The sequence below is a fragment of the Cydia strobilella genome, chromosome 2 (genome assembly GCF_947568885.1).
Source record: "Cydia strobilella chromosome 2, ilCydStro3.1, whole genome shotgun sequence".
Lineage (NCBI taxonomy): Eukaryota > Metazoa > Arthropoda > Insecta > Lepidoptera > Tortricidae > Cydia > Cydia strobilella.
In genome coordinates this window covers 22,600,674-22,744,852 of record NC_086042.1, presented here as the reverse complement: position 1 = coordinate 22,744,852, position 144,179 = coordinate 22,600,674, and the positions used below count along the sequence as shown (strand labels likewise).

Below are 144,179 nucleotides of genomic sequence, written 5' to 3'. Positions count from 1 at the left end.
GTTTAAGTGCGATCACATTTGTACCGTTAGTAGTACAATTTTATTACCCTGTCTGTACTATATTTAGACAAAAGTGCAAAACGTACAAATGAACAGTGCAGTCTTTAAAAAAATAATTCTATAAAGACCTACAAAGAGCTAAAGTACCTAACAAAAATGAAAAATAAATAGTAAACTGAAGTGGATATCACATCTACCATTATCCAAGAAAGCGATAAAGTGATATTGTCAGCAATATCGAATTTGTGGAAAAACACATTATTCCTCCCAACTGCTCTGAAGTATAATCCATTGGAAAATAATGGGCTCGTATGAAGCAGTAGAAACTCTTAAAACATAAAACTAACGCCATATCAGTTGAAAACTTCAAGTCGAAATGGAAAAAAGCTTAAAAATTAATTCTTCTTCTGCTGCTGCCATGCCCATCTAATGGGCGTCGGCGGTCAGCATGGCATTCAGCTTCCTGGTCTTTGCTAATCTCTTGAGAGTGGCTGAGTCTTTTGTAAGTGTCCAGTCCTTAATGTTATCTATCCATTTATATCTAGGTCTACCTTTCCCTCTTCTTCCCTCGAATTTTCCCTCGATAATTGTTTGTAATAAGTCGTATTTCTTATTTCTGTATATGTGACCCAGATAGGCTGTTTTTAATAAATTAATAACAGTCCTATATTTATGTATAAAACCTGATAGCAGGCATTACAAGAAAATTACGAAATTTCTGGATTTATAAAGTCAAACACTCAAACATGCATACATATAGTTGATTATTAAGTTTGTAACAAGAATTTACCATAAAGCATGGTTTTTATTTTTAACTGTGTGTAAGATTTTGTGAAAATTAAAATGCGTAATTTTTTTCTGGGACAAGTTTTATCTTTATCGCTCATTTTACACGAAACTTTTGCTAAAGTTAGTTTAAAAACAACAAAACAAATTAATTTTATACATACTTAGATACACAATGGAATCTTTTATTAAAAGATAAACTGTGTGTACGTCAAATGGCGGTAAATGAAAACTTTTTTCACGCATGTCACGCATCCGTAGTTTATTTATTATTTTTATGCAGAGACAAACTAGTCGGGGGCCGATTGCCATATTGTTCGTTACCAACCTCAGAACAAGGACTAAAGCCATAGACATAGAATATACAAGTAGTTATAGACGCGATACCGAGCGACCGGGGGTAAGAGAAAGAATATTCATATCGTCATCTCGACTGATATTAAAATTAAATAGAGGTCGTCAAATTGCTTTTTTTTTCGGAGATGTTCGAAATTTGAATGTCATTAACATTTTCACAGATAAGAAATTTGTTGTAACAAAACAGTTTATCTTAATAGAGAGTTTATGATAAAGGTTTTATTTCAACGACTATTGAGGGTTCTTCGCAGTTTATTTTATGTTAGTAAATGAAGTGGCAGCGCGGTAAGACCTAGTTTCGGTAAACTAAGTGCGGCAAAAAAGGGATAAAATTTCAAAGCAAGGTTAGGCATAATTTATAATTTCTGCGAACAAACAAAGAAAAAAACGTTTTCTTACTACGCTTGTATATTTGGCTAAATTATCTTATTTGCTTAATGAAATTTACCGGAAAATGATCTAATCTGGACTTTTCAGACAAATTCCACAAAACATTATAAAAACTCTTATTTTAAACGTGTTCCACACAGCATACATAGGTTTTTAGGGTTCCGTAGCCAAAATGGCAAAAACACAAGCGTTATAGTTTCGGCATGTCCGTCCGTCCATCCATCCGTCTGTCTGTCGGTATGTTAGCCCTTTTACTCGATAACAACTATAAGCTATGCAGGCGATTATGGTGCAAGTAAAAGATCTTGATGTATGTGAAATAGGGATTTAATATCCGAAACTGATACAAGGGTTGATATTCGCGTTTATGTATGTAAGACGCGTGCGGCGCTGTGGCGGCCGCTGAGCTAATGGCTTGTGGTGGGGTCCGTCCCCCGCGCGCCCGCGCCCCGCGCGGTAACTTGTTGTCGTAGACATGCTGGGGGGCCGTTGGAGGAAGCTGAGGTGTCGGTAGCATTGGCTGGCGCTGAAGCTTCTTCCAACATCTCATCATTGTCATCAGGGAGGGGGCACACCTTATTCAGTGCCCGTCGTTCGATCCCTCTGATCGTTCTAAAATCGCCTACCCTGGCGATTCCGTCCTTGCCATAGTATAGTCGATGGACACGTGCAAGTTTCCATCTCATGGGAGGTAGGTTATCCTCTTTAAACACTACCATAGCGCCTTCCTTAAGATCTCTGTAGGGATGTCTCCATTTTGTTCGTTTTTGTAGCTCGGAGAGGTACTCATTTTTCCACCTCTTGGCAAAACTGTCACGCAGCGACTCGAGCAGCTGATAGCGCGTCTTTATGCCCTTTCCGGATGCAGCAGGAGGGGACGCCAGCGAAGTCAGGGGACGCCCGATGAGGAAGTGCCCTGGTGAGAGGGGAGAAAGGTCGCTGGGGTTACATGTAAGAGGGGTAAGGGGTCGGGAGTTAAGAACTGCTTCAACTTCCGTGCAAAGGGTACTTAACTCCAGAAACGTTAAGCTAGAGTTACCTATTGATCTTTTTAAATGATATTTTAAGCATTTAACATTGGCCTCCCATAGCCCGCCGAATGTGGGGGAATAAGGGGGATTAAATATGAACTGAATGCGCTCTTCGGCTGTGTAATTATATATGGACCTCATGCCTGCTTGTAATGCTCGTCTCAGTTCATTGTTTGCACCAACAAAATTAGTACCGTTATCGCAATAAATTTTACTCGGTCTTCCTCTACGCGAAATGAATCTGCGAAGGCAGGCAATGAATGCTTTAGCACTAAGGTCACTAACGGTTTCTAAGTGGACTGCCTTAGTCCAAAAACAAATAAATATACAAATGTAGCATTTGCTAATTCGATTTCCGCGTCCTATTTTGCTTGAAATTGGAAATGGACCACAAAAATCTGTTCCCGTTATAGCAAAGGGGTAGCTAGGAGTAATTCGACTAGCTGGTAGGTGGCCCATCAGCGGCTCCATGGCTTTGGCTCTAAGACGAGTGCATATTACGCAGCAGTGATATATGCTTCGTGCCAACGTTCTACCTCCCAGGGGCCAAAACTGGTCTTTGAAGCTTGCCAGGAGTAGCTGAGGGCCAGCGTGCAGTAAGCGTAGATGCTCGGCTCGCATCAACAATTTTGTTAAATAATGTTTAGCGTGTAGTAACACTGGATGCTTTTTATCATAACTATATTCGCTATTATTAAGCCGACCACCTACTCTCAGCACGCCGACGTCATCAAGAAAAGGAGACAGCTGTAACATATGGGATGAGGTAAGTTTTTTATTATTTTTTATTAGTTTAAGTTCATCTTTAAATGACTCTGACTGGGCTAGTTTTATAAGGTAAGTTAAGGCTGAACTAAGTTCATTTTCTTTAAGGGGTCCTACTGATCGATTATGTTTTTCTTTGATTTTACAATTACTTATAAATCTGTGTACATATGCAATTATTCTTTTTAAGTGTAATGAACTTGAATAACTTTTTATGTCAATTAAGTTATTAGTTTCATTGTTTTGATTTATGTTTGATTGTAAGACTTTTATTTCAGGTAAAGCGGTCTCGGTGGTGGGGTTTTGCGGCCATTGAGATTCGTCATGTTTCAGGAAAACTGGACCTTCCCACCACAAAGATGACTCAACAAGAAGACTTGGAGCTACTCCTCTCGAGGCCAAGTCAGCGGGATTTTTATCAGTAGGTACATGTCGCCACGAGTCTCTAGAGGTAAGCTCACGAATCTCATTCACTCTGTTACACACGAATGTTTTAAGTATTTTAGGGCTTGTTTTTATCCAGCCAAGTGCAATAGTGGAGTCGGACCAAAAAACCTTTTCTTGTATGGAGCAACGGAGAGCTCCGCTGACCTTGGAAACGAGTCGAGCGCCCAACAAAGCTGCTGCTAATTCAAGTTTAGGTATGGTCTGAAGTTTAAGGGGACAAACTCGTGTTTTTGCGCAAAGCAATCTGACAGTTATGGAGTCTGAACTATCCGTGGTGCGTACGTATACGCAAGCCGCGTAAGCGTCTTTAGACGCGTCTACAAAACAATGGATCGCACAAGCGACAGGAGATGAGCATTGTACATGCCTAGGTACAGAAACTGAAAGTAAAGCATGCAAGTCGTTATGTAGTTTTAGCCACGTTTTCTTAATGTCCGCGGGTACCTCCTCATCCCAAGTCAACTTGAGAGACCACAGTTTTTGAAGTAAGATTTTAAGAGTTATAGTGCAAGCACTTAAGAGCCCAAGAGGGTCAAATATCTTACAAGTGTTAGATAAGATTGTTCTCTTTGTAGCTTTTTCATCTATAGGAATTGGTTCTATTGCAAATGTAAGATTGTCAGTGTTTGGTGTCCACTGTACACCTAGAACACTGGACTGTTTACTTAGGTTTAGATTGTCAGATACTGGCGAATCCTTAAATATTTCAGGGCAGTTGCTACGGAATTTATGCACTGGAAAGCATGCCGAATTAAGTGTGCCTACTACTCCGTTGAGTACGTGGCACAAAGTTTCTTTACTGTCTGCACCTGTTAAGACATCATCCATATAGCAATCACTTTTTATGACTTCAGATACTAAAGGATCCGGGCATTCTAATGCGAGCTGTAAAAGGCACCGTGTGCTTAAGAACGGTGCCGAGGCCGTGCCGTATGAGACAGTATTTAATTGAAGCACTTCTAAAGGCTTTGTGTCATCTTCGCGCCATAATATTAACTGTAAGTTTCGTTGCGAATCATGAATTAGGATTTGGCGATAACATTTTTCTATATCTCCCGTAAAAACATACTTATGTTGACGGAACCTGATCAAAATATTAAAAAGATCGTCTTGCACCACAGGGCCTACATATTGTATGTCGTTTAGGCTCTTTAAAGAGGCGCTTTTCATACTTCCATCGAAAACTACTCTCAATTTGGTACTTTCACTATTTTCTCTTATAACGCAGAAATGTGCTAGGTAATAGCCGAACTTCGGCCTATCGATTCGTGTGAGATGACCTAAAGACTCGTATTCATGTATAAAATCACTATATTGTTTTTTTAAATTAGGATTTTTATTTAATTTTTTCTCTAAGGTATAAAATCGCTTGGCAGCACCTCGGTAAGAGTCGCCTAATGACTTTTCAGGGGTCTCTTTCAGTGGCATCTGAACTGAAAACCTGCCATCTGGTAAACGGTAAGTATGAGCTTTAAAGTGCTCTTCACAATACTCCTCGTCAGCTGACAAAGGAGCCTTGGCTTCTGGAAGTTCTTCAAGGTTCCAGAACCTGGTTAACTTTTCACTGATTTCTTTTGTGAAAAAACAATGAAGTTTTTGTGACGTTATAGAATTAGGAAAATTAGCTGGACTTAAAGGACCTGCTACGATCCAGCCGAATTCTGTACTTACAAGGAGGGGCATATTTTTTCCCAGACTTATTTTCTCCAAACATAATAGTTCGTAAAATATTTCGGCACCTATCAATATATCAATATCAGAAACTTTATGGAATTCAGGATCAGCGAGCTGAATATGTTTAGGTATGTTTAGTTGACTAAGGTCTACGGGCAAGTTAGGCAACTGATCTGTAATTTCATCAAGGACTCCGCAGTGTAGGGTCACTTGGAACTGATTGGACAGGGAGCTGACAGTCACGTCGCATTGATCGGATACTGAGAGTTTAATGTTTTTAATGCCCGATATTTCTAAAGAATCGGGTTCAGGATTCCCTAATCCAAGTTTATTTTTTAGGTCTTCAGTAATAAAGCAAGTTTGGCTGCCTGCATCAAGGACAGCGCGTGCTACATAAGCTACATTTGTATTGGGGTTGGATACCTTAACTAAAGCGGTACCAAGCATAATCTGCTTACCTGATCGGACTGTTAAAGCCCTAGGCGGTTGGTTGACTACTTCAAGGTCATTTGATGTTCCAACCGTGGGTGTCGTCGCAGGCAAGGGTTTAGTTACGTTATTTTCTTTATGCAATAATGTATTATGCTTCTTATGACATAACCTACATCCTCCTAATCTACAATTACGTGTTTCATGTCCGCGTCGTAAACAGTTGGTGCAAAGATTTAACTTTAAGGCTTCGCTCCACTTGTTTTCGAGCGGTAAAGATTTGAATGATTCGCAGTCTATGATTCTATGACCTTGACTACACATTGGACACGATAAACCTACCGGTTTAGAAGCACTAGACGTGAGGAAACTTTTTGAAAATTTGCTATGTGTGAATGAGCCTTTATGTTCATTTTGTGTGAATGAGCCCTTATGTTCATTTTTTGGTTGACTATCTTTAGGAATATGAGAGAAGCTTTTTTCATGTCTATTAGCTAATGTTGTTTCTAAAATGTCCGCTCGATTGCGAAGAAACTCGATAAATTCGTCCAAGAGTGGCAAGTCGGAGAGATTATTTCTATGCTCCTCCCACTTACCACTGGTGGTCGAGTCCAGTTTACTGGACACCATAAATATAATGAGCGTATCCCATTGGTCAACCGGCTGTCCAAGCGTGGTCAGTGCCCTCAAGTTTTTGGTCACAAGGTCAATTAAGTATCTTAAAGATTTATGTGATTCTCTGGTTAAAGGTTCTATTTTAAAGAGAGCCTTCAAGTGATTATTAATAAGAATTTTCTTATTATTGTACCTCTGACATAACAAATCCCATGCGACCTTGTAATTTTGTGACGAAAATTCAATAGACTTGATTACAAGTGCCGCGCTCCCTTGTAGGGACGATCTTAAATAGTGGAATTTGTTTATGTCTGGGATAGTGTCATTATTATGTATTAATGACTCGAACGTGTCGTGGAATTCCAACCACAAAAAATAATTGCCGTCAAATATCGGTAATTTGATAACGGGTAATTTTACGTTTACGTTATCCTGACGTGAGCAACTACTGTGCGAACTTTGTTTATCCTCATTATTTATGGGTCGCAATTTTAATAATGTTTGAGCACTGGCAATACCACTGTAAAACCGTCTTTCAGTTTTCTCTCTTTCTCGAATTTGTTCATCCGGGTCAGGAGAATATAGTTCTATTTGACTTTGACATTTTTCAAAATCACAGAATAAAGCTTCCATTTTTACACTTCGCAAATTCAATTCATTAAATCGCGCTTCGGAAATCTGGTCAGGTTGTATCCGTTTCAACTCTTCAATAAATTGTTCAAAATGTGTCAATCTACCTCTAATTGAACCGCGCTGTTTAATTAAATCTTTAAGCTTTAATTCATTTTCTAGCGGATTTATGTCTACGCCGCCGTGAGGAGAAGTGGGTGTAGACATTGTGTAAATTTATATTAATATTTTTTATATGTGAGGTACTAAAGTTGAAATGGATAAATAATGACCCAACACAAAAAACGGTAAATAAACAAGATCTAGCGAAGGGCAATCAATAAACAAGATAAGAAAACTGTGCATCAAACCAGGCAGGAGTTCCAGGTGCGCGGAGACGCCGCGCGAAACTAGGTCAAGTCTCGCTCGAACAGCTGACGCGAAGTAGGTCGGCACTGCGGAGAGTAGGCAGTAGGCACAGCCGACGCGAGCGCAGTCAGTCCGATGTATTTATCCTGGAAATGTCGGCCCGAAACGAAATGAGCAATGATGCAAGTATATAAGGTATATAATGGTTTGGACCTTTGAGGAATAAACACTATCTTTAATAATGTGAGAAAACAATTATTTACTTGTAACCACTTAATTTTGCTAATTTAAAGTTACTTAAACTAATTGCTTTTATGAAGTAGCTCAGCGAAATAATATTTAAGGAATGCTTTGTATAAAGAAAGCGTGAACAACGGCGTGTTCGGTGTACAAGCACTTATTATTAAGTATTTTACGTAAACAACAACTTAAGATAAATTATAATTTTAAGCAGTGCAAATTCAAGATGCAATGCAATTAGCACTTTATGACTTATATATTACGGTTGATTAGCTCTAGCAGGCCAACGAATGAAATGCTTTTAATTTTAAATGTTTTACTTTTATAGTGATTTTAATGCTGTATTTATTGCTGTATTATGTATAGGCGCGTAGCAACATAGGCGAAGAATGCACTCAAGATAAGAAATATGATTACCGGAATCCTAAAATTTTAATTAAAGTCGTATTTATATATTTTTTGGAATAAAGTACACTAAGCACAAAAATCAAAACTAGGATAGTTAAAAGGGTAAAGGATAAGAATTGGGCACTCCCCTGGAAGTAGTTCGCCGTGGAGACCCGCGTCGCCGGCGTGGCATCCAGTCCAAAGGTCGCGCTCGGTAGTTTCTTTGTTCTCGCTTCTCGAACGTTCTGGCTTCCCTGTTGCTAAGCCGCGTACGCGCAGATGCCTTGAGGTAACTAGTCCGTGTCACGGTCGCCAAAAACTTGCAGGCGATTATGGTGCAAGTAAAAGATCTTGATGTATGTGAAATAGGGATTTAATATCCGAAACTGATACAAGGGTTGATATTCGCGTTTATGTATGTAAGACGCGTGCGGCGCTGTGGCGGCCGCTGAGCTAATGGCTTGTGGTGGGGTCCGTCCCCCGCGCGCCCGCGCCCCGCGCGGTAACTTGTTGTCGTAGACAAGCTATATTTTAATGAGATTTGGAAAATAGGTGTATTTTATGAGCCGCTACTTAGTTTAGAAGTTAAAATTGAAAAAAAAAGAAAGAGGGATTGAGGGGGGGGGGGCACTCCATACTCTAGTAAAGTTTAGGGTTTAAAGAATGGCTGAATATCTTAATCTAGCAAAATAAGCCCTTAAAATTTTGATATCATTTGCTACTTCTTATTTATGCGAGCTGACATTTTCAACAAAGGTAAATCAAACAAGCTATTTCTGAACACAGACACTGAATACAATTAAATAAATTCAGTTTAGGTGCCTACCTAAAAAAATATTTGTTGTTAGTACATTTACATCTTTTAAATTTTAAAGGATTTACAAAAATCTAATCTTCTCTCGAAGCTGAATTTCGCGGCCCCCTTGGATAAGTGCCGCGATCCCCCTGGGGGTCGCGACCCACAGTTTGAAAAACACTGCTCTAACTACTAACTATAGTTTGTCAAAGGACTGTCTCATTTCAAACATAGACAGAGAGAATCATACTATCTTTAATTATTACACTATTCTTACACTAGTACTAGCACCCAAAAGAAAAGGATGAGTATAGTTTTTTTTTCCTATTTACTGCCAATTTGGTTTGACCAACTATAAGATTTTTTTTTTTCAGTAAATTTCGTCGTAAGGCGCATCATTCGATAGGTCCTTAAAAACAACTAAGATTTCTAAAAAACTTTTTTTTGTTTCATTGAGTGAGATTGACTTTTGAAAATATTTGTTTTGAAAGTCCAAAAGAATGTAAACTTACACAGAAATATTTTTAGTTTAGTAGATTAATACAAACTTTTGAACATAGCACCATAAATTTAAAATGATGTATGGAACATTGTCCAGTTTTTAGGGTTCCGTACCCAAAGGGTAAAAACGGGACCCTATTACTAAGACTCCGCTGTCCGTCTGTCCGTCCGTCTGTCCGTCTGTCTGTCTGTCACCAGGCTGTATCTCATGAACCGTGATAGCTAGACAGTTGAAATTTTAACAAATGATGTATTTCTGTTGCCGCTAGAACAACAAATACTAAAAACAGAATAATATATATATTTAAATGGGGCTCCCATACAACAAACGTGATTTTTTTGCTGTTTTTTTTTTTCGTAATGCTACGGAACCCTTCGTGCGCGAGTCCGACTCGCACTTGAGACATCTTAGGCGTTTAGCAGCCGAAATACCTCCGACGCGACTCAAACCGGCTTCCACATAGTAGCAACAATGTATTACTCACTGTCAGTCTGATCGTCGCCTGACTAATGACGCGAAACGACAGGGGTATCTTTTGGATTTGGTAAGCTGAGTTTTTAGATTTGACATTTACTTTTTTTTTCACTGCAGAAGTATTGCAGGAAGATGCTTATGGCGCACGATTGAATATGACTCTTGTAAATTCGTACACAAGTGTGACAGGGAGGCATCACGTCGAACGTGGTCGAGCGTGGTAGGTTACTCCAATTTCAATGTCAAGACTTTTATAGCCGACGAGCGGTAGGTAATATGCCGCAAGTTGCTTGACGGATGACATGACATGCGACATATTATAACATTTTGAGGCCCACTCGAACCATTCCACTAACCCGGTGTTAACCGGTTAAACCTTGAGTGACCACCAGTACAATTTGACATTGGGTTAACGTTTTCACCGGTTAACCCCGGGTTAGTTGAAAGGTGCAAGTGGGCCTTAGTTGTAATGTTTCCATGTAAACCATTGCAGAGTCTGTGCGGAAAGAGAAGTCGTGGAATGTAAAGGACAGACTACAATAATGTTACGAGTAAGTATAGAATTCCTAGAATACCTTACATAGATGCTCACAATTTTATGAAGATAAGAATTTAGTATAAAATCTAAACCCGTAGAACAATGTAATCACATTCTTAGAAAGTAGTGTCTTAATGCGCTTACATCTCTCGCAGACTTGTTTTCCTTGTATGCTATGTGTCATTCATTCCTTCGCGTTAGAGAGAGACACAACGTGAAGATTATCTCGCAGCGCAGAATATCGTTAATGGACGTCTTGTGTTTTGACGTACGCTTAATGGGCCGACGACGACGTAATGCGGATAACTGTTGGGTGTGTGGAATTTAATAGAGCGGTGAGTCACAAAATGTACAGAATTCCAGAACGTATTCAAGCTCAATCAATTTTTTTGAACTACAGTTCCGTGACATGGCAACCATAATGACCACGCTTTCGTGGCCTAACGATGCTTCCACTGGCAAATTCTCAGATCACCTAGGTATGTAGATACCAAAGATATATGTAACTCGGAGTTAAATAAAGTCTAAGGAAAAAATGTGCCTCGGAATATCAAGAAAAAGTTATACCCGAATAGATGGCGCCACACCTTTGGCTTATACTCGGGTAGATGTCGTTGGCGATATCGTTTGATATTTAACAATTTTAACACATATCAGTGAAAGAACATGGGTCAGTCATATGGCGTTCTAAAAAAATCATTTATCTATATATTTTGATATTTTTAACCATTTTCATTCTTAGTTTTAATCCTGTGTCGATAGATGGCAGTAAATTTACTGTGACTACAAAATTTACTATGACAATAACCCTCTATACTATCTATTCTCTAGATACTATTGAAAATTAGAACTCAAGTTTTGCCAAATTCATAAGGTCTGTTATCAAAAAATCACGACGAAACCGCTCAAGTGGCTAAACACTTCAAGATAGATATAGAACACAGTTTAAATCCCATCAAATGTGAGCCATGTTATAATATAAAGCTATAAACCTATCGCTATCGATGGTTGTCACCAAACAAAATACCTAATATGTACTCATATCTTACTTACTTACTTCGCTGGCTCAGCGACCCGAAGTGGATCTTGGTCTCCGATACTAGGTTTCGCCATTCGTTCCTATCCTGTGCGATCCGACGCCATTCAGCCGCCTGGATGTCACATAGGTCCTTCTGGACCTCATCGATCCACCGGTACCTAGGCCTTCCGACCGGACGTCTCCCAGTTGGTCGCCCCAGATAAGCTCTCTTGGCCGCACGATCCTCTCCCATCCTCTCCACGTGGCCGAGCCAGCGAAGCCGAGCAGCCTTGCTCTCGCCGATGATGTTGGGCTCTCATATCTAGTCATATCTAAATATTATTCGCCAACAACGTTGGAATGCTCTGCAAAGTTGCAAATTCAAGGTACCTACAGTTTTAAAAAGTTAGTCTATCGTCAGCCGGTAGTAAAACGACAGAAACAACAAAATCCGATTCAGCGAATTTTGACATCCAGCGGAAAACTTTCAGTATTGAAAATTCACAAAAAACGGGACAGTTTTAAACACACTGAAAGAAAGGTTAGCGTAACAGTAACAAAATATTTGCGTTCTATTCGCGGCAGTAATGCGGCCACGAACGTCACTCACTAATACTCACCGGCGGTGTATTACAAGAACCTATTTGCCTTTTTGCCACTCTTCGGGACTCTCCTACCATGAGTATGAGCGGGAAACTCCCAACTAAATGTGAATAAGTATATCAGTAACAGTAACAGGTACTCCCTAAGCAATATAAGTTGATAGTTGTATACAATTCTAATCCCTCGCGTTGTTCTCTAGAGAAGAGACCTTGAGATCAATCTCAAACTTGTATGTTTGACAAGTAAATAAGAAACATTGGTTCTGTTTTCAGTTACATCAAAAAAGTTTTGCCATCATAAAAGCAATAATTATGTTAATATGTAGTTATGTAGAGAGCACTGCGTAAGTTGACTGTACCTATACTCTTGAATAATGGAACAACATAATTTTTGTTACGATATTAACGGTAAGTGTGGTCGCAGAGCAATTATCTAACCTAATTGGCAATATTTATTTGTTATACAAGGGTGCAAAGTTGTATTTTACCCGCGAGTGTGGAATTGAAACACGAGCAAGTGAAAGGATTCCATAGTTGAAAATTTTCTAAAATAGAATCCTGAGCGTAGCGAGTGTTTCAACACACGAGAAGTAAAATACATTTGCACCCGTGTGTAACACAAAACTTTTCACCTCAATATAGCGAGGAAAGTGCAAAATCCACAGGCGTTAGATCATCTTCATCACTGAAATCACTCATTTTTTTACGATATTATAACAAAAAACTGAAAATTCTGTATTTTTACGTGAGAAGTTTTTAAGTAAAAATTTTGTTGACAATGTTGACATTTCTGACGTATGAAATGTCAATGATGCGTTTTGTAATTGCATCGACTGAACTTGTGCATTCAGAATTATATTTAACATCATTATTAGAAAACAAACGTTTCTTATGGAATTTTAAGGTTTATGACTTAAAATCATTAAATAAAACTAAATTTGGTATTTTTTATTAAATTCTCAAACCATTTTATTTAATGATAAAATATCGAACAAACAATTATTATGAGCGTTTTACGTTTTGTTATCTGTCAAAAGCTATTTAAACACGCTCCATCCAAGGTCAAATTACTTTTCCCACTAGTGGATAAAATGCGTTTTTCCCCGCTTGTTTTAAAGGATAAAAGACGGCTTTCCGAGCTAGTGAGGGGAAAAATATTTTTTACTTATGGAGCAACACTAATTTTATTTTGAATGATGTGCCACACGTTAATTTTACTTGTTTTATTTTTTTCCTTAAATACATGTATGGAGTGACCCTCTCCCCCCGCCCCCTTTAAACTATATTTTTAAAAATGTTTACTTCTAAACTAACAGGATTCGAACGTACATTGACATCAAAATGACTTTTGAATATTGTCATTTAGTTATGTATGACAGAAACATGGACGGACTGACGGACATAATAAATAGGGTTTCGTTTTTTGCCTCTTGGCTACGCACCCTAAAAAGAAGGTAAGTGGGTACTTTATATTTGTCCAAATTTTGGCACATTCAACATAAACATCACATTTATTACTCAGAATTAGAACCTAAGTAACTGCTATAAATATAGTCTAAAAGAGACTCAAGTTCAACCTTTTCTCAAACCTTTTGAGGAGGGTCGTAATTTGTGCGCTTTATTCGAAAGGAGCTCCATATTCCATTTTATGATTTTTGGCAGCCAAAGAACTAACGCAGACAAACAACGTAAGGATTTTTTTTAAACGAATGCAAAATGTAAAAGGATAAGATTCATAAACTGGAATAGATCTTATAAGTTTAGAGTATTAGACGAAATGCAAATATACCTGAGCATTATACCAAGAATAACATTAACTATCACATTAATTAGGGAGGTATTACGGTAGTATGCCATTTATTACGTTAGTCAAAATAACGATTATGATATTATATCAAACTATATATGAAATAAAACCGGCCAAGTGCGAGTCTGACTCGTGTTCCAAGGGTTCCGAACACGCACTTAACGCCTTGACAATAGAAGCGTGTTCAGATATTTGTGAGCACCTCGGCCGCTCCGATATATCTGATGGCGACTGTACATTACACAATTTTTAACAATGTATTTTTTCATGTGTAACGTGAGTGAAATGACTTTTAATAAGTTTTTGACAAAAAAATCATTTTTGGTCCAAGCTTTTATCGCTGACTGTATTTTTCTTTCCACAGACAACTAATATTCATCGAGATAATTCTAAAAACCCCAAACACCATTAGGTTTAGTTGTTTTATCACAGAGTTCCTGTGGCCACCTCCTGTCTCCATAATCAGATCATAATATTGCATTGTCACCCGACTTACATATGTATGCAAATTTTCAGCTTCAATGGAAGTCGGGAAGTGGGTCAAATTTAACTTGCAAGATTTGACCCGTACATACATACATAGGTACATTGCAAGTTAATAAAAAGCTTGTAAAAACCCGTAGCCCCAGTAGGGGTCGGATCAGAAACTAAGTAATTAAGTCCGATTCACGCTTGACTGCACATTTCTAATAGGTTTTCCTGTCATCTATAGGTAAAGAACTATTTTGTGTATTTTTTTTTTTCAACATTTTAGACCTAGTAGTTTCGGAGATAAAAGGGGGAATGGTAATTTTTTTCTTCAATAACTTCGAAACTATTTATTTTAAAATTATAGTTTGGACATAGTTTGATTTCGCTCGCAGTTTACGATGCCTGCTTATAACGCAGCGTTCGTCTCATTTACTCCCAATGATATCGACGTGATTTTTATCTTGACGTGACGAGGGGAAATTAAAGTGCGGGATTCTGTTCCATTCAAGTAAAATAATCCGCGTAGTAACCTCGGCTTGTGTTGGGTGGCGATGGCGCCTCGGTCACTAAAAAGTATTGATGTATGGCGCCTACTATTTAAAAAATATGCAGTTACAAATACCTGTCTTTTTAAGAGGGTCTGAGCTGATATTATGTAAAATCGGCGACAAGTCCAATTACTATTTTTAATCGTCGTTATCACCAATTCAGAAAGTAGGTACCGAATAGTAAAATATCAGTAATGCTAAATTGCTAAAGTTTTGACAATTATAGCCTGGACATTGTCCAGTCCAGACTTTAAGCTAAATTTGTATTAAAACTAGGTAATGAGGTAAATTTACAGCGTAATTAGACATCTTTGATACAAATCGTTCGGCCAATATAGTGCTGGCTTATGCTGGCTTAATCGGAGTTAGAACTGACAGCAAAAAGTAGGTGCCCCACAAAAAACCTATACATAGATATGTACCTATAGGTACCTACTTACATAGAGTTTCAATACCTGGGAGACCGAGCATTGCTCGAAAAACATATAATAACTCAAAAATGCACGTTTTCCCAGAGAAAAGACCTAGCTAGATCGATTTTTCGCCCCCAAAAAGCCCGATATAGCAAATTTCATCGAAATCGTTAGAGCCGTTTCCGAGATCCCCAAAATATATAAATATATAATTAAGATTTCGTATACCAAACTGTAATTGGGTACTTTTCATGTGTGGGCTCCCAACTCAACTATAATATTCATTTCGAAACGGTTTAGTCAACTATAATGAATTTGACCAATCACGTGTTCCATCGGTCCAGTGGAGAAGATACCAACGCGCGACTATTTCATGAGTACCTAATACCTATTCATATAAATATGCACGCGTTGATGTCTTTTGTGCTACTGAGACACTTACCTAATTTTCTTTCATTATTTAGGTTTTATAGTAGAAAAAGTTTACTTTAGATGACTCGTGGAAAAACTATTGTATACAATAGTGATATAATCAAGCTTTTCAATCTCGTACCTTCATTAGCCTGTGGCCTAAACACAGACTGTACTCGACTCAAATCACGTTTTTTCCGTATTTCTTTCAAATATGAATATATGTAGAATTTTTATTGCTTGAAAATTTTGATGTGTTTGAAAACAAAGAAGAAAATATTTTTTGTACTTTAATTTGTTCCTAGGAGGGATAACCCTGACGTACAACTGCTACAGATTTGCTAGCTCGGTTGACACATGTATGTAGTTATTATTTCAGCAATAATCGTCCAGAATCATTATCGTAGATAAACTTTTGTAAAAGATCTGGTAAATAACCGGTAATGCCATAAAAATAAAGAAAATTCTGAAAAATATGTCTACCAAAGCAAGGCAGACCTGAACATTCTAGCATTTCCCATCGATGAGCACTATCTATTGAACAGAATAGTCCAGTTAATGCAGCATAGAGATATATGTAGAATGATACAAATATATACAAGTGCGATTCTGTCAAATATCTAATATATTCCACGGTACATTTTCAGTATTGTCCATAGGTACAGATTTATATTATAAGGGTAGAATAAAATTTTAAAAATGAGGACCAACACACTGTGGTTTACGCCATACATACTACCCTTAAGTTAACTTAGTTGTTTTAGGGTTCCGTACCCAAAGGGTAAAAACGAGACCCTATTACTAAACTCCGCTGTCCGTCTGTCTGTCTGTCACCAGGCTGTATCTCATGAACCGTAATAGCTAGACAGTTGAAATTTTCACAGATGATGTATTTCTGTTGCAGCTATAACAACAAATACTAAAAAGTACGGAACCCTCGGTGCGCGAGTCCGAAATTCAGTTTCGGTTATTCGCCTAGCCTACTAGTATCGCGGCCTTTCCAAGAAAGTGGCAGACAGGGTTAGGATCTCGATAAGTAAATAAAAGGCAAATTATTCTGTGCAACGAACACAAAAGTTTTTTGCCAATCACTTGAGAGTAAGTGACGTGACACAAATTTTGTTGACTGTCTTAGGTTGCTCTGAATTCGTAAAACTAATATTTCTTATCCACAGTTTTCAAATTACTTTATGCTGATGCCTCTGAGTGAAAAGGATTACTAAAATGAAATTAGTTTCAGCAAACTCAGAACTGACTTGATATATTTTGACTACGAGCAAGTTATCTATACCGAAATAACGTCAGTCCTAGGAACCGAATTACAAGTGAAGTAAAGCAATTTTTTTTAATTTTAACATAAATTGAATTATTGGCTATACATGAATTCATAAAATGTGTTAGAATACTATTCATAAGCATATTCAAAAACCTAAATTTTATAAATTTTACCAATATTGCTTGCTGCATTGCTTTCGTTCTGTAAATAGTTAATTATGTATAGATATTTTATGTTCTATAAAGTTATTTTGTGTTAATATTTGTCCTTATGAAGCGGTAGGTAAAACACATTTAGAAATGAACGAAACTTTAATGTAGGTACCTTGTAGGTGTATTAAACAAAAAATGTGCAACATTTTTTCAAAAGTATCACTATCAGTAAATATGACACATATAATTTTAGACAATGACGCTCCTTCCCAGAAATGGAGAAGGCGCAGGCATTTGGATAGAGGAAACTAGGGCATATTGAAATTATTTTATACCCATTTATATAATTATACCTAGCTTATTATTATTCCACATCCACACCTACGAGGAGTCGCAAATATTGCAAACGGCGCGTGACAAAACGAACCTATGTTAAATTACAGGCATCTAATGGAAATACATTAAATGGATTACACCGTTGAATGAATAATCAACCTTGTCCTTGACGCACCTCGGGCTTGTTTTTATCCGTTCTAATTTATGAGCATTCCCCAATCACTCGGCTAATCACTTATCTCCTGAGAAAATGAAGTTTTCCTAAATTCAGAATTTGACGAAGTAAATTCCTGAATTTAAATATCTGTATTTATTTTATTTAAACTTTATTAATTGAGTTTGACTGGTGAGTTTTGTTATTTAAGATGAACTACTGGTCAAGTTCCATTTATTTCAACTAATGTTGAAAGCAGAAATTATAACAAGCAGTCGTGTCGTTAGACTCGCTAAAAATAAACACCAGAATGCTATAATTATATTAACATTTTTCCTTTTTAGGGTTCCGTACCTCAAAAGGAAAAAAACGGAACCCTTATAGGATCACTCGTGCGTCTGTCTGTCTGCCTATTTTCTCCGAAACTACTGGACCTATTAAGTTGGAATTTGGTATACATATGTTAGTTTGTGACCCAAAGACGGACATGTAACGTAAACAAATGAATTTTAAACACGGGGGCCACTTTTGGGGGTAAATGAGAAAATGAAAAAAATGAACTTTTTCAAACTATATCGTGTTACATATCAAATGAAAGAGCTCATTATGAGAATTTTAAATATATATTTTTTACAATTTTAGGATAAACGGTTTAGAAGTTATTCAAGAAAATGGGCAAAAAATGACCATTCCCCCCCTTTATCTCCGAAACTACTGGGTCTAAAATTCTGGAAAAAATACACAAAATAGATCACAGGAAAACCTATTAGAAATGTGCAGTCAAGCGTGAGTCGGCCTTAATTACTTAGTTTTTGATCCGACCCCTACGGGTTTTTTAAGGGCATTTCACTCACGTTTCACATAAAAAATACATTGTTTAAATTGTGTAATGAACGGAACCCTTGGAACGCGATTCCGACTCGCACTTGGCCGGTTTTTTTATTGTGGGACGTACCACATTACAATCTATAAATTGACGGTGATCAACTTTGGCTAACGTGGGATTCGAAGCCACATTTTTGGATTACCGGTCCAACGCGCTACTAATTTCGCGGAATTATATATATATTATGGCTTATTATTTCTATTTATGGGCTGTAAATTAGTTAGGTAAGGTGCTCGAACTACGAGTATATATCAATCACAATACTATGGACAAAAAGCATAATTATAAGTTTACTAACCCAAATATTAGAAGTTCTTTTACTTCTATAGGTTCTTATGAAAAACAAAAAGAGATATTGCTGTAGAAATTTTGGACAACAGTGTACCTACTTGGTTTTATCGTATGTACCTATTTTATTTCCATTCCGACAAATCTAGCACTTAATACCTATTGTATTTCACAATACAATTACTGCATTCAATACTCCTAGTTTCCTCTTACACACACAATTGCACAATAACTACTTAATTCGATAAATCTCCGGTGCAAGCCGTAGCCGTATGGCGGTTCATGAAACCATCAGTTTTGATAAAACTGCAGCGTGGCGCATCGTGGTGCAACACGGCACGGCAAATAGAGCCGAGAATTGATGATGTGTTGAAATTTTAGTTCAAAACTGACAACACATTTTATTTACCTATTCTATCTGCTTTTTAGTACATCGAAAACGATGAGGAGGACTTTATATATATTATAATACATCAAACACGCTCAGCATAAGTTGTGTAGTTTGGTAATCCTTGACCTAATAGCGACTCGTCTTTTCAATCTTTTCCAATAGTCTGTATGATTGTATAGATATCTCCCAGAAAGCAATGTAATCATATAAAATAAAAGATACATAGCGGGAGCACCGCATTCAGCTATATTACATAGAGTGCAATTGTCACGTTATTGGAAACCATCCAAAGCTAACAAAAGCCCGGTTTTTACAGAAAAGCATTTTTAGAGAAAAAACCGCACTTAGGTCGAGAAAATGTCGCTACATTTTACTGCTGCGTCTTTTTTGTCATCTTTATATTTTATATTTTTATACAGTTATCGCTGCTATAAGTACCATTATTGGTAAAGCATCGTATTGTATAATAAACTTTGTGACTTTGTATTCAGTGACCCAAGCATCATATTATAAGCAAATATCTTCTATTCTTAACTGCCAGGGAAGCGGGTTGATGGACGCTGTAGCATTGTGCGAGTGCAGCGTTTATACTTATCATTATTGACGATGTACGACACAATATCTCATTGTATTTTTACCTATAAAGGAAAGTTTATTCTACCAAGCGCGACTTCACATATGAAGTCGCACAAGTAGCGGTAAAACATGCTAGACGTTATAAACTGAAATAGATGTCATGTACTAAAGAAAAAGTGACGAAGCCTTCCAGTGGTGGAGGCCGGATACGAACCAGCATCTTCGGCTGTTCAGCTATCGCTAACGAAGAATGAAGAAGATGCTAGATATGCAGAGGTGTGCAGGTTGTTAGCCATATGCTAATAGGATGGAAGAATTTATTAGACGCTCAAGAGCCCCTTCTTAACACTATCAGTAGTACCAAGTGCTATATTTCCAATACAAAATGAACAACACACCTAGCGTATTCTTGGCAGTGAATGTGTTAAATCGTAGAGATTAATAAATTGGCTGGAAGAATAACGATCAATATTAGGTAAGTTACAAGCTGCCAAAAAGCGAGCAGGTACCGGTTTAAACTTTCGCGAACCAGTCGGGAGTAAGTACACGAGCCGCAAATAAATCGGAGCGAAACCGCAGCTTCATGTTAACACGCCTATCTATATTGGCCCGAGCGGGTCGCTGGCGGTTTTCACGGGTTTAAACTGGATTTTTCTTTGATCGAACCTGCCTAAGACATACATCAATTTGTAAACTTGTTAAGTTGTTTTGCAGCAGATCAATTGAAGCATCCTAAAAGTTCGAGGATCAAAGAAATGAAATAATCAAAATCGTTTTAAGAAAATATAAAGGCGAAAAATATTATTTTTGCAGAATGTACACATTTTTAGTAGTGCATAGGCAGCGATATAATACTGAATATAGGGTATTTGACAATTTTTTATTAATGTTATCAGTTGATCAGGTTTGTTTTGACCCATTTCATTGTCTTAAAGCAATACAAAAGTCACAAATGATGGTCAAAGTCTAGCACGCGCACTTTACTGACGAAACGCTTCTAACAAAATGGCAATACATCGTGACGTCACCATGTAATGTCGCTATTGCTTAGAAGCCGTTTCGATGTATGGAAAACAAGGAAATTGCGATGTTGTCGGTGAAATAATATTGCGTTTATGTATATTGTAGCTATACCATTTTCTTTTAAATAAAATGTAAGGAATCTAATGATACCACTATTTTTTAGGGTTCCGTACCCAAAGGGTAAAAACGGGACCCTATGACTAAGACTTCGCTGTTTGTCCTTACGTCTGTCACCAGGCTGTATCTCATGAATCGTGATAGCTAGACAGTTGAAATTTTCGCAGTTGCCGCTATAACAACAAATACTAAAAACAGAATGAAATAAATATCCAATGCAGCAAACGTGATTTTTTTTGCCTTTTTTGCGTTATGGCACGGAACCCTTGGTGCGCGAGTCCGACTCGCACTGGGCCGGTTTTTTTTTCTATTTGGAAGTAATTTTTTTTTTTTTTTTTTTATTGTAATAAATTAGTCATTTTCTATCTATTTAAATAGATTTAGTTATAAAATTCATCATTTTTCAACAACCCTATTGTTGGAACGACCTTCTTTCGTATATGTAATTTATAATGATAATACGAAAGTCATAATTTCATGGCATCTGTTTTAAACCATCTTTTTAATAATTAGGCAAAAGATTTTATGTTACATTACTGAAAAAATCAAACTATTCGACACACTATGAATACGAATAAAAATACTTCGAGAATGAATGTATTTTTATTCGTATTAATTTGGTTAAGTACTTACTTTGAAATATACAATTTAATTAAAAAAAGTTCTCTTGACTCTAGAGTCTAGACTATTTATACTGATCGATTTAAATAACACTAGCACAACAATCTATTGACAAATATAGAACAGTTACAACTTTTTGGTTGGTTACTGTAATAATTGATCCGTTTAACCTAAAATTTACGAACCATGGAAAAGCTCCATGTCAGCATATTACCAGGATCTGGTGATCCGGTCGTACCTACGGCTACAAGATGAACTAACCAAAAACGAAAAACGCAACCGCTGGGGTTGCGTTTTGTTTGGGATCATTAAAATTGTCTTGAAAAGTAATTGATAGGTAGGTATGTAAAGAAAAGTACAGTGTATCATAAATGATAGTTATTTGAAAAAAACTTGTTTAGCAGTAGCATAGAAATAATATTCGAGAAAATGGGTTCGCGAAAACATATTTTCTATAAAAACGCCTCAAAAAAGGCCGACAACTCAAGCATTGGATGAAATTGAGAGAGGTGTAATCTTACCTCGTGTGATGGATGTTCCAGTGTGATTGCCTTCATTTGTTTTACCGTCGACATAAAGATTATGTTTTGTTTTTCGGCTACCAGTGTTCGAATACAGAAAAGAAACGAATTATTGTACTTACGAATATGTTTTACTATTATAGCCGGTCAAACAACTTTATCAGTAGAAAAAGGCGTGAAATTCCAATTTTCTATGGGAAGATAACCGTACGCTCCTACATTTTTTAAATTTCCCGCTTATTGCGGAAATGGCTTGATAGACTATATTTTTTAATATTATGTACAAAACACAGAACACAAATATGGCACAGAAATAGGCAGTACCTTTGTACTGCCTATCCCTTAAAGGACTTAACTTATCCCTTTAAGGGATTTCTTCCAGCCTAAAAAAAGCTAAAAAGCTGTTGGGCTAAAAAGTTCCGAAAATAGGGCCTTTAATTACGGCATTCGGATCGTTATTGAGGAACGATTTTATGTTTTTAACCTGCCCCACTTATAAACAAAAATGGGTTTGTCTATTACTATAGGTACATAATTATGTACAAGCTTCCAAGAAGTCTTAACTTATGTGATATATACAATAATAGTGGAAGCCGTACGACCCCAATTTCAAAAAAAAACCGCAAATCGATGTACAGTTTAGCCATTTGGCACAGGCATGCTAGGGGTCGAAACAGAATTTTTGACCCTCAGTTCCTAAAAAAAAATCCCTTAGGAGGGGAGTGCTGAGTCATTATTTTTTTGTGTTTGGTATCATATGAAAAGGCTTTTTAAGGCGATTCTAAAAAACATTACATTTCAGCCATTTTTTTTACTAAAACAAAAATAATTTTCAATATGGCAGATTTTTTAAATATACCAACTGATGAAAAGGCGCAGTAAAAGGGTTAAAGAGGTATTCCGGTTGGGTAAATGGATATCCCATCAAAAACATTACATGTAAAAAGATGCAAGTCTCGCAACGCAGTTCTTCTATTACAAAAAAGTTTTGAGATGTAATGTGAAACCAAGTCGGTTATTTTAATCAGTGCCAGGGGGTCTTAAAACCGTAACAATATTAGATACCTTTATTTTTTTAATACACACATATAATGACTTGGCCAAGTCAAGCGAAACAAAGAGGCACGGCCGTACCATCCTTTTCTCTAAGCCACTCAGGCCCATTTCAACGTCCTGTAATTTTGTGATAGCTAAAGCTAGAACTCAGAATTTTCAGTGACGTATAGAGCACAATATGATTTAGATATATTCTGAATAACATGTAATTTTAACATGTAGTTTTAGAATTATTGCACGTAAAAGTTCCTTAGTTTTGTCACTGACACACTCACTCACGATCATCATAATTCTAAGGTACTTCCAGCAGACCCACAAGCTCCAAATTTTAAACTTAATTAGTTTTGAGCGTATTAAGCCAATAAAAACTTAAAAATACTGCAATATCAGTCACGTTTTAAAGATTTAATGACTGCACAAGTAAGTTTGTAATCCTATATGAATATATGCGATAACAAAGTTACGTTTGCAGTTATATAGTATAGCTACACTACGTTGTACGATGTGAGTATGAATGAAGATGTGTATAAATATGATATGTGTATACATAGTATAAGTATGGCATGGGTATGAGTACACGAAAAGAAGGACTGCCTACAAAAAGAGATGAGTTCCCATCAAAAACATTACATGTAAAAAGATGCAAGTCTCGCAACGCAGTTCTTCCACTACAAAAATGTTTTGAGATGTAATGTGAAACCAAGTCGGTTATTTTAGTCAGTGCCAGGGGGTGTTAAAACCGTAACAATATAAGATAACTTTATTTTTTTAATACATACATATAATGACTTGGCAGAACTGCGTTGCGACACTTGCATCTTTTTACATGTAATGTTTTTGATGGAATTTTATTATCTGTAAGTATATAATGTTTGTATTGTACCTTAACACTAAATAAATAATTTATATTTCATTGTATTATTCTTAAATAAATCCCATGAAAGTGAATTATTTTTGCTATGAATTTTTAATCCTTTTGATTTTGCATAACTCCTACGCACTTTGCACCATTTATCTCTCATACAAATTTAATCATCTCCAAATTGCCAAACAGAGTATCCTCACGCATTTCAAACATCCACGCTATTAATTTCGTTGAACGTGAGTTTAGGCGCCGAGTGAACGTAAATATTTCCCCAGCTAATCCATATATCCATATTCAATCTAAGTAGGCTTCTTAAAAAAATCCTAAACATTTATCTTTCGGTCGAACAGACGCGTTATTTAACGCAAAAAGGTTTTGTTGAGTTCTACAATGACGAAACAGTTAAACGTAAATAGGACAGTAAACAAGATGATTTTGCCTACTAAGCTGTTTATAATAGGTTTAACTAGCATATTGCGGGTTGCGCGTTAGTGTTGGTATCTACACTCAACAACTGAAATATATGTCATATATTTAAAATAAAAACCGGCCAAGTGTGAGTCGGACTCGCGCACCTAGGGTTCCGTACTTTTTAGTATTTGTTGTTATGGAGGCAACAGAAATACATCATCTGTGAAAATTTCAACTGTCTGTGTTCATGAGATACAACCTGGTGACAGACAGACAGACAGACGAACAGACGGACACAGGAGTCTTAGTAATAGGGTCCCGTTTTTATCCTTTGGGTACGGAACCCTAAAAAAGTGACGAAGTCCTCCAGCGTCTTTAGCTGACGCGGCCAACACCATCAAAATATTTGATAAATATAATACGTGATATATATACGTGAGTGAAACCGCAAAATTAGCTTGAAGTTAGTATGTCTCACGATAGTTTAAATTCGATATATAATTCGATTTGTTACTAAAGTTGTGTACACTCAACAAGTTAGAACAATGGATCACCGTAGAACCATGTTAACTGACACAGCTCCCTGGGTGGTCCTCGGTATTAATTGATTAGCCGTCCCTGCCAACTGTACCCCTGCGCCTAGGTACCCCAAATGAATGGGATAAGGGCAAGCGAATGATGATTCCACAAGCTATTTTAAACTTTTATTCAATAACAAAGTTTCAAATTCAAAAACAAAACAATTGCTTCTGGGTCTCAGGAGACTAATTGTTACATATTTGCTGTGACTTATTTTTCAAAAGATTTTGTTTCAATAAAAAGACACGTCAAGATTGTTTACCATTTTTCTAATGCTAAAAAAACAAGGTATGATTCCCACAGTGGAAAATCGGGAGAGCGGCGAACTGAAAACCGCTCGGGCCCTCAATGCGAGCGATAAGAAGATATTCCCTTTGTAATATTAAGACGAATAACAGAAAACTGTCCTTTTTGCGGACGGCGTAAACAATTCAACATTGAATCACTTATCGACGAAAAATGAGGATATTTTAAGGCAAAATGTTTTTCTGGTGGTTTGTATCTTATAGTTTTGCCGATAACCAACAGGAGGGAAAAATCATTTACCTATACGTTAGCAATAGGGACATATATTATACTATATATTTTGTATCTCTTTAATATGTTATACCTATGGCAAAGTAGGTAGAGTAAGAACGATTATTCTGTATCTATTCTGTATTACACACTTAAAGTTTAAAGAATATCAGGGTGTCCATCTCACAATTTCAAAATTTAATTGACCGAAGCGTTAGCGAGAGACGAAGTGCAGATAGACCTCAGCGAACTCGGCGCCGTCGAATGGACACAAAACGGCTTTGGACAGAGTAGCATGGCGGTCTTTGGTGTCGGAGGCAAAAATCCACTTCGGGTCGTTGCGCCACAGCAGTAAGTAAGTAAATTAGCGAAGGTCTCCGTTTTGACTCGGTTAATCCGCTTTCGTATGTCCGGTTGTTCTCCTCTACAGGTTGCAATTCTCAACCGATTCTCGTGAAATTTTGTTAGTAGGTTCAGTGGTTAACATAGATTTTTCTATGGTTTCGTTTTTTGGAAAATATTCAAAATTGTATAAATTGGCATAAAGGACTTAAGTGCCATTGGCGTCTATGGCACTTAAGACTATTGTGAGTACGCTGTGATAATGACTCTTTTAAGCTTATCAACTTTATCGCGAGGTCTACAGCTCACAGAGCCACTAGTATAAGTATAAATTCTATATAAAAGTGACAGTCAAGCGTTGAACCTAGATTATTTATTATGCTAATGGACGTAATGATCCCTATGTGTCGGCTTGTGTCTGCTGGATTCAATAATAAACACGCAACGCACATCCGACAACCTGTTATCACACTGATGTTAATCTCCGGACCAACGACAAGTGAGGCGGCGGTCTGTTAACCGCCTAAAGTCCATTAATATTTAAGATTATTTAAGGAAACATCTTCCCTACTTTAAATTACTTACGCTGGCTGAGCGGCTGATAAGCAATTTTCGTCCGCGAAAGGCTGTTAAAAACGTGAATGTGCTTATTTCCCTGTAATAATTAATCTTTTCTTGTTGTCGTAACGCTAACTCTCTTTGAGATTGCGTCTTTCAAGTATAAAGTCTCGAGAGTTGTTGTTGTTGTGTGTGTGTACGTACAGTGCAAATAACTACATTTTTTTCAATTCACATAAAATAAGTAGGTAATGACTATTAAAGTTATGACTCCTTAAACATCACCAGCAACCCTTTAATATTGTCACAGAAACATAAGATCTGCAAGTTATATCAATTTAGAAATTAAAATATTATTATCTAATCTTAACAGATACCATAGAGTAACTTATACTAGAGCGGTACTGTCATAGTAAATTTTGTAACCCCAGTAAATTCACTGCCATCTGTCGACACACTTTAAAACTAAAAATAAATATTTATAAAAATACGATAAAATGTATTTAAATATGGATAAATGATTTTTTTATTTGCATTAAATATTTTTATATGATTTTGACCCATGTTCTTTCACTGGTTTGCGTTAAAATTATAAATAACAAACGAAACAGTCAACGCCCTCTATACGAGAGTAGGCCAAAACTAGTGGCGCCATCTGATCGAGAATCAAATTTTCGTGATTTTCGAGGCACGTTTTTTCCTTAGACTGTATCCATCTATTACGGAGTTATATATATCTTTGCAGATACGTATAATATTTACCTATTCACTTAAAAATTGGTGGGATTTTACATGTTTTATGTTTTGTTTAAAGCATCTGAGTATCCTAAATCAACATCAACAGCGTTTTAGCCATTTTAGAACCATTAATGAACCTAAATAAATTCCTAATACATATAAAAAGGTAGATGCAGTTATAAAAGTCGACATGTGTCTTAAACTGTTCGAAAGTATTTATCTAAACAGCCAAATTTTAAGACGGTGTATAAAGTATTTATTCCTTAAGGGAGTTTGAATAGGAGATTACAGTTTGTGTGGAACTTCTCTTAAAGTCAAATGGATGTGTGGAAATCCCAAAGGGCACCGGCTTGTTAGCGAATATAACAGTAGTTGGACGGATAGGTCAGATAGTTACAAAACATTAACTTTATTAATACGTAACTTTGGTTAACAACCGACTAATTCAACTTCCTTACGTGTAACGTATAATATGGGCGAAGTAATAGTAAATATTTCTAAACTAAATTATTTTGGATTAATCAAATCATCCCGGGATATTCCTATTAACAAAATAGCACGATTACAGTAGCTTCGTTGTTACGTTGAGTAAGTAATATATCGTAGTAAAACTTCTGTAAGTTTTAGCACATCAAGTTAAATTAATTAACTTGAAGAATTTTCTTGCCCAATAAAATACCTAATTGTGGTTTGTTGTTATTTTAAATAACCAAAGATACAGGCTATAATTTACGTCATTGTCATTTGTCATTAGCAATAGAGGTGGGACGTTTACCTTACATTTTGTAGCGTAAATAATTTGTCACCGTATTTTATTGCTCTATCTTATAACTTTAGATTTTGTTCGCAAGTCTTTGTTCTGGTAAAACGTGAGACAATCAAAAACCCACAAGTATATTTACCTCCTATGTCCTCTTTAAGAATGTATAATATAAACATTTCTAAATACACTCAAAAGATAATAAATAAACACCTACGCCGGAAAACTGCTTCCGCTTTCATATAATTAGTACGATTATGAACATAAATCTATAATGCTGCGATTGCTGCATTGTCAAGGTTTAAATTAAACTTCATTTCTGTTTGAATGCGTAAATTAATTAAAATATATCTTTACTGAAAGGCCGTCAGCTCTTGTCCAAACGTATGCGGGCGGAGATGGAGAAAGTTCTGAATTATACAGCGCTGAGCCCTTTGGAGGCTGCAGAGATGAGCCCGGGCCAAACCAGCCTTTTGTAATTCTAATGTAGTTCTATTTTCAGCTTCATAATAGTTGGTACTGATCAGTTCAATTAATTATAGCTCAAGCCTTCTTGAGCAGAAAAATGCCTGTGATTTCTAGCAATGGAACGCATATATAGTATTTATATGATGTTAATGATTTTTTTAGAGTTCCGTACCCAAAGGACCCCATTACTAAGACTCCGCTGTCCGTCTGTCTGTCCGTCTGTCTGTCCGTCTGTCTGTCACCAGGCTGTATCTCATGAACTGTGATAGCTAGAAAGTTGAAATTTTCACAGATGATATTTCTGTTGCCGCTATAACAACAAATACTAAAAACAGAATAAAATAAATATTTAAGTCAATTTGGAAGTCCTTAAATAGGCTCAGGTCCCATGTTGGTCGATGATAGCAAAGCATGGCCAGATGCGGACTGCTCCGTAGCCCCTCGACTCAATGTACCTGTGGCAAAAGCAACGCAAACCATGGCACATCTACTGGTGTGTCCCGCATGCCCACATCACTGCTCGGAGCTGGATCTGAGGGACGCGACAGCCAGGGCTGTCAACACCGCTGCCTACTGGGAATCCATCGTATGAAAAGGAACCTCGACACGAAAAGAAGAATATTTAAATGGGGCTACAACAAACGTGATTATTTTGGCGTTTTTTGCGTAATGGTACGGAACCCTTCGTGCGCGAGTCCGACTGGTCGGTTTTTCATAACCTGCAATATACCTATAGCAACCCAACCTGTAAAACGTATACGTATGCTTGTTACGCGATTTTTGAAAATATTATTATCTAAACGTTAACAATGAATATGTAATGGGTGGTGGAGAGAAAGATGCCATCCGTCCGGCGATTTGTCACAGACTATACGAAATTTAAATTTAGTTACTGCCCACCTCTGCCGTATCGGTGGAAAAACGCTTCATGTCCACTAGTTTTATGGCGGTTTCGATACTTTCTGTATATTTATTGTTAATGACCACTAAAACCACGGTTATTTTTAATTACACATTGGGAAATGAGTCATTTGGCAAGTAAATAATAAACATTTTATATAATTATACTTTAAAGGAATAATTAAATCAGGCAGAAAATGCTGTACTAATTTTAACATTTTTAAAATAAATTTTTACTTGAATACCTAATTATTACAACCAGGCTTTACAGTTATTATATCGACAGAAAAAATGTTAATAGTTTGGACCTTTTTTTAAGTTTACTGCAAAGTTATCAAATTTTAAATTCCATAAATATCACCTCAAAGAATAGTAAAAAGTTTTATTTAAGTTTAATATTAGTTAACTTACTGAGTCCAAACATTCGCACACTCACTAAACAGTTAAAACCACTCACAGACTCACGGTTCACTAAATCCCACTGACTATACACTCACTCTAACACTCACTATAAAGTCAGTAACGTCAAAGAGTTTAACGTGATGTACGTAGACGTGCTACGGCGTAACGGCGTTACGTGGCCCTGCTACGGCGATCGCGCTACGACTGTGCGTGGTGTCTGTGGCGCCCCCTGTAGCGCATGACGGAACTTATTACAAGGAAATTAGACGTTCAAGTTTTATTGAACTGCTTTTTGCGTGTGATACGTTGTTTTAGTGGACCCTTGTAATTGTGTTTGGAACTTGGTTCTATTGTAATTATTAGTTGACCGAGTTATAACCAACTTATAACAACATCAAGTTAATTACTTCGCCATGTATCAATACGACTAATTAAATTTAGCTTGTTTCACCCGGGAATCGAACCGACTAAAAATAAAAATAAATAAACACTCGCTATTTTATTCTACTATTCGATACAGTTAATAACATTTCTCGTGTAAACTCCGCGATACTCAAGGGACCGGAAGTTTTTAGACGCTATAGAGAGTTTTCGTTATATAGAGAGAAATTAATATTAAAGTAAAGTAACTATAGGCAACACATGTCGACGTTATAGAGAGTGAATCGTTATATCGAGTGACGTTATATGGAGTTTACACTCTCAAATAAAAATTAGGTCTTACACTCGTCTGTCGTACAAAATATATTATCCATAAAATCGAATATTTAGTATTCATGTACATTTATATTTAAAAAAAAACTTTGAATGCAGTTTTGTTTATTTTCAAAAATAAAAGAATGTTTCCTTTTAGCAAAAATTTATGAGCTAACTTAAGGTTTTGAGGTACTTTCCCTCCAGGGCCCATTCATTCTTTCCACACTGTATATGTATACAATGTGGGGAGATTATGCTTACTTAAGTATAGGGTAGGTTGTAGTTTGTCAGTCTTTTATTAAACCTCCTACGAATCGCATCAAGTTTGTACTACTGATACGTAGACTTCCCCATTCCTATGTTCCTGGATTTCATAGTGGCGACGAGGATGGGATACTACGGTACCTTAAAGCGGCCGCTACTAAGTTACTAATGCACACGAAAAATACCATCACCCAATACGTCTATCTCGTATTTAAACGAAGTGCAATTCGCTTCAATAAAAGTACGTTAAAATCAAGTCTTGTTTCACAAACGGCTGATCGACGTGGAGCCGAAATACGGCGAACCGTAATGCAATTATACGACTTATTCCACAAATTGACTGTGAATTCTGTGAAAAATAAGAAAGTCCCTGGCGTTCAGTGAATTAGTATTGTCGTCTCACTCTTTAACATGGAGAAAACACCATTGGTGGCTTCTTATTTCTTCTTTAATCAGCCTCGATCGAGCTCAAGAATATATTTCTGTATAAATGTTTTCTGTATAAGGGTTTATTTATGTAACGTAATATACTTGCCCTGCCGTTTTACTCTTGCATTTACATATATTATCTTAAACCCGCCTTTAGGTAAGAGAAACTGCGCACTTAAGTAAAAATATTTATGTAATGCTCTTTAGGATTGGAATTTTAGGACAAATTACGAAAACTATGCGAATTATAAATTTAATATTAATAGAAATACAGAACTTTTAATACCTTGGAATTTGTAATTATTTAAATTCATTATATTATTTCAGTTCAGTTTTTTTAAATTAAATTATGGTTTCTATGAAATAAAACTATGAAAACGGATTATATCGCGTATATTGAATTTATAATACATCCCGACGTTTCGAACTCTTTACAGCGTTCGTGGTCAACGGGTGACTGAGGAAAAATTACAAAATGCAAAAATACCCACATACTAAAATAATGAACAATCATAGACTACAAACTTTAAGGCTGGTTGTACATGCAAAATCGGTTCATAAGGCTAGTTATACACTATAATTATTTTTCAAGTAAAGATATATATATATACGCGATAAAAAACTATGCCGGCTCCAACTCTACACCACGGACCCGAGAAGATTTAATTCCCTCCTAAATTGTAGGAGGGTATCCCAATATGGGACCGGCAACAAACTCGGCGGGACACATCTTTTCAAAACATCAGAATGTCCAGCATCATCCAACACTACGGTCTCACAGTCTATGTCTCGCTTGCTCCTTTATCAGGTGGACTACAGGATCCCAAGCTGGTGGTAGAGAAAAGCCATCTTCCCTATTAAAGTTTGGATATTTCTTAATCTCAATGGCCTCGCGCAGCATTCTGGGTATGTAACGCTTCTCCTTGGCAAGAACCAGAGGCTTATCAAACTTGATTGAGTGATTGGCTTTATCCATGACATGCTCACAGACAGCAGACCTAGGTCGACGGTGCTTGACATCAGCTATGTGTTCCTTCACCCGAGTGGAAATGCTCCGTTTCGTCTGCCCGACATATGATAGGCCACACTCACAGTCCAGCCTGTACACTCCTGCAGTCTGTAGAGTCGGGATGTATTATAAATTCAATATACGCGATATAATCCGTTTTCATAGTTTTATTTCATGAGTAACTATCGCGGTAACCGAAGACAATATTATGGTTTCTAGTTTCAAGGTACTGAGAGCAAAATTATATGACGATTATACAGGTTCCGGTTAGTAAAAGACGGTGATGAGCTCGTCGTAAAGCGATAGGTGGACTTTACAAACAGCCCCGTAGACTGCCGGGTGTTGAGGTTAAACGAAAACAAAAAACATATTGACGAGACGCCATAACCAAAATGGAGCACAACCGGAAATCTATATTACGAGTATTTCTTAATCCTTGAGTTAGGTAAGAGAAGAAGATCTAATTTTAAAAAACAATTCTATTGAGGAAATTATTTCGAATCGTGTTTTCATCTAATAGGGCTGTTCATTGTATAGTCTGAGAATGAGAATGAGAATGAGAAATTTATTGATAACATTATTAAATAATCTTACACGTCACACAGCATACACATCATTATCACAATAATACATAATAGAGTAGATTATCACAATATTAAATTATTCAGTTATTTTACATTGTTTTAATTTATTTTTGAAATTACATCAGTTTGGGACATCAGCAGTTCTGAATATAAATTCGTTTATTGTGTAACAAGCTAAACACATTAGCATTTTTTTAAGTTTGCTTACAAATATTGCCTCACTAGCTGAGTCAATGACCTCTTTGGGAAGGGTGTTATAAATCCTTACACCCATGACACCGAGTGACTTCCGAGCCTTGGCCAGACGGCAGCGCGGGGCCAGCAGGAGGTGCTCGCCGCGCGTGTTGCGGCCATGGTTCTGCCCGCGAGTTGTATATAACCCCAGATTAGACCTTACATATTTGCAGGCTGTTAGTATGTAAACACATGGTAGCGTAAGTATTTTGTGCTCTTTAAACAATGACTGCGCTGGATAATCGTAAGGTTTATTTGAAATTATCCTAAGGGCACGTTTTTGTAATCTAAATAGTCTACTGCATTCAGCTGCAGTAGCCCATAGTTCTACACCTTGAGTTAAAATTGAGTGGAAATACCCATAGTACGCTATTCTGAGGTTTTGAGGCGTTAGAGATGGCGCGAGTCTAGAAAGGGCGAAGCACGCCGACGCTAACCTATCAGAGACCGCATCTATATGGGGGGTCCAGGTTAGTCCCGAGTCTATAGTAAAACCAAGATCAGGCAAGTCTAGTTATTTTGAGATTCAAACTTGTCTTACTATTAAAGATATTTTTACTCTACTGAGCACAATCGCCATAATTTTAATATTATTGAAAATATTTTAATTTTCTACAAATTTCGTGACGTCAGGAAGCAGCTGCACCTGACACCTTGGACAACTCGTTAAAGACGAGTTTCGACTTCCGTTTGCACCATTGACTGCTCCTAATATGGACTCGCATTATTGAATTGTCAGAGGCATCTATACTAATAGTGGTTAGCATATTCGCTAGCGACTGCGTAAACTAACTCACAATTAATGCATCTCCCTCGTACTGACATTGGTGCAACCGAGATGGACTGCGTTTGAGTTGACGCAGTCTCTAGCAAGGCCGCGTAAAGGTCATGGTGAGGGTATAGATGCTGCTGGCAGTTTTTCACCGGTGTTATTGTACTCTTTATTTGCTCGGGTAGGATCCTAGCCACTTTTAACTGTTCAGAAAATACTGCAAAATCGAATCATTTATTAAAGAGAAAAGCTAATGGTTCCGCCAGCAAGTCTTTACAATCTTTGATCACCGAAATCGGCATTTCATCGAAACCGCTAGTTTTTTGTTTTGTCCATACTTTGAACCATTTTCATTATTTCAATATTTTCAATTGAAGTTACTGAATTAAAGGATATGTCATTGAATCTTGGTCTCAAGGTCAAACAGTGGTCTCAAGTGCCATAGACCTTAATAGCACTTAAGTCCTTTAATGCCAAATGCCACCATTTTGAACATTTTCAAGAAACCAAACTACAGAAAAATTCTATATTACTACTGAACTTGCTCGCAAAATCTCAGGCGAATTGGTTGATAATTGCAATCTGTAGAGAAGAACATCCGGACATACGATAACAGTTTACCAGAGTCAATTCAGTCAACAGTCATAAAAAATATTAGTTATCCTTAAGTACTGTAGATAAACGGAATTCCTTGTACAATTTTGAAAGTCGTTGGCTCTGAGCAGTTAATTTCCTTTCTTAATTGTATTGTTCATTTTGTAGCCCACTTTCTACAGAAATCTATTCTATTTCTTCCCTTCGTATAATTTTCTACTTAAATGTTTGTTTCCGAAACATATTTGTCTGAAAGTCTTTCATAATTCTTATAGTTCTCACCATAATGGAAGTTTTTATTCATTCACTTGAAGTGCCTTCTATATTTCTATATTTTATGCATGGTTCTGATTCGAAAATTGTACATTTATTTTATTTACACATATTTAATCGAAAAATATTAAAAACAATTCTAGCCTTTCCTATTCGGATGTATCTTTGGCAATACAACACTTCTTTTGTTTTTTCTCTGACAGAGCATTTTACAGATGCCAGATATTTCAAGTTATATGCTTATAGGCCAAGCAATAAGAAGGTATAGAGGGAAATGCTAGGAACACAATTTTTAACTTCGTAGCTTTGTTTAGACTAGTATTAACATATCAAAAGTCCCCGACCGTAACCCTGGTGCTGAGGGGGAGAGGGGAGTTTGAAGGTTATTTTTTTCGGTTTTTTGATTATATCTCGGAAACTATGGGTCTAAGCGACATGGCCACTTATACAAATGAAAAGTGATTTAATTTGTTACAAGTTTTATTAGGTAAATTTTTTTGATATCTTGTATAGTTTTTGAGATATCCGCTCTTGAAGGTTTACTTAGGGCTCTCATTTTTATCTTGATTATCTACATCAGTAAAGCTGCTAGGCCGGGTTTGGTAACGTTTTCGTATAAATCGCCCCCGATTTTGAGGTTGCTGAATTAATTTATTGTATCAACATTGACACCTTTCCGAATTAAAAACATATAAACTTTAAACAAATAACTTTTTTTTACTCCTCTTCATGCTTAAGCCGCTGAACCGATTTAGTTGAAATTTGGTAAATAGATGTTTTAAGTCCGGAGACAGGATATAATATAGTTTTTATCACAAAAATCATACTTTGAAGGTGTGAAATTTGGTGTGAGGGGAATTCAGCTTCTTCGCCGAAGTTGAATACTGTTTAAATTTAGGTTTGAAGTCATGTTTGGTATCATTATCAACTAAATCAGACATGTAGACCATCCGAAATATTATTTAAATAGGTTCAGCGGTTATTGATTCCTCATACAAATTTCCACCCCACTTTTCACACCCTTAAAAGATGATTTTGGATATAAAAACTATCCTATGTACTGTTCCGGGACTCAAACCATCTCTGTACCAAATTTCAACGAAATCGGTTCGGCGGTTTAAGCGTAAAGAGGAGTTTTATAAAAAATATTTTTTCTAAATTTTGTGTTTTACTTCGGAATGGTGTCAATATTGATACCATAAATGAATTCAGCACCCCCGATTTATACGAAAACGATTCCAATCCAAACCCGACCTAGCGGCTTCACTGATATAGATAATCAAGATAAAAGTGAGAGCCCTAAATAAACCTTCAAGAGCGGATATCTTAAAAACTATACAAGATATCGAAAAACTTGACTGAATAACACTTGTAACAAATTAAATCTCTTTTCATTTTGTATAAGAGGCCAAGTCGCTCAGACGCATAGTTTCCGAGATATAATCGAAAAACCGAAAAATGGAACCTTCAAATCCCCCTCTCTCTCCCCCCCCCCCCCCAGCACCAGGGTTACGGGCGGGGACTTTTGATATGTTCACCTCCTAACTAGTCCAAACAAAGCTACGAAGTCAAAAATTGTGTTCCAAGCATTTCCCTCTATACCTTGTTTTGGGCATTTTTTTCCTGGCCTATTATTATTTTGGACTGTTTTTGTTCGGCAGGAGGATCCTTAAATCCTTAATATTTACAAACATCCAACTTAATTTACGAGAAGTGATGGAACATTTCGTAATATTTACCATCCACTCCGAGGGGAAATGAAATGCGAAAAATCCAATGGATGATAATCATTTTGACACAGCTTGTTATATATGTATGAGTTTCTTTTTATTTGTGATTGCTCAGTCTAAAATTAACCTTAACTGCAAGCATTAAAATAATAATGGTGTCCCTGTGTAAGGTATGTGCGGAAACAGAAGTTATAGAATGTATTGGTTCCCTTATATTCCACGACTCCTCTCTTTCCGCACAGACAATGTCTTTTTAATTTCGGAATTGAATTTTAACATCAAAATTCTAGGGTACTCCCTGAAGTCTTAGAAAGCTGAAATTTGGTATGTGAGCTAGTATTAGTACACAAACAACAACAAAAAATAAAACTTGGAACTTGTACCCCCCAATCCCTTAAATTAGGGGATGAAAGTTTGTATAAGACCCGCAAATTTTGATGCTAGAGGTCTGAAAATTGATATAGCGACTCCTTTTAAATAATAAAATACATATTTCAGGATTTCTAGTAAATTAAATTAAATTAAAAGGGGTTGAAGAATGTCATAAGCAACTTACAAAGAGAAGTGAAATCCCACCAAAACATTTTCATGTAAATGTTTCCAAGTCGAAACCATAAGGCTCGCACTATAAAAAGTTATCAGATAAGAGTTGCTACTTACAAAGGGCCTACCGCGAACCACTTTGTACGTTCGTCTATTTGCCTCTCTATCGTTCTAATATGCAAGAGCGGTAGAGAGTCAGATAACAAAATTTCGATTTATGATTTTCGCGGTAAGCACACAGAACCCCTACACCAGACCATAGACACATAAAGCTATATGTAATTACAGGTTCCCACTGAAACATCTAGAGCTGGATTTCTGGTTGGTTATAGCGGCATAAACCGCTTCCAGTGTAATTAGCTTTGGCCTGAACCAAATTTGTACGCGTATAATTTTCCTGTAATTTAATTTTAGAGAACATGGTATGGGCAGATAAATTATTAAGCACCTAAATCTCTTTGTAATCCTAATAGGCTAGATATACCGCAACAACTATGGCGGTCTATTGGAAATTTGATATTACGGCCGATTAGAATGCTCTAGAATAATCTAAAATGACAACTGAGAGAAATTGGCTTTCATTTTCATTGTTTTACGTATCGTAACGATATTGCAAAAGCGTGTCACAGTAAAGTGGTGGTTTTAACCTAACAATAAGTTAGCCTTGAGATTTAGAAAGAACCACTTAGAAAGTTCCAGAAGCCATCAATATTAGCATAACAAGTGGTTATTACTCAAGACCAATTTCCTCGGGTCCCAAATTTCCCAATTTAATTGTATTTTCCACAGAAGATACAGTTTTCTGGATGTGTTGACCCAATATATATTTGGGTATGATTTTACTGGTCTGCAATCATTTTATGTATAACCACAGAATAAAATAATAATTATAATAATAGTAGTAGGTACAGAAGGTTCACTCTCTAACAAAACGCGTCTATTACGATAGATATGACTGCAAGGTGGCGCAAGCGCGAACAGGCGTCCATTCCGTAGCGGTGCGCGGCAACTACCTACTATGGCTAGACACTAAAATTGGTGTGGGCCGCATGTACTTGTAGTGACGCGACGAAATCGCGGAGTGAGCCACCCCTGGTATAACCTAGCCTAGCCTAACCTTTTTCAGCTGAAAAGAATATATTTTTTGGCAGACCATTTAATTACTTGTATTTATAATATCGCCCATGGAGACTGTATAAAGGAGCCAAATCTCTATGTATGAAAAGTGTCCATCAAAAAGCAGTAATTAGGCGGCGCCACCATACACCGAAATACGCCCAAAAACAACCTACGTAATTTGGTCGGGTTATTTGTTGCCTTATATGGTTCATGTTGTACTCATGTCCCAGAGCCTAACTAGCGCCACCGGAGAGATTAGGAACTATTATTTAAAGCTTAACGCGGTCACTTTTACAACAATTCTGCCATAAGAGATTGCGATCCTTTCTATACCATCCATAATATCGCCATTAACCGATCTGGTTGTCTTGTGTTGTCAGTGCACGTCCTAGTCATTTGTAGCGCGGGCGTACCTACATAAATAATTTCTGTACTGAAAATTGTTTACGCAAAATTAACCAGATTGCTGATGATAACGCACTAGTTTACGACGCGTGATTGTTCTGGGTAAATAAAATAATGGTGCCTCGCCTTTGCAAGCAAATTTTAATTCACATAATTATAAATCTGAATGATACACTACGCTTGTGAATCCAAACAGGTAGGTACCACTTCGTGATTATTATTTATAACCAAAGATAAATTGATAGTACGTACCTATTTATGTTTATAGGTTATATACATAATTGATATATATGCGTCTAGCGTATGCTTGCATGTGTGCGTGGCTGCGCCCACCACGATACCTATACGACAATAAAGCAGTGCATAACTAGCTACCGGTTGTTTCACTTGTGTCCTCGTCTACGTATCTAACAGTGGCGACGAATACCCACATTTAAAAAAAAAAAAAAAAAGTAACATGTCGACTGGATTATTTGGAATTTTGACCAGTTTTGACCACAATGGACAGGAGTGGAAGACATACAAAAGTCGCCTGACACAGTGGTTTGTGGCAAACGACATCACCGATGTGACAGACGCGACTAAAACAAAGCGGAGAGCTATATTGCTAAGTGCACTCACGGAGGGTACGTACAGACTCGCTGCAGATTTGGTTTTACCTAAGGATGTACAAACGGTGCCCTACGACGATATCATAAATAGTTTGGATACCCATTTCAACCCTAAACAAGTTGGGTTCAGCGAGAGGCATAATTTCTACGCAGCGGTACAACGAGAAGGCGAATCTCACTCGCAGTGGGCCGCGAGACTTCGTGGTCTGACGTCGCTTTGTGCCTTCAATAATGTGGAAGAAACGCTACTCGATCGCTTTATTATGGGAATGAGGGCTTGTTACGAAAAAGAAAAGCTCTACGCGCAAGATTTGGCTGGCCTTACACTTAGCAAAGCTGTGCAGTACGCCGAGAATGTTAGCACAGCGCGTGCAGCTGCCGCCGCCAGCGCGAGCGGAGCTGGCGCATCTGCCGCGGGCGCCGCGGCGCGGGACCCGCTATTAAAGATTTCACGCAGTGCTAGTGCCAAGGGATCGGCCGCTACAAAGAGTAGCCGTGTAGAAAAGCCTAAGTGTACCATATGCGGGTATACCAACCACAAGACCGCGGAGTGTCAGTATAGTGATTATGTGTGTAAGAAGTGTAACGTTAAAGGCCATCTACGTAGGGTGTGTCCATCAAAAGTGAATTACGTAGACAATGGAGCCGGAGACGAGGACTTCGGGGACGATGGTGAGGTATTTACTATACGTTCCTTGCGGGGAGAGCCAATGGTAGGCACTGTAACTGTTCGCGGATCAAAATTAAATTTTGAGATAGATACCGGTGCCGCCGTAACTGTAATTTCAAATAATATTTATAAATTATACTTTAAAGATGTGCCATTGGGTCCGTTGCGAAGAAGGCTGGTTACTTATAATGGCGATAACATCGCATGTGTAGGCGTTGTGCGGTTGCCTGTGTGCTACGATGACTACACACATTCGTTAGACATACATGTCGTACGAGACGACGGAGTGTCTCTTCTAGGTAGGGATTTTATATCAGCCTTTCAATTGGAACTTGTACGAGTTAATCACTGTCACCAATTGTCTTCAGTTGAACAGCTACAAAAAAAATTTCCTAGATTATTTTCAAATTCATTAGGCTGTTTCAATAAACACAAAGTCAGGCTGAGACTCAAAGATAACGCGAAACCGGTTTTTATTAAAGCGCGGCCGATCGCATTTGCAATGCGCGATAAGGTAAACAAAGAAATCGACCGGCTAGTACAATTAGGCATTTTAAAACCCGTAGACCATGCCGAGTATGCTTCGCCAATAGTCCCAGTGTTAAAACGGAATGGCAGTGTACGACTGTGTGCGGATTATTCTGTTACTTTAAATAAGCAATTGATAGTCGACCAGTACCCCTTGCCAACAGCAAAAGAATTATTTGCAAAATTATATGGTGGCATTAAATTTACTAAACTCGACTTATCAATGGCTTACAACCAATTTGTTTTAGATGATGAGTCACAGCCGTACACTTGCATAAATACATCTCGGGGACTATATATGTATACTCGTTTGGTGTTCGGTCTCGCCAGCGCGCCGGCCGTGTTCCAGCGCGCCATGGAGGGCGTGCTAGCCGGCATGGAGGGCGTGCTGTGCTTGCTCGACGACGTGCTCGTCACGGGCCACGACGACGCCGAGCACGCGCGCAGGTTAAACGCCGTGCTCAATAGGTTGCAAGACGCAGGATTGACGTTACAACAAGAAAAGTGTGATTTCTATAAAGATGAAGTTAGTTATTTAGGCTATGTTATAGACAAAAACGGCTTACATAAGTCACCCGATAAGGTCGAAGCGATAGTAAAGGCTCCCATTCCGAATAATGTTAGCGAGCTCCAATCATTTTTGGGGTTAGTAAATTATTACAGGAACTTTGTACCAAATGCGTCGTCAATCTTGTGTCCTCTTTATGACCTTTTAAAAAAGGGGTCTAAATGGCAATGGAAGGATGCACACCATACCGCTTACATGGAGATAAAAAATGTATGGCATCAGATCAGGTTTTGGCTCACTTCAATCCGGGGGCTAAGCTATTTTTGACAGTCGATGCTGGACCCCGGGGCCTTGGTGCGATTTTATCACAACTGGACCCCGGAGGCCAAGAGAGGCCGATTTCTTTTGCCTCAAGGACATTGTCGGTAGCCGAAACACGATACTCACAGCTTCAAAAGGAAGCTACTGCTATTATTTTTGGTGTGCGTCGCTTCCACCAATATTTGTATGGAAAATCAGAGCCGTTCGTCCTTCGCACAGACCATAAACCCCTTGTATCGATTTTTGGACCATATAAGGGTATTCCAGAAGTGACAGCAAATCGCCTCCAAAGATACGCAATATTTTTAAGTGCGTATAATTATTGCATTGAGTATGTGCGAAGTGCTGACAACAGCGCTGATTTTTTGTCTCGCGCTAGTCTCCCGGCGCCGGCGCCGGCACCTGCGCCGACAGACGAGCGCGCGGCCTGCGCGGGCGCGCGGGGCGCGGCGCAGGAATGTGCTGATGATGTCGGCGCGGAACCGTGCGATCGCGCCGCTTATGTACATTTCGTTCTAAGTGGTAGTCTGCCTGTCACCTTCTCGGACGTATGCAAAGAAACCAGTAATGACGTTATTTTAGTTAAGGTACGTAAATATATAATGGAGGGATGGCCAAACAAAGTTAACGATTTACAAATTAAACCTTACCACTTATGTCGAACACAGCTATCATACGAAAACGGATGCATTATGAGGGGTCATAAGGTTGTAATTCCAGACACGTTACGTGAAAAAGTGTTGTCGGAGCTCCATAAATCGCATCTAGGTATAGTGAAGACTAAGGCGGAGGTTAGGTCTAGATTTTGGTTTCCGGGCGTGGACGAAGCAGTAGAACGAATGATAGGGTCTTGCAATATTTGCATACAGATGCGACCAGCGCCAGCCCGAGTCAAGCCCGTTCCGTGGACACCGCCTAAGGAAGCTTGTAGTCGTGTCCATGCCGACTTCCTCGGCCCAATAAATGGTCGAATGTACCTAGTGCTGGTCGATGCGTTTTCCAAGTGGCCAGAAGTGTACGACATGGCCAACACAACTACATCCACCGCCACTATCGATAAATTGTATGAATTTATGTCCAGATTCGGTATACCGCTAACTTTGGTAACGGACAATGGCACAGCTTTTTGTTCCCAAGAATTTCAATCTTTTTGTATCCTTAATGGAATTAAGCATGTCACGTCACCGCCGTACCATGCTGCAAGCAACGGCCAAGCCGAATCATATGTGAAAATAGTTAAAAAAGGAATACGGTCTAGTCTTATGTCGAGCAGTAACGTTAAACAAGCGAAAATGGAACTTTTAAAATATTTGTTTGATTACCGTAATTCGAAACACACTACCACTGGGTTCTTCCCCGCGCAATTAGTCTACGGACGTAAAATGAGGTCACGTATAGATCTATTATCCCCACCCTCACCGCTGCCCTCGTCTGCGGCTCCAAAGTCTGATAAGCCCGATGTTCAGTGCTCACAGGATAATAATAATGTAACTAACCGGAAACAATTCGCAATTGGCACCTTTGTACTCTATACGAAAAATGTAAACAATAATAAAATTACGTGGAGTAAAGGAACGGTAGAAAAGCGAATAGGAAAAGTTATGTATTTAATTAAAGACTGGGATTCTCAAATAAGTTATCGAAAACATGTAAACCAACTAGCATTGTATAAAGGTTACCTGGGAGATGCTAATGTATGGGACTATGACGATCACGATATACTTACGCACTCACCGCCTGCGCCAATTTCTATTTCGTCGTCGCCGCCGCCGCCGCCGCCGCCACCGCCACCGCCGCCGCCGCCGCCGCCGCCGCCGCCGCCAACGCCGCCAACGCCGTCGCCGCCAACGCCACCACCGCCGCCAACGCCGCCGCCACCGCCGCCTCAACCGTTGATGTTGCCATCGCCTCACCAGAATGAGTCAAGCCATACTCACCCCGTAGAGGAAGACGAGGAAGAGTTTTATGAGGCAGAATCCGACAATAGGCCGCCAACAGGCGAGACACGGAGAGTGAGGCGTCCCCGTCCCAAAATAGATTTTAAAAAATATTACTAGTTAATTTGAAATTAGGTTAAAATATTAATAGTTTAATAGGTGGAGGGATGATATATATGCGTCTAGCGTATGCTTGCATGTGTGCGTGGCTGCGCCCACCACGATACCTATACGACAATAAAGCAGTGCATAACTAGCTACCGGTTGTTTCACTTGTGTCCTCGTCTACGTATCTAACAATAATTATATAGGGTATTATTACCCTAGTTTTATCCAGTCAAACTTTATTTTAAATAAATTATACCGGTCTTCTCCGCATTAACCTTAGTTATATTTAGTTCTAGTTTTCATAAAGTATTGAGTTGGATAATCCAATCCAATGAGTAACTAATGAACGACGGGCATAGCTATGATTTAATAGGTATACCTACATAAAATTGTGTAAAACTATTTTCCATTATACCAAAGATAGATATAACTCCGTAATAGATGGATACAGTCTAGTTCATATAATAGAGAATAAGTGTAATAAAATGTTACTGTTGTATAAAACGTTCCATTGAAAATCTTTGCCCATTGTATTGACTTAACGCCAAAAAAACCGCAAACAACAGTTTAATACAATTGCTCATTTTAAATTCATTTGTATTCATAAACGGATTTCCGACCCGATAATTTATTCGAATATTTCCGTTATTAATGTGTAAAAGCAAACCGCCGTTATTTCATCATAAGGAAAAAGGTCGACTGGTGTTCAAAATCTTGTTATTGGTTTGGTTTAATGATTGTTTTATGAACCGTTTTTGCGCGCAATGGCGAATGAATTAGGTAAAACTTTGTTATCCTTGTACAATTAATTAGCTATCAAATGAACTGTTAAACAAATGAACAAGTCTAGACTCTAGGTTAATGTCAAAGTTAAATTGCTTCTCGGAAAGCCGTTTTTATCCTTTAAAACAAGCGGGTAAAAACGCATTTTATCCACTAGTGGGAAAAGTAATTTGGATCGTGTTTAAGTAGCTTTTGACAGATAACAAAACGTTAAACGCTCATTATAATTGTTCGTTCGATATTAATTATCATTAAATAAATGATTTGAGAATTTAATAAAAAATACCAAATTTAGCTTTGTTTAATGATTATAAGTCATAAACCTTAAAAGTCCACAAGAAAAAATTGTTTTTCTATAATGATGTTGAAAATAATTCTGAACGCACAAGTTGAGCAGGTCGAACAAGGGTACTTTGCTACTGAAAAACAGTGAGCAAATTCGCATTTTGCTCACTGAGTGAGACAAAATGACATTCAAGTGACCTTTTTTTAAATTCAAATGTCATTTCACCATGCGGGGCCTAATACAAGTTCGAAATACTTGGATTCTATTCTCTCTGCCCCTTCACGTTGTTAGCAAAAAGAAAGAGACAAAAAAGTTCAAACTACATTCAACGGTATATTGACGGTTTATAATAGAGATCCTCAAAAAACTTCAGAACGCATCGTTCCAAAACACGTACGACTATGTAAAGTTAACCCTATCCCTATCCCTAATTTAGTTAATCTAACGCTTACATACGCTTAGTAGGTATGTTAGATTAACTAAATTAGGGATAGGTGTCTAAGTAAATAAAGGCAAAGCTTACTTTTATGTAAATGGATTATTTAAATATTTAACTCATTGTCATCAAGTTATTTATTATCCTTGATTCAAAATTATTCATAACAATAACTGGATGCTATTTAGGTTAAAAGTATGATATATAAAAAAAACAAAGAAATGTAATAGAAAATAAAACTGTTTTATTAAAGTTAATAATTCAATTTATTCACCTTATGATGATAACAACTAATAAATACAATCACTAATATTTTATAATTCACTAAGAGATGATTAAATTAATTAATCCATCTAATTAATCAAGTAAGGACATAACTATTACAACAGTTATAATAATTTTCAACATAGTATTTACTTAACTTTCAATATTCCTTTGGCGACGAATAACTCAGTGCGGCAGCGCAAAGAAGAATGAATAGAATGATCAATAATGGATCGGTCGGTCCCTTTTATACCAATTTCTACCTGGCAACTAGTTGATCATGCCACTTGTCATTCGATATAAAGTGTTCAGGGTAACATGATCGATGTCGGAAAATAAAATATATTTGACATACGAGTACAAAAACTGGATAGCACTGGATGTCTCCTCCAAAGGGGTTCAACGGTTTTCGGCTTACCTATCTACTTATGTTTTACGGAGTTACCAAAAAAACATGACCACATAATGGGATTTCAATGGCAATTGTCTAAAGCGAGGCGTAGACTAGCAAAAACTTGCATGCAAATTGCGTTACATTGCCGACTACTTAGGTCTACTTGCTCTGCATTCAAAAGTTTGTTCAGATACCGCAATGTTATGGAAATTGCATGCAAGTTCTAAATCTTGCTTAAAGCCGACTCATCTTGTTTTTTTGGCTGTAGCTATCGGTAGCCACATAAAAAACCGGCCAAGTGCGAGTCGGACTCGCGTTCCAAGGGTTCCCTACATTACACGATTTAAACAATGTATTTCTTATGTGAAATGTCTTTAAAAAACCCGTAGGGGTCGGATCAAAAACTAAGTAATTAAGTCCGACTCACGCTTGACTACACATTTCTAATAGGTTTTCCTGTGATCTATAGGTAAATAAATATTTTGTGTATTTTTTTTTTCAAAATTTTAGACCCAGTAGTTTCGGAGATAAAGGGGGGAATAAAAAATAATAATAAATAAAATATTTTTTATTGTACATAAGGAGCACGTTACATAATAAACAATAACACAAGGGTTTGTACAAACATGACAGTATGGAGAGGTCAGACTTTCGACCCCTAAACTAGGTAAGCACCTGTGCCTTAGGGGCTAAAGTTCGTCTAAATTCGATGTCGAAACAAAAATGAAGGTCGTGTACAGCAGTAAGATGGTAAAACATTAAACTAATTGCTATAAATAAATAGTTGCTTAAGTTATTTAAATTTATTTACACTTTAATTATACATTAGCTAGTTGCCTCTGCCTATGTTATTATAACGAGGAGATTTTCAGTCTCATTGTAAGTTAGATTTAGCAGCCAGTCTTGTACTTTAATTTTGACTTCCCGCCTTGTCAAGCTATAAATTGCGATTAAATTATTAATTTTGTTATATAGACGTGCGCCCTGCGCTTCGATCTGTCGACGGCCAAACGCTGTGCGGCAAGACACCGTTTTACAGACAGCGTGTCCCTGTCGTTTATTATTAAATGGCACTAATGAATGCTGTCTCAAAATTGTACGCAGTAAGTATATCTGCCTTACAGAGAGCACTTTGGACTCTAAGTAGAGTTGAGTTGTAGGGTAGTCGCGTTTTTTAAAGTGCATCACTTTGAGGATTGCCCTTTGCGCTCTCTCTACCATGGTCATTTTTTGTATATTTTCTTGAATAACTACTAAACTGTTTATCATAAAATTACAAAATATATACATATATTTGAGTTTCTCATAATGAGCTCTTTCGTTTGATATGTAACACAATATAGTTTGAAAAACTTTATTTTTTAATTTACTCATTTACCCCCCAAAAGTGGTCCCCATGTTTAAACTTTATTTGTTTACGTTACATGTCCATCTTTGGATCACAAACTTACATATATGTACCAAATTTCAACTTAATTGGTCCAGTAGTTTCGGAGAAAATAGGCTGTGACAGACGAACAGAAAGACAGACAGACGCACGAGTGATCCTATAAGGGTTCCGTTTTTTCCTTTTGAGGTACGGAACCCTAAAAGCTGGCCGAGTAGCGTAACACGTATACTTATAAGCAGCCTAGTAGTAATACTCAGACTAACATGGCATATACCAACTGACTGACTGTTAAAAAAGTTGTAAAAAACCTCTGATCCATTAATAACATAAACTGAAGGAGGTTAAGGAGGTAACCTAGTAGATGAGGTATCTAATAGCTATACTCTTGTAGTTTATTTAATGTAAGTACCTACTTTAAAGTACCTACTCAAATGGCCCAGTGGAGAAAGTGGCTACTAATGTATTGGGTTTCCTCTGTACAATTGTACATTCGTGTGCAATGTCTTAGCTTAGTGCTTTAAGACTAGGTGCCCTAATTTCTAGCTTCTTGTAAGAGTTTGGAAAGCCGGTAGGATCGCGTTAATCTCCTGGCTAAGCTACTCTGGGGACTTACGAATGTACTTGTAGCAACAAAACAACTTTTTAAGGAATTTTGTTTTAGAACAAAATAAAATATTAAATTTCAGTTGTAGAATATCTAATTCTCTCAAGCGCTGGTGGCCTAGCGGTAAGAGCGTGCGAAAGCGCTGGTGGCCTAGCGGTAAGAGCGTGCGACTTTCAATCCAGAGGTCGCGGGTTCAAACCCCGGCTCGTACCAATGAGTTTTTCGGAACTTATGTACGAAATATCATTTGATATTTTACCAGTCGCTTTTCGGTGAAGGAAAACATCGTGAGGAAACCGGACTGATCCCAACAAGGCCTAGTTCCCCCTCTGGGTTGGAAGGTCAGATGGCAGTCGCTTTCGTAAAAACTAGTGCCTACGTCAATTCTTAGGATTAGTTGTCAAGCGGACCCCAGGTCCCAGGAGCCGTGGCAAAATGCCGGGATAACGCGAGGAAGAAGAGAAGAAGAGAATATCTAATTCGAGGAATTATTTATTTATCTAATATTATATGTTAGAACCTATTCAAATAAAACGATAATTATGTATTTAGGTAAACAAACAGACTTTCTTGGCCACCATCGTAGTACAAAAACATAAATACCTGTTAATAATCTGTTCTTAGTAAAAAGATTCTGATAGCTGTCAGACTCAGTCAAGCCCAGAGCATCCGTAAAGCTTCTACAAAATAGGATTTTTAAGCGGCACCTCTAATATGATGAGCAAAATATCAGTTTCTGTAAGTAGGATGGGTAAAACGTATTCTTTAACTGCATTTGAATCTGATAAATTTTACTTTATTTTGTTTTCATCTTTTAAACTCTGAGAACTTTGTTATTCTAGGCGCTAATGAACTAAGTGTTCAAAACTTAGGATCTGGGTAAGGCTTCTATTGCCATTTTCAATTATGCTTTTTTTATCTCTAGTTTAAAATTAAATACTTTGTCACTATCTGTGAGTTCCTGTAATTGGCTTCCTGTTTTTTACACGACTGCCCAAAAAAGAGAGTGTTATTAATCTTGTTGTCTATTGTAAGTTAAAGCTTTTGGTTCTCCCTAACATAAATAAATAAAAGTAGGTAGGAACCTACTTACAGAAACTGATTTTTTTAAGCTGGGAACAACAAATAAATATGTATAAGTGGGTTACCTATTTCATTATAGGTAGGATAGAAAAAATCTTGTGTCGTGGAACACTAGGTTGATAAACGTATTATATTATCCTGTTGCGGATATCATCATTGGTATTTTTGGGACGAAGCATGTTGCTGATTTGCATTTGTAGCCACCAGACGAAGCCTGCGTTGCGGATTTTTTAAATGTAACTAGTTTAAGATTTTCTCAATTTCTGTATTTTTTTTATGTAGTGTGCACATTTTTATTGTTTTGTGTGAATAAATGAGTGAATAATTAAAACAAATAAAATAAAAAACTACAAAATTTTACAAAAATGCGACTTAAAGGCAGAGAGAACAACTAAACATAAGAAAACAATTGTGTACAAGCTGAAACTGTTACGCTTAGCTCGCACTTCACACTCGCTTAGTCAAGCAAAAATATGAAATTCAAGTGCAAAAAAAAATACAAAAAGTAATACCTGCATGACACGTCCGGGGTTCGAACCCGGATCGTCGCTGTTACAAAGCGGCCAACTGCACCAAGGATATACGTAAGTTGGTGAAATTAGGCTACTCATTCTCGAAAAATAATTTAAATAAGAAAAGGCCGTGACGGGTTTTCGTGACGCAAAAATACTACACTTTTATACGCCTAGCCCCCATCCGCCAACCGCCCGGTAAGAAACTTCGTTCCAGAAAAAAACAAAGGCACTTCTTTTACAGCGTTTCTGTTCTGTATAATTTCCGTAGGTATAATTCACATCGTATTTCACCTGCGTGACGGAATAAGTTCACGCTCGATTAGTCCCGCGAAATAGGGGCTGTAGAAAGAATCTCAAGTGAAAAAGAAACCATAGGAGGCATGTTATTTTTTGCCAAATGCCGTTGACTCCTCTGAACGTATTTTGCATTAAAAAAAATGGAAGCTTGTGATAATCTCACTGAAATTTGTCTCATTTGAATGAAATATAGTCACCTTTTATGTAGTGATTTTTTATACAAAATAGGGTACTTAGCTATGTAGCCTCCTTCGCTTTATCGCTGAATTAAATCTTGTTCATTTAAAACATCTTTGACAGAATTTTTTTGGTGCTAATCGCTTATGGGGAAAGAGAATCAATTTATCATAAGAGAGACCGTGGATGTCATTGGATAAATTATTAGCGTCTTCTTGGAATAGGTACGAGTAGGTACCTATTGTACCTATCTCTACTATTGGACTAATAGTAGAGATAGGTACAATACTATACTACAACAATGTTTACAATGTTTGCATTCTACAGTAACTAGGTAGTATATAGAATGCAAACATTGTAAACCCTACAAATTTCTAACTGAATAAATTTCAAGAAACAAAAATAGTTTTATTTGTTAACTAAGAGAAGGAAAAAGATAGAGCCATTGCTCTACCTTTCCCCTTTTCATTAAGTCTTGTTAAGTTTACTCGTTGTAAAAACTAAAAACCGTATAGGTTTATAGGTATCAACTCACTACAACATGAAATGATATTGCGGCATGCGGTTCTAGGCTAGGACGGTAAGCTGAAGTTACGAACTAAGTTAACTTTATAACTTAGAGACTAATACCTAGTCTACCTACTCATTAGTTGTGTCAGTTGCATGATGTTCTTGTTTTATAGTTACTTCTAAAGCGCAACAAAAGTTGGAGCTTCGCATTGTGCAGAGTTCTTAACAGCTTTACCTGTTTGACAGAGCAGCGAGAAGTTTAGAACTACTTAGTTGTTACGGCTTTTAAATCCACCGTAAATGATATTATTACCAGGGCATAGAACGATTAGTAGTAGGGCCAGGCAGAACGTATAAACATATCCATCGAATAGAGTTAGACCAAGAAAAGTCTGCAGAGATTTAGTCACAAAACGCAGTGCCAGACGTCATAATTTCATACAAGTTTGACGTTTAAAAAAACACCTGCACTGCGTGTGCTGTCTAAATCTCTGCAGACTTTTAGTGGTTTAACTATAGTAGTTTATGTGACTGTTACATAATGCCTCATTAAGTAGGTATGGGTATGTAGTTACAGTTACATACGCTGCTTTTTTTAAGCTCTCTATTATGTTCAGGAACCGCATGTTGCGACCGGCCTTAGATTACACTGTGTGCAATTGACATTTTAATTTCGAATAAAACTTAAGTAATTCATTTCTTCTAATATTAGAACCGAGGTCAAATCAAATTCCTTTGTTTTTCATAGGTGTTCGTAATGTAAATGTAAGTAGTAGTATTACAATTTGCTTAATTTAGTGACTAACAAGAGGGACGCCGCTATACGTGAGACGTGATAAGAGATACATCCTATCGTTTCTCACGTATAGCGGCGTCCCTCTTGTTAGTCACTAAATGAGGATAGCTCCTTACTATGGCAACATCCCAAAATTGGGGCGGCCGCAGGTACTTGTAGCGACGCGACGAAATCGCGAAGTGAGACACGCCTGCGTCTGTACTTAACTTTTCATAAGTATATATTATGCATAGTAAGAGGCCAAGAACAGAATAACATAATATAATATACAGGGTGACATTAAATTGGTGATACAAAATCAATCTTTTACATACATCTTCCCTAAACTAAGCCCCTCAATTAAGTCTGATGCTTTAAAAATAATCAAAAGTAATTTGTTTCAATTTTTTATTTTATCCCGTTTTTTTAGGCTTCACATGGTTATCCTAACATAATGATAAACAAAGAAAAGGTTAAATGATTTCAAATAAACATTTTCCTCTTTGGTTATCAATCACCTGCCACAGTTTATGATGTAAACGTGTTTTATTAGTACTTGTCACTTGTCAAAGAAAATAAGAATTTATGCAAGATTTAGGTTTTACAATAAAATTTAAGATAAAATTATTCTCGAGAAACGTGTTGACGGTTTTGCTACAAGAAGTGCCGGAGCAAAATTTGGAGAATCCTCATTTCCGGCAAGATGGTGCACCAGCGCAGTTTGCTCTAAGTGTGCGAAATCATTTGGAGCAAGAGTTCCCTGACAGATGGATTGGACGAAACGGCCCAGTCGCAAAGCCGTCTCGAAGTCCCAATCTTCGCATGGCCGACTCGACATCCTTTGCGGGGCGAAATTAAAAGGAGAGTGTACACTAACCGAACATATCATTTGAAGTAATATTTAGGTGAAGAAATTATATAATTAGTATGAACTTTAGCTAAAGTAAAGTTTAACATATAATTTATTACAATTAAGTGTGTGTGTGTGTGTGTGTGTGTGTGTGTGTGTGTGTGTGTGTGTGTGTGTGTGTGTGTGTGTGTGTGTGTGTGTGTGTGTGTGTGTGTGTGTGTGTGTGTGTGTGTGTGTGTGTGTGTGTGTGTGTGTGTGTGTGTGTGTGTGTGTGTGTGTGTGTGTGTGTGTGTGTGTGTGTGTGTGTGTGTGTGTGTGTGTGTGTGTGTGTGTGTGTGTGTGTGTGTGTGTGTGTGTGTGTGTGTGTGTGTGTGTGTGTGTGTGTGTGTGTGTGTGTGTGTGTGTGTGTGTGTGTGTGTGTGTGTGTGTGTGTGTGTGTGTGTGTGTGTGTGTGTGTGTGTGTGTGTGTGTGTGTGTGTGTGTGTGTGTGTGTGTGTGTGTGTGTGTGTGTGTGTGTGTGTGTGTGTGTGTGTGTGTGTGTGTGTGTGTGTGTGTGTGTGTGTGTGTGTGTGTGTGTGTGTGTGTGTGTGTGTGTGTGTGTGTGTGTGTGTGTGTGTGTGTGTGTGTGTGTGTGTGTGTGTGTGTGTGTGTGTGTGTGTGTGTGTGTGTGTGTGTGTGTGTGTGTGTGTGTGTGTGTGTGTGTGTGTGTGTGTGTGTGTGTGTGTGTGTGTGTGTGTGTGTGTGTGTGTGTGTGTGTGTGTGTGTGTGTGTGTGTGTGTGTGTGTGTGTGTGTGTGTGTGTGTGTGTGTGTGTGTGTGTGTGTGTGTGTGTGTGTGTGTGTGTGTGTGTGTGTGTGTGTGTGTGTGTGTGTGTGTGTGTGTGTGTGTGTGTGTGTGTGTGTGTGTGTGTGTGTGTGTGTGTGTGTGTGTGTGTGTGTGTGTGTGTGTGTGTGTGTGTGTGTGTGTGTGTGTGTGTGTGTGTGTGTGTGTGTGTGTGTGTGTGTGTGTGTGTGTGTGTGTGTGTGTGTGTGTGTGTGTGTGTGTGTGTGTGTGTGTGTGTGTGTGTGTGTGTGTGTGTGTGTGTGTGTGTGTGTGTGTGTGTGTGTGTGTGTTGTTCGCTTATTATTACCATAAATGTATCAGGGTACATAAGACTAAACAGCTTAAGGCCACTCCAGACGGGAACAGTTTTGTGCTAATCTGATTAAATTGTCTGATCAAATCAGGTGGTGTGGATGCAAACGCCAATTTGGCCCGCCGATTCCCCTTTTCTTCGCAACATGCGGTTCCTGAACATAATAGAGAGCTTAAAAAAAGCAGCGTATGTAACTGTAACTACATACCCATACCTACTTAATGAGGCATTATGTAACAGTCACATAAACTACTATAGTTAAACCACTAAAAGTCTGCAGAGATTTAGACAGCACACGCAGTGCAGGTGTTTTTTTAAACGTCAAACTTGTATGAAATTATGACGTCTGGCACTGCGTTTTGTGACTAAATCTCTGCAGACTTTTCTTGGTCTAACTCTATTCGATGGATACGTTCTGCCTGGCCCTACTACTAATCGTTCTATGCCCTGGTAATAATTAAATACAGCTAATTTTAACAACGGAGTTACTGTAGTATACTATTGGGCATTAACTGAGCCACAATCAAGTGTTTTGTATCACCAATTTAATGTCACCCTGTATTATCATGTGAATCATTTCATAAATAATAATTATTTTTAATTCCTATCTCTTATTTTTATAATTAATTGCGCTTGCAATGCTGATAATAACACAATAACAGTATGAACGTTAAGGCGAATTTCTAGAGTGATCTTTATTGTAAATTCATCTCAATTTATTGGCTTAAAAGGTATGCTACTATTATAAGTATGCTCATTACTCATTCTTATTACATTCAACGGTTTTAGCTGTACGTTTTCTGTCAATATTTAAGTAACAGAAATTGCTTTTGGTGAAGAAGAAGATATGGTTGGTGAACTATAAAATAATATCTTGCACGCTAAACGCTAATACTTGGTCCTTAAGACAATAATAGACAGTATACTTTAGGCTATTAAAAACTGTTATCAACGGTTCGAATCAATGTAGGTAATCACGAAACATTTACAGCACTAAGAAATCAAAGTTCAGATCAGAATTAGTTGGTCAAAGGGGCCTACGCTTTCAAAGATAGCATACACCGGAGAATTTGGGACGGGTACCGCCGTGGCCTGGTGGTCAGGACGTTAGCCGCAGCCGCGTAAGCTGAAGACGCGGGTTCGATTCCCGCCTCGGCCACCGATGGACTTCTTTAAGACTTTAGGTAGTGTATGTATCAATTTCAGTTTATACTAAGAAATCAGTCAGTAATCAAAGTAAACCGACGGTCGCTATCAGTTTTGTAACATAACCATAATTATTACTTTGGTATGCCTGACCTTAATAGTATTTTATTGTTTACATGAATCGGCCTACTCTTTTAACCCATTATCAGTTACTTAATGACTTTGACACAATTTAACCGTCTTACAATACTAAAATGCATTTACGCACTTACATCTGTGCAATACAATTTGTTACATTTTACTGTGATTTAATATTAGGCCATGATTTATTTTTGGGGAATGACTTCGGCGCCAGAATGTCTTACATTGAAGTGAAAAAACACGGCATAATATTCTTAAAACGCCAGAAAACAGAAGAGTTAGTGTATCCAGAAGGCACCAATATCACAGGAATCGCATGTCAAGATATTTCACTTGGCAAAACAGGAAGTGTGACTGTTGTTGATGGTGGATTGTATTCTAACCACGTAAAAATTAATTTAGAAAGTGCAAGTAGTGTTGGCTTAAGGTATATCATTGAAATTTATACCTCATTAAATTCTCGGTTTTGGCATCCAGACAATGTACAAGTTACAAAATCTTAAATACACCTACCTATAACACTTAACTATGACTTCTTTGTATGTAACAAAATGTTATTTACTTGAATACCTAGTAAATAAATAAATATTGTATGTATTTTTGTTATTGTTTTTCGTTCATTAATTACCTACATTACAATAGTTATTTGTGCAACAAGAGAGGAAAGCTGGTTTTTCTTGCGAGTGTTGATTTTGAGTCCCGAGTAATCGAAAGATTCTACAATTGAATCACGAGCGAAGCGAGTGATTCTAAGCTAGGATCTTGAGCGTAGTGAGGGACTCAAAAACACGAGATGTAAAATAACTTTGCTCTCGTGTTGCACATATAATTTTTCACCTCAGTAGTGAGAACATATTAAAGGTTAAAATGTATTTCGAGTTTGTAATAGACCCCGAAGTATGAAGTGGCAGTTCATGGCCTTCACTAAATTAAAGAGCTACTTTGTTTCACTCCCTGGAGTGACGAAAGTAGGCTTGGTCGAGATGCTGAGGTGAAAAATAAATAGTACCCTACCCCACCCAAATATTCCGAAATATGTTTTTCCGATTTTTATAACCACGATTTACAAAATCCCGATTTTTATAAGTCCAAAACATCAAAATTACGATTTTTAAAAACACGATGCTCTTTTATGTTATCATCATCAAGTTGGGGATACCAATAGTATTATAGTTTGTCAAGGGACTGTCTCATTTCGGGCGTAGACGAAGAGAGTCATACTGTCTTTGTCATGTACTGGTGCTAGCGCTTAGAAGAAGGGGATGAGTGTAGTTTTTTTTGTTCTTATTTACTGACAAGATTTTCTTGACCAACCAATTAATATTTACAGTTACTACAATGTCTACTAGTCTGTCATGCCATTACCGTCAGTAGAAAAAAGCGGCAAATTTCAAAAATGTAGGCACGAAGGGTTATCCATATTATCTCCTATATACAAGGTGTTCACGAGGAAACCGAAAGACTTTAACCACGCTTTTCTGAGGCCAAAAGAAGGAAAAAATGTAATAAGTCAAAAACGCAAAAAAAAAAATTTTTTGTTTTTTTTTTTCGATTTTTCAGATGTAATGTACATAAAATGTAAATATTATTGGTAAACTTGTCATTTAAAATGGACTTTTAAAGCCTGACCAGGAATATATGATCGTTGTCAAGAGGGCGCTATTATTCTCATTTATATATTGCCATATGGCAACAACAGTTCAGTATAGTATGAGTCTGAACAATGTGAATTGGCAACTCGTTTGACTTACATAGATGTAAGTTAGCCGTAATCAGAATCAGAACCCATTTATTTGGTGTCTACACTTTTTTAATATCAAATATATTAATAACGGGTCACTCACGTGTTTTAAGTCGAAAACGCTCGACATGTTTCACTCCGTACCGAGGAGCATCATCAGGAGCTTGCGTCGACGGTGACGGACCGCAGCAGCCCTCCGCGCCCGATGACTCGGCGCGGGCGCCGGTGGCGGCAGGGGGGGGGCGAGAAACTACCCTCGTTTACGGCATTATTGTCAAATGATGGGTTGCACACAACACTCACTACGTCATTCGCTAATGGTTCGTCCACACTGTCCACCGACGTAGTACCCAAAACAGTTTTCCAGCTCGGAGGCACTGACCAACCACAATCACGGTTAAAATTCGGATGACGACCAATGATGATTCGGACGTGAGTGACCCGTTATTAATATATTTAATATGTCTATGTCTCACGGAAGTTTTTTAATATCACACATATATTATGTCAAAATCTAATCGTCTAATTGCATCTTCTTTTTTATTTTTGGTTTGCATAAAACCTCAGAAGGTACAACCTACTCTTGTAATCCGCGTAATCGATGCGTCCGGTTTACCTAGAAATTTTATAAATTTACATATATTTAATTTAGTCGTAACATACCAGATGGTGTGACTACTATTAGCCACACCATCAGCTCAGCTCAGCTCTATAGTTGAAAAAATATTTCGTCTATCATGTTACTCCATTCAAGGGAAGAGGCCTATATCCAAGATTGGATCACCAAAAGGCCACATGATGATGATGATAGTCATGTTACTAGGTATATAATTATTTCGTAACCTTACATAGGTTTTGCTACATTGTCAATGAGGGCTATCGTTTTTTTGCTCACCAGTTGGCGCCTCTGTTCAATCAATCAATCTTTAAGTAGTATGGCTCCATCGGTACTGTCGATGATTTCGCCAACGTCAAAATGGGATCCACGTGGGATTGAATTAATATTTCTAGATTTTCTTCAGCCAGTGTACGGTAAATAAAATTATGGGCCTCTAGGGCTCTAGCCAGACACGGTTAGAGGTAGAAATACCAAATGGTGGTCCAAAAGACTAAAGAACAGCTGTCAGTCATTGAAGTGACAAGTGACATTTGACATTTCGAACTATGGAAAAGACCACCATCTACACTAGCGCCCCTAGCGGCGAATTCATACGCGTTAGCCCTCATTAACAAGATTGATCGTCTCCAAAGCCCATGGTAAATATTTTTCACTCAAATTCATTTTTGTTACTGTGTTTCCTCGCTTGTACAACGTAACACTACAATAACTAAGTCGTAATAACCAGACTATAATGACATTTTGATTTGTTTATCTGTCAGCTCTGATGTTAATTTGGAAATGTTTCGTAGTGAAATAGTTTAATTTCCCGAACTGTTCTTTTCCAGCAGTTTATTATCTACATTATTAGCAATGTTCCGCTCCGGACTATGTATAGTTTTGGGCATTTTTGTCATTTATTATTTAATATTCAACACTTAAGCATTATTCAAGTAAACCGCCACAATGACACTGACAACAGTGACAACTTATCATTAAAATTATTGCTATATAGTGGTAGGCTACGTTTACATGCTTGCCGAGACTTGGCAAGCCTAAGGGACGCAGCTATGCGGTGGAATGAGATAGCAATATCGCTTGCTCCCTCTAACGCATAACTGCGTCAGTTAGGCTTGCCAAGTCTCGGCAAGCATGTAAACGTAGCCTAAGAAATTAGTCCCAATGAAATTCCGCAACATGGCGCATGATCATATATTTCTGGTCAGGCTTTACTTTTTTTTCGTAAAACGTAGTCAAACGTAGTAAACGTAGTATCAATAAGGTTACCATGGAGACTATATAAAGGAGCCAAATCTCTATGTATGAAAAGTGTCCATCAAAAAACAGTAATTAGGCGGCGCCACCATACACCGAAATACTACCAAAAACAACCTACGTAATTTGGTCGGGTTATTTGTTGCCTTATATGGTTCATGTTATACTCATGTCCCAGAGCCTAACTAGCGCCACCGGAGAGATTACGAACTATTATTTAAAGCTGAAAGCGGTCACTTTTGCAACAATTCTGCCATAAGAGATTGGCATCCTTTCTATACCATCCATAAAGATTACTTAGACTACGTCCCATAGTGGCAACATCGACATTAAAAATGCGTTTTGCACATGAATCTAGTATAACTGGATCGGTCATGAGGGGTGGGGGAAAATGACCGAACGGGATAGTCTTATGTATCTTTCAATAGGAGTAGCAGAGAAAGCGCTGTTATTGTTTGTCCTTGTCATAGTTTCACTTTTCCACCGCTGCCACAACCGAGGTTGTGGCAAACAAATAAGTACGTGACATGTCATGTTTGTTCGTTGCTTGTTTAATTATCGTTGTTTTGTATGAAATTGTGCTTTCCCTTATGAAATATAGTGATGGTTAGCGTTTTGAATGCTTGAACCTTGATAAAATACTGGTGAATTGTTCTGTAATCGGCTGTAATAGCCGCTCTGAGCAAAAATATGAGATCATAACCTTTCACACGTAAGTACGGTATTTTACACCTTCCTCTTAACGCAATATGTGAGAATAACATCGTAAAATTACGTTACACTCAAAGCAATGTAGAATCAAACGATTTCAATAAAAATATCACAATTATTTACGCAAATTAACAAAACATTATTTGTAAAATTATCCGCCCAAATTACGTAGGTAGGTAGGAGTCTGAGGTCAGCCATCTTTAAACTTCTTTTTAATTTAGCTGCATAACAATCATGTTAGGGATACCAGATGAAAATATCATAATTTTATGGGTAATTTTGACCTCGAAGTTTTTTCGTACTTCTAATTCCAAAAAATAAATAAACAAATGTTGTGAAGATTAAATGTGGTGTACATTAATTGGTGTGATTGCGATTTGTGATTTCTTTAAATTAAAACCCATAATACATTTTATTTTACGTTTTATTTACTAAACATGTTTAGTTTTGTACCACCTGCGCGAATTATAGGAGGTATTTCATTGTTTATACGCCTAAAAAGAACGGCCCATTGACATTTTATTTAACAATTTTTTAATACCGTCAAACAAGCTAACTTTGCCTCCAGGGTAATCGCCCCAACGTGATATCAAATATTGGGGTGATTTTTGCCAATATGGTATCCCCACGTTTATGACGTCATCTATGTCTATCCCTTACGGGCGCACGCGTATAGCTGGTCTATGTAATGCTAGGTCTATGGTTTTGCACTATGTAAGGGTGTGGAGGGCCCTTAACAATAAAAACTTGTTTTTTTTTAAATTGGTATTAACTGAAACTAGGCAAATTACAGAAAAGTTTATAGGACATTTTAGTCTTTAGATATGATCAGGAATACGCTGTTAAAATTATTCGGTACCCTCATGTTACACCGTGTATATATTATACTACTCTGACCGAACCTATGTCGCGGTGCGGTGCGGTAGTATGTTACGAATTTTAAGGTCGCTTCAGACTACGCGGCACGAAGCCGCGAACGCGAGTGTGGAAAGATTTCGCTGATTAAGACCACAGACTACAAAATTAAGACTAGGGCCTTTACGTACGCTATAAGTCTTAAGTTCGTAACACACCATCGCACCGCACCGCGACCTTGGAGCCGTTAGGAATAGGTAGTACTGGCGTGGGCTTCCACACTATCCACACTATCCATATCCAATATTTCCATGAATAAAAATGAAAAACATGGAAATATGGGACACTTGGCAAACACTGGCGCACGTATGCGGCAGTCTGTAAGGTAGGATCGCACCGTTTGACGGTTCGGTGCGATAGTGTGGAAGCCAACGCCAGTACTACCTATTCCTAGAACTGCTCCAGTATAGTTGTCAAGCAAATTTTGTCAGTAGAAAAAGCGGACCTTTTTCTACTGACAAGATTTGCTTGACCAACTATATATAGTTTTTCAAAGAACTGTCTCATTTCAAATAAAGACAGAGAGAATCATACTATCTTTACACTAGTACTAGCACCCAAAAGAAAAGGATGGGTATCGTTTTTTTTTTTGTTCTTATTTACTGACAAGATTAGCTTGACCAACTATATTGTTCTCTATTACAAAAATACATGAATCTAGTATAACTGGATCGGTCATGAGGGGTGGGGGAAAATGACCGAACGGGATAGTCTTATGTATCTTTCAATAGGAGTAGCAGAGAAAGCGCTGTTATTGTTTGTCCTTGTCATAGTTTCACTTTTCCACCGCTGCCACAACCGAGGTTGTGGCAAACAAATAAGTACGTGACATGTCATGTTTGTTCGTTGCTTGTTTAATTATCGTTGTTTTGTATGAAATTGTGCTTTCCCTTATGAAATATAGTGATGGTTAGCGTTTTGAATGCTTGAACCTTGATAAAATACTGGTGAATTGTTCTGTAATCGGCTGTAATAGCCGCTCTGAGCAAAAATATGAGATCATAACCTTTCACACGTAAGTACGGTATTTTACACCTTCCTCTTAACGCAATATGTGAGAATAACATCGTAAAATTACGTTACACTCAAAGCAATGTAGAATCAAACGATTTCAATAAAAATATCACAATTATTTACGCAAATTAACAAAACATTATTTGTAAAATTATCCGCCCAAATTACGTAGGTAGGTAGGAGTCTGAGGTCAGCCATCTTTAACCCTTAAATGCATAATGATGTATATATGCATCGTATATTTGATGGTTTTTTTAAATACTATGATTTTTTTCTTTATTTTTCCCTCAATCTATACAACATGACACATCTATTTCAATTTATAAAAAAGTTATACAAAAAATCATGCATTTAAGGGTTAAACTTCTTTTTAATTTAGCTGCATAACAATCATGTTAGGGATACCAGATGAAAATATCATAATTTTATGGGTAATTTTGACCTCGAAGTTTTTTCGTACTTCTAATTCCAAAAAATAAATAAACAAATGTTGTGAAGATTAAATGTGGTGTACATTAATTGGTGTGATTGCGATTTGTGATTTCTTTAAATTAAAACCCATAATACATTTTATTTTACGTTTTATTTACTAAACATGTTTAGTTTTGTACCACCTGCGCGAATTATAGGAGGTATTTCATTGTTTATACGCCTAAAAAGAACGGCCCATTGACATTTTATTTAACAATTTTTTAATACCGTCAAACAAGCTAACTTTGCCTCCAGGGTAATCGCCCCAACGTGATATCAAATATTGGGGTGATTTTTGCCAATATGGTATCCCCACGTTTATGACGTCATCTATGTCTATCCCTTACGGGCGCACGCGTATAGCTGGTCTATGTAATGCTAGGTCTATGCAAAAATAAGGTTTTTGATTGGACCCATAAAAACCAACCAATTCCGTAAACACGCTGCGAATATGTTCAAATATATTTGTAATTGAGAACAACAACGACTTGTCAAACAGTAACAGTACCGATTATTGTAAAATGTAAACTGGTTTCTAAGTAGAAATTTCGCTTATAATTTCGACTATCAATAAATTAAGTACATCATAAAAATGTCGGAAAATGGCCTCGACGATGCGTAAGAAAACTCAAGTATCTTTCGTAATCCGCGACGAAGAAGAACGTCGTCATAAAAATGGCGTTAGTTCGTTGCAATTGGACCCTGTACAAGGCAGGCTATACTCCGCAGGTCGAGATGGAATTATTAGAGTATGGAACACGGCTACGGGAGTGCAGGATAGATATATACAAAGCATGGAACACCACACAGACTGGGTAAATGACATAGTTCTTTGCTGCGGCGGCAAAAACCTAATAAGTGCATCTTCTGACACCACCGTCAAAGTATGGAACGCGCCGAAAGGATTTTGCATGTCAACTTTACGTACTCACAAAGATTACGTACGTACACTAGCTTACGCTAAGGAGAAAGAACAAGTAGCCAGCGCTGGCTTGGACCGTGCTATATTCCTTTGGGATGTAAATACATTGACAGCTTTAACTGCAAGCAACAACACAGTAACAACCTCTAGTCTCGTCGGTAATAAGGAATCTATATACAGTCTAGCTATGAATCCACCTGGCACAGTTTTAGTAAGTGGATCAACTGAGAAAGTGCTCCGAGTTTGGGATCCAAGGAACTGCGCAAGGCTGATGAAGCTAAAGGGACATTCAGACAATGTTAAAGCACTGGTTGTGAGCAGAGATGGTCAGCAGTGTGTATCAGGCAGCTCCGATGGTACAATAAAATTGTGGTCCCTAGGACAACAGAGGTGTGTGTCTACAATCAGAGTTCATACGGAAGCAGTATGGGCACTTCTAGCTACCGAAAGCTTCACACATATTATCTCAGGAGGTAGAGACAAACTAGTCATTATAACAGAACTGCGAAATCCTGATAATTCAATAATAGTCTGTGAAGAAACTGCACCCATTCTAAAATTGTGTTTCACTGCTGACCAGCAAGGTGTTTGGGTATCTACGTCAGAATCCGACATTCGGTGTTGGAAGCTGCCACCATTATCTAATATAAACTCAGACATGTATAATCAGAACAATTATAACCCTAACAATGTATATCAGACTCAGCCTACTACTATTATACCTGGAGGACCAGCGATAAGACACTATAAAGTATTAAATGACAAACGCCACATATTAACAAAAGACACAGCTAACAATGTTGCTCTGTATGACGTTTTAAAAGCCTGTAAGCTAGAAGATTTGGGTGAAGTCGATTTTGAAGAAGAAGTGAAGAAACGTTTTAAAATGATTTATGTCCCAAACTGGTTTAATGTTGATTTGAAGACTGGTATGTTAACTATTCATTTAGGACAGGATGAGACAGATTGCCTCAGCGCTTGGGTGAGTGCAAAGGAGGCTGGACTTACAACAGAATTGGACCAGAAAGTAAATTTTGGTGCTTTGCTATTGCAAGCTTTGTTGGAGCACTGGAATCATCAGAGCAGGGTGTCTGATGCTGGACAGAAAGTGGTTGGGAACAATTTTTTCAGTGTGCCGCTGCACACACCATTAATATTTAGTGAAGTTGGTGGCAGAACACTTTATAGGCTGCAGGTGAGGATTCGTTTATTTATTATTACTTTTCTTATAATAATAAAAATATTATGACGTGTAATATGAAATATTATTATAAATAAATGAGTGTGAGTATGAGTATTAGCTCCATGCATGAATTTATTTTTATTTTTGGATTCATAATTTATATCGTTGGAACACCGGAAATGATAAAAATACTTTTGTAAACCTTAACATTATTTTATTAAAAAATATTTAAAATGTTGAAAATTTTTGAGCGGTTGAAACGCTCATAATTTTTGGCGCGAATTCGACAGAGCGTGATGACGTCACACGTTGGGCGGCCCAACTGACGTTTGCTACTAATGACACTAATCTGTCGAACGCGTGACGTCACGTGGCGTTTCGAGCGTTTCGCTCACTAGCTTTTCGCGGGCAAATTTTTGTACTTTTTATTTATAATTTTAAGAGCCCGTAGTCGATTTGAAAACGCGCGAAGATACGACTTTTACACAGTAACCGAACGCCGGCCGCTGCTTGAAATAACGCGACCGCCTAAACAATATTGATACTTTCGCAACATTATGCGTCACTTTATAACTTTAATTAGGTTAAAATAAAACTTTCGGTAAATTTGATATAATCGTTTATTACTCTTAACAATTTACCTATGTATTCATATAATACATACAAATTATATAGCATGATGATAATGATTTGCACTAAGGCAATATCTTATATATATATATAATCATCTTACTCGCGTTATCCCAGCCTTTTTGCCACGGCTCATGGAAGTCTGCTGGGGTCCGCTTGGCAACTAATCCCAAGAATTGGCGTAGGCACTAGTTTTTACGAAAGCAACTGCGATCTGACTTTCCAACGTTCCAACCCAGTGGGGAAACTAGCCTTTTGTTGAAATTTGGTATACAGATAGTTTGAATCCCGGGGAAGGACATAGAATACTTTTTATTCAAGAACTCACCCTTTAAGGGGGTGGAAATTTGTATGGGGAATCAATAAACGCTGAACCGATTAAGATGAAATGAGGTATGGACATAGTTTGAGTCCTGGGGAAGGACATAGGATAGGTTTTACCCCAGAAATGGGGGGCAGGGGGGGGGGGTAATGGAAATTTGTATGGGATCCAATAAAACCGATTTGGATGGAATTTGATATTATGGATATAGTCTTAATCGTTGGGAAGGGTGATAATAATTTTTATTTCCAAAGTCATCCTCTTCTCTTCTCCACTCTTCTAACACTCGCTCAACGTGTGGTTGGTTGTACGATGAATACTGCTCAAGACCTGGAACACCTGGAGTGCTTCTGGGTGCAAAGGGTCAGGGGTAACACTCGCTCAACGTGCCGCTGGTAGAGTATGATGGGGAAAACTCAAGACCTGGAACACCTGAAGTGCTGCTGGTTGCAAAGGGTCAGGGGTAACACTCGCTCAACATGCCGCTGGTAGTGTGTAGTGTACGATGGATACAGCTCAAGACCTGGAACACCTGGAATGCTTCTGGGTGCAAAGAGTCAGGGGTAACACTCGCTCAACGTGCTGCTGGTAGTGTATGATAGGGAAAGCTCCAGACGTGGAACACCTGGAGTGCTGCTGGGTACAAAGGGTCAGGGGTAACGGGTAACACTCGCTCAACGTGCCGCTGGTAGTGTATGATGGGGAAAGCTCCAGATCTGAAACACCTGGAGTGCTGCTGAGTGCAAAGGGTCAAGGGCAAAGGGTGGGTAACACTCGCTCAACGTGTTGTGGGTAGTGTATGGCGGAGACAGCTCAAAACCTGGAACACCTGGAGTGCTGCTGGACGCATCGGATCAGGGGTAAAACTCTTTTAATCTGAAGTTGGTAGAGTATGCTGTAGGCAGGTTAAGTTCTTCAAGACCTGGAACACCTGGAGGGCTGCCAGATGAAGCAGGCACCTGACCAGAGCTACCACACGTTTAACATGCAGTAGGTACTGGGGGTTAAAAGGGGGTGGAAGTTCTGATAACAATAAATGAACCTGAGTTCCACTAGGTACAGCCAGGGTTCAGCATCAGCTCTATCTTGGGTACTGCTCTCCCAAGTGTTCATCAAGACGTGTCGGAGGACCAAAACAGCGTGTGCCTATGTTGCACGAAACCTGAGTTCCACTAGGTACAGCCAGGGTTCAGCATCAGCTCCATCTTGGGTACTGCTCTCCTAATTGCTCATCAAGACGTGTCGAATAACCAAAACAGCGTGTGCCTATGTTGCACGAAACCTGATTTCCACTAGGTACAGCCAGGGTTCAGCATCAGCTCCATCTTGGGTACTGCTCTCCTAATTGCTCATCAAGACGTGTCGGAAGACCAAAACAGCGTGTGCCTATGTTGCACCAAACCTGCGTTCCACTAGGTACAGCCAGGGTTCAGCATCAGCTCCATCTTGGGTACTGCTCTCCTAATTGCTCATCAAGACGTGTCGAATAACCAAAACAGCGTGTGCCTATGTTGCACGAAACCTGATTTCCACTAGGTACAGCCAGGGTTCAGCATCAGCTCCATCTTGGGTACTGCTCTCCTAATTGCTCATCAAGACGTGTCGGAAGACCAAAACAGCGTGTGCCTATGTTGCACCAAACCTGCGTTCCATTAGGTACAGCCAGGGTTCAGCATCAGCTCTATCTTGGGTACTGCTCTCCCAAGTGCTCATCAAGACGTGTCGGAAGACCAAAACAGCGTGTGCCTATGTTGCACGAAACCTGATTTCCACTAGGTACAGCCAGGGTTCAGCATCAGCTCCATCTTGGGTACTGCTCTCCTAATTGCTCATCAAGACAGACCAAAACAGCGTTTGCCTATGTTGCACTAAACCTGCGTTCCACTAGGTACAGCCAGGGTTCAGCATCAGCTCAGCTCTATGTATACTAAAACCTTCTCCAGAATGTAACAAACACTTTTCTAAAAACCGCATACATACATATACGTACAAACATACGGGTCAAACTGAGAACCTCCTTTTTTTTGAAGGCGTAATAAACAAGTACTTACAACCCAAGGATTAAAGTTTCTGGGCGCAGTTTACACGCACACAGTACAGCCAAACACGCAAACAAATATAACTTTTTACACGGCGAGCGACGCACACAATGATAAATAACTTCGTCGTCGTCGATGCAACGTGCGGAGCCGATCAACAAACGTCCTGCCTCTACCAGCTCCCGCGCGGGACTGAGGCCGCGAGTGCGTGTCACCGATGTTATGCCAGAAAAAGGGGAAGTTTTTAAAAAATCGTCAGAAAATAAAAGTTGCAATTTAAATAAAATGAAGTACAGCAACAGTTTAAGTAAACATTGCAGATTATTTGAGTATGCAATCTACGTCGAAAATAAGTAGATTTTCGGAGAAATTGTCACTTGTTTTGAGGTCATTTCTGGAGAAAATTGAATTCGTTTAACTTTCATTTCCTCGAACTCTAAGTCATATAACAACAATGTAATCTGATAAACCTAGAGTACAGAATATGTGTTATACAAATTTACCATTTTTAGTAGTCCAAACTTTACGAAATTTACAAATAAGAGCATCAAAGTCAGTGCTTTACACGCGTTTACCTAAACGTCCATCAGAAAAAAATTCATTACTAATTTTGTAAGCCTTTTTTCAAAAAAATGATCTGATAAACCTATAGATAAGAAGTCGTGCTAATAGAAACCAGTACTTGTTATTTCAATTAGGTAACAAAAGGTGTACAATTTCACAGAAGAAATCTATCAACTTTACATTTTTGCGACTAAAATCGTAACCGGGCTCTTAAGTAATTAAATGGTAATTTAAAAACGGAAATGCATTTGTAACATGATATAACGGTAACAAACATCCGAATAAAACATATTTCGTTCAAATATAAACTTCATGCATGAGGCTAATTATGTAATTTATTAGTGAATTAAAAGAGTTTTGCTAACCTTATTAATAGTTTTGTTTACCTTACATGTAACCTCAATAGCCTAATAGTTATGTATGTAATTGCATGTTTATTCATGGTAGCCAATTTACATAATAATTTAATAAGACATTATTCTTACCAAATTGAATGAAAGTGATGGTTTCTCAGGTTGGTGATGCAGGTGGTGAGACAGAAGGCAACCTACTAAATGAGACTGTACCAGTGTGGGTGGTGGATGTAGCCATAGAGATGGCTGCTCCAAAACTAAACAAGCTGCCATTCTACCTACTGCCTCATGCTAGCTGTCAGACCAAGCAGGACCGGCAGAAAAAGGTATAGTATAAAGAATAAAACTATATAAAGAATGAAATATGAGGTTAAACATTATAACCTCATAGAAGGTGTTACTGCAATATTTGTTACAATAAACAATATGAGAAAACTTAAAATTTTGACGCATTCAACAATTCGCTGAACATTAATCACTCTGCCCTGTTTGATGCTCCTAACTCCAGACCTGACACTGATTTTCTATATCCTAACTGGTACCACAAACCACATCTGATTACAACATCACATCTGGGCCGTGTTGCATAATAAACTACAACTAATATTACAAGCGGAACTCCTTTTCTAATAAGTGGAATTAGAAAAGGAGTGGATTGTAATGTTAGATGTAGTTTATTATGCAACACGGCCTCTGGGCTATAGTGATTAGTGGCAGTTATATGATATGAATATAAAAGGTAGTCATTTTTTTTTATACTACGTCGGTGGCAAACAAGCATACGGCCCGACTGATGTTAAGCAGTCTCCGTAGCCTATGTACGCCTGCAACTCCAGAGGAGTTACATGCGCGTTTTTTACAAGGCCCTGTGCATTGTGACATTATATAAACAAGATATATCAGATGAGAATGACAATATGTTTCTTATCAGTAGTATCAATATTGATAACGTCTATAACTATTACTTATATTGAATGGTGTGAATGTGACTATCATCTACATATTTTCTTAACTGTTCTGTTCTATTTAAGCCCTTTTATTCTGAATTGGAAACTAGAGCATATTAATGTCTCAATTCCGTGTGCCGCTTGGCAAAGGCTCATCTAGATATTTCCATTGAGGTCTGTCATGGGCTAACCTCGAATTTCTATTTCCATACCTAAGCCTTAGTTTGTTTTTGTCCAGGACCGATTGGTAGCTAACGACTTCATCCAATGCCGGAAAGTAGCGGAGCACGTGGTGGAAAAGATCGTCGGAGGCGGCGACGGCGGCTCCCCGCGCGCCGCGCCCGAGCCCGCGCCGGAGCCCCAGGATCGAGTAGAGTTGCTTTGTGCAGACCAGGTATGCTGTCCTTGTCTGACGTGCCATTGTAAGTTTTTTCCAAAACCGAAGGTTCGGTTAGTTTTGGCCGAGACCGAACCTTCAGTCAAAACATGATTTTTATGCTGGAACCTGTTGAAACCGAAACTTCCGTCGGACACTACCGAAAATACAAGTTTCGACTTTCGGCGCGGCCGAAAAGTTCTTAAGTTTTTGTCCGAAACTCGATTTTTTCGAAGATTCGAGAAATTGGATAGTGGTTCTAAACTTGCTTGCTTGGCTTGCTTGGTGGTTGCTTGGTTGGTTTTAGACAAACAAATCAACAAACAGTACAATAAAACTATATGATAACTGTATATAATTTTGTATGTAGTATAAATCATCATACTATTTTAAATTTCAAGTAGCGACCCGCCCGGGCTTCGCACGGGTGCAATGCTGACGTATTATACATATAAATCTTCCTCTTGAGTCACTCTATCTATTAAACAAAAATACATAGGGACAGACATCCATCCAGATAGCAGGAAGCGACTTTGTTTTATACTATGTAGTGATAAACATATTTTATTACAGGTATTGGATCCGAATATGGACTTGCGTACAGTGAGACACTTCATATGGAAATCTAACGTGGAGTTCACCCTGCACTACCGAGTTTTGAAGCAATGATTCAACAACTCCGGTGACCAGTGATATAATTATGTATATGTAAGCATTGACATGAGCAGTCTTGCAAATATGTTGCCGACAGTGTTTTTGACTTAATATGACGCTCGCTCGAGACATGGCAACCACTTATACACAGGGTTTGTTGTTTTTTAGCCATATTTTGCGAGATGAATATAAGATAATACTGAGCAAGTTTTATTATAGCCTAACGCTCACGGTCCTTCAAGTTCAATGAAATTTGAATCATTTTCAATAGGAACAGAGTTGCATTCGTTGTACATATTTTCAATTTCAATTTTCAAACAAAACAAAATGTACTTTGTTTCTTACACTGTAGATTCAAATTTCACTGAAAAAAAATTTTTTTCCTTGTATGGCTGGGCCTCGTTAGGAGGATAGGATGAAAACCGAAATCGTTTTTCATACATTTCGGCTAATCACGATGTTGTATTCTATTGAAGAACATAAATTTTTCTCGATTTCGAGTTAATCCTATAGTAAAAATAAGTTACTCAGTATGACCTATATATTTACTTTGCATTTGGCTAAGGGTTCAAAAACACAGGCATGGCTGACGAAGTTACAATTTTTAATATTCATAATGGATAGAAAACTAGTTGATTGTGCGAGCAGTGTTAATCGTGTTGTGGCTAATTTCGTGATGTGATATTACGACCGTTTGTCAAATCATGAAAGGCTTACAGAGAAAGCTCTATGCCGTTCCTACTCATTGCTAGAGCGCTAGCCTGACTTGACTGATCTTGACACTTTATATGAATGTTAAGTTGACGATTTCTATCAACTAAATTAAGTTTTAATTTCCTTTTTTGTATTTATATTTTATATCTACGTGTGATTTGTCACATTGGGTTTATTTTTGACGTACAGTAGACTGACTACCAATTCCAATGGTAAATTTAAAAAAAAAAAACGGACAAGGGCGAGTCTGACTCGTCCACAAATTTAACTTATTTCTATTTTTTACAAATTTATAGTTTTCAGATTTTTCCCTGCACTTATACTGTAAGACGATTTTACTTGCCAAATTTCATAGTTCTAGGTCAACGGGAAGTACCCTATAAATTTTGATTCCCTTGAGTGTCAAAATATAAGTTTATTGTGGCATAAACGGTCGTATCATTTTTTTACTTACGTTAACTTAGGTCCTGGCAGACAGACAAAGTGATCCTATAAGGGATCCGCTTTTTCCTTTTGAGGTAGGGAACCCCAAAAATAGCATTCTTATTCTTGTTAACAGTACAAGTTATTATGATTGTTGGAATGGAAAGAGGCGAAGAGCAAACTTGTAGCTTTATAAAACGTGATTAAGAACACAACTCAGTCATTCTATTAATTTAAATTTCAGTAATATGTTCGGTACAATAAAACGGGGTGGCTTTGAAATGCAGGGGCGCCTTTGATAATTTAGTTTTAAAGCCTTATTATATTTTATGCGGGATTTTTGATAGTACTTAGATAACACGAATTCACAGTAATCCTAACTAGTTACAAGAACAATACGAGTAAATAATGAATAATGCTAATGTCGTCGTTTTATAACTATCAAATTAACCCCAAATGCTCCTTAAGTCACCCCATTTTAGGGCATTCCCGAAGCAAATGGATTTATTACAAGATAAGACAATAAGTCACTATTTTTATCACATTGTAAATAACATAGGTCCCTACGGTACGTAACCCTAACCTACCTAATATCAACCCCAATGACCCGGCAATAATAAAAAAGGCCTAAGAGCCAACCGTGAGAGCAGTGGCAGTGGCAGCTTTAATTATAAGCCATTAAGGTCTCAAATAAACTTGTTCGTATAATTGTGGTGACATGTGAAATATTTTTTCTATTCTATTGTTCTCAACCAGTTTATTACAGTCAAGTATTTTATTGCGGCTATTGTAAGCCGACAACTGGGGTGGTTGAGTTTGGCAGCCTATACAGGTGAACCAAAAAAAATATGAGGTATCAAAAACAAAATATATTTTTTGTCGTTCTGGTCACCTGATGCATGGAGACTATATAAAGGAGCCAAATCTCTATGTATGAAAAGTGTCCATCAAAAAACAGTAATTAGGCGGCGCCACCATACACCGAAATACTACCAAAAACAACCTACGTAATTTGGTCGGGTTATTTGTTGGTTCATGTTATACTCATCTCCCAGAGCCTAACTAGCGCCACCGGAGAGATAAGGAACCATTATTTAAAGCTGAAAGCGGTCACTTTTGCAACAATTCTGCCATAAGAGATTGGCATCCTTTCTATACCATCCATAACCTGGTGGCTTCGCTTTCAAGAGGTTTATAAAAATAAGGAGTATTTAGTTGCTGTATTCACGTCACGAGAAGATGAATTATTCTTAAATACCTCAGAATATACTTGGGAATTTAATGTTTATACTTGGAATCAACTAGCATTTCATATGGGTAGGTTAATATTATGTTTGGACGCCAATGTGTATTTGCCTCACTGCTCTCATAATAGCTACATTTAATTAATGTACTTAACGGAAATATAAATGTAACTTGTTTCACATCCCTTGTATGGGAGATGGAGCTTTTTAACAAAAATCGTATTGTCTGTGATCATTGTTTATAAGTAACTTTCTTTTTTAATTTCTGGCTGACTTGTAAACTTTCTTTACCTACTTAATTTGTGAACAAACAATACTTATTAAAGTGTTGAGTTTTAAGAAGTAAAAAATACCTGTACAATTATCGCTTTTATACTTTTACAATAAAGACGAAACGCCTGAAACTGACAATTAACCATACATTGCTGTCCAAAACGTAAACATTGTGATAAATGTATGACGTTACTTACCGACCCGGCAATGTACAGGATATTGACAGTGTCAGGCGTCAATTGTCAGCGTCATGAAACAGGGGATATAAATATATTATAGCGTATAAAAGCGAACAATCAGAGACAAAAGAAACTTGAAAGGATTAACGATAAGCTATGGGCGTAGGCAGGTACAGGCAGGGGGGCAGCTCCCTCCTGTAGCTCAAATTTTACATACAATGTATGCCCCTCTGCGACCTTGCAAGACCCCCCGCCCCCTAGGCCTCATGCGATATCAACTTGCAATCGCACCAATACAAGAATGTGAAGTGCTAGAAAACAATTCAAATCTGAATAATTGCCGGTATCGCTTCCTGTATTAAAAAAACCGGCCAAGTGCGAGTCGGGCTCGCGCACCGAGGGTTCCGTACCTTTTAGTATTTGTTGTTATAGCGGCAACAGAAATATATCATCTGTGAAAATTTCAACTGTCTAGCTATCACGGTTCATGAGATACAGCCTGGTGACAGACGGACAGCGGAGTCTTAGTAATAGGGTCCCGTTTTTACCCTTTGGGTACGAAACCCTAAAAAATATGAGTATATTTTTGTCATGTAATGTAATACATATCTATGTATGTCGTGCATCTTGTATTTGAATTATCGTTTTTAATACTTACGGTTTAGTTTCTAAAGCAAACTTGTTTGTAAAATAATATCATTTAGAAGCCTAGTGAGCGTTTATCCAATATAAATGTGCTGGTTTTTGGTCTTGGCTAAAAGACAGATCTGTTCTATTTAATGTCTGACTCGCTTGGTTCAATATATAGCATGAATATAGATAATGAATAAATATTGTTGAAGTAAATTTGTTGGCATTTTTATTATTGGCTTAAATTTCTTCAGTACAGTTACAATTTCTTAAGATAGCTATAGATTAGTGCCGTTATTCATAAAGGCGTTACTAGCCTGAATTAGCTATGAATCCTTTCTTTATCATTTGGAATAATGTATTTGTAAGAGGGATAAAACGTAATTTAACTAAATCAGGCCCGTAAAGTTTTATAATTAAGGGGGTTAATTCTGCCGTGCAATACTTAAACAACCGTAAGTGCAAAAAGTGAGTTTCGAGAAAAACGCAAAAAACCCTTTCAAACCGGTTTTTTTTGTGTTCTCGATTATTATTTACAAATGCTTGAATGTCAAAATATAGCATGGCATACACGAAACACGAATACGTGAACACTTTTTTATTTTAACAATTATTGATTAAATTATTGCTATTTTTCAAAATTTTAGTTTTTCTGTACCCTAGGAAAGAAGTAAAAACACAATAAATGCAGAATAAAGTGCAGTAAAAAAACGGATTACTGTAAACAACCCTCGTACACTAATAGCTACTTGAATTAATTGCAAGCTAAAGTACAGTATTCATACTGTAATTTACTTAGTAATTATATATATTGATTGAGTACAAATAAGGTATGTTTATAAATAATACACGAATATATATTTAAAAAATGTAAGTGACATCAATCATTAAAGTGCAATTATACACACAAGAAATTAAAATAAGTATATCTTGACTTATATTGACCGGGATATATTAGACCATGATTACCTTTTGAATTGATTATGAGCTCCTGATATTTCGACGCAGTTACATGCATCTTGTTCACGGGTGACTGAAGATAGCGGGTGGGTGTCAAAGTTGTGTATAGCCTGACCAGGAATATATGATCACGCGCCATGTTGCGGAATTTCACTGGAACGAATTTTTTCATACTATACTGAACTGTCACCCTATACATTGAGAATAACAGCGCCCTCTTGACAATGATCATATATTTCTGGTCCGGCTTTAGACCGCGCTTAGTCTACCCTCATTTTTGCGCGTCGGCTGCGTTCGCTTTCAACGTTACCATCGGTCGCATTCACACTCGTTGGTCTGGTCGCGTTCACACTCGTTGGTCTGGCCAAGTATACTACACTCACGGTAAACAATTACACGGTATCCCAAACAATTCAAAAGGTAATCACGGTCTAATATATCCCGGTCAATATAAGTCTAGTGAAACTAACCGTGAATCATTCAAAACTCTTAAGTATCTCTTACTAAAGTAGTAGTAACCCGTAGAGTATCACAAAAATCAGACTTTTCTCCATGGCACAATCTTTATAACCAATTCCTACAGACAAATATATAATCATATAAATTCAATGAAAATGAGATCTTTATCTTAGAAAAGTAAGTTTCAGACTTTCATCTCGTCTATATGCTAAATAAAAATACTGGTAATAAAAAGCAAAAAATCAAACAAACATCAGACTTTAAAAAAATATCCATGGCATTTAATCTTATTTTATTAATTACTACAAAATAATCTAATCTGTTTTAATAACATAACTTCCGTTAGACCCTGATATATTAAGTGTATAGGCCCCTCCAGACTATGTGCGTGAATCGCGGCGCGACTTCGCGGAGAGAACATGTCGCGACGTTGACGTATGACTATGGCTCCACACTTTGCTCCACACTCGCAAACTTCACGGCGATTTCGCAGTTTGGTTCTCGCCAAGATGGCGGAAAAGCATCAGCTGATCGACCTTAACTGCTAGTTATCTATATGGCATCATACGTGATTTAGCTATTCTTCCATTTTGTTTTGTTGTAAAACCGTTAAAATATAGCCGCTTTATATAATTTAATTATTATTTATCTTGCCACATATGACTCAAAATAGTGTGTAATGTGGAGTCTTGCCAGTTCGCGCTTCGCGCCTACTTTGACGCGGGCTAATAAACCGACAAAAAACGGGGAACTATGCGCGAAGGCGTGAACAATCTGCGAAATCGACGCCACACTTACGTTCGCGGCTTCGCGCCGTGATTCGCGCATGTGTGTGGAGGACCCTTATTAAACTGGGTCACTCACATGTAAATCCGATGAAACAATCTAATTTGTGACTATCTCGCTAATCAGCGAAATCGACTCTACACCACACTCGCGTTCGCGGCTTTGCGCCGCGTAGTCTGGAGCGGGATAAATAAATAAATACATTTAAAAAACCAAATTATCAGTAAATAAGAACAAAAAAAACTATACTCATCCTTTTCTTTTGGGTGCTAGTACTAGTGTAAGACAAAGATAGTATGATTCTCTCTATCTTTGTTTGAAATGAGACAGTCCTTTTACAAACTATAGTATATAATCTACAAGTAGTTATAGACGCACGCGTATAGCTCATCTATGTAATGCCAGGTGCCAGGTCAGGACTATGGGGCAGCATAGGATTTTTTCTCTTTCACTCTTATAAATTTCAGTATTTCGCCATCGCCTCCTTCCTATGATGCCACCCGGTCTGTGATAAGGACAAAGCATGGCACTATTTTCTCTTTCCTCTTATAGGAATCGCAATAAGACTATCTTTGGGTGTCAGGTCCTTGATCTCAACCATATCTTCTTCTTCTTTTAAAATTATGGCTTCAGCCCAGTGGGACTATTTCGCCAGTATCAAGGTATTGAGAGGTTTACAAACGACAAAAATTGTACGGTTGTACAAGACAGTGTACGGTGATTTGTTAGCTCTTGTAAATCGATAGCTAGACTTTACAAGAAGCACGTGGACTACCGGCCGTTGACTCCAAGATGTTGGTTAAACGCGCTTCAAAATTAATTCTCCATTCACTGCACACTACCACATTAGTTTACTGTATAATAAGCTATCGATATTACACTTTAAACAATATTAATAAGCAAAAAACAAAGTAATTAATCACGATGCTAACTATCAAGATGGCGCTCGAACCGGAAGTCATCTCAACCATATGAACGCATCCATTTGAGTGACAGTGACACTGACAGGACAGAGATGCCTTTCAGCAGTCTTAGCTCAGATGCCACTTTATTTTGGGTGTTTTAGTGGATTTTATAAAATAAATATTAAACATATTTAAATTTTGCTTCTACTATCACACATATTAGATCGATTTTTTTCACAATGGCTCAACGGGAAAAGCGTGCCAATGCCGGTAATCGAATGGCAAAATTACTTGACGAAGAAGAGGAAGATGACTTCTATAAAACAACTTATGGAGGGTTTCAAGAAATCGAAGAAGATAAAGATTACATGTAAGTAGTTTGAATTGTTTATATATTTAAATGAAACAATATTTTTTATATGTTCCCTTCTCAACTTAGTCGTGCCAGGTTGTTTGCCTTTTGTGGTAATGATTTGATGAGGATGTACCTTGTTAGTTTTTTTGTAAAAAGTGTCACCCTAGTCTTGAAGAAGGTTAAATTTTGATTTTGTTCATTTTAGTGAAGAAAGGGAAGCTGACGACATTGTAGATTCCGATTTTGATATAGATGAAAATGACGACCCAGTTTCTGATCAAGAAGTCGAGGAAAAACGGAAACGAGCTGTTGGGACCAAGGCATATAAGGTTGTACAGAATTATATTAACAAAATATTTATCAGTACGGTTTTTACTCACTGTTATTTTTAGTTGCTTTTAATATTTTGAAATATGTCTCACGATAGTTTAAGTGCAATTATATTAACACTTTCAGCGCCACTTGCACCATCCCACTAACCTGGGGTTAACCGGTTAAACCGTTAACTTGTTGTCAAATTGTACTGGTAACCATGGTAACTCCAGGTGTAACTGGTTAACCCTGGGCTTGTGAATGGTGGAAGTGGCCCTTAGTCATTTCCTCCTGATGTCCATGAATTAAATTTCACTCTTATTTCTATTGAACTCTATTTCAATAAATAAAATACAATCATTAATCCAGGACCCCAAGAAAAAGAAGGCAGCTGCACCCAGAAAAGAGATTATAAAAAGAGTGAAAGAAGATAAACCAGAGAAATCTAAATCTGAGAAGAAAGATGAAGATTTGGAACAATCATTAAATGACGCAATGGGTGTGTACAATTTCTAAGAGTGACAGTATGTCATTCTCAGTTTTAGCTGACTATTCACACACATTATTGCTCAGTTAAGATATTATATGCTTTTACTAGTAATATATTATGCTAACTTTATGTAACTATCACTTCTACCAGTTCTACCAATATCTTTCCAATGAGCCTTTACATGATGTAGTTGCGTGTTTTCATCAAACATGTTATGGCAAATAAATATAAAAAACTGGCCAAGCAGAAATACATCATCTGTGAAAATTTCAACTGTCTAGCTATCACGGTTCATGCGATACAGCCTGGTGACAGACAGACAGACGAACAGACGGACAGCAGAGTCTTAGTAATAGGGTCCCGTTTTTATCCTTTGGGTACGGAATCCTAAAAATAAACAAATATTAAAGGATAGTTTTACACCTAACCTAGCCAAACAAAACAAGGCAACAATATACATTGTTATATAGGAAAGATCGTTGACAAAGATTGGTGGGAGACGTCACAGGATACGGATATATGTAAAAGAAGGAGGTCATTGCCCAGCAATGGGACACTATGGGCTCGTAAATTAAATAAAAGATAATGGAAAACTGACCAAGTGTGAGTTGGACATGAAGGGTTGTTGTTATAGTGGCAACAGAGATACATCATCTGTGAAAACTTTAACTTTATAACTATAACGGTTTACGAGATACAGCCTGGTGCCTGACAGACAGACGGACAGTGGAGTCTTAGTGATAGGGTCCCGTTTTTAGGGTTCCATACCCAAAGGGTAAAAACGGGACCCTATTACTAAGACTCTGCTGTCTGTCTGTCCGTCCGTCTGTCACCAGGCTGTGTCTCATGAATCGTGATAGCTAGATAGTTGAAATTTTCACAGATGTATTTCTGTTGCCGCTATAACAACAAATACTAAAACAGAATAAAATAAATATTTAAGTGGGGCTCGTATACAACAAACGTGTTTTTTTTTGCCGTTTTTTGCGTAATGGTACGCAACCCTTCGTGCGCGAGTCCGACTCGCACTTGGCCGGTTTTTTAAATATAACGTGTGATTGTTTACAGGACGAAAATCTATAAGAAAAAGTACAGCAGTAAAATCACTAGAAACACAACAAAGGATAAAAATAAGGTCTGAATTGAAGAAAAAGAAACCAAAGAAATTGGAAGAAAAAATGCCATCACAGGAGGAATTATTAGAAGAAGCACTCATAACTGAACAGGAAAACTTGAAGAGCTTAGGTATGATTGTTATAACTCCTAATCATTCTTCTTCCCTATGGGGTTCTGTTCTGTACCCTCCACATTCCCCTGGGCCCGTGGTCTGTTTTGCTGAGCCACCTTTTCTTAAAGATTTACTCAGAATAGGTACTGATTCTAACTAACTGTATTAAGTAATAACTGTATTATTAAAGCTACTAGCTATCTGAACTTCCAAGCTAGTGGGAAAAATTGATGGTATTAGGGCCAGTTGCACCAACCACGGTTAACAGACTGATCAACGTCACGCAGCAGAGATCTATGAAACTTCACATACAATAAAATTTAGCAAACGCTTTAACAGCTTCAGAACTTATGCTGAAAACTAGACTAAGGGTTGGTTGCACTGTCAAAGTCATTGGTTCAGACCAGAGTTTGAATCCACGACGAGTTTGGAGCCATAAGCTTTACCTCTTGTCTGGCAGTGCAGGCATTAAATTATAAATTATTTTTATCAAAACTATATCCTTGTTAAAACTTTGACATCATTAAATAATGAATTATTGTCTGATTTTTCACTTAGGCCCACTTGCACCATTCCAATAACCCGGGGTTAACGGGTAAAATTTGGAGTTATCATGGTTACCAGTACAATTTGACACTGGGTTAATGGTTTAACAGGATAAGCCCGGGTTAGTGGGACGGTGCAAGTGGGCTTTGAAGTATTTTGCATAAGGTGGTTATCACACTGGATGCAATTCGCACGTCGCTCCGATGTGCGCGAGCGAGATGTCGCTATAATACGCGCATAGCGTTGTCTCGCTCAAACATCGGAGTGACGTGCGAATCGCATCCAGTGTGATAACCTCCTAAGGCCAAAAAAGGCTGGATATTGACTGAAAAGGATTCATGTATTATTTCTTTCTTTTACAGAACGATTTGAGCAGATTGAACTTGAAAGGAAAAAAGTAAGACCAACTAAAAAGGCTATTACAGGTCCAGTAATCAGGTAATCATGATAATTGAAAGCAAGCGTTAAGGTAACGGGTAGAGATTAAGGCCCAGTTGCACCAACCACATTTAACAGACCGATTAACGTCAAACAAAAGTAAAGTATGAAATTTACCATGCAATAAAATTTTGCGAACGCTTTAACGGTGACAGACGGTTTGGTGCGGTTGCTATTATTTATAAAGTGTCTACCGTACCCCTGTCCTAAGCATCTAACCATACCTAAAGATAAACGCCAAAAACACGGCAAATGCATCGCCTTTTTGTGAATTTTGGATGTCAGCGTACATTTTCCAAAATCAGAAGTTCATTAGGAAATGCATAAGATGCTGACAAAAAACAATGAAGGCACAAATACATGTACATATTTGAGTATATAATGTTATGCAGAGGTATTCCTTATTTCAACAAATCCAGTGACGACATACGCTGAAAAGCTAAGCAATGGCTGAGAAATCGTTGCGTCCAAGAAATTAACGTCACACAATATGAATTTCTAAATATTATTATTATTATTATTCAGATCCAATATAGATGATATCATGATATATATATCTATCCCTTAAGGCCGTTCCATCGGTTTGCCGCTGTCTCTGTCACATTTCGCAAGAAAGAACGGGAAAGATCATGCGCGCCAAGTGTCAATTTTGATCGAATTTTGTCGATTTTTATTTATTTTAAAAACGTTACCCTACAATATCGAAATTCGAAAGCTATGAAATTACTATTTAAGTTAAGATTGATTTTTCTTTTTTTTTTGTTTATGGTATCACATAATAAATAACCGAGTAAAGTTGGATTAAAAGTCCGAGTTAGATGTTACTTTGGGAATTAATTGTATCGAGCGAAGTATCATAATTCGTGTATCGGAAGCTATGATATTAAAGATAATATAGTCAAGAACTACATATATTTTTTCCACGTCTACGAATATCAACTCCTCTTAGAAAAACAGGATCATATAAGGAGATTTTTCGCCTTCTGGCTCAGGGAACCGCCTTAATAGGATCGTCAACATTAGAAACACCTGTGGCTAGAGCTCTGCATACATTAAGGGCTGAGACCGAAATTACGCAGGTGGTTCGTTTTCTATCCAATATATGTCTGATTATCATCGATCTCGGGAATTTGCTAAATTTTAGTCGGGCAGACAGATATTTTTCGTTTAAAGACACTAGTAGGTAATTTGTATGCTTTTTTTCAGATATCACTCATTTGCAGTGCCACTAGAATCGGAAGAGTCTGACAACTTAGTAACGGATATCACTTTGAGTGATATCATTAAAAGCGAGGTAGGTTAGTATCTTGCTCCAGTAAACTATTTTATTACTAAATTAATATAATAGTACATTACGATACAAGTGCGATAAATAGGAAATCTACAACGAGTGGCGATAAATTAAAACATGGTGTTTTAAATCGACACGAGTTGCGAATTACCTATTCGCACATTTATCGTACAACGTTTTACAGTACATATGGCCCTTAAAATTTTCGAAATAGTTACGTAATGTGCTTTTTATCGCACTAGTGGGGTAAAGTAGCACTATATGTACTGTACATTTATATTACAATCTTCAAAATGCCTATCTACTCTAGGGAAACGCCGCTCAGAAAAAGGAAGTTTCCATACTATGCACATTACGAGCGAGTATTAATAGCGATTATCACACTGGCGCCGAATCCGGTTGCTGACGCCGGTCAACAACCGGACAACGCTATACGCATAGCGCTATCTCGCTTGCCCATCGCGTCGCATTTTGAATTTAAGTGAAATCTACCTATAACAGAGTATATAAGAGATGTATTTGAGAGCTTCAATTTTCATCGAATCCTTTTACCCAAACATGTAAACTGCTTTAAACTGAAATAATTTTCATATAATATACTTACTAAAAAAAAGTGAACAAGTTCCCTTTGGACCCTTACGATGATAGACTTTAGACAAATATATCTAATTTTTAATGTTTTCAGGTTTAATAGCACCCTGCGACATAGACATGGAAGAGGTACCGGTGGTGGACGAGCCCAAACCAGAGGATCCTAAGCCTGAGGTCGATCACGACACAGACAGCATGCCTAGCCTGAACCCCACCAAGATTGAGATAGACGTTATAGGGCCTGATGACGAGTTCAAAATCGATGATGTTGTGTAAGTTCTAAGTACCTGAACAACTAATTGGTTGACATACAAAACTTACCAAGTAATAAATAGGCAATTTGTACTAAAGCTCCAAATAATACTTTATCTACTTGTGATGTAATGAGATACGGGATTTTTAAATTGGTTACTTAATTTTTGTGATTGTACTGTTTATATTTATACGCCACTGCTGATCATATTGTGAAACTATAGCCTATTATATTATAACTAATTTTACCGTAGCAAAAACCGATTTATCGTTTCTTTTGCTTATTCTGGACTTTTTACAAAACTTTTTAGCTTCAAAACTGAGGTAGTTTTATTTTCGGACTGACGAAAATGGAGTTATTTAAACTTTTGTGAGTCGTACTAAGGGCGTCCGCTAGATGGCGCGGTTGCACGCAGCGGGTGAGCGGTTTAACTAAAAATAGTATGACCAACGCTAACTGGCGCGGACGCGTGCGACGGAATTCCGCTCCGTGAACCCGCGCCATCTAGCGGACGCCCTTAGTACGACTCGCAAAAGTTTAAATAACTCCATTTACATATTAAACTAATTTAACGGTTTAACTCACGTATTTTTAGTCACTCGTGCGACATCTTTCGGAGAGCCTACGTCTCCATTTTCAAGCACTGACAGTGCTGAGCACCGGCTTACGTTGCTCGCGTGTCGCATACCTTAACTTTTTAACATTTCAGCACTGAAGTGAAGCCCAAGAAAGCTAAGACCTATGTTAAACCAAAACCGGCCTATGAGAGGACACTTATCATGTTCGACAACGATCTAAAGGGAAAGGCGTTCAACAAGTGCTATCGACTGAACAAGCCCAGGAGAAGACAAGACATGCTGTGTGCTGTCACGAAGTATGTATTTGTATTTATTTACTAGCGGGTCTGTGAGCTGTAGATATCGCGAACCTTCATGGCTCCTATTTTGAAAAAGTTTCATAAACTGAATCGATATAAAAATCCGTATAATTATCGAACCCGGGCGCGTAGCCAACGTGCAATCGTTAACGCTACGTAGCGAACGAAACGCAACTGTCACTGTCGCACTAGTGGGGAAGAGTGATAGAGAGAGATGACTACGATACGGTACGGAGCGTTAACGATTGGCACGTTGGCTATGGGCGCTGCTCGGAATATTTCACGAGAATCGAACGAGAATATGAAAGCATTTTTGCCCAAACTGAAACAGGCGCTTCGCTCACGATTTGTGCTCACTCGGTCAGTAACTAAACTGCATTATACTAAACTGTAAATCATATTCGCGCAAATCTTTTGGCTGTAAACGTCACAAATGGTAATTTAGGTCATAACGCAGTGTTCAGTTTATATTTAATCCTTTTCTCGGCTGGCTACTTTCAGCAGTTACCACCTTCTTGATTTTAACGTTAAGTTCTTGGGAATTCTTGTAGCTAATCTCACTCAACATAGCTACTACCAAGTAGTCCTCCCATCGCCAGTGGAACACACTACTATCTCTTAGATAAATACTTGTCTAAATAACGGCCTTCTCTCTTCTCTCTCGGCCTTGTCTAAGTAACTATAGCTGACCCTGTCTGAGAAGCAGGATATCCTGGGTTCGAATTCCGGTATGAGCATTTATTTGTCTGTTCATCACGATTATTTGCTCCCGAGTCGAGATGTATTTATCTATATGTATAAGTATGTATATCATCGTCTAGTATCCATAGTACAAGCTTTGCTTAGTTTGGGGCTAGGGCTAAGTCGATCTGTGTAAGATTTTCCCCAAACTATTTATTTATTTAATTATCAACATTCGTTCGACAGGAAACCAGCGCGCTACATAGACCCCATAACAAAGCTCCCATACCGAAGCGTAGACGCCTTCCGGATAATACGCGAGGCCTATTACCAGCAGTTAGAGGCCAGAGGCGACCGGAACGACTCCAAGTTGCAGGCCTGGCTCAAGTGGCGGCGAGCGGACTCCGCCTCTAATTATGTGCAGATACATATCAAGTAAAGTTTAGTTTAATTTTGTCGGTACCGGTATTTACTAAATTATATAAAATCAAGGATCTAAAAAGTTCTATTTTTTGGCTAAGAATGACAAATAGTCAAGTTTTCGCTACAGTATTTTTAAACTTAAATCAATACTGTAATTCATCAATTATGATTTACTTCAAATACAATATTACTGAGATCTCAACTTAATAAAATAACATTGTGAATAATTATGGAATAAAATACGTTATAGTATTGTACTTTTTCATTTTAATATTTATATTCATTTTTTTATTAATATTTTCCAAACCCAAGCACATCCCAATTAAATGAAGGTAATAAAATACTGTATTCATTAACTTAAATTTATTGTCAAAGTAATAAATAGTTACAATTTTATCTTAGTGCTAATAATAAAGATTCAATGTCTGTACAGTTGTACAATAAATTTTCTTACAATCTATATAATTTATAGAGACTGGTGTTTTTGTAACAACTGCTCGTTTAATAACATTTCATTAAGTAACTAAATTATTGTTTTTAAGAGTATCGTCTACACTATAAGGTACTAGTAAATACTGTACTGTCATTATATAGGTATTTAAAATCTAGCTGTCTACCACACTCATGTATTTTTAATTACAATTCGACGGTGAAAGTAGGATTTAATCTTAAGTCTGGCACACTGTTTCTCCTCGGTTTCTTATTGAGTAGCTCCTTCATAGATATGAGACCAGAGGCTTTAGCGTCAAACCGTGAATAATACTTGGAAGGATCCGTCGTAGGTAAGTAAGGGTACTCCGTGAGATAAGTCTGCGCGTTTTTAATTTTGTTTTCTTTTGCATACTGATTCAACTGCGATACGGCCATTTCATACGAGCTCAGTTTATTGACGGACACGTTCTCCATAGAACGAAAGGTCTCTAAAACTGCTTTTTTGTGTGGGATTCCTCTTAAACTACCCTGGCGACTGAGTCTACCCTCTATCACGTCATTAAATAAATCTTCTACATTGAATTTCTCTGATATCTTCACTAGTTTGTTGTTATTTGATGCACTGTCCTGGTTTTCTTGCATCTCCTCCCAAGCCTTGGATATTTCTGAAGATGGCATTGAATGGGCTTTTATGTTTTTCTTGACTCTTTTCTGCTGTCTTAAGTGATCAGGAGACTCGTCTGAAGTGCTGTATAGCATTAACTCGCATTCATTTAGTTTTGAAGGTTTCTTAGGTTCTCTAAGCTCTTCCAGCGATTTGAAGTAATTTTTGGCCATTTTGAAACGAGATTTGTAATCTTTCAGTTCAGGTACGATTTCTCTATCAGGTGTTGGTTCTGGGGAAACTTCTGGATTGCTCTCGACAATTTCTATTTCGATGTCAGAAATGCTTTGATGAGACCCTTGATTGCATTTGTCAGACATGGATATAATCTCTATATCGATGGATTCCATACTGGTTGCACTTTCAAGACTTTTATTTGCACTTTCTCTTTCATGGTTTTTAACCCAAGTTGATCGTTTATGGCTGAGTTGGGGTTCTATTGGTTTAAATTCGCTATGGGGTTTAGGGGAGTTAGGTGTAGAATGTAAGGTTGACGGTAAAGAAGAAATTCCCGGCGAAGATGAGTTCAGTGGGGAACACGAAGTTGACGTTGAATTTGATGATATGCACACAGGTTTTGTAGCATCTGCAAATAAAATTATAAGTTATAAGTTTCAGGTTATATTATAGTCTACTTAATTTATCGACTAGTTCGATCACATATCTACATATAATTAATAGAATCAATCGTTACTTTGCCGAAATGTACAGTGTGTAAATCATTACAGTGTGTAAATCCAATACGGGCAATAAATTAAACCAGATATAGAATTTATCCGTGTAATCTTTAATTTAGAAGCTTTTTAGGGTTCCGTACCCAAAGGGTAAAAACGGGACCCTATTACTAAGACTCTGCTGTCCGTCTGTCTGTCTGTCACCAGGCTGTATCGCATGAACCGTGATAGCTAGACAGTTGAAATTTTCACAGATAATGTATTTCTGTTGCCGCTATACAAATACTAAAAAGTACGGAACCCTCGGTGGGCGAGTCCGACTCGCACTTGGCCGGTTTTTATTTAAGTTACACTTAATTATGACCCCGTAATTAATTTTTGATAATTTACCGAGCAGCAATGTACTGTAAACATTTCATTTCATTCGGTTTTTTATGGTAACTGCCAGCAAGCGTTGACACTTGACAATTACTTTAAAAAGCTCGTATCTCGTAATTTATGTGCTGCATTACATTGCGGGCTGAATTATTTTGTATGGTTAATATTTTCATCCGCATCCAATCCGCATTGGGCTAGCGTGGGGACTATAACCCAGCCTTTCGCGCATGAGAGGAGGCCTGTGCCCAGCAGTGGGACGTATATAGGCTGAATTATTATTATTAATATTTTCATTGTATTTTTAAGCAAAATTATGATTTAAGAACTTTATTCTCAAAAAGAATTTACAAAATTCGCTTACTTGAGAATACAAAAAAAAAACTTATTAGGACTGGCGTGAAGACAATGTAGTTTAAATATTCATTACAAAGCATTAAGCAAAAGCAAAGCATTGTCATATAAATAATCATCAGAGTTCGGATAAATTATCGCAAAAATGAATAAGGTATGGATCAGGATAAAAAAAATTGAACAATTTTGAACTGCAATTTTGAGTATAATCCGGAAATTTTATTCAAAAATACTGTACATAATACGAGTTTAAAACTCTTGTCCTATTTTGAGATATAAATGGTTGTTGATGGTTTTGCGATGATTTGTCCGACCTATGTATGATAATCATTACAAAACATTACTCGTAGTTTGGTTACAAAACAAAGTGGGTAGAAAAGCAAAAAGATTTAGCTCAATATATATACTTCTTAAGTCCTATGCTAACCACCGTTTAGATATTCGCCCGTATTGGATTTACACACTGTATATAATCTCCATTCCAGATTCCGCCATATAAACCTTTTATAGGTACTGTATCGTTTACGATAAATACAACTTAGCCGTTTTTGTTTTGGTATTACATTTTTATTTAAAATTTAGACATGTGTTTAATTAGTGCTTTAATAAGGTACATTTCGTCCTGGAAGCTGGACGTAAAGCGTATGATTTAGACAAAATTGACTCAGTTCTCCCGAGTAACAATAACGATTTCGGACAAATACTACAAGAAAATTTACGTTGTGCGAACAAAACGATATTACACAAAAAAATCGTACTTTGCGCACCGCCATTAAACATGATTCGTAAAGCGAAACATCTGAGCATAGTCTAATCATTTCTTTTAGTTAAAAGTAATAGTCAAATTAAGCTCGATAGGCTTGTCCGAAATGTATGTATTTGCTAGACGATATTGAAAGCATCGTAGTCACAAAAAAAAACCTTAGATCAGATATGGCTAAAAAATACCCTTAGATCAAACCCTTAGAACATAGTAATATAAAATAATACACACATCAACAGTTAGACCAGATTTTATCTGTATTTATAATAAACGATACAGCCCTTATGTGAATTAATTAATTACCTGAAAGTTGGCTGACTACTTGCAGTGGATTCGCTCCAGTGTTCTTCATCAAAGATCTTCGCACTAGTTTTTGTTCTGCAACTGATTTAGATGCAGATTCAAAAATAGATATGACATTTTTTACGTTAATTTTCGGTAATTCTTCGCAAGATTTATATTTGTCCAAATCATGCTGAGGTACTTTCACAGCTGTTTTGCTAAATATATCCATTTCAGATTTACTAATTGTAGTTTTACAAAGCATTGTGGAAGAATTATTCATACTGGGACTTTTACTGTTCAAGGGTTTAATAGTTTTTTTATCATATTTTTCGTGAACAATTTCTATGCCATGCTTTTGATTAAATGTTTCATCAAACGTTTTGTGATAAATTTTGTGTGTCATTCTTGCTCTCTTGTCTTTTAATGAAGCTTTCTCCTCTGGTGTCTTAATATTACTTAGTGTCTCATAACTTGCATTTAAATCATTTTTATTTTGTTTTAAGTATTCGCATTGATAACGCTTATTTTCTATATCAACTGATAACACCTCATCTGCAGAAGCTATACTTTTCTCACTATCTTTGCGATGATAAATGTTATGCATTGATCTACTCTTTCTATGTTTCCAGGGTACAACCTGCTCTTTTTGGGATATATCGTGGAACAAAGATATTCGACTAGAAACTAAACCACTCTCATATTTCGCACCACAGACATCTTCCGATGATTGATCTGCGACGCTTGGCTTTCCAAAAAAAGAGTCTATTTTGTTCAAAATCCGTTTCCTCGACGTTCCAAAAAACCTTTTTGGACTTGTTTCAAATGCTTTAAACACTTCTTCAGGAAGTTCTTGTCTTGTAGGCGAGGACTGAGTGTTAACAATTGTATGTTTCATTTCTAATTCGTTTTTCTTGCTAGAACAAGATTGCATTCGTATGGGAGAATCCATGTTTTTTGGCGATCTGCTTCTTGAACGAATCGAGTCTGTTTCTTCTCTCTCCACTTCCAGTTTATCATCCCAATATTTCTTCCACTTTTCTACAAGTTTCCCATCAGTTTGAGTTTCTTCTTCTAATGAAGCTTGAGGAGTTGGATACTTTTGTCTAATAATTTCGGTCACGTTTTGGATCACGGCGCTACCTTCACTTAAAATTTTCTTGGCTATTTCTTTTCCTCTTTTTTTGGACAAGGAATCATTTTGTCTCAGGTTTTTAGAAGAGAGCCGTCTCTTCTTTTGATTTGCCTTAATTTCTTCTGACTTAGCCTCAATTTCTCGTATTCTATCATCCCAATATTTCTTTCGTTCTAGTACAATGTTATTTCGGTTCTCACTACCAAATTTAATTTCGCCTTTTTCTTCTTCAGACTCAATAATCTGATCTTGAAGGGTCTGACTTGCTGAAACAGATTCAGTGACATTTGACTGAACCTCAGAAATCTCGCCTTCTATTTGCTTTGCACGTCTTTTCACATCTGAGAGTTTTTCAGACGCCGAATCGACATAAATATCATTTTTTTCAACCGTGTATTGTATCTCATTGATTTCTTTTATGTTGTCGTTATTATCTGTTGTTAGAAAATCCGAACTTGGGAAGTATTGATTATACATGTCGTTTAGTTCAGCAAATGCCACTGTAACTGTTTCTAGAACACCCTGTTTTGTTATCGAATCGGTTCTTGATAATTCTTTTATGGCTGACGACATGCTCCGGTCATTTTCTTCGATGATTGGCGTAAACGTCATGCGTTTTATTTCTGATTTAGTCGGTCTAAGGTCTTCAATCCTAGAACTATCATCAACATTTAAATCACTGCAAGTAAGCCATAATTCTCTTTCAGCGGGACCCATTTTACTTATTTCTTCAGATTTAAGACCACTGAGGTCAGTGTGGTTTTTTCTGTATTTTGGTATTTCACATAACAGACTGCTTTCGTTGTTGTTTGTATCAGGGGAGCTGTTGCTGTCATCTATACTTACATACGCTGAATCCCACATATCTCTTCTAGGAGTCAAACTTTTGGTGATCATGGACTGTTCGGTATTTGGGTCTGTGGTGTATTCGCCCGTGGTTATGTTAATAATTTCTACACTTTCTGTAGCATCAGAGTCGAGACCATGAAAAGTTAATGATTCCATTGAACGCCGACCAGATTTGTTAGTGTGTGTTGGGGTGGAATAAACTACATTTACACAATCTTGAACTTCTTGTTCTTTGGAAGCGATTTGAGTAATATTCTCATTGTTTGCTATCATTAAAGATTCCAATGCCGGTTCTGGGGTCGGCACTCTTAAAGAGGGAGGCAAAGACACTGGGGCGCCAATAATGAAGTCAGTAACGTTACTTGGTGTATCATCTTCCTCATCAATAGAATGATGGTGAATAAAAAAGGGATTAATAAACTCATTGCCTTGTAGTAATTGGTTAGTTAAAGGTCCACTTTTCACATAAATGGAGTCATTATGATTTGCTATGTCTCCAGTTAAAATTTTTAAAACTGGAGTTTTCGGTCTTTCTACAATATCTGGCTCTATAAACGGATTTGAGTTTAATGGCGACGGAGTATTAGAGTGGGTTTCTTCCACAAATATGTTTATTGGTGCAGTAGCAGTTACTTCACTTTGAGACCTGTTTGTTTCATATTCTGTAGTAATAAAGGAGCCCAAGGTCTGTTCTGTTTTATAACCTTCTTCGTATGTCTCATTAAGGAAAGGATTGCTTGATGATGAAACAATAGAAATATTATCTTCGTGCATCTTTCTGCCAATGATGATTTCCTCACCTTCACAATCATTTACAAGTATCTCTTTTGGTTTATAACCTTGTCTACCTTCTTTGAAGATTACTTGTTCATATAAGGGTTTTGGTTTTTCAGTTCGCAGTGACACCGAAATGCTTTCTGGTATAATAAATGTGTCACGTTTATCAGTAACGACATATTTATTTGTATTAGTCTCACTTAATGTTGAATTAACAATATCTGGGACATCTTGTGGATTTCCCTTATTAATAAATGAGTCGCTGCTGCTTTCTAACATTTCTTGTTTTTCTGCCATAATACTATTGAACATCTTACAAACTCTGTTCATCTTTAATATTTTTTGGGCTGTCGTGTTAAATCTTTGAGGCCTTAATGGCTCGTCAAGGCTTGTTGATAGGCTCCTATCAGATTGAGACCCCATGCTTAGAGTTTCATCACTGTTTTGGTTTTCGTCTGTTGCCATCAAAATTTTGGCTTCGTTGTCACTTATTTTTTCCAGCGTTCCGTTCTCTTTTAATAACATCTTCTCAGTGATAAAGTCAACAATACGTAACACAACTTTCCTATCAGATTTAATATCCACTATGTCTATTTCTTCACCATCTTCTAAGAAGAAACTCTTTTGTTGTAGAATATCAATAATATTATGAGAAGCTATAATTGTAAACGGTGATCCCACAATATGTTGTCCTCTACTTGTTATAGAGATTTCATGTCGTCCCTCATAGTTTACAGTGTAACCAATTAGAGAATGCTCTGGTTTTGATTCGACATTAATTTCAATATCATAACGATCTTTAGGAATAAAGTAGGTTTTGTTCATGTTGTTTTTTCCATACGATCGCAAGTAGGTGGCTCCTTGTGTTATCGGTAGAGCATTTTCTGTGAAGGCAGGCTTTGTCTGGAGTCCCAGTAATTTTTGGCGTATCAGCTGTGCTTTGCCGAAGATGGGAGGAATGACTGTCATGCCATACGTGTCTCTTGGACCTTTAATGAGTATTGTGATTTCTCCTGGATCAAGGCATTGTTGAGTAGTCGGATATATCTTAAAATAGACTTTGTTCCGAACTTGAGCTGCTACGAGACCAGAGCCTCGAGCAACGTAATCGAGGGTGACTTGCGAGGTTTCAGGAGAGGTTCGTTGCGATGGCGGCTTGGATATGGGAGGCGAAACCTTGGCGAGGGCTTGCCGTACACGATCTAAGAATGTTGCGAGTTTCCATTCTTGATGCTTGCTAAGCGAGTCGTTCGATTCCAGCTCCTGGCGGGAGAAGACCTGGAAAAAAATATTTGCCCTGTCATACATTTACTTGTCAAATAGATTAACAAGAGTATCTCTGTTGCCCATCCATGTTCAATTGTATGGCTGTCAGACGTAGCCCACAAAAAGGCGCGATTGCGACGGCAAAATAATTGTAAGCGAGCATCAAAGACATGTACTTGTTCACTAGACTTATATCGACCAGGATATAGACCGTGATTACCTTTTGTATTGTTTTCGAGCTCTCGATATTTTGACGCAGCGAACGCAGCCGACGCGCACGAATGTGGTCTACCCTCAGTGCGAACGAGTGCGGTCTACACAACTTTGACACCCACCCACTGTCTTCAGTTACCCGTGAACAAGATGCATGTAACTGCGTCGAAATATTGGGAGCTCGAAAATAATACAAAAGTTACCTTTCGGTCCATATCCCGGTCGATATAAGTTTATTGAAACTAACCGTGAATCATTCAAAACTGTTGTGTACTTGTTCAACTATCGGGCGTTCATTATAGTAAAGGTCCTCACCGGCTCGACGCCAAGGTAGTGATCAGCAATAATCTGCGCGTGCTTGAGGGAGAGTCTCGTAGGCGGGTGTCCGGCGCACGCACCGGGCAGCGCCGCGTCCAGCACGCCGCACAGTATCCAGCCGTGCCGCCATACGGTGTCTAGGTGCTCCACCCGCACGGGGCCCGCTTCTGCCAGCCATTGTAGTACGTCTTCCTTCTGCTCTTCGCTTGAGAATAGGACTGGAATCGAGAAATATTTTATATGAGTATTTTATTACGTCAATGCTACGCTCAACTGATGTGAGTACCAGGTGTGCAGTGTGCGCGCTAAGCGTACACACACTCCCTTAGCTAAGCCCTATCACACAAGACACACATCAAGACAGCGTTTCACATAAGACATTATAATAAACATCATACCGACAACAACTTGTGTGTCACTTACCTACACATCTCCCACATCACATGGCGACCTTGCCTGTCGTGATCGTGGTAAGCGTGAGTGAGTGCAATCAAGGACATGAATTATGTGATAACACTTAGCGTTAGAAGCCTAAAATTAATATACCTAAGCCTTCGTAGTAACAGTTTCGCCAGATGGCGCTACCATAGCATTATTTTGTGGCGTTGGTATTTTTAACTGTTGACATTTAACTTTTTTCACCGAACTTCGATTCCTGCAGTAGACATTGAACTCGAAGATGAACTAATATTTCTGTCGAGTCCTGTTTAGTACTAGACATAAATCATTGAAGAAAAACAGCCATATCTATTGTGAAAGAATCTTAAATTGTAATTTGTCGTAGGTCATCGTAGGTACCGTGGATGTGACTAATATGATTTCGTATCATGAGTATTCACAATTCAGCATGTCATCTGTTAAATTGAGCTCATAGCCTCATAATATGTGGGTCCTAGGATATGCGATTCAATGTTTACCTATCTTAACATGTCAGGTTGTCACGTCTCGTAGATTTATATATCAAACGAAGTAAGTTATATATCTTATATCAACCAGTACTTATAACAGAAAAAAATCTTCGCCAATATGAAAATAATAATAATTATAATTAACTTCATACTGACGGACCGCTTTGATATTTGGAATACTTAACTAATTTGACCTGTCAGTCCGATTCCTTTTTCACAACATTATACCACAAAAAATAAATCAGCTCATAAACCACCATTTGCTCATTCGAAATTCGCTCAGGCGTTGAGAAAATATAGGTTTGTACATACTCGCTCTGAAAGCGTTGTCGATGCTCTTCAGAAGTTTGAAAAGGAAGCTCTCCTGGCCCCAGAAGAGCGTGAGCAGCGTCGCCGGCGCGAGGTACCGCAGGGTCGTGAGGATAGCTTCGAGGGCCGCGGACCACATGCCGCGGCTCGCCTCCAGTTCGGGGTACTCCGGGATCGTGAACAATCCTGCAACAAACAATATGACTTCTATAGTTTAACTAGCTTTTGATGCGACATTTTGTGTAGGACGCGGTATAATCCGTACAATTTTGAACCATTTTCCTCTCCCCTTTGGGGGTTGAATTTCAAATAATACTTTTTTTAGTGGAGCTCTGAAATAATCCGTTGAATACCTATTTACTTTTTCAGAATTTTTGTGTTTTTGTATTTTGTGTACATATAGAGGAATATATATGTGGGTACATTATACACAATTATTTAATAGAGAATCGCTGTTTTTAGGGATTCGTACCCAAAGGGTAAAAACGGGCTCTTTTACTAAGACTCCACTGTTCGTCTGTTCGTGTGTCTGTCTGCCTATCCGTCTGTCTGTCACCAGGCTGTACGAGTATCTCATGAACCGTGACTAGACAGTTATAATTTTCAAATGATGTATTTCTGTTGCCGCTTTAATAACAAATACTAAAAAGTACGGAACCCTCGGTGGGCGATCCCACTCGCACTTGTCCGGTTTTTTTTCAAGCCAGGCAATTTTGCCATGGTAGGCAATGTTGAAGTAATTGACGGTGTGTGATAGAATTATACAAACCAATGCTTCGCGGATGTTCCTTTTCGAGTACATTTTCTTCATAGGCTTTATTGAGATCAAAAATTGTGTCTGACATTTTCTGGATTTGTCGTTAAGGTTCCATATCGAATATTTCTCACTGGCTTAAAAGTTATATAATAAAATCGGTAAAATATACACAGTGGCTTTTGGTCCCTAATCGTTTTCTGAAACACATGGAATCTTAGCATTAGGTCTTAAGATAGGTACCTGCTTGGAAAACAAAGACCTTCAATTTTAAATCTGGGTTCATTTTGATTTCCATACAGTTTCGTGCTAGGTGTTATATATATGTTTATATTTTTTATTATTATTTGAAAGCTTTACTAATGAAATGCGTTAGTGTCACGCGTTACCTACCACTAAGTATTAGATTTGAAACTAACATTTTTTTTACCTGATGTGAGAAATGATAACATGTCCACGTAAAACCGAGATCTTTACGAAGTTTCTGCCTCTTTTTGCAATATTTCATTAAATTTTCAGAAATAATTCGTTCTTTTTATCGTGTCTTACAAACATACATGTACTTACTCACACTCAAATAAAACCTGCTTGCGTAGTGACTCGTTAACACATACAATGAGATCACCCAACTGTTATATTTTTATTTACAATCCCAACAAAATATATCTTATCAGTCGCTATAGATGGTGGGTATCAGATAACAGATAAACCATGATTCACATGAAATTAATAAGAGCGCGTTATCACGCCTATTTACAATTTGGTACTGCTAATTGTTATCTAAATATAGCGAAAGTGTTATTGTTAGTAAATATATCTACTCTGTTTACAAACAAACCCAATAAATATCTAAGCATAGTAAAAAAGATTAGGCATTTGTTCTGCACAATGTAGGTACTAAATTGTCCACACCATTCAAAACGATGGTCTCAAGAGTTCTTAACGTCGGGATGTATTTTAAATTCATTATACGCGATATAATCCGTTTACATAGTTTTATTTCATGAGTAATTATCGTGGTAATTAAAGACAATACTTATTTAAATCTTTTCTAGATTTACTTCTTTTTAAAATATGGCTTCCATCAAAATTATGACGATTTTGTCAATGTTCAGTGTGGTTGTGGAGCTTGACGTCGTTCGGTACATACGATGCTTTTGGTAATCAAGCTGTAGGTACATTACAAAAAGCCACGATGTATTGCCCAGTGGTGACAAAAGAATGGTTAAACGCGTTTCAAAACTGATTCTGAACGAGCATGTAACACCTCTGGAGTTGCAGGCGTCCATAGGCTACGGTGACCGCTTACCATCAGGCGGGCCGTATGCTTGTTTGCCACCGACGTAGTATACACAAATCTTAATTAGTTGCACACTTCCACGTTAGCTTACTACATAATACACAACATTAGTAAGCAAAAAAAAAACTCGAGACGCCTTCGCCATTTTGAAGTTCAACAGGAAATCCTTTCTAGATTTTACAATTAGTTACATCTAAATTTAATACACATGTGCTCAAATGTTAACGAACAGACGAGACGAGAAATGTTGGAACAGTCCATTACAACCATAAAATAGTAAGTACCTACTCATAGAGTCATCAAATCAAATCTTAACTGTTTCGTAATTAGCCTGTCAACGAGAATTTGTACCTAAAGCTGTTTTAGACATAGACATCGTGGCTTTTTAGTTATTATCACACGCTGATAATATTCTGCTGACCGCCATAAGCATGTCTTACTGTTTAATCATCATAACTGAGAACATCATATTTGTCGTGTTGACGTGAATAAAAACCAGGCAATGATGGTGCAAATGAAATCTATACAAAATATAATGAATATAGCTGTGTAGGCTAAACCCACTTACAACCTCCAAAATGTGGGTCACGTTGGTATCTACAGAATGACATTGTGCGAGACGAAGAGATATCACAATAACACAAACAATAACGGGCAGTTTGGGATTTTCTCAGAATTCTCGCTTTATTATAATACATTGTGTGAAATGTATCAAGGCTTGGATCAGGGGCAGGCGTTATGACATTGCAACGAACAACGGTATCTATTTAAGACGGTTTAAGGTCAGTGTGTGTGTGTGTATGTAACAAGCTTGTCCACGTGAACGTTGTAACGGCCTCCTAGCCTAGTTGGTAGTGGCGAGTAGTGGTAGTGGTCGGTAGTCGGTGGTAGTGGTGGTGGTGGTAGTGCATGTCTACGAAGTAGGAGGTCCTTGGGTTCGAATCCCGGTAAGGGCATTTATTTATTTGTGTGTTTATCATGAATATTGGTTTCTGATTCTGAGTTATGGATGTTCTCTGTGTACTTACTTAGGTATTTACTTTAAGTAGGTATAAATTGTCTCGTTTGTGTTTACGAATACAAATATTATATTTATATATTTCTATCATCATTCATCAATATGAATGTGATCTTTAACGATGTTTTTTTACACATTCAATGTAGGACGTATTGTCTCTACTCATATTTATTTCTTCTACTCAAGTTAATGTTATGTACATATTTATCTTAACCATTGTTACGTCAATATTATGCCGGAAACATTGCATTTTGAACTTTGCTGATTTAGGAAATTGTGCCTTATTTGTAACAGCACCTAACTGAGCGGTACCTGTTAGATATTTGACGAGAGATAAAGACGTCAGGCACTGTCGGAAAATGAAAGATTATCTTGGAATATTGGAAATCACATGTTTTCTTTACCCTGTTAACAAACGATAGCGCATAAGTATAGTTTTATACATATCTGCTAACATCGCTATTGACACTGTTTAACACAAAAAATGGTACTCGTGTCGTATCATACATATATTATTATAAGACAAAGTCCCCCGCCACGTCTCTCTGTCTGTCTGTCTGTCTGTATGTTCGCGATAAACTCAAAAAGTATTGGATGGATTTTCGTGCGGTTTTCACTCTATCAAATAGAGTGATTCTTGAGAAAGATTTAGGTGTATAATTTGTTAAGGTTTTGTGTAACCCGTGCGAAGCCGGGGCGGGTCGCTAGTAATTCATAATTATGGTTTGCCTATGTACACTTACAGTGGCCAGTTACCCGACAGATGTTATAAGTGTTATATTAAACACGCATTTGGGCATATTTAAAGCTGTGGGTACCCCAAACTTGCACTTTAGATTTTCGAATATTTTATATTTATTTCCACTCAGAATCTGTTATAATAATACAACTACAACAATACAATAGTACAACTTTAAATAGAAATGCCCATTAACTATTTTAATTTAATAAAATTTATGTGTAGGATTATAAAAGTAGTACCCAGTATTATAAAGACGCAGACACTCTGCTTATCTCTTTACAGATTAAAATATCTAGGTCGTGTCGTAACGCCATGCCATAGTTTTGCTATACTAGTAAAAAAGAAAATTTCCATAAAACGGGCGCGCTCAACATGAAAACTATGATTTGCATATGCTATTACGATATCTACCTACCATTTTTGTACCTATTTCACTTATGATGCAACTGAAACGCTTAAATTAAATTAGCTCATATTTAAAATGGGTTGTCGAATATCGAATTCATATATTATACGCCACCACACAGAATATACTTACAAATAATTTTTATTATCTTTACCAATAACAATGATTATTAATTGACGCTTTTTTAATCGTATTATTTAATCCATTCCAGGCACGAGGTATCTTATTTTGTGGTAGAGCATTATATTAATGTCGCCTTATACTTATTCTATATTACGTTTGTGTTTGCAAGTAGTAATGTAGGTAGAATGTAGACGATTTGATTTAGTGCATTGAACTAGTTAAGCACTATGTTTATAGGTAATCAATTAACTTTAGATTTTTCGCCAAAAAAAGAATAACACAGTTAAGACCAAATGCCAAACACATGTAGAACACAAAATAAAGACGTCGCTTCTACGAACGGATAGGTACACTGGCTACTTTACACTTTTTTCACTGCTTTTTGCACCAAGCCCCGCGCCTGCGCAAGGAAGACTGGTTATTCTAAGGTGAGATTATCAATTGTTTTTTATCAGACACGGGCACGCACCGTATCAATCTAGTGAAGATAAATCAACATGTGCTAGTATTTTTAGAATTTCCAGTAAAAAAAATATGTGTTGATATAATTGTAGAGACGATTCTATATTGGAATAGAATGTTATTATCGGTGTTTTAAACTTTTAGAGCGAAATTATGTTTAAATTATACTGATACTATAGGTATCTAATTATATGTTGATTTAATTATATAAAACTCACGTAAATGCCAATAACTACTTACTAGAATTGGGTCTCAGTCTCGCCGCCCTCGCCAACGAAACATTTTTCTTATAAAAGTGCTTAATTGCCAAAAGTACTTAAACCTATACGTAGATATATTTTGTTTTCTCATTACCTATTATGGTTAGGTATAAATTAGTTTTTTACAGGTGGCAGTTGTAATTTGATTACATTTTACCAAAACCTACTTTTAAAGAATGCATACAGTCTGCGGAAACGGTATGTGACGGCATATCGTGAGGCACCGTACAAAATGTCATTTGCGTGGATGTTAACCTCAAAACATAGTAACGCTACTCTCAGATAACGTGCGAATGCGCTAGAGCTATAAAATGTCTATGCATGGTTTATGTGTCAGAATTGTACCTACAGGTAGGTAGGTATAATTCTGACTCATCACCACCACCGCCAAAAGAACATCAATCATATCTATTACATATATAATAACAAATATGAAGCTGCCTGTGAAGCCGATGGTCCTGGGTTCGAATCCCGGTAAGGGCATTTATTTGTGTGATGAGCACAGATATTTGTTCCTGAGTCATGGGTGTTTTCTATGTATTTAAGTATTTATATGTTATATATATCGTTGTCTGAGTACCCATAACACAAGCCTCCTTGGGCTTACCGTGGGACTTAGTCAATCTGTGTAAGTATTATATTATGGAAATATTTGGGGGTTTAATTACCCAAAAAAAAAACTGAAATCAGTAAACCATAATGTCATAAAGGGCGCATTAACCGGTGAACATTCGAGCAGAAATGCGATTAATGAGTTATATTATATGGTTTTTGTAACTTAAATATAATAAATAATAACAAGCGGAAAAATATACCACAGTTCTTTCCAATGTAGCTTCTCTATGAAAACTATGATTAATCTATGATATGATCGATAATAATCGATATCAGAAGTAACATATTAGCTGCAGTGCAAGCATATGATATTGCATTATGCTCCAATAATTAAGTCTGCTAGTTAATAGTTTCATTATCATTTTGTAAAAGTGTTTTTATATTATAAATCAAACGTTATCAAAGAGTACCTGTAACAAATTGAATGAATAGATAAAGCTAGATTACAGTAATTTATAGTATGGAAAGCTATAGACATAAATCTAATCACTCCTATAGCAAAATGTGCCTGTTAGTTTCAATCACCTTTACGTATTTAGAAAGATATAAGAGATAGAGTTCTTGAATGTGCTAGTTAAAAGATTAAAGCTCTATTCTTACGAATTTTAAGGCACTGAGTCTTAAAAATTCTCACCGTTAATGCTACCTTTGTGACAACGAGTTTCCTCCTTAACTGCTCGTGAAGCAAGGTTTTAATTAGGTCCATGTTCTCACGAACATGAATTGTGTTAATTAATAACTACATTGAATGGCCATGTCATGAGGAGGGCGGAAGATCACATGACTAGACAAGTCCTTAACATCGACATCGGCTCCAAAAGATCGGGCAGAGGCAGACCCTTTACGACCTGGATGTCCGTCATTAACAAAGACCTTAAGAAAGCCCAAATAGATGTCTCGACGACCCAGAACAGATACGCCTGGCGAAGAATGACGAGGAGAGCCGACCCCAAATGATATGGGAACAGGCTAGGCAAAGAAGAAGAATAACTACATTGATTAAACCGAACAGGCTAAGCCATTTTACGTTTGACTGCTCTTACATAAAGGTATATGTGTATTCTCGCAGTATCGTAAAACCGTATCAGAATAGAAACTATGCTATTATTTTTTATCTTTATTTACTTATCTAAGTATTAGTATCTAGTGTGATGAATTAACTTTCAAAATCCAAATTTACATATTATAAAGCAAAGTCTCCATACGTGCCTTTCTGTATAGTTGTTCCCTTATAACAAAAAAGACACTATTTCTTCTTTTGCAGTTTTTCAAAGGTAGGCCCTAATTAAATAACCTGAACATAAGTTTTTAAGTATTACTATAAAGGCCTTGGTAATATTAAACATTCCAAGTAGGTGTAGGTACAGAGAATTGATAATTGTGCCAAATGTTTATTATCAAAAGTGACAACTACTTAATACTACTACACTTTGTTACTGACATTCCTAGCAATGCTTTGCTCCAAACAACTTCGTAATTCATCACACGATGTTGATATTTCAAGTTGTTTGTGTTTTACTTAGTCGTACCCTATTTCAAACAATACAGGCATTCGAAGAATTAAAATTATCTTGCAACATCGTTTGTTTTTAATTTCAAAGAGTATGGAATAACGCGTCGTAATAATTTAGTTGGCCAAGGACGCCCAGGGCCTGTAAGGCTTTGAAATGGTGTAAAAAAAATACTATGACAGTAACTCTCTAATAAATAATAGGGTCTTATTTAACTGTTCTAAGGGTCACGTATTAAAGATGTCATAATAAGAACAATTTGGTGGCGTTTATTTTCTATAGTTATATTTATGTTCTCAAATCATTCTTTATTTATACCTTAAGTCTGTTTTTACAAATTGAAAACCCATATTAAGCTTAATATGCAGTTTTTTTTCATTAACGTAAAGACAAGTGGGAGAAGATCAATTTTAATTATTAGAAGACTACATTTTATAATTTGCAGTCCTTTGTCGAAAAGCGTACCGTTAATTAATCTATAGCGAGGAAATTGAAACATTTTTATGACGGAAATGTATAAATTTGCCCTCGTTGGTCGGAGGGGAGATTAATTGAGTATGCAGGTAACTGGCCGACTGAATTAACCGACTCGCATGTCGGAGGGGTAGGGATAGCATGATATTTGATCCACTTTGTTAAATTCACTCACTTACTTATTTTCTTTCGAAACAAAATAAATATGTCATTTAAAATTACAGTAGTACCTATAAAACAATTATGTTTTTTTTCTGAAAATTATTTAATATGTTGTAATACTTCTAATAATTATGATTGTATTTAAAGGGATTCAAAGTATTGAAATGCGCGAGGTAGACTGTGCTTTCAATTTCCTATCATAATAATATTTTTTAATTGCTCAAACATCTATTAAACGTCTTTTTAATTACACACACCACACATATCTTCCTCAAGTGTAACTTGTAAAAACCGGCCAAGTACGAGTCGGACTCGCCCACCGAGGGTTCCGTACTTTTTAGTATTTGTTGTTATAGCGGCAACAGATATACGTCATCTGTGAAAATTTCAACTGCCTAGCTATCACGGTTTATGAGATACAGCCTGGTGACAGACAGACAGACGGACAGTGGTCTTAGTAATAGGGTCCCGTTTTTAAAAATAATCCTGTGTTTGAAGAAAGAAGCTACTATTAAATCATTTTACGGTTTAGACTCACTTGTTTTAGTCACTCGCTCACTTGTTTTAGTTATGTCTCACAACAGTTTAAATTCGATTAAAGAAGCTACTATTATACGTTCTTCATCTCTTTAGTGCATTTTCATATAATAATCGATAATGTTTGTTTGCAAATTAATTAGGTATAATGATTTTTTAAATCCGTTGCTTAGCCACTTTCTTGCTGATGGTACGTTGTTATGCCTAGCAACGGGGCTGACAAATCGTTCTTCGCGGCATTAATCTAGATTTATTTAATATCACCGGAAGCTGCACCATTGCGCTACTATTAACATATACGTTTAGGTACATACACTACTGCTCAAAAGTACATATTTAGGCACCCGCAATTTTCACCATACAATTGTATACAAAAATTATTTTCAAAATCATACTGTTCGATCGCAGGCAAATGACTCTCTTACATGTTGGATTGAATTTTTATTTAGGTAAATATGTTGAGCCTCAAATTGTTGACAAAGATATCCTTTAAAATTTTGAGTTTACTTTTTAATAAAACGATTTTGTACTGGAAAACGATTTATGGATTTTTTTACGCTTGCCATTTGGTAAATATGTACACGAATATTCTACACATCGTTTTGAAGCTCGATATGTCTGTTAAATTAAAAGAGTTAACTGCACAAAAAAACTGTTACCCAACTGCGACTTAGCGGTATAATTCTGAAAGTTGATTTTGTATATGGAAAAAATTACGAGTGCCTAAATAGTTATGAGCGGTAGTGTTGGTATAGCCACGTTCTTGCTGATGGTACATTGTTATGCCCCGTTACAAATCGTTATTCGCGGCATTAATCTAGATTTATATAACATCACCGGAATCTGCACCATTGCGCTACTATTATTATATACCTGTACATAGGTATGCAGTTGGTGCATAGACCAAATATCAAACTATTATGTTAGCTCTATTAGCTATAATAAAATTTATGTACGAATATTGTCGTTAAATGGTCAGGTCAGCAAATCCTTTACCGTTCATGTTATTTTACCTTTTTAGGCTTCCGTACCCAAAAGGTAAAAACGGGACCCTATTACTAAGACTCCGCTGTCCGTCTGTCCGTCTGTTTGTCTGTCACCAGGTTGTATCTCATGAACCGTGATAGCTAGACAGTTGAAATTTTCACAGATGATGTATTTCTGTTGCCGCTATAACAACAAATAAGTACTAAAAGTACGGAACCCTCGGTGCGCCCGACTCGCACTTGGCCGGTTTTTTAAATACCAACGGTAGCAAATAAGCGTGCGGACCGCTGTTCAGCGGCCACCACCGCCTGCAACTAGTGGAGCTGCACGCGGATTGCTGACCCTATAATTTTCCATGAATTCATCCTTGGGAGCACTGAACATTCCTGCACACCATCAGGAACACAACATTACCTACTACCTACCAAGTAAGTATAGCAGTGCTATTATGGCTTTGGTCTTCTGTAAGGTTATAGAGAAATAAGTAAGCCTTATTTATTTCTTATTCCTCTATGATAACGTAGAGGTACTTCCCTAGTTGGGTGACACCAGATTCAAGCGAAATATTATTTCGCTTTGGCCGAACTCTTTCCGCTACCTACTAATACCTATATTAAAGAACGAGAATTAAAAAGGGATTATTCTATTCTTCGGTGACAGGTGTGACATAGCTACCATATCGCTACTTTACACTAAATTATAAGAAAAATGGACGTGGTTATTAACACCTATCTCTTTAATGAGTAAATTTCCCAATGTTCCGCATACTACTTAGTTAAACATTTAATAAAGAGTTGTTACGTTACCTGTTACATCACTATCATCAGCATAATTCATTAATGTTATTTTCCTATTTGTTCGGACAAGGGTAGGTATCAGTTTTATTCAACTAGTAATTCTCGAATGACAAACATTATGTAATTAACAATCGTATAGCCAATACATTTACCAATATAAAGTACCCATACAAAGCGCCAAGAAGCGCGACATGTAACATCGCTATATGCTAATGCGACTAAGTCCTGGCTTATTGCGCGCTGGCTTAATCTCTTGACATGAAGCACATAGGGCTTCACTAGAATGCACATGCGAATTTAACCAGGTTAAATTGGTGGTGGGTGGTTTAATAGGTCAGCGGAGCGAAAAGGCATTATCTCTAGTGACGAGTGTTTCACGTTAGGTATTGAATTACGGGCGTCAAAATTAACTCGGATATTCCAACCCTATCACCTCGGACCCGAGAAGATTTAATTCCCTCCTTAATTGTAGGAGGGTATCCCAATATGGGACCTGCAACAAACTCGGCGGGACACATCTTTTCAAAACATACTATACTCAGAATGTCCAACATCATCCAACACAATTATTGAATTATATATATCGCGTATATTGATACGCGATATAATCCGTTATCATAGTTTTATTTCATGAGTAACTATCGCGGTAACCGAAGACAATAATTATAACGTATGACGTGTTTAAATGTTACTGGGCAAACAAATTACAAACTACGAGTAGTTTTGTCTAAGCGCGTTGGGAAATCCTTATCCTGAAATCGGGTTTGCTCGGTAATGTAATACATTAACAAATACCATGTTCTCCATTCTTATGAAGATAAAATAAACCCACCATTATCGCCACTCACCGGACTCTTGGCAGCGAAAACGTAAAACATACGCCGGCTAGCTCTTATTTCATGCGTCGAAATCCTGTAGGGATCTTTGAATAAGTCTTATTCCTGTTTAGGAGAATTATCACAAATGTTGCTGCGGTAACTCATAAACGGCCCGCTAAGTGCCGTCGAGCTCCCGTATCCCATCCATGATCATCCATCTCGATGACAACGCGTTTCATTAGCCCACGTTACCCAAAAGTTGCGGTGGCGGTTTGCGTTTTGGACTTAGCGTCTTATTCTCATGGGATTAGCGTGGGCTACTCGACTTCTGTAACTAACCAGCGTAACGTAATCACGAAATCTAAAATAACTATGCATTATCAAGGAGCGCTTTTATACTGGTCTTCCTGCCTAACATGACTGCTCTTGGCATGTAAGTGATTGACACCCCTGCTGGTATAATCTCAAACTCGTACCTAATGCGTCAAGTAGCAATATTAGATAGGCACCCTATGGTTACTCTCACAGACGATATTTTTTTTTTTTATATTTTCTCTGGTTTCTATCACCCATTACTAGATGTACCTACTTCGGTAGGTAGGTACTATTACGTAAATACTAGCACTTAGCACTACGTGCGAGAGTGAGCAAAGCAGATTAATGATTCAATCCTATTCAAATTGGTTATTGCTGAATACATGTCAAGTGTGAGTGTGACGTGTGACTCATTGATTTGTCTATATTCTATACGATTAAATGAAAATATCGAAAATTAGGAACATTAGTCTAACTATCGACACTAACTTAGGTACCTACATACGGTATTGCACAAGTTTATGGTGGCCTGCCTGTTATATAATGTGCCCATTTCACTTCATTTAAATAAAATATTAGAAAATATTATGTAAGATTTGTATTTGCATAGTCTTTCTAAATCCAAACACATTATGCAAAGATTGCGAAGTTAAGTATAGACAATGGACCTGAGATTACTGCTTCTTGTTTTGTTTTTACATTTTTTTTTACATTCTCCGTTTCTATGTCCCGTTTTCATGCTCACGGACGTGATATCGTCAATGAATATGTGTATTGGGTAATGATAGTTTTTAGGGTTTCGTAGTCACCTAGAAACCCTTATTGTTTTGCTGTCCGTCTTTCCGTCCGCGGCTTTGCTCCGTGATTGAGTGCTAGAAAGCTGCAATTTTTTGTGTTTTTTGTTTGACCCAATAGTGTCAAAACAAATACGGGAAAGAACGGGAAAAAAGCAAATACTCTAACTTTTGAACCATGGGTCCAAAAATATGAAGAAAAAAAACGTAAAATAAAAGCTTAGTAAATGCTTTCAATTAAAACTATAGCGAACATGATCGGTCCAGCCGTTTTTGAGTACATGCAAAGAACTTTTCTTCTTAGAAAAAAACGTACAAAGCGCTGCGAACTTCCTTAAGGGACTTCCTTATGCTTGTAGTGTACATGATACTTACTATTTAATAGCCCAAGTTTGGCCTGTTCTGACAGAATGATAACTACGAAACCCTACACTGAGCATGGCCCCAACATGCTCTTGGCCGATTTCTATTCTTACTTAGTTTATTTTGTTATTAATTACAAAAAAGGAGGTTTTGGGTACAATATTTCAGCAAACACCATCGACATCCAATATTTCATAATTTATCGACCTAATCCCATACTAAGGAATAAGTAGCGTTTATTATTGCCCTCAAGAGCATTCTGACTTTGACTCGCATTTCCGCTTAGAGAGATACTGACCTATTGAAATAATGCACATAAACTAAAGGGAAAATTATTATCTTTCTTATTACATGGTTAGTTTCATTAACTTAGCTACCACCTGGACATTGTTTTAATATAAATATTGTTCGTATTGCTGGCAGTTTTAGGCTGTTTGTAAATATTTAGGTACAACAAGGTTTTATCATCTCACAGATTTAATGACATATTTGTAGTCTTGAGTAATTTCCACGCATTGCATAAATTATAATCCCTAAACTTGAATACGGGCTCAGCTAATGTTACCTCATAAATGCTACATCAGTGTGTGCTCGAATTGTGCGCGTAATTGATCTGTCAGTTGCAGTAAGTGCATCCTGTGGTCTCCGCGCGATGCGCCGTCACAGTATGCCCCGTATTGATGAACGTGTCAGCACCTGTTATCATGCTCAACTCATCAATGGAATTTCATAATAAAATAAGCCGCAAGGTCGATGATATATTTACCTACCTATTATGAACATAGGGTTATCGAAAGCAATGAACCTATGAGTATTCTTCTGAAAAAAGAAAAAGAAGAGTACCTATTTTAATTAATAAAACCAATTTATAAACCTCATAAATGCAATTAAAATAACCAAAATAAAACCAATTTATAGTGTTATACTTACATACTTTATTATTACATACCTAATCTACGTGGGTACATAATATTATGTAGAGATCTTGCATGAAATAGGAAATACTAGGTGCATTGCACATTTTAGAATAACAAACACTTTACCAATTTTAACATAACAATAGTAGTTTGTAATTTGTATCAAAAACTTTCGTGAACTGTGGCGACCTAAATTTTTTGTATCTAAATATTTTCTCAATGTAAATGAAATTGGCCCATGGCAAAAACTGCCGAAATATGAAATAAAGCGAAATACAAAAAAAATAGTACCTACTTAATGGTATCTTTCGTACCTATAGGTAATTTAATCAACTTTTTCGGGATCATAATCTTGCTCTTATTTTCATTACTTATACCTATGATTATGTACCTAAACAAGACAAGATTTTTGCAATTATACCTACCTAAATTTCTACAGAAATATGAACATAGTATAGATTACAAATACCAATATTTATCTACATTATATTATATTCACAGAACCTACAAGATACAGACGTATGTATATCATAAGCACGTGTATAAGGTATCCAGAAATAACAAACTTGACATCTTTTATATTGAACTTATTTTTTTATTATGAAAATATACCTTTATTAGGCCAATCAAATTAGATTTTATTCGAAAGAATTAATTTCTTATGAAATCGTTTTAATACTTTCATTTGACGTCACCTCCTGGGATTGCGCCAACTCGGATTACACGCATTTAGGAGTTTTAGGACAATGAAGGTATTAAAACAATTTCTAGCTTGCTGGGAATTAATTCCTCAAAACATGTTCTTTGGCCTATTATGTACAAAACAGATGTATTGTAACATTAAGTATTACCTACACGTAAGTTAAGCATTACTGGAAATATAATATAATTTCTCGGTTGAATTGCGCTGGTAACGTAAGTATATCTTGCGACATCAACAGCGTTTTAACTAGATTTCTGAATCTTTTACCAATTGCTGTTAGTCAATTTTTTTTTAAAAGTAATGTGATTATAATAACGTTTTAGGAGGGCAAATAGCGTTGTTGTTTTTAGAAAACTAACAGTATTTGTCAGGAAATATAGACGATGGACGTGGTCACAGGTAACAGGTCAGACAGGTCGCGTTAATATAAATAAGCGGTACCTTATAAAATTATATTTTTGCTCATATAAAATTTCCTTAGGTACCTTAAAAATAAAGTTGCACTAGGTAGAAACGTCTTCTGGCCAAAATCATAATGTTTTAAAATGATCTATGTTTTTAAATCATTCGTAAGTATATATTTATAGCATGAGTACATTATACCCTACTAATACTGTATCTAAATATGAAACTGGATGATTGTTGCTCCTTCATGGAAAAACGGCTGAGCTGATTTCATTGAAATTTGGCACACAAATAACCTAACCTAGAAACCACCTAACCTTTTTAATCCCGAATTCATCTCTTATTTCTCCTAGTGGGGTTAAATAGGGATTACCAGTTAATACCAGTGTTAAGGGGGGCGGTTTACCGTTTTCTACGTGGACGAAGTCGCGAGTAGAGTTATCTTCGCTTCTTTCTCCTGGCTATGTTTCCATATCACTTGGGATCAGCCCTTCTCCTACGTTTTCGCCACAACAATCTATTTTGTGTTTTCTCTGCGTCTATATTATTAGCTTTAAGGTCTTTTTCGATGGTGCTCTTTCTTCCAGGGTGGCATTAGGTCGGCCTCTGCCTCGCTTAATTTCCTCTATTTGCATCACTGCTGCTCTCATCAATCATATGGCCAGGGCCATATGATGTGATGTGTCTCGACTCATGATGTGTCCATACCACCGCAAGCGATTTTCTCGCAGTTTGTCCCCAGCCGGGCTAGCACATGATTGGCGCGAGAGTATATCTCGCCGCAACATAGACTACCCGTCCTTCTTTAATTCATACTGTTAGCAAAAGACGGGTAGTCTATCTCGCGGCGAGATACTGTCGCGTCAATCATGTGCTCGGCCTACAGTTTTTGTGACTTTCATCGTTCTTCTAACATAATATTCATTTCATATCCTGTCCAATCTCGTAACTCCTCCGGCCCAATGCAACATTTTCATTTCAGCAACGTGCATCCTTTGGTCTAGGCAGACGCTAGTTATATGTTAATTTAAAATTCGTAATGCGCGCATGCTTTGAATTCTAATCCGTAACGGTCATTATAGCTCATCACTTAATTAGTTCGAATCAACACCAATTGTGGAATGCTCGCCTCTCGACCGCGATCATCAATTATTATTCTGTGTTTCATTCTCTATGATTACTTGTTACCACATCATTTCTGAGAATCTATCACGCCTTTTTTCCAGGGTAATATTGTGTTGAGCTGAGTGCACATGTGCATCACTTTATTTGTACTAAACGCAGCTGTACCTACTCATCAATCTTCCTTGCCGTATCCGGCAATGGCGACTCCATCAACAGTTTTGTCCGAATTATGAAGTACTCTAATGTGGCTCACAAAACCAAACTTTGTTTTGAAGATGCGGTCACACGATGCGCAGTGGAGTTGTCCAGTAGAGGGGCGGACATACGTGTAGGAGGGTTTAGGTCGCGTCTTGCGGATATATCGCTTAGCATCTAGGTCTTCCAGACGCTGCTGCTCAAATCGATCTATTTTCTTATTAAAACTAGAACGCCATTCCTATCTTTGTCGCGTAAAGTCCTGTGAACTGTATACTAACATGAGTGCAATAAACAATTTGGATTTTGATTTTGTAGCAAATGTATGAACGTGTTAGTTACTGTTGTACTTATGTATCACAGATTACAAGTACCTATAGTATGTTGGCTTAGCCTCAGATGATGCTACATTTCAGTCACTTTAAAATAAGAAACATGAATTTGTTAATTATTTGGTTTGAGCGGGTCGCACTGTCAAACCGTCGCAAATCAACCTTTCAATTAAGATAAGGTGGCATTAACGAATTAACTGTTTGGTCCCTACTGTTTTTATGTTTTTGGGAAGCATGCCCCGAATGTCAGTAGGTGCTACTTCAGTTAGGATCTTTTTTATTCACACACAAATTTAATTGACACAATATGAAATGATAAAAAATTAAAATTCCTCAGAAAAATAACACTGTTAAATTTACCATGTCTCAGGAAAATAAAAACAACAAATCTGTTTAAGCGGTGAATTTAAATTCTTACCGCTTAATTGTTTCTCTACGTACAATAAAGGCACTCCCTAGATAAAATATTATAATTACATTTAGGAATTAGGGTGTTGCCATAATATGCAAGATAGCAAAAGCTAACACAATAAGTTTTTTATTTGTTTGCGTTGGCTTGTACCCTCAAAGCGGCCGCTGTTATCTTATTTGATTACCTGTATGATTTATATATACCTACTTTTTACCTAAAATGTATTGTGATGTCTATAGAGCTAGTACCTATAGGGGGAATACATACATGCAATTCATAATGAAGTTGAATCAGTTATACTAAATGAAAATCAAGCCGACATTTGTTTGCTTTATTAAGTCACGTTATTAATATGATAGGTACGAAACGTATTTGTGCAATTACATGTTCACATTAAATATTTATATTTTAATACGTTCCACAACATAATAAGTTCAATCGTAAATAATTAATATTTTTTATAGACGATGACGCTAAAACCAGCGTTTTTAATTTAATACTTTCATTTTATATTTAAGTGATTGGTCATGGTTAAGTCTAACAATCGACCTAATTAACAATACAAGCATCTAAAAGTACTTAAACTTCAAGGGGTTAAAGCCCTAACAGACTACCGCTCCGCACCGCGACCTTGGTGCGGTGCGGTAGTCTGTTACGGCTTTTAACGGTGTGCGCTCAGTCGTAGCATTAAATGGCCTTTACATTTCGCAGTATTAATATTAATTATCGGTATAGTTTAGTGTACCCGTAGCCTAGCTAAACTTTCAGTTTCAATGATCGCGTGTATAAAGAATAAATGAATCGCGCAGAAGCGTTATAATACATACGCATGTTTAGCAATACAACGGCGGCGCCGATAAAATGTTTTTATACCACTTTGGTGACAAAATATGCTTACGCTTTAAATCGACTTCAATGTAGCATAAATGGACCGGTATTTGAACTTTACAATAATGTAATAATGTTGTGTAAAAATCGGACAAGTGCGAGTCGGACTCGCCCACCGAGGGTTCCGTACAAATAAAATTTTTGGTATTCGTTGTAATAGCGGCAACAGAAATACATCTGTAAATATATCAACTGTCTAGCTATCACGGTTCATGAGATACAGCCTGGTGACAGACAGACAGACGGACAGTGCAGTGGAGTCTTAGTACTAGGGTCTCGTTTTTACCCTTTGGGTACGGATCCCTAAAAATTATATGAAAATGTTGACACTGACATCAATATACAGTGTGTTTTTTTTTTCGTTAAATAAAAGGGTGCATTCCTGAGCTTAAATCAAGTAACTTTCTCATAGACACCGGTATTCTAATTAACTCCATTTCGGAGATAATATTTTTTTTTGTTATAAGGCCCCTACGAGCGTGTACACTTGCCTTAGCTCCTGTTTTTACATATTGATTAGTGTTTAGTAAGAGTTCATACATTTGCTACTAAACTTAAGTAGGTACTATCTTGGACGGTCGATGGTCGAAATGATATATATTGATATGCGACAGTTTTCAATTGTTTGGTAAAGTTAAATGTAATCCACCCGTGTTACAACAACGCATATAGCGTTGCAACATTTAATTACTTTTTATAATATATTTTTTTTATTATTAACTGCCATTTCGTTTTCTTAAATGTACTTAACCATACCCCGAAGTTAACGGAACGCAATAAAAACACGGTGTATAAGGTAGAAATGCCGCTCTAGAGGTACATGATTAGTTCATTACGTCACAGAATTATGAAAAACTGCTATAGTTAGGCCAAAATAAGTCTGCAACGATTTTGATTTTTGATAGCATACGCAGTGCAAGTGTTATTTATACGTCATAATTTCATAGAAGTTTGACGTTTGAAATAACACTTGCACTGCGTATGCTATCAAAATCGTTGCAGACTTATCTTGGACTAACTCTAGCTCTCACCAAAAGGCACTTTGCGAAAACTAGTTTTGACTGAAAAATCCCAGTTAAAACTAATTTTCACCAAGGCTTATCGGAAAACCAGTTTTATAGTGAAAACGCGTTTTCACTGACGCGATACGTTAAGTGCGTTTTCACTAAAAACGGGTATTAACGGTGACATATCTTAGAGGATATAACCAAACGGAGACGCCTTGTCTGTAATTTTCTGTACAAAACAGTCAGCCCATTTTTGCGGCGGAGGGGCACGTCAAATGTATACGTAACGTAACGACATGCTAAACACGGACCAACAAATTTGAGGCGATAGAATAAAAGTTTTAGTTTAAAAATATTTAGTTAGAAGAAAATATACTATTTATTCTATTTTTTATTGAAAATAAGTAACTTGTTTAGTTGGAAATCAACAAATAAAATAATTGTGAGTAAATACATTGTAGATCAATGGGTATTGATACGAAAAATTAGCACCACATATTCATTTAAATGAAATTAATTATTAGCCTACAATTTTTAAATGGATTTCCACAATAAAAAATATAAGCTAATAGAAGAAAACTTCATACACAGTTTAAAAATTGTTAGCAAAACTATCGAGTCAAAGGCTATTTTCTGGATATTGTAATTTGCAAGCATTGCAAGCAACTAGAAGTAGCAGAAAGTTCTAACAAGAGAAACATGATAGGCTAAATGCTTCCAGAAGTTTGACTTTTTAAAAGTTAATAACTATATCTTCTTATACTTATTGTTGAATTAAAGTATCTCATACTTTAGTTAAACTTGTTTAGTACCTTACGTGTCTACTAAGTTTTCCTGTGGCTTCACAAAATAGTAGCGGAATAGTAGGTAGCGTTGAATATGCACGTAAAATATCGATAAGCGGTGTAAAATAATATTATTTCTTAAAATTTACTCAAACGTATGGAGCGGAGTCCGTCTACGCTTCTTGACCAACATCGTGGTATGCGCCCATGGGATGCGGTGGCTGCTTAACATCAGGCGGTGTGCGCGCTTGTTTACCCTCTTTGTGGTATAATTGTAGTTTAGCTGTTTCAATTTGCAGAAGTATTAAACTTAAAAGTAAGATTAAGCGAACAAGACATTTATTACGCACAAAAAACATTTTTTACAAGATCTCAAGTAAATATTCATTATGTATAAAGTTAATAAATACTCCAAAATTTCATACTTTTATAAGTGTGAAATAGCGTCCATGTCCGCTAGTAGCTAGTACCTTAGAAAAAACTGCCAGTTCATATTGAAAATAAGAACAATAATAAACAAAAATAACGATGGCCTTATTTGGCGCAGGTACCTTACATAAAATGTTAACTAACACGTCTTACTAAAAAGTTTTGATTATTTGGCTGATTATTGCTACGTTTACTGTTGCATACCTACAAAAAAAAACAAACCGGTGGCTGTTATTTTCACACAAAATTTAATTTCTATCGAATTAATTCCACTTTAATTACAAATTTGTGAATGTTTTTATATAAAATTTGTATTTATTATCGCTAGACGTAATTCCTACTTATTTTCACCTTTTTTATCAGCTAATTAAAACTTGATAGTAAAACTTTGATATACATTGTAATACAGATAAGTGAAAATAAGCTTATTCAAAATCAATTAAATTAATTGCGAAAAGGATTTAATAAATACGTCCTTTGATAAACGTTAATTGTATCAGGGACTTATTTATGGTACAATTATAATAGTGGGTAACGGCACAAGGACTGATTATCCAACATCATAAATGAAAGCCCATTATCTTTTTACAAACCCATTATTGTGTTTCCTGAAGCTGTATATTTTACTAAGGTAGCAATAAAGGGAATCAGTGTAACTAAACTATCTATTTATTGTAAATAATTTTATGCTGCCTTCATAATACTATTTTTATTTTATCTACATGAATAATCTTTAAAAAAAAATGATCCAAGTAGTTTTTCTTAATTGGAGCATACCGCTACCCTGTGGTCATTTTTTTGTTTCTTGTCATTTTACGTATTGTTAACAGTTAGATTCCTTAATTACAAAGACTTCCTCTAAGTATAAGTATTTTGAAAATATTACTGCTACTTCGATTCCGTCAGGGGCATAATGAGTAATGAGGTCAAATTTAAGAATTGAATAAAAGCAGTGTGTCACTTCAGCGAGTAAACGCCAATATTACATACCATCGTCGTCCCAGGAATGACTTCAAAGAGAGTTCTTTAATCTCTACTACTCAAATCTAGACTGTAAAGTTTAGTTTACATGCATTGGATTCCTTGAGCTCTCGACTGGCAAGCAATTAAATCATATTTTAGAGCCATTTATAAATAGTGACGGTAATTTCCGTGACAACAATTTCTCTCTAAGCCAAAATTATTATAATATGATTATGAGTAAAAAGGCCTTTGAGTTTCTAGTAAAAGCTCCACATGGCCTTAATGAGCGCTCGTGCGCTTAATTATTAGAAAACCATCCAAAACAATCGTTCACTTTTTTCAGTTTTTGATTTCGAACGGTATTCGATTTCGATCTGTCGACTTAGTATTGGAATTAGGACGTAAATAAAAGTAGCACCAGTAAGTAGAAAGTAGAGTTTCAGTTTTTAGTCGTGGGTGTTTTTGGTGATCACTAATCTAAAGCGCTTTGATTGTATCATTGAAATGTTTTAATGATTTTCTGTTTTGGTTACTTTCGATTTAATTCAATAATGATGACTATTAAGTTGATGTCTGCCAGTCAAAGTGACCCCACTTGAATGACTCGGTTGTAAATATTGAAAGAACACACTTAATATCTTAGATAATTTTATTATGCTTACTCGGACAAACTACATAACATAACGGTTCGATGATTAAATAATGGTATGACTTGTGATGTGTCCATTTTAGTTAATAATTTTGTGAAATAAATTAAAGTTATAATTATGTAAAATTAAATTGCAATCGTTGTGATGATCAATGAACGTTTTGTATGCGCCCCAATGCAATATCTCGGTAGCTTATCGAAAACAGTTATTCGAAATCATTATTATTTTAATTAATATATTTCTAAAAGCAATATTCGAAAAATAACTACGCGTTATCGATTAGTAATTAAAATTAACTGAATAAAAACGATCAGTCCGTATAAAAACTATAAATATAAATATAAGACGTAAAAAACTAGCAACACATGAAATGTCATTTTAGTCTACGGAATAAAAAGCCAGACTATAGTTATTTATTTGTACAGCGAATAAATAAATTATAAGAAAAATATGTTTACAGGTGACCCTTTTCACAACATGTCACATTTTCTATTTGTCGAGTTCCTCCCACCCACCCCCTAAACGGGTCTAATTAATGTATGACCTCTTATCAAAAATATACGATAATTCCTTCATTATAATTTACGTTCCTATTTTGATAAAAAAAAACAATTTAAATAGAATTAATCCTTTTAAACTGATTTCTGTTGTAATAATAACATTGTGTATTTTCCATTAAAACCGCAGCGAAACTTAACCATTGTCGTGCTAAAGTCGAAGGTAACTATATTTCAGTACAATACAATTTGCTTAACGACTTCGTGAGTTTACGATTAATTGTAAAAAGAATTGTCAATTTCAACAGATCTTTTAAAATACTGTGTCTTTGCGACCAAGGCTGTCAGTTCACACAGTCACCTGACATTTAGCCGGGGTCTCAATTTATATGATTATGAGATTTATGAGTAAAAAGGCAAATTAAAGCAAAGTTCATTAAAATTGTTACATAACGGTAAGCTCAATTACTTCTAGCATCAGTTGCGTTCTTGCGCGAGTCCATACTTGAAGTCGCGCCCGAGAACCCAACTCATGCTAGCACGTCAGATTAGAATTACCAACTCCCGCGAATTAAAATATTAAAAGATGTTCTTACTTTTTCTCAGAAACTGATATGATGTTGCTTATTATATGATCCAAATAAACAAAGAAATATTTATGGTAGCGTTTTAATAATTTATCAAAATGCATAATCATTTGTCAAAGTGCATTTTAGACCTACATATGTTCGTGTTTTTTTTCTATCGAGCGAAAGTCAAAACATCAGGATTCGAATAGATGAAGTCACTATAGAGAAAATCCACAAGATTGCCAAAACTTGGCAACCGTATTGTGACCTAAAAAGCGATATAATTTTCAGAAACTCCGCTCTCTGAACCTAAGGCACCTTAACCTCTATTTTGTTTGCTAAGGCAAAAAATTACGATTGTAATATTTGTCATGTATTTATTGCATGGCATTCCAATCCATTTAAAATATCTAAATTTAATAAGCATAGAGATAACACGACCTTGCTCATGCTCATGTTGCTCAGGGGCCCTATTCGAGATGCACAACTGTCAGTTTCGGCTTCAACATCAGTTCAACAGTAGAATGAATCATTTGTTCATCAACTGTGGAAAGTATCATTTGGTTGTACACCAAAACTCATTCATTGAAAAAATTATGCAACAAAAATCAACTTTGTTTTCTTACTACTATACGGTTTAAAATGGCTCTGAACTCTGCGTGGTTCGGTTTGGTTTCGTTGTCACCTAACTGTGGATTGCTAATGTCAAATTTACCTATTCGACAACACACGATTTCTTCCATTCAACTGAAGTTCAACACGAAACGTCACTTAACGCATGTCGAATACCGCTCCAGGTTATTGACTAAGCAGTTTGCGCTACAAAAAATCTGATGACGTAAAAAGGTGTACCAAATTATAAGAATGTACACTACCGCCCGTAAGTATTTAACCGCTCTATGATTTAATTAGAACGCTCGAACTCTACAGTAAGTAATAATACTTCAATGGCCACTTTATTATAGTGTTTAAATAATAGGGATCTAGAGTTAGACCAGGATAAGTCTGCAACGATTTTGATAGCACACGCAGTGCAAGTGTTATTTTAAAGGTCAAACTTCTATGAAATTATGACGTATAAATAACACTTGCACTGCTATCAGAATCGATGCAGACTTTTTTCGGTCTAACTCTATTCAATTTTAATCAGTTCTTTTAGAAATGTTTAAAATTCTAAGATAGACAACACGACCATGGGGACGATAATCCCGCATACTTTTTAACTCTACCTGATATCAATGTGTAAGTAGTGGAGAAGTAATAATTTGTATTACTTTTTAATATTATACATATAACATTAAATTATTTGGTGCGCTGGAGGACTGTTGGACGTGGCCTAGCGGTAAGAGCGTGCGACTTTCAATCCGGAGGTTGCTGGTTCGAACCCCGGCTCGTACTAATGAGTTTTTTGGAACTTATGTACGAAATATCATTTGTCATTTACTAGTCGCTTTTCGGTGAAGGAAAACATCATGAGGAAACCGGACTAATAAGGTGTAGTTTACCCTCTGGGTTGGAAGGTCAGAAAGATGGCAGTCGCTCTCGTAAAAACCTACTACCAATTCCTACGTCAATTCTCGGTATTAGTTGCCAAGCGGACCCCAGGCTCCCATGACGAGCTGTGGCAAAAGCCGGGATAACGCGAGGAAGATGTTGATGATAAAATTATTTGGTGAAATTAATGTCTACAATTTTGGGACAATTACCAGCAATATGTTGCAAAACGAAGTACCTATTTATGCAAAATTATCTATCTAACTAAACCATCGTATCGTATTTGAAGTCCCATAAGGGCATGTTATATATTTTTGAGCGCTTCGATCTTATACTGCGTAATGAAGTGAATAATGAACGATTTGATCACTGGTGGAATTTATTTTAAAAGGTCTACTCGGTAATTGATTACATAAAATAAAATTATTTGCATGTTTTTGTCAATTATAACGAAAAACAAATGACAAGGCTGATTTAGATGAATTGAAAATAAAACCCACTATACACAAGTTAGTTGGAACGCAGTAGTATTGAATAGTTAGGTATATAATATATACCTACTATATACTATATATATCCAAGGAACGAAGATGCAAATAGCTTATGACCTTACTCCATTGGAAGGGCTAACAATGTATAGGCAGGTACATATATAATTACCGTTCGTACCTGCAACAACCGGAGATGTGACGTATTCAGTAATGAGCTAAATTATCTTTTTCATACTAGGTACAGATGTAGTGCATAATGTTTTTCCATCATATTTTCACGAAAACGTACTAACATGTCTTGTTATTTCAGTCAGTCTCGGTCTCGGTACAAAAAGTACTGACGTTGACTGAAGCAGTATGACAAATACGAACGTTTCCGAGAAAATACGAAGGAAAATAATTATGCACTACATCTGTGTACAATTATATTCATAGAGCAAATCTATTTTTCCACTAGAGCTCTATTTTTCATAAAAACTTAATTAAAACGATTTGAATTAACATGTGTAGTAAATTAATTATATTTATATTTACGTGTAGAACGTGTTTTTTTTTGCTTATTTTTATCTTTATTTTCATTTAGTGTTTATTTCCTAAACAGCAATAAACTTTAGTAAAACAGTTTTTAACGGGCCCGAGTTATATGCATAATAACTAATAAGAAAGTAAATTACATTTTATTTTCTTTTAAACATTTCTCTTGTGGATCCGGTAAAAATGAAAGCATGGAATACTATGTTACGGTATGGCTAAGATATGCGATAAAATTCACATAAACACCAAGGCCGGAGCTAACAGACTGTGTAACTAGGTGTTTGAGATAAACATGTTTCTATTTATTTTTCTTTCATACATTAGAAGCAACCAGATGTCCATAATCTTAGTTTCAAGTTTCAAAGTAGGTATACATTTGTGAAACTGCTGGCAACTACATGTATAATTGTACCTATACTTAGTTTAATGGTTCGCAGTTAGACTAACTATGCAACGACAGAAATCCATGAAATTCATAGAACTTCCTTTTAACTTTATTGTATGATACCTACAGGTCTAACAATGTAATAAGAGATAAATGATGAATGAATGAAATTAAACACACACGAAGGTGTAGAAGTGTTATCAATCGGGTGAAATTTCGGGGTGTAAAAAGTATGAAGATAAGATACATTTGAAAAGGAGCTGACAGGTTCATAATATATGCCTGTTGTTGTAGGCTAGGAGGGTAATGAAATGTATTGTTAATCGATGTCTGGTTTTCTAAACACATCTTTACTAGATACTGACACCGACCAGTTAATCGTGAAAAGGTCAGGAGTCATTAAGGGTGATTCATAAAATTTTGAACAAAGATTAGTGATAACGGGGACTGCAATTTATGTTTATTACAAATTTGTTTGATGTACAGTAGGTATACCATTTTTCCAAATGTGGTAAGTATGGCTGGTATTCAATTGCTGCAAAAAAGGATACCGACGTTAATAAAAAATCTATTGTGAAATATAAAAACATACTTACTAAAAAAGGAACGGTATTTGTAAGAGGATTTCCAAATGTTCGTTCAAACAAGGTGAAGATTCTCTTGCCTTAATGAAAAGGTTCAGCGCAAAAAGAAAAACGAAGTAAGAACTAAGCTCACCTTGTTATTTAATGACCGCACATTGTTCTCAATACGTCACACTTTTCTCTGGTACACACAATAACAAACATCTAGCCTGGTCCCAAACTGTCACGTTTACCGGTTCACGGTAATTCGTTATTGACAAAGCTGAGATCAAAACGCGACGCCGCGTTTTGGATCAGCGGTAAGTCGTATTTAGTAACGGAGTGCGCGGCCGCCGCGTGCTCATGTTAGAGCGCAAATGACCGGCGCTGCAAGAAGTAATACAATCGCTGCGGCGTTACACAAAATGAAATTAAAAATGGAAAGAAATCCGAAGAAGCTCTAGTACCGAGAGAATCCATAGATGCGTTATAGGCAGCTAACATGTCACTCTTAAACCCGGAGAAAGTCTGAGACGTGCCTAGTCATCCACACCGATTTGAAAGTGTAAGTTGTTCCGTATTTACGAAACTCGATAATGAATGGTCCCGCGGCAGACAATAAAACGGTCCAATATGGTCCAGTTCATCTTTAATACGTCTAGTTACGGTTAACAACTTCCTAAGTTTTGCGTAACCTATCATAGTATTTACTGCTTGTATTCTATATTATAAACATTTACGCAACCTTAATATCAAGAGAACGCCTTTTGTCAGTTACGTCAGTTGCTTGATTGTATAGCAGGCGTTATTTGAGTCTCAATTATTCTATTTTACGTAGCTTATAAAAATATTACCCTCACTTAACTTATATTGACCTCATAAAACAAAATTGTGTCGGATATGCAAAGTAAGCGGTATTTTATTGCGGTGGTATAAATGCAGAAATTGGCTCCAAAGAGATATCGTGTAAAATAGGTGCTTTCTGCCTAAACGGTGGTAGTGTTTGTTACAAATGCAATTTTGATAGTGTCATGTTTACGGTGGAGTTTATTTATTATACTTATTATACCTATCTATACGGATGGGAGTTAAAACAGAGAAATAAATAAATAAAAAACAAAATATTAACTGTAGGTAAAGAAAAAAGTGCAACGAATGAATAAAAAAACAAATATAAGCCCCTATGCATAAAAACTGATCCAGCCTGAACCATTACCACACTTTTTAAATATTTTTTACATGTTTATGGTTTAATTTTATGCATCGAGGCTCGTAATATGCAAATAATACGGGTAATCTGCAGGGGAAATAATTCGTGGTTTTGTAAATTGGTAAAATTATACCTCGTGGTGTCCAGATGAACATACTAAAAGTCCAGGGTTATTTTTGATCAGCAGTTGACTAAACTTGCTTATTTTAATGAAATAAAACTATGAAAACGGATTATATCGCGTTTATTGAATTTATAATACATTCCGACGTTTCGAACCCTATCAGCGTCAGCGTTCGTGGTTATTAACGGGTCACCCGTTGTTTTATGTCATGAGTAACTATCGTGGTAACCGAAGACAATATTTTGCTTATTCTGAACTAAAAATTTGAGTTAAGATGATAAACAACTAGTAGAGTGTTGATCGTAAAGTAAAAATAAATATGACCTAAGTTGTAGAAAATTTCATGTAGAAACTTTTGTCCAAAGAAATTGTAGTGCTATTCGTACAAATATTCGAGATGTGTAAAAATGTGAAAAAGGTAACGGACCGCAGCTCTGCTGTACTACTGCTCTGGCACACTACTACAGCGGTCTGAACGCGTCGGTAGTGCCGCTGCACTTGGAAATGGACTGTCACTGACTAACCCTGATTCAAAGATTGTAAAAAAATACACTGCTGTCAGCAGTGGCTGTCAGCACACAAAAAAGAACGAAGAAGTTAAACACCACATACAACCCTCTGGTTTTTAATAGTAATTGTGCCATAGCTTGTCATTTTTTTAATAGTTTATTTTACGCAATTTTTGGCAAATTGCAAGTTCTTTCCTTGCTATTCATACATTCTTAATGTCATTGCCTTTTAAGCAAACGTACGACACAAGAACCGCAAGAAATTCTCGACAAAGCACATTTTTCACACTAAAAACCTTCACATAGCTGCCACCGCGGGGTTACCATTTGTCGTCAGGCCAGAGCGAGTGAAGTGTTAATAATTCGTATCAATCAAAGCGCATGTTTTGCATACCGGATCGCGTGGTGCTCGCTGTTCCGTCACGATCGATTAGTCGCAATTATCGAGTGCACCTAATTGCGACTCGACGGGAAAAGTTGAGAACAATGCGTGTTTTTTACATCTTAAAACTGCCGTTGCATGGTAGTCATGGTACTACGTGAATATGTTTTTAACAAGTTTCTTTACGATGAAATGGAATGGAATAATACAAGATTGTCATCGTCTCGTTTTTTTATTCGTTATATTATAATTTGATGAAGTTAAACATCTAAAGCACTATCTTGTTTAGATGAATATTTCATAGATATATATTATTACGTACGTATATTAAACTTGGTTAGAGTTGGACCATGTTAACTCTGCGTCGAATGACAAAGTGAGGAAATGTGCTATAATGCTTAGGTATATCACACATCATTATGTGGATTGTGTATTGGACATTTTATTTGTCGACACATATCTAAGTGCTTCTACTTAAGTATATGCTTTATTTATAAATCTCACGTGATTTTCACTTGATATTATTTGCTCGAGTTAGAAACGAGAACATACGGTACAATGCTTGTATGTTCTCACTGACATATTACTTCAAAGGTGATCAACACGTGAAATCAACCGCGTAACGCCGGTATTAACATAGTAAATTATATGTTTCAAATACCGATAATATCTGGCATCCTTTAGAGATGATCGCGAAAGTGAGACCAACTACTTATATTCATTATTCGAAGAGTTATTTAGACTTATGTGGTGTTTTCATTACCAAAGAACAATTTGAAATAACTTATTTTGTGCATATGCGCTTTAAAAAGGCGATGTCACGGCCTTTGTAAGCCTATAATTTATTTATTTATGCACAAATCTCGAACTCTACCCAAAGGCATTCTCTTCTAAACGACAGTACATCAAAAACATCGTATGAAAAATTCGTTTTGATTATTCAAGAATAAAAAAAAATAGTTATTTACGATACAAGTGCGAAAAAGAGGAAACTCGAAACGAGTGGCGATAAATTAAAACACGACCGAAGGGAGTGTTTTAAATCGACACGAGTTGCGAATTACCTATTCGCACGTGTATCGTACAACGTTTTACAATAGATATGGCAGTTTAAATTTTTGACATAGTTACGAAATGTGCTAATTTACGCACTAGTGCAGAAAAGTAGCACCATATGTACTGTAAATTTTTTCACTATGATAATAAAATTTTCCTATGAAATGTAACGAAAAAGAAACTAATTTTTACTTTATGAAAACCTTTCATACCTATTCTTATTTTATGAAACTAAATTAGCGTTAAGAATTACGTTAAGAATTTTATCAGTCGATCGCAAAGTAAGAGGTTTTAATTATATGTAGCCGGGCTGGCGCGGCAGCGGAAGCAAACCATAACAATACACTGGCTGAGTATTCTTAATGAGGGCGCGACGCGAGTGCGAGCATGTTAAGCAAGTGACTTCGAGATCCGTAAGTCAGAAACATTATCTAAAGGTCGGATACCCTTGCAACCTCCATACTCTGTAATCATAACAAGACTGGGTATAGTCAGCATCAATTATCAGATCCACAACTTAGCAAATAGGTAGTACGATACATTCGGCAGAGAGCGCTCTTTATGGTTCGCCTAAGTCTTAAATTCGCTTTTTTTTGGTATGCGTTAGTAATTACTTTGAATTACTTAGTTCGGATGATAAATAGTGCGTCTGCGTTTTTAATTTAGTTTAAAATATTATATTACATGAAAATGACAAGTACATTACCTACAGAAAATTTTAATACTATTTAAAAAAATACGAAGCCGCTTTGTGAATCCTACCTCAGGGAAAATTTTGCCGACCATGATCGAATCGAATTTTCTTCTCTTGACCATATCTTGTCGAAATTGAAAATAGACGGCGGGGAAAGGTACCTAATTTTATTAAAAAAACATAAGTAAATAATTATTTGGGAACATGCATGGTTATTTTGGAAGATAACAACCGATTCCACTTCCTTTGAAATTAAAATTTTGTGCCCCAGAAACATCCAAAATGCGAAAAGAATCTAATGTGGCGCGTGTACCACGAGTAAAAACGGCACATACAAAAAGCACGTGACTTGTGACGTCACAGGACGCGCGCCATAAATGACAAAATGTATGGAAGGAATCATGAAAAATTTGTTATTCGTTATTTTTAGCGTTATAATGCGATTGAGTTTATAAATCTTTGTCTCGTTGTAGCATAAGACATAAATAAAAGTACACGTTTATTACATTACTGTTTCAGTAGATATATGTTTGGGCCATCGTTTGGGCAATAAAAAAAGATAAATCTTTACATACGTTATAAAACATGGCTATCTTTACACAAATATTATAATACAATTGTCGAGTTCACATTTCTGCATCAATTTGGTGTTATGGAACTTATTTATTGAACAAATATACCTATTAAAATATTTTTCATGCGTGTTTCTAATATAAAAGTATAATATATAGGTATACCTATATAGTATAATAATAATTGTAAATGCTAAGTCATTCTACCTACTTAAGACACGCTATGAAATAGAAAACAAATGAGCTTGCAAAAACGTTGAGGGCCATTACCTCAAAAAGTAAATAAATTGAGGATGACATCTAACACGTGCCGGAAAGTTTTATAATAAATTTTCGTCCATTCTCTTTCCCCTTGGTAGTAATTTAATTCTTAGTGAAAGTGAAGTACTTATTTAGTATCATGGATTTAATTAGGTGTATTGTTATGGTTATGTTATGGTAGCTAAACAAATCTTATCCCATAAAAAACATTACATGTAAAAAGATGCAAGTTTCGCAACGCAATTTTTATACTACAAAAAAAAAATTGAGATGTAATGTGAAACCAAGTTGGTATTTTAGTCAGTGCCAGGGGATGTTAAAACTGTATCAATATTAGATACCTTTATTTTTTTATACATATCTCAAGCAATTAAGCCCCGCCACACGTATCTTTCCGCTCAACTGACTGATGGCTCAACAATGGAATGACTTCCTTCTACATTGGTATGTTATCTAATCTAGGGCCTTCACAGCTTTAAGTTATTAGTTCTGAGTTATTTTGCTCAGAAATTCAGATAATCACGGAGACAATCTATAATTATTAAGATCATAATCAATGTTCTTACAAGGAAGATCAAGGACATTTGTAGATATACCTTAAATTTTTTAATTCATTCATAAAGTGGTCATGCATTTTTGCAGTTAACTCTACCTCCGAGGCTTATTGATGTGATTGCACACATTGATAACTTGTGAATTTATGTTTACATATGTACATATTAAAGGGGGGTCAGTAGCGACCACGGCACGGCCAGTGAATGTCTGCTATTCTCAATCATACCTCAACTAGAGCTATATCAATCCATGCTTGTAAGTGTTATGAACACACACTAATTGCTTGAGATCATTAGGCATCACGTTTTCACGCGATACTAGTTACGTTTACTTATGTAGGTACAGTCCGCTGCAGAGAAAAGGCACCCACCTGCGTACAAATTTCTGTAAATTTGTACATAATAAAGAGGGTCATAAGCGATCACGGCAAGGGCAGTGAATGTCTGCTATTATCTGGTCTGGCGTCGTCCGAACTGAAGTTACATACTGAAGCGACACACGAGAAAAAACGCCATCCAGAAAGCCTATTGATGCTGTTGCGTTACGTAATCAGTTTGTCGAAATGTATCTACCTAACCTATTCTTGTCGGAAAGAAGTTAAGGTAATACATTTGGATATGATTCCCTTGATAAATATCAAACCAGAAATAGTTTACTACGTGGAGCGCCCTCTGAACGTCGAAACTAAATAAATTCATTATAAATTATGTATCATCATTATTAGTGAAAAGTCGTCCACTACTGCTTGACAAAAGCCTACCTCAACGATCACCACAATGACTTGTCGTGCGATGCCCTAAGCTGGATGAGTGGTGCATTAAGGAAATATTGAAAAAATAGTGTGTTATTTTTGATATTTTTCTGCGCACAACTCGGGAGCTTAAAGGACCGATGAACCATGCTATGCGTTATCAACATAGTATGTACATCCTGGAAAGCTTCAGGATGATACTCTTCTTTTTATACAACAACCAAATACTGATTAGCTCCACTTTTCCAATAAGTTTTGTGTGTTTCGTGCTTAATAGGTACGTAAGTACAAAAGAAAGTATAAATATAGTAATAGTGAAAATAGCATAGTTTAATTACCATCGGTTTACTTCTAGAATTGTTAACAACATAATTAGAATATAATTTTGATCTTCATCCAATATAACATACAGGCATTGTTTTATTCATAGGAGAGTGAAATTGTTATTAGCAATTCAATGATGGTTGCATTCCGTATAATTGTTACCTTTTTGCTACAATTATAAAGTAGTTTGGGTCGCTTCATTAGACCGCTGTGACATGGATTAAGTAAGATTAATAAACAATTAGTGTTGCGATACGATTTCAGATGGTTTTTTTGGTAATTATTGCTCGGTTTCAGCTACTCGTAGTTGCCAAAAAGTTTGGGTTGGGAACTGACAAGCGTAACGGTGGACTAAGGGCCGGTACAAACGGACTGCAACCCGACTGCAAACTGTATATAAACTGCACGTCGACGTTGCAGTTGGCGTGCAGTCGCCGTGCAGTTCACATTCAAATTGCAGTCTGGTTGCAGTCCGTCTGTATCGGCTCTTATTCGGAAATACTGAACAGTGAAAGGACCGGTAATTGACGTTGATTTTGCACAACTCGTGGAATGTTACTAGTAAATGTACAGAATTCAATAAACTTAGGTATATTGACAAACAGACTAAAATAACCCAATTTAATATTAAATAACACACTGGCATAAAGGGTAGCCTCCTTGTTGAGACGAGTGAGAGGCAGCAATAACAGCATCCTGAGGATGGTAGCCGGACGTCACGACTGTCCTTGTGTCAGCATTGTAAACGGGCAGTGCAAAATAATTTAAAAACTGTTATAATTATATGGTTTAAGAGTTTATTTCTCCAAAAGAATATTACAATTCACTTATATAGATAAATACAAACAAACATTATAATAATATACATTATTTACAGAGTGCAATTTATAGTTTTAATTTTGTTATAATTTTACTAAAATTTAGTTTATAGGATTCGGGGTTTAAGTGATAGGTAACCGACAAGATGGATGTGATAGTTTTCTAATATTCTGCTATAATTAATTGTTTCAGTTGAAATCAGTTCAAACTAGGTATTGACTAATAGTTAATTGGAACCTTAAGAGTTGATAAATATAGTGTCAAATTGTCTATTAATAGAATTACGATTTCAATCATCGGGACATTCGGGAAGTTTACCAGTAGATTCTGTTTAGTTTTACACTTGTAGCCGTCAAATATCTTTGTTATTTCAGACAGAAATCACGAGAGATGTCCTAAATATGGAGGCCCAAGACAAACAACGTGATAATTGTTCTGTTCTGAAGTGATAATTTATATATCCTTTGTTATTTAAAGTTTAGGCGACAGGCTGGCGTGATAATATTTACTTTTGTTAAATAAAATATCTAATCTGCAGTAAAAAATACCACAAGCGCCCAAGAATTCATTCAGTCTTGTATAGAGGTAATCCTTAAAATTTTAGGGTTTTTTTAAAGGTCATAGTTATTGATGTTATAATTATCAATTATTGAGACGATTTCGTTGATCTGATGACAAGCATTTTGTTTTTAGAATGATAACGATAATTTTCTGAGTTTTCTCAGATAATATAAATTTACCGGTTATTCATTCGCTTACTGTTTTAAAATAAGTGCCCGAATGATATTTACATGCTGATGGAAATAGGTAATCAATATGCTGAATAAAAATCATACTTCTAATAACAAAGGTGTCCAACCGTGAATGCGTTCGGAGAAGTGTGATTTATCGATTTATGTAGATGCGATTAATTCTGTTATGTTAATTTAATTTAAACGTCTCTTGCTATTAAGTGATGCATTAAACAAAGCAATGAACATTGATTAAGTAAGTATTTATGTTTGTTAGAGATGATAAAACAGCTAAAGCGTCAAACATTTTCTCGTATGTGATTCTGAAAATATAATATATAATTATCTGAGCGTAAAATGTGATACGATTTTTGGTAGCAATATATTATGAGCATCGATAGCGATGTTCGTGGGAACATTTGTAATCTCCAATACTATTCAGAATGCCAAAACTCAGATGCCTATATCTAAATATTGCATAAGTATCATTAAAAAAAACAATAAAGCAAGCCAAAAGAGCTGCGGTTTCTGATTAATGTGATTGACCACAGATTTAAAAACCGACCAAGTGCGAATCGGACTCGCGCACGAAGGGTTCCGTACCATTACGCAAAAACGGCAAAAAAATCACGTTTGTTGTATGGGAGCCCCCCTTAAATATTTATTTTATTCTGTTTTTAGTATTTGTTGTTATAGCGGCAACAAAAATCCATCATCTGTGAAAACTATAAACTAACTGTCTAGCTATCACGGTTCATGAGATACAGCCTGGTGACAGACGGACAGTCAGACAGACATACAGCGGAGTCTTAGTAATAGGGTCCCGTTTTACCCTTTGGGTACGGAACCCTAAAAAATAAGCAGAGGTAAACTCGCTAAGATAAAACTATCATTTCATAACACGCCGATTTCTTGGGTGAACTCGAGGGTGAGTATTAGTTAGTGAATAGCTTAAACCCGATATGTATGTGTGAGTGTGACTATTGTGTGCACGCGAAATAGGCTTGTATGAAGTTACAGTTTTGTGTTAAGTGAATATTGTCTGTATTTCAACTGTCATGATAAAAGGAACTCATTTTCTTCCTGCTACTGATAAGCTAACAAGAACGTCAATAGCATCACTGCAGTACCTACATAATGCAATTAGAATCGATGCAGTAGGATACCATACAAATGTTGTACTATACTTAGAAAGGTTGTATGCCTTCACATATATTGTAAAATAGACTTTTATTGATAACCTAATAATTTCTTTGTAAAATGGCTGTGGTCAACGGACGGATATATGGACGGATACGACGAATGGTTACATTTGGCAAATAACCCCTAAAAAGCTTGAAACCGAGTCGTGGAGTGTAAAAGTACGCAACTTTGTATGAGATTGATAGTCTTTATTATTGTCTCTGGCAAAGCTGCAGCTACCACCACAAAATCAATACAGGTTCTATAGTAAAAATAGATAGTAGCATCGCAAAATGACTATCTTTATCGTCGCTAGGAGGGTGGCGTTTCACGTGTTATTGAAATGACCCCAAGACTTTATTTTATTTTATTCAATCGTGAAATTGCGACTAAATCATTCGTCACTTGGAAAATTGACGTGCAGGTAAATCTGATTTTTATTATAAAATAAATAAATATTCTTCAATCCTATAGCAGCTAATTTTAAGTTGGTGTGCTCCAAGTACAAACTCCCAGATGAATTTTCGAAATCCCTATTGATACCTATATTGAACAAATGATCACAGGTAAACAAACTTTACCGTCCATTTGATTGTAATTTCACCCATTTTATTCTGGTACTTAACGTTAATGCGGTCATAATTAACATTACCGACCCGATAAAAGCATCTTTATTTACTATTTAATGGATCATTAAATATGAAATGTGAAATGAGACTACAGGGCGGGAGTAGAGTCAATGACCGGTTGTTAAAAGTTGGGCTTGAGGTGATCAGTGAAGACTAACTTTAGGTAGGTATTTAGGTTCCTACAGCAAAAAATAACTTGAACAAAAACAAACGTCAAAGCAGTTTAAAATACCAACTTTAATGGTCTTCATCAGAAGTTCCAGTTCACCAAATATCGATTGGACACAACAGTAGTTAATTAGGTAGGCATATATATATTTATATAAATATAAATATCCCCAATTTAAAAGACAAACTTCCGGAGTTGCCTTCAGTCTCAGGCCCTATAGGTATCATTTCACCATTGGAAGTGAAAAATGCAATGTAATAAACGAATATGCATCGGGGTGCCAGTCAGATTTAGATCGGTGGGTGACCGCCTTGGAGTCAAAGGGTATGAGAATAAGCAGATCAAAAACCGAGTACATGCATTGTAACTTCACGGGCAAAACCTCATCCCAATTGATAACCATCTCCGGAGTGCCCCTGAAGAAGGTCGAGTCGTTCAAATATCTTGGTTCCTTGATCACGTCAACCGAGTCCGATATCGAGAATAGAACAAGGGCGGGATGGTTGAAACTGCGATCCCTTACGGATGTCCTGTGCGACCCAAAGATCCCAATCAAAACAAAGGGTAGAGTATACAAACGGGCAGTTAGACCCGCCCTGCTCTATGGATCCAAGTGTTGGGCCGTGAGACAACAGGATGAACAAAGAATGCACGTAACGGAGATGAAGATGCTGCGCTGGTCGGGGGGAGTTACAAGACTGGACAAAATAAAAAACACGTACATAAGAGGCACCTTCAAAGTCGCGGACATTTGGAACAAAATGCGCGAAAGCAAACTGTGATGGTTTGGACATATTGAACGCCGTACACGCCGGACATAAGATCTACTGCGCATGGCTTGTCGCCGGATATGACAAAGGACCGCCAAAAATGGCGCCAGTGTTAGATGTGCCGACCCCAAGTAATTGGGATAAGGCAAGGATGATGATGATAAATATCCCCAATTAAAATGCATTTATATAAAATAATTGAGATCCCTCATGTGAAATTTCATTGAGGTGACGCGTGGAATATACGCCAGATATCATGTTTCTATTTGTGAGATAAATATAGGGGTTTTTTATGGATCTACTTATATTCAGGTATGACTGTCCCATAAATTCATTTACATCCTAAGACATAAACATTGTCTCGCGGATTTCAAATTTTCAGTTTTTAAAAATGCATTTACACTTCGGTTGCTTTTTTATATACAGTCATTATCAAAAGTTTCCTAATTGAAAGTTTTAAGACTTAATAGGCGATTGCAACTTCTGCGCTTTAAATTTTTTGTTATTACAGAGTTGCTCCACGATTTACTACTGAAGTTTTTCGAGTGCCACGGTGGCACTGCCACCCACCGGGTTTAAGCTTATATCCCTATTCTGATATTTTTTCACTTTATCCGACTACGAAAAACGAAGAAATCAAATAAGTAAATGGTTTTAGCCGTCTTATCTATATATGTGGGTGGATGGGTATGTTTGGCTTCGGTGACAAAAATATATAAATATTAAAAGAAGTGTTCTACAAGTAACAGGTACTAAAGAAATCCGTAGTCGGGTAAGTCTTTATGACTTCTTTTATTTATGTTTCGTATTATGTTGTCACCTTACAAAACTTTAATTTATTAATAAAATACCTATCTTAGAATAATAAATCATGCAAGGTATTGTAATAGAATACTGGCAACTAGCTTTGCAGGATTATTCTTAGTTTTTAGGGTTCCGTACCCAAAGGGTAAAAACGGGACCCTATTACTAGTGGCTCTGTGAGCTGTAGACCTCGCGAGCATAAGATGGATGTGTGGGACTGTATAGATTAATTACCCAAAATTTTTGTTCCCCAATAGCTTTTGTTCCATTCGTGTTTTTCCCCATTCTGCTTTTTAACCAGGCGTTAATTTTTTCAGTAGTTAATTTAATCACATGCGTATGTCCCAGTCGCTTTTTTCCCCAAAGAGTAATATTTCCGAGAACAAGCCCTTCTTACCCTGAGCCGACGGAGCCCCGCTACGCGGGGCTCCTATTTCTGAGCGGTTTGCCCTTCGGGCATCTGAAGCTACCTAACGAACCTAACCTACCTATCTATCGACGTAATGTGACTATCGTGAAAACATTACTCTTTGGGGAAAAAAGCGACTGGGACATACGCGTGTGATTAAATTAACTACTGAAAAAATTAACGCCTGGTTAAAAAGCAGAATGGAGAAAAACGCGAATGGAACAAAAGCTATTGGGGAACAAAAATTTTGGGTAGGTAATCTAAACAGTCTTGGGCTTTACCTAACCTACAGTGAAAAAGTTGTAGGTAACGCAGTCGTGATATTCTTGTAAAAATGCCACATTTTAAATCTTTTCCAGCTTTTTAAAATACCGCGTATTTTATTTTTATAATATTTCAAAAAGATCTATCAAATGAACTCAATTGTATCGAAATCGGTTAACGGACTGATGAGTAATTCTTAAATAAACACTGCAAATAGGGGTCATTTTAGTTCCTAATGCATCGTTTCTAGCGGAGAATCAGCGCCATATATGTCAGCAGCACATGGAGTTCCGAGTAATGGCTACTTTCGTTGATACACTGATATCAAAACCATTCATAATATTCCGCCACCGCGCCATAACACTTTTTCGTTAATATGGGTTTTCGATCCGAGCCCCTCTACGGGTTTTTAAAGACGTGCACCTTACGTTTCACGTCAAAAAAAGTTTGTCAAAATGACCTTTTTCTCGCATCCTGTAGGTACCTATGTTTTTTTTCCAAAATCTGTTAAACCCAAAATGCATTAATTTGAAATTGAGGGAAGGTTTTCTAAGACCATTTTCGCGTAGCAGCAAGGGATCGGGTAGCTGCCCTCACTGACCCAAACCAACCTGTATACCTGGCTGATTTTTGAATTTCTAAAAGTATTGAAATGAAAACTCTAAAAACCGCACAAGTGCGGGTCGGACTCACCTACCGAGGGTTCCGTACGACAGAAATACATCATTTGTGAAAATTTCGGTTTATTAGATACAGCCTGGTGACAGACAGACGGACAGAGGAGTCTTAGTAATAGGGTCTCGTTTTTACTCTTGGGTACGGAACCCTAAAAATCGGCCCGTTTCGACCTGACGATGTCACCACCTGTCGAACAAATTAGGTACTACTTAGTTAGGTCACCTGTGTTAAAGTGACATCTTTGTTAGTTATTATTAAACAACTTGTTTGACATGTATAGTGTAAAGGTCACTTACACAAACAAGCGTTGAGTAATATTTTCTCAATTTTTTATTGAATTTTTCAATAATATTATTGAATAATTGGCTCCATACACCCGCTCAGACAAACGAATCTATACTACATAAACCTCAAAGTTTATGGTGCAAGAAATCTACGTATTTTAAAAGAAAAACTGTAATTAAAATTGTATGAAATTCGGAAAAAGGAGAGGACCACTTAAAGCTAACTAAATGTATGCCTCCGCCGTTCAAAACACTTTAGAAAATTAAAATAACAAAAATAAAACATATTTTTTAGGGCTAGTTAAATAAAAGCTTGTAAAAATGAAACGAATACGCTAAGCCCGCGCTTGATCAATTAATATCGAAATAGAAAAATAAAAAACAAATAAAAAAACTACGAAATTTTACTTTAAGCGTAAAACACAAAATACAAAAAGTTATGTAGCAGCATACAATTACTGGGGATCGAACCAGGGACCACCCGGTGCAAACGAAAAAAGCGAATGTTTGCAAAACACGCCATGATAGTGCTTACCTAAGCTGACGAAATTCAGCTACTCATTCTCGAGTAAAAACTAAATATCTAAATACCGCCAAAGTCAGCAATACAAACTTCCTGCATTTTTCGACATTTTATCTGTAAACATATCTTAAAAAGAAAATACTGTTATGATATCGATACGACTATTTGTTTAGGCGCGAGCTATCACGACTCCGCCATTTTGAAAAATTTCCAAAAACCGGATCGACAAAAAAATTCTATTTAGTCATAGAATTTGGTCACAAAATTTCACGAGAATCGGTTGAGAATTGCGACCTGTAGAGGAGAACATCCGGACATACAAAAGCAAAATGCGCGAGTCAAACCGTAGACCTTCGCTACGCTTCGGTCAACTAAGACTCCGCTGTCCGTCTGTCCGTCCGTCTGTCCGTCTGTCCGTCTGTCCGTCTGTCCGTCTGTCCGTCTGTCCGTCTGTCTGTCTGTCACCAGGCTGTATCTCATGAACCGTGATAGCTAGACAGTTGAAATTTTCACAGATGATGTGTTTCTGTTGCCGCTATAACAACAAATACTAAAAACAGAATAATATAAATATTTAAATGGGGCTCCCATACAACAAACGTGATTTTTTTTGCTGTTTTTTTCCGTAATGGTACGGAACCCTTCGTGCGCGAGTCCGACTCGCACTTGGCCGGTTTTTTTATTTTATTCGGACAATATGGTAATTGTCACTCGGAATACGGCCACCTCTGGTATTATGAACTTGGTGCTACCAAGCACTTTGAAAGAAGTAAATCTCATAGCGCTCATTAATTTAATGAAATTCCGACGCTTCATTTAGATGATCTCACGTTGATTTTGTCACGTTTGTTTACTGTGTTACTTTGTTTGTTTTCTATGTTGAGTTTGATAACTTTTAATAGAGAAACCAAATTTTTATATTAAAGGTAAAGGCGTGAACTGTGTTGTCTTACCTAGACTAAACACTTTCTATTTTATTTCTTCAAAAGTCGCAATGTTTGCGGAATGTGTGTTTCTAATAGTGTCATATCAATTTTCACTTTTCTGCAATTCAATTGCACTGCGCGGTGTAAAAGGTGTTAATATAATGCGCTAGAACTAAATAAAAGAAAATACTTAAGGTACCTACATATCTGCCAACGAAGTAGCACCTACCTAGCCAGATTTAATTTACTACGTCGAAGTGGTGCAAATACTACACTGATTTTAGTTAGGTGTTAAGATGTTATTTACTAATTTCATTATTTTGAGTAGACTTTCTAGCCAATTCAGGCCAATTCGAACGTACACTGACATCATAACGATATCTGAATGATATTATTTAGTTAACGCACGTCTCGCCCGCACCAATATACAAGTACGGCCCAGGCGAGAACGCTCGAAATGGCCTGGAGCCAATGGTGTGGTTATATTACTTTTAATACAGGGAAAAACCACAGACCTACAACTGGTGTTTCAGTTAATTTACTTTCTTATCTTATCTCCCGAGTGGCACGTCTACTTCACAAGGATTAATCCAACGTGTGCACCATGCCCTGATTAAACGTGCCAAGACTGAATATAAACATAAAAATAGCTGCCTCATTTGGGATTCCTCTCGGCTGCAAAATAAACTAGAGCTTTTAAAGCACCGTCGTCGGGGGAAATATATTTTGTTGAAATTAAATGCTTCGCAGTGGACAACTGTATGTTTAACGGACAGCTAGGATTACAACGTGAGACATTGTAAGGGACGTTTTTACGATTTTTATAATACAAGGAACAATAGCAAACTAATACTTCCATCACTAAGATTAAAAAAGCGTCAAAAACAGGGTTTTTTTTTAAATAAAGTTTTTTAATAAACTGCCCACAGATGTCACGGATTTACCTTTTAATTTATTTAAAAACACAGTCAAGACATTTTTCCAAAACCATGCCTTCTATTCGATTACTGAATATTTATCATTAAAATATATTTTAATTGACGCAAACTGTAAATCTTAGATTTCAATTATTATTAAGCGTATTTACCTTGTGTAAATCCATAATGCTCTTTCTATAAGTATAATATTGTATGAAATGTTGACTTACCATGTAATGATCATATTACGTTATGGTTAATGAATAAACTAAACTTAACTAAACTATACACCTATTTTGTTCAAATATGAAATTTCGCCTCAACTTCGATATTATTAACGGCTATCCTCAGACACTAGTCCTCACTGTCCTCAGCAAGTTCGTAATATGTATCACTAATAAATACAGTCATCCACTAGCAATATTAACTTTATTATGCTTGCAATAAGGACGGCTTAAAAGATAATAGGTATAACATAAAAGCTTCTGAAATTTATATTTGGATAAGTGAGCCGGTATTGTAAATTCGCTCTTATTTGCAAGTTGTTAGGTCCATTTGGCATGAAAGGACAATTAAATTGTCCCGATGGGTCTCAAAACCGCTGACCGCAAGCAACTGCTCTGGGCTTGACACCTCAGTTACATGAGTTTGAGAAATAGTTTTACCATTTTCAATGCTTTCTCCTTTTAGCAGTGTAGTGAACAATTTCGATTGGCTCTGAATGATTTCTCTACGCTACGTACGTGGAAGCTCGTGGAAAGTAATAAAGGTGCAAGGCTTGGCCTTACTGGCAGCGCAGGATGGTGCAATATAGCGATATTATTCCTATTTTTTTTGTTAATATGCAAAATTTGGTTTAAATGCACCATTTTATTTTAGTATACTTAGTATTCACAAAATCGAGTGTCTATTATACATAAGTAAGTTTTATACAAATTAAGTATATAATTCCTTATTTATTTCATTTATTTACTAACTACTATGCTATTGATATCGGTATCTGTATCGGTATCGCCGATTATTTACTTTAAAAAATAGGTATCGGTATCGTATCGGCAATAGTAGTTTATGTGACTGCTATATAATGAAAGGCACTAAAACTCGAGTGTAGGTTTATGAAACGAACGAAGTGAGTTTCATAATAGAATCACACGAGTGTTGTAATGCCTATTTATGTACAGTTACATACACTGCTTTATCTACATTACATATTATAAACTTTCTATGATATATTCACTAACCTCATATTTCAGCCGACATTGGGGCATAGTTGCTCTCTGGCAGAATTCGCGGATATGAGGTGGCGTCTTCGAAATATCTTTATCGCACATTTTACACGAAACTTTTGCTAGAGTTACTTTAAAAACAACAAAACAAATTATTTTTTTACTTACAAAACGAATTAAAAGATAAAATGCACGTCAAATGGCGGCAAAGAAAACTTTTTTCGCGCATGTTACGCATCCGTAGTTTTTTTTAAATTCAGAGACAAACTAGAGTGGGGGTCGATTGCCATATCAATCGATACCAACTAACAAGCGAGATTTATCAATTGACATTTCATTTCGAATAAAACATCATCACGACTGATATTAGAATAGAGGTCAAATCAAATTTCTTTGTTTTTCAGAGATGTTCGAAATTTGAATGAAACATTATTATCGAAATCGATGTTATTATTTGGCAATAATAACATTTTCACAGATAAAAAATTTGCTGTAAGAAAATAGTTCATCTTATTGTTGGCCATTATTTACGGATTTTGAAAACATCATAGAGGGTTTATGATGTGTGTAGATAAAATCATGTATCGTTACATCCCTAAAAATGTTATTATAGTCAAATCAAATCAAAATCAAACAAATTTGTCAGTCAGTAACAACCAGGAAAATTATACTCATCCCTTTCTTTTGGGTGCTAGTACTAGTGTAAGACAAATATTGTATGATTCTCTCTGTCTATGTTTGAAATGAGACAGTCCTTTGACAAACTATAATAACATGGTGTTACGAAAAGAGCAAACAACATGAACATGAGTACTCACATGGATTCACATGGATTGAAATCACAACCTTCACTTTTTGCTTTGCCGTAGACGAATAAAAAAAAGTTATCTTCGGAGGTTAGATCCAATTCATAACCACGCACGTGACTTTCCCGCGCTCAGCTTGCAGGCCACGCTGCACCGGTCGGCACAGATTGCTACTGCACCGTTATGCCGTATAACAGCTTTTTGTGCTACAAGTCATATGCATACACATGAGTGCACAACTATTTTTGAGTTAGGAACAAAATATATTATAATATTTGCAATATTACGATACATAAAAGCTTTCTTCCACTGAGAAATTGTTCCGAGAAACCACGCAAAAAACAACATTGTGCATTTAACTTTTTATTAGGATGTCATATTTTAACGTCAAATTAATAGTTAAGTATGCATGTAGGTAGTCATCTTTATTTCAAACAGCAAATTACATCACTACATAGTATAAAACAAAGTCGCTTTCCGCTGTCTGTCCGTACGTCTATCCCTATGTAAGTATGCTTAAATCTTTAAAACTGCGCAACGGATTTTAATGCGGTTTCTTTAAATAGATAGAGTGATTCAAGAGGTAGGTTTATATGTATAATTTGTAAAGGTTTTGTGTAATTTACTTGAACTACCCGTGCGAAGCCGGGGCGGGTCGCTAGTTAAGTTTATAAACTAAAGATTCAAAGAGCCATCGCACAATTTGGGCATGGAGACTGGTATTCTGTAGTATCGTAATATATCGTAATTCTAGCGGGGATAAATCGAAATGGTCTTATCTAGTTGGTGTAACCGAGAGCCAGTTGGATGATTTTGTTTTTGTTTTCTTAAAAATTGAAATTTGTATTGCTTGTTTTTTGGTGGGTGTAAGTTTGCCTAGGATAGAGTCCATAAGTTCATCCTCCTGAAAGCCGTTTTCCAGCATTCTTTTCTTGCATTTATAAGGGATAATATCTGGGAGACTGTGCTTTGCTCGGAAAACATATAAAAACTCAAAAATATGCGTTTTCCCAGAGATAAGACTAGATCGATTTTTCGCCCCCGAAAACTCCCATATAGCAATTTTCATCGAAATCGTTAGAGCCGTTTCCGAGATCCCCGAAATATATAAATATGCATACATATATACAAGAATTGTTCGTTTAAAGGTAGGTATAAGATATGGTGTTGAGAGAGGTCCAAACGTTTATTTTCAAGTAGGATGGTACTGCCTTTTTTTGAATTTTCGTAATTAATGTTTGTCAATTTTAAAAGGGCAGGGATAAAGGATGACTCGAGTTAGACCGGGCCGAAGCTTCCGGCGCTTCGTTTTCTATGGAATGCATCACGTGATCACCGGTCATCTGCCATAGAAAATTAAACCCCGGAAGCTCCGGCCCGGACCCGGCCCGGTCTAACGTGTCATCCTTAAATCGGCTTCAAGGGATGTTACGTCATCTCCCATAGTAAGTTTGGTAGAAAACTGGTACGTAGTGTGTTTGATGTATGTAGGTAAGAAACCTTGCTGGTAATAATTAAATTTGGCAATTCAACCGTATTGGGGTAATTGCTCCTTTCGTTACAAATGGCTATTAATAACTGTTTATTCATATAGTTATTTTTATTACGAAAACACGATGCCATAAATTATAAGTGCATGTTACCATTTATGCATTTGCTAATAATTATAACCTTGCAATTCTTAAGTTTGCTTATGACTTTATGACTGTTCTACTGAATTCAAAATTCAAAAATTTAATTTGTAAGTAGGCCTTTCACATGTCAATGCAACATTAACAGTGATTACATATTTTTGAACCTATAAAACAGAATAGGGAATATTACGCGAAACTCTGCGTAGAGGACGCCACTACCAAAATCTGAGGGTCTATCGCGAAACAAGAAAATCGAAACTTGTTATCTAATATCTCTGTCACTCTTGCATATTCACGCACGCACGCGACCATCACCCATTAGAAATTAAATGTAATTTAGAATTAATTATTACCAAAAATGACAGTGACTGTAATATGAAAAATAACATTTTGTGGGGGACTAAAACTCCTGACCAGTTGACATTTTTTAATAAATATTGTAATGAGAGGCTCAAATTAATTGATTTTCCGAATGATCTTATAAATTGTACTGATATATTGTGTAGTAATTTAAATCATAGGCTAATAATTGATAGGTTATATGACAATATAGTAAATACTTTGAGGGACGCAGCAATTCTGAGTTCTCGGAGGGTGGTTTCTGTTTCTAGTCGAAGAAAGCCAGTCGTAGGGTGGAATAAACGTGTTCGACAGGCTCATAGCGAGGCTAGACTGGCATTTCAAAATTGGGTTGCCTATGGTAAGCCTAGGGCTGGCGCTTTGCACAAGGCAATGGAAGAAGCTAGGAAAACCTTTAAGCGGAAGCTCAAGTGGTGCCAAGATAATGCTGAACAAATCAAAATGGATATTATAGCGACGCACCACTTCAATAAGGATTTTCCTAGTTTCTGGAAACAGACCAGCAAGCTGAATCCCAAGGCCGGTCTCCCAGTAAGCGTCGAGGGTGTTAGTGATCCCTTGCAGGTTGCCGAGCTTTTCAGAAATCACTTTCGGATCGAGTCAGAACCAGGTGCTCGCGTGGAGGCGCCACACGTGGAGCGGGTGACGGACGGCTTTCGTATGAAAATCACAGCGAAGGATGTGGCAGCAATCGTGAAGGGCATGCGACGCGGTAAGTCACCGGGACATGACTCTCTTAGTATAGAGCACTTACAGAATGCCGGAGCACATCTGCCAAGAGTGCTAGCCATGCTCTTCAGTTTCTGCGTGAGCCATACATACCTACCTGATGACATGATGAAGACTGTGGTAGTGCCCATAGTCAAGAATCGAACGGGAGATGTCGCTAGCATAAATAATTATAGACCCATTTCGTTGGCCACGATTGTGGCAAAGGTGCTGGACAGTGTGCTGGACAGGGAACTGGAAAGAAATTTGACTCTGCATGATGCACAATTCGGATTTAGAACCGGCCTTTCTACAGAGACAGCAGTTCTCTGTCTAAAACACACTGTGCGGTACTACACAGACAGGGAAACACCTGTGTATGCATGTTTCCTCGATCTGTCAAAGGCCTTCGACTTGGTATGCTACGATAAACTTTGGCAGAAACTGTATGAGGATGCACGCCTACCCAGTGAGTTGGTTGAATTATTTAAATACTGGTACAACCATCAGAGAAATGTTGTCAGGTGGGCTAATTCGCTGTCAGTTTCATACAGGCTGGTATGCGGTGTAAGACAGGGTGGACTGTCGTCGCCCAGGCTCTTTAGTTTATACGTTGACAGGTTGATTAGGGAGCTCAGTGGCACCATGGTAGGATGCTCAGTGGATGGCACTTTTGTGAATAACATTAGTTATGCAGACGACATGGTGCTACTGGCCCCATCGGTCAACGCTCTCAACAAGATGCTCAGTGTCTGTGAACAGTATGCCAAATCACACGGGCTTAGGTACAACACGTATAAGAGCGTGATGTTGGTTTTTAAGGCGGGTACCAAACATTACCCACGCGTGCCGCCAGCTAAACTGGACAACACGCCTCTTAGTATTGTTAAGGAAATTAAATACCTTGGACACTGGGTCACGGAGAGTCTGAGTGACGACAAAGATGTGGAGAGGGAGCGTAGGGCGCTCGAAGTAAGAAGCAATATGTTGATTCGTAGGTTTGCAAGGTGTACTAAAGAAGCTAAGGTTACCCTTTTTAAGGCGTTTTCTCAATCATTTTACACCTGCAGCCTATGGATCAACTACACACAACGGGCTCTGAGCGCCCTACGCGTCCAATATAATAATAGCTTTAGGATGCTGTTGGGGCTGCCGCGCCATTGCAGTGCATCGGGGATGTTTTGCGAGAGACGTACAGATGGCTTTCATGCTATAATGCGCAAGCGCGTTGCGTCCTTGGTGAGGCGCCTGCGCGGCAGCCCGAATAGCCTCCTTCAGACGGTGGCAGAGCGCCTAGACGGCCCTTTCCAGCTTCACTGGGATAAGCTGCACAGGGCGTCTAACTGAATCGTTAGTTTTATGATATTAGTGTTAATTTTAGTTTTTATTGATTTGAATTTTAATGTTTTCTTTTTTTTTCTAATTTTATTGATGATTGTTGTTTGTGTAAATAGTTGTAATTATGGATCATGTATCTGAAATAAATGAATTTATTTATTTATTTATTATATTCGAGCGATAAAGAGGCAGATATTTAGCGAAATTTCGGATTCATGTTTCCCGGTAGGTCCTCTGTAAACAAACCGTCTTGATGCATATTTTATTATTATTATGCATTATTATCTTTAAAAATTGTCAAAATCTGTTAAAGGCACAGTATGTATAAGTTACTCTATGGTTTACTATATAAAGGGGCTAGTGCTGCACTCTGGTGGCAGAACATTGCAATAATACCCCCTATTGATTGTCACATGAAAAATTGACGCAGGGGTAAATGCATTTACGCATCTCGCCCCCCGGAAGCCCATGGGGGGGGGGGGGTATGTGGGACTCGCTCCTCCCAAGGCTCCCTCTGCTAGTCAGAGAGAGAGGAGGAGAATACCCACTAACATCCCCTGCGGCGTTTCCGTCACCTGCCGTTGACGGGAGGCGCCATATGTGATCTAGCATTCTAACCACGACGCAAAGGGTAAAAACGGGACCCTTTTTCTACGACTCCGCTATCCGTCCGTCTGTTTGTCTGACTGTCCGTCTGTCACCAGGCTGTATCTCTTGAACCGTGATAGTTAGACAGTTGAAATTTTCACATTGGGGGAAAAACAGAATAAAATAAATATTTAATTATTAATTTTTTTGCCGTTTTTGCGTAATGGTACGGAACCCTACGTGCGCGAGTCCGACTCACACTTGGCCGGTTTTTATAGATAATGGTACGGAACTCTTCGTGCGCGAGTCCGACTCGCACTTGGCCGGTTTTTTTTCATCTAGTTTACTCTCAAATTTTGATTTATTGACCGCCGAACGTTTTGTACGTGACTTTACGCCCATTGTCTCGATTTGACTGCCACGTCAAAACATCGGGGCGCAAATTAATCAAACATAATTAATTATACGCTTACCTATTTCATTAACATGGCAATATCATTTTCGTTAACATGGCAAAACTGTGTAGGTTTAAATCAATACCTATGTCTGATACTCTGATCCCTGATCTGATCTGACTTAAGGTTTCGTCGCTTTCAATCAGATCAATTAATATCCAATTTCTGTGGGCGGTCTGTCCGGATAGCCCGGACTCGGGACGGCTTAGTTAATCGAGGATCGCAATGAATTTAGTAAACTCCTAGCTGAATAGTACAAAGTAAAAAAAAACTAGAAAACTATTGTACGTTTGTAGCTTTTTTTGCATGTTTTGAAACGAGATTAGTTCCGAGTCGGAGTTTTGGCGATTGGCGTTTTTCGTGACGTGCTCTTCACGATAGTAATTAGGTACCTATTTTAGTGACTGTAAGTAATTTTTTTAATATCACGTCGGTGGTAAAGCGTACAGTCAGCTCAGCGTAAATCAATTACCGTAGCCTGTAGACGTCCACGAGTATGAGTCCAGCCGCTCCAGCATGGTTCCAACTTCCATTTTTAGGATTCCGTACCTAAAGGGTAAAAACGGGACCCTATTACTAAGACTCCGCTGTCCGTCCGTCCGTCTGTCACCAGGCTGTAGTATCTCATGAATCGTGATAGCTAGACAGTTGAAATTTTCACAGATGATGTATTTCTGTTGCTGCTATAACAACAAATACTAAAAACAGAATAAAACAAATATTTAAGTCGGGCTCCTATACATCAAACGTAATTTTTTTGCCGTTTTTTTGCGTAATGAACCTATCGTGCGCGAGTCCGACTCGCACTTGGCCGGTTTTTATCGCCTGTCGCTACGCCTGTCACTTTCGCACTTACGTAATTGTTAGAACGTATGACAGGCGTGGTGAGTGGTAGGTGATAAAAATGCGACCGTGCTACGGCCGCTGAAACAGTGATGTTGACATACATAATTGCATTTGTCACAATTTGTGTATCTGCCGACTCTTAGCAATTTAAACTATCTCATTACATTTCATGGATAAATATTACATAATCAAACTAGCCACATTTAACGTTTGATATATAAAAAAATACTTGGCTATAAAATACAAAACGAAGTTTCAATGGCCATTGATCAAACAAATAGCTTCACAAGTTACCACAACATTGGGAGTAAGGGCGTGTCTATGGCTCATCGGGATTTATGTCAAATTACCTAGCAATGGCCTGCCCATAGCCCATTGACCTCGATAGCAGGAGCAGCGCAAGCTATGGAAACAGGAAACTCATATTTTACGCTTCAAGATCGTAAATGAAGGGGATCCCTTATCCTCTGTTTTTACGTCGATTTTCCGTTGGTAGGAGGAAATGTTATTTAGGATGTATTGTATCAATATCAATGCTACTTTTTAAATTTAATTTTTCTAACGCTATTTCAATGTGGATATACCTGTATCGAATAACATTTCATATAAAAGTAAAACTCATCATTCTTAGGAACCAGATTTGAATCTAGGCAGTTATTGAAGATAACAAAAATTACCTACGATAAAAGTAATTGTGGTCAGTGAAGTACTGTCACGAAATAAATGACAAATATATTTTCTTTACTACACGAAGGAAGAATCAGGATAATATATCTTTCTGGGCCGGGCCTTGATTTTACACATTTTTTTTGCATATTTTTATAACTTATTTGACCAAGGGCAATAGAAACAAAATTACGATTCTTAAAAAGTTTGTCTTGGGCCGAGCCTAAACTCAAACTGCAAAATATGTGACGCTCTTCAAAATAAGCAATTCAATTATTTGACAATAAATTCCTGGTTTAATTTAATACCATCTCCTAACGCTTATGCCTTCTTCCAGTGAATATGCCAAATTCTCTTTTTTTCATTTATTACGAAAGGACGATGATTTATGTAATACGCCTTAGGCTTTATTGCCCCAAGTCCGAGGGAATTTATTTGAACAACTAACTTTTTTCACTTTTATCATTGTTTCTGCCGATCGCGCATAATAAAACAGACCGAGTTAGGAACCGTGGCCGGTTATATGAGGCGAAAAAAAATGAAACCTAGCTTTATCGATTTCTCCGGTCCACAACTCCGATAAGAGTTGATGGACTGAGTCGGGTCATAGTCGTAAAATATAAACAACAAATTAAAATAAATTTAGGTTTTTAACCTTTTGGACGCCAATGACCGATATATACGCACCGTAGGTTCAACGCCAAAGACCGATTAATCGGTCATAGACCACAGAGCAACATAGACCTACGTGTATATGCATAAAGTTCAATTTGTTTTGACACTTCGATGACGTGGCGTCTGGATGACAGCTTTTGTATTTGACACGGCGTCGAAAAGGTTAAACTTTGAGCCTCCAGTAGACTTGCTAGGCACAGTAATTATCCCTACCTATAAACACAGCAGGCTGCGAGGGTCAACCGCATTAAGCGGACAATATTTCGTTTCCATAATTTGCCTTTCCATTGTCTAGACGGTTTATCTTAATTAAATAATGCTTTTGTTGGATGCTGTTCATAATGTAGGAAACGTATGCAAATGACCCGGCCTGGATTTTTAGGGATTTGGAGTTGTAATTAATTAAGCATTATTATTAAATATTCAGTGCTTTTGTTTAACGTTATTGCAACGTTTTATATGCAAAGCGTCTTTTACTTTATTGCACAGCAGTTACCTAATTATTTTTTGTTTTCCGTTCTCGCTCTTCATTTTATAGTTTCTGAATTCATTCGTCATCGGAGGTTAAGGTGCAGTAGGTTCAGCCAGCAGAGTTTTTGAACAAGCTTTGACCATAATGCGGTTGCCAAAAATTGCATTAGCAATCTTGAGGCCTTTCTCTAGTAAATTCATCGATTCGAAACTTGATTTCTTAACTTACGCTCGATAGAAAAAAATCACGAACATAGGTCTAAAACGCACCTTAATAATTTGTAACAATTTTTGCACAAAATCTAAAAATATAAATATTCATTCTAAAAATGTGCAATTTTATTTGATCGAAGTCATCGATAAAACATACTAAAAATAACAATTTATAAACACGATCTCCGCGACGGGCCTTAAGACGATATTAAAGTTTAAATAGTTACTGTTAAAAAGCTCAAAAGTACACAGTATTATTTTTATAAGTAGGTGGGCATTTTCACTTTAACGTGTACCTCCCCCCCCCGTTTCGATCGTGTCCCTCGCTTTCAAAAATTTGTTACTGTGATAGGTACGTATTTTTCATAATTTGAAATAAAACGTGTATTAAGTCAATGATTGCGATAATAATTTAGTATCTTAATATGCATAATGTAATTATTTTACATTTGTAAAGCAGCGCGGGTAGCAATTTTTGAGGTGTTTCTCGGTAGTATCGATATTTTTTTACTATAACGGTCCATAAAGAAAGAGATGACGTCTAATCAAGATTGGAAAGCCCGTCACACGAAAGTATTTTAATTTTTTTTTTTACTTTTGATTATTAAATTAAAAACCAATGTACCAAAGAAAGTACCAAAAACTGATGCCACCTGACATGTCAGACTTGTGACGGTCGAAACTGCATGAAAGATTCTACCAATTCATATTTTGTTTGTACATATGTAATGTCAAAACTGTCTATAATGTGATATTGTCTTCGGTTACCGCGATAGTTACTCATGAAATAAAACTATGAAAACGGATTATATCGCGTATATTGAATTTATAATACATCCCCCGTTGACCACGAACGCTGTAAAGAGTTCGAAACGTTGGGATGTATTATAAATTCAATATACGCGATATAATCCGTTTTCATAGTTTTATTTCATGTCTATAATGTGATTAAACGGCTACCATTTTAAAACTCCAGTGTACAAAACTTTTCCATGAAATGAGTCGGTTTCAGTGGACTGGTCACCATTCACTTTTTTTTAG

At 37.0% G+C, this 144,179-nt stretch overlaps 4 protein-coding genes across 5 annotated transcripts; 3 read left to right on the top strand and 1 right to left on the bottom strand.

The window, feature by feature from the left end:
* The first annotated feature begins 38,555 nt into the window (after positions 1 to 38,555).
* On the top strand, positions 38,556 to 42,423 carry LOC134754270 (uncharacterized). Its single transcript, XM_063690493.1, has 2 exons — positions 38,556 to 39,550; positions 42,372 to 42,423. Exons 1-2 carry the CDS (start codon positions 38,725 to 38,727, stop codon positions 42,383 to 42,385), a joined length of 840 nt encoding a protein of 279 aa, XP_063546563.1. The 5' UTR covers positions 38,556 to 38,724; the 3' UTR covers positions 42,386 to 42,423.
* An 18,533-nt stretch (positions 42,424 to 60,956) lies between these two features.
* Positions 60,957 to 72,112, top strand: LOC134753890 (WD repeat-containing protein 48 homolog). The gene is made up of 4 exons (XM_063689856.1): positions 60,957 to 62,577; positions 66,635 to 66,799; positions 67,659 to 67,814; positions 68,370 to 72,112. The coding sequence occupies exons 1-4, from the start codon at positions 61,063 to 61,065 to the stop codon at positions 68,463 to 68,465; spliced, it is 1,932 nt and encodes a 643-aa protein (XP_063545926.1). The 5' UTR covers positions 60,957 to 61,062; the 3' UTR covers positions 68,466 to 72,112.
* A 3,048-nt stretch (positions 72,113 to 75,160) lies between these two features.
* LOC134753403 (vacuolar protein sorting-associated protein 72 homolog) lies at positions 75,161 to 82,635 on the top strand. Its single transcript, XM_063689294.1, has 9 exons — positions 75,161 to 75,393; positions 75,584 to 75,707; positions 76,060 to 76,189; positions 77,249 to 77,425; positions 78,317 to 78,392; positions 79,599 to 79,690; positions 80,369 to 80,546; positions 81,237 to 81,401; positions 82,332 to 82,635. Exons 1-9 carry the CDS (start codon positions 75,263 to 75,265, stop codon positions 82,522 to 82,524), a joined length of 1,266 nt encoding a protein of 421 aa, XP_063545364.1. The 5' UTR covers positions 75,161 to 75,262; the 3' UTR covers positions 82,525 to 82,635.
* A 221-nt stretch (positions 82,636 to 82,856) lies between these two features.
* LOC134753729 (uncharacterized) lies at positions 82,857 to 117,993 on the bottom strand. Of its 2 annotated transcripts, none has more exons than XM_063689673.1 (5): positions 117,764 to 117,993; positions 91,831 to 92,013; positions 90,608 to 90,828; positions 86,074 to 90,091; positions 82,857 to 84,190 (listed from the first exon to the last, which is right to left on the bottom strand). In XM_063689673.1, exons 2-5 carry the CDS (start codon positions 91,964 to 91,966, stop codon positions 83,145 to 83,147), a joined length of 5,421 nt encoding a protein of 1,806 aa, XP_063545743.1. In that variant the 5' UTR covers positions 91,967 to 92,013; positions 117,764 to 117,993; the 3' UTR covers positions 82,857 to 83,144. The 2 variants fall into 2 exon arrangements, with proteins under 2 accessions (XP_063545743.1, XP_063545739.1); XM_063689669.1 differs by lacking the exon at positions 117,764 to 117,993 and adding an exon at positions 92,597 to 92,720.
* Between the last annotated feature and the right edge of the window lie 26,186 nt (positions 117,994 to 144,179).

What these genes read in the sequence shown, in the direction of transcription:
- LOC134753403 (XM_063689294.1), top strand. Translation starts at nt 75,263, where the DNA reads ATGGCTCAACGGGAAAAGCGTGCCAATGCCGGTAATCGAATGGCAAAA. An exon ending in TATCATTAAAAGCGAGGTAG is followed by an intron (nt 79,691 to 80,368) that starts GTTAGTATCTTG and finishes TAATGTTTTCAG; the next exon opens with GTTTAATAGCACCCTGCGAC. An exon ending in ATGCTGTGTGCTGTCACGAA is followed by an intron (nt 81,402 to 82,331) that starts GTATGTATTTGT and finishes TTCGTTCGACAG; the next exon opens with GAAACCAGCGCGCTACATAG.
- LOC134753729 (XM_063689669.1), bottom strand. Translation starts at nt 92,672, where the DNA reads ATGTCAGACACAATTTTTGATCTCAATAAAGCCTATGAAGAAAATGTA. An exon ending in CGACAACGCTTTCAGAGCGA is followed by an intron (nt 90,829 to 91,830) that starts GTATGTACAAAC and finishes TCTCGATTCCAG; the next exon opens with TCCTATTCTCAAGCGAAGAG. An exon ending in AGTAGTCAGCCAACTTTCAG is followed by an intron (nt 84,191 to 86,073) that starts GTAATTAATTAA and finishes TTTTATTTGCAG; the next exon opens with ATGCTACAAAACCTGTGTGC.
- LOC134754270 (XM_063690493.1), top strand. Translation starts at nt 38,725, where the DNA reads ATGTCGACTGGATTATTTGGAATTTTGACCAGTTTTGACCACAATGGA.
- LOC134753890 (XM_063689856.1), top strand. Translation starts at nt 61,063, where the DNA reads ATGGCCTCGACGATGCGTAAGAAAACTCAAGTATCTTTCGTAATCCGC. An exon ending in GAACACTTTATAGGCTGCAG is followed by an intron (nt 62,578 to 66,634) that starts GTGAGGATTCGT and finishes ATGGTTTCTCAG; the next exon opens with GTTGGTGATGCAGGTGGTGA. An exon ending in AGCAGGACCGGCAGAAAAAG is followed by an intron (nt 66,800 to 67,658) that starts GTATAGTATAAA and finishes GTTTTTGTCCAG; the next exon opens with GACCGATTGGTAGCTAACGA.